The sequence below is a fragment of the Vipera ursinii genome (genome assembly GCF_947247035.1).
Source record: "Vipera ursinii genome assembly, chromosome: Z".
NCBI classification, from domain to species: Eukaryota; Metazoa; Chordata; class Lepidosauria; order Squamata; family Viperidae; genus Vipera; species Vipera ursinii.
This window is the reverse complement of record NC_139517.1, coordinates 35,429,531-35,573,709: the sequence shown is the minus strand read 5'-3', so window position 1 is coordinate 35,573,709 and position 144,179 is coordinate 35,429,531. Positions and strand designations below refer to the sequence as shown.

The window sequence follows — 144,179 nt, the reverse complement described above, 5'->3', positions numbered from 1 at the left end:
CACTGAAAGCCCCCCCCCCCAGAAGGAGAGATGATTGGGAAAATATTGGAATGTGTGGAAATGAATAGATTAACAATGATAATTAAACATAGAACAGAGTATTATGAAATCTGGGGAAAAATTTATGATTGGGTGAAAAAGAGAATATGCCTAAAAGTTAGCTAACACTAATTAAATGGAAGAAAAAGGAGGAGATAAGGAGGGAGACCCAGGCGACACAGTATTGCATAACTGGAGATAGTATAAATATTTAAAGAAGTATGTACCGAGAAGGTCAGATTTATAGAAGTAGTAATGTAATAGAAAATTAACATTATTATATCTACTATAGATATTGAAAATCTAGGGAGAGGAGTTGCTTGGACATTACCCCTGAATTGTATCTGAAGAGGAATGGGAGGGAAGAAAGGAGAGGAGAGAGGGAAGAGAGTAGAGGAGGGGGGAAGGAAGTAGGAAGGTTGGAAGGAAAGAAGAGGAGAAGTGGGGAGAAACGGGAGGGGAGTGGTGAAGGAAAGAGGAGAGGAGAGGAAGAAGAGGGAAGTAGGAAAGAAAGAGGAGAAAGGGAGAAAGAAGGTAGAGAAGAGGGAAGAGAGAGAAGGAGTGTAGATACAGTGAAAGGGGAAATGGACGAGCACCACCAAAATTTACGTGTATGTATTTATGTATTACAGTATATTTGTTGATATTTCTGGGGGAGAATTGGAAAAAAATAAAAATTAAAAATTAAAAAAATGCTTTGATTTCTTTAATAAATCAGAAGAAAAGGGAACAGGAAAAAATCATTTTAAAAGGGAATTGGAATTGCTGTCTCCACCTCCCTAGCTTTAGATTAAACAGATATTTTTAATAAATGAATTGGGGAAATATTTCTTGAAATGAGCTCTTTTATTATCTGAATGGGACAAGTAAATAATCAGTACTGTTCACTACTCACACTTATCAACAAAGTACAAGATTCTTTAAGATGTCACAAAATAACTCGATTTTGTCTCTTGAACTAGATTCTCATAGCAATTTTCATTTTGTTATTTCAAACATATGCCACAAATATATTCCTTGAATTTTCCTTGAACCCTCCAATTTGAAGGGCATCAGCAATGTAACCCACTCTTTTTCTGGGAAATGTCAAGTGACAACAATTTTCCTTTGAGTGATCTACAAATTATCTTTAATCAACTTTTTTTCAGGTGAAATCCATCAGTTGCTGGTGGACAGGCAAGATGCTGACTGACAAGTAACAGAAAGCAAACATTGGGCTATCCAAAGGCAAAGATAAAATTTCCCAAAATAATAAATAAAAAAAGAATTTTTCCATCACAAGTTAAAAAAAATAAGTAAATGGTAAGAAAACAAAGAAAAAAGTTATAATAAATCCAGCAAGAGGTTATAAAATACATCCTCATTCAACCAGTTGATTAAACTGTAAATAAAAAAAATAAGGAAAGCTTTTAAAAGTGCAATTAAAACCCAGGAATGCTTAAACAGATAGCTGAATTGAAAAATTGATAAAAGACCTGACCCTTTGATTGCTCCTACCAAGAATTGCGGTAATCATCATCCCTCTTGTCCCGCAATACATCTGAGGGTTGTCCTGGGTCATTCCCAATACTTCCATTCAAATCTAGAGAGCAGTTATTTGACAGTTAACCAGTTCTGGCAGCAAATCAGCTGTTTGTCAGCGGGAGAAAAGAGACTGCCTGCAGTTCAGCATGCATCTAAGGGAAATCTTGCTGTTTCACAGTTTTGATAAGCCTTAGCGGTGAGAAGTGAGCAGCTCCTTACTTGTATAATCTCCTGCTCCCTTTCTTCTTTCTTAAGAAAGAGTTATCAGCTTGAGAAACAGGTTGCCTTCTCTGCCAAGATAGCTAGTTATGTCAAGCCCAGGCAGCATAGAAGGATAAGGGAGTTTGTTTGTACCAGCCTGGTAAAGGTAAAGGTTCCCCCGCACATGCGTGCTAGTCGTTTCCAACTCTAGGGGCTGGTGATCATCTCCGTTTCAAAGCTGAATAGCCAGAGCTTGTCCAAGGACGTCTCCGTGGTCATGTGGCTGGCATGACTAGATGCCAAAAGCGCATGGAACGCTCTTACCTTCCCACCGTAGTGGTCCCTATTTTTCTACTTGCATTACATGCTTTCGAACTGCTAGGTTGGCAGAAGCTGGGACGAGTAACATGTGCTCCCTCTGTTACGTGGCACTTGGGATTCAACCTGCCAAACTGCCGACCTTCTGATCAACAAGCTCAGCGTCCTAACCCACTGAGCCACCGCGTCCCTTACACCAGCCTGGTAAGAATATCTAAAAAGTACCTTGGATATTGTTGACCTTTGGCACATGCCATCTCCTCTACCTTCTCCATTCCTTCTCTTTCATCAGCATAGACTTTATCCTCAACAAGCACTGGTTCTACAAACAGACATTCCACACTAATGTGGCTTACTTAAAAGGAAGGTAGGGTTTTCCCTTCACCATATACATCTTTACATTTTTTGGCCTCGCATCACACAGTACACATGTCAATGCAGTCATAATCCTAAAGAATCTGCATTTGTGATGAATTTCAATTGAGAGACTCCTTTTGCAATGAAAAATTCAATCATAGTGCATTGCTTAAAATGCACTGACATGTATTGAATACAGGCTTATATTTCATGAAAATGGTAACAACCTTTTCTTACAGCAATTTCCCACCAAGTAAAGGGAGAGAGCAGATCCTAAAAATATATGTAGTATCAGAACTCCTAACATATTTTGGTGGTTTACTGTATTAGAGAGTGTAATATATATATATTTGTGTGTAATATATATATAGCATTTCATATACATATTGCATGTGTGTATACATAAAATATGTATTTTACAGAACTATTTCTATTTATGCTTCACTCCCATAAACTTCCAGCCTTCCTTTTTCTCTTTTTTTCATAGCCTCACAGACTTAAAAAAGAAAAAAGAAAAAAAAGTTTAAAAAGAAACAAAAATAATTGAAGATATTACTTCAAGTTTATTGAAGAGAACCTATTTGGGCAACCATATAAATGAGAATCAATAAGAGAACAGCTTTTTAATGGCATTTAAAAGACCCAGAAAAATTATGCAACTGACTTTAAAGTAATAAATAATGCTGAAACATAATAAAAAAATCAATTCCCAAATCTTTTGATTAATGATTACATTCAACAACTTGATAACATATTATTGAAATTATTACAGAGCAGCTTCCTTAGAAACTTGTTCATTCATACAATCATTAGTATACTAGATACAGCCAAGTAGATGAAACAAAACAAAAATTTTGCCAAAAACCTGTATACAAGGCAAAGATCTGAAACACAATGCCAAATCACATATTCATGCTTACAAATCACTGTCTATATGATCAAATGGATGATGCTCAAAGTGGAAAATGCAAATCTGTTTATTTAAAAAAATCATAATGACATACAAGTACACAGTACAACTAAAAAAATCTTTTTCCCTTACAATATTCTCCAGTCACTCCCATTTGGCAAAAACCCAAATAAAATATTTATACCACACATATGCACACGCACGCACACATATATAACTACATGGCACAAGCCAATTTTACTATTGGCAAACTTGGTTGTGCACATCTAATTATTCCTGAGTTATGTAACTAATTGTTTAGGGCTTATAATACTGATCAAACACAATGTCCTAAAAACTTTTTTTTCTCCAAAAGTTTTTCTGCCTAAACAAATTTAGGAAATTATGCAGATCCTTTCAGATGTTAACCTTGCTGGATCTCCTTGATACACATACATACATGATTGTTGCCAAGTAACAGGATTTCAGGAAATATTGGGTTATGATAATGTTTATTAATAATAAATATATCTGATTTTGCTTTTATACAGACACTTTTTAAAAACAAAAAAGCAAGAAAAATGTTTATACAAAGCATAGGTAAAATATATCCTCATCTACCTTCTCTGTCACCCTTTTCTTTTTTTTCTTTTTTTTAAATTTTTATTAAATTTATTATTTAAAAACATTGGACACAGTACCAGCGAGCTGACAAACCTTTTTGTCTACAATGTTTAAATATATATATATACATGTATATATGTACATCAAAAATACACTTAAATACACTTAGATTACAAATCGGTGAAATACCACAATATTTAAAACAGTGAGCTAGTCTGTAAAACCTAATAGAGACCTTTCTTTTTATCCATCCAAAAATACAATTTGTTCCAAATTCTATAATAGTCTGATTGATCTTTATTCTTAAATTCCAAAGTTAATTTGTCCATTTCAGCGCAATCCCAAATTTTCCTAATAACCTCTTTTTGTCCTGGGATCTCATTCTTTTTCCATTTTTGCGCAAATGATATTCTAGCTGCTGTGATAATATGGATCGTTAAGTATAGCACATCTTTAGGATATTTCTCTTTCGTGATTCCCAACAAGAAAAGTTCTGGACTAAACTCCAGATCTTGTTTCAATATTTCTTTCAGCCAAATCCAAATCATTCTCCAAAATTTTTGTGTTTTACTGCAAGACCACCACGTGTGGAAGTATGTGCCTATCTCTTCAGAACACTTCCAACATTTGGGAGATGCTGTTGTGTACATTTTTGCTAAGCGGGCTGGGGGAAGATGCCATCGGTAAAACATTTTAAATAAATTTTCTTTATACGATGAGGCCAGTGTTATCCTTTTATTCCTATCCCAAATTGTTTGCCAAGTATCTAGGTCGATGTTATGTCCTAAATTGTTAGCCCAGGTCAACATGGGGTCTTTCACTTGCTCTTCAAACAGCTTATATCCCAAAAGTAATTTATAAAAATTCCTTATTTGTTTAGAGTCCGGTCCCAATAATATTTTGTCCAATGCTGTTTCAGAGGTATATATCCCCCATTCATTTTTATCCTTCCTAAATCTCGATTGGATTTGTAAATAGGCCCACCAATCGAGTTTTATACCTTGTAATTCTAGTTCATTCCTAAGTTTCAATTCCCCCTCCTCATTCAGAATATCCTTGTATGAGTTTATGTTACCCAAATCAAACAGATTTGGGTAAACTATTGCTTCAAGGGTGGATAGCCAGACCGGTATTTTGGTGTAATTGTGAGATCTAATTTTTTTCCAAGTATTAAGTAACGCTTGCCTGATCCGGTGTCTTTGAAAATGCGAGAAAAGACCTTGTTTCTCCGTCCATAGGAAAGCATGCCAGCCATATTGCAAATCGTGACCCTCTAAAGTTAATAGTCTTCTATTTCTCAAGATTACCCATTCTCTAATCCAGCTCAGGGCCGCGGCGTGGTAATATAATTCCCAGTCTGGCAATCCAAAACCCCCATTTTCCTTCGTGTCTTGTAAATATTTCAATTTAATTCTTGGTTTTTTCCCCTGCCAAATAAAATTTAGTGATAATTTATCCAAATTTCGAAAAAATTTAGAGTCGAGTTGAATTGGGATATTCTGAAACAGAAACAGGATTTTAGGCAGAATATTCATCTTAATGACAGCGATTCTTCCCAATAATGAGAGTTTTAGGTTTCCCCATCTTTCCAGATCACCTTTTATTTGGTTCACTACATTATCATAATTATCCTTTTTGAGTGAAGTGCATCTAGCCGTAATGTTAATCCCTAGATATTTTATTTTCTTGACTATTTCTATATCCGTGATTTCAGCCAGATTACCTTTTTGTTTATTGGTCATATTTTTAACAATCATCTTGGTCTTATTTCTATTTATTCGCAGTCCGGCAACCTCACCATATTTAGATAATTCTTCCAATAGCTTTGGTCCCGTCTGACATGGATCCTCCATAATAAAAACCAGATCGTCCGCGAAAGCTTGCAATTTAAAGGTTTCCTTTTTAATGGTTAATCCTTTTATCTTTGGGTCGTTTCTTATAGTTCTCGTTAATACTTCAAGAGTCAATATAAACAGCAACAGTGATAAGGGGCAGCCTTGCCGTGTTCCCTTTTGAATTTGAAACTTGCTAGATGCTTCCCCATTAATAATTATTTTTGCTTCCTGATTGTCATAAATTGCCCTAATTATATTTATAAATTTTTCTCCCATATTCATAAAGCTAAGCTGTTGGCACAAAAAAGACCATTTAACATTGTCAAATGCCTTTTGGGCGTCTAAGAAAAGTAATGCCATCTGTTGTTCGCTATGTAATTCATAGTACTCCAATGTATCTAATATTATTCTAATGTTGTGCTTAGTGTGTCTCTTAGCGAGAAAACCATTTTGATCTGCATGTATGAAATCATTCAGAAATCGTTTCAATCGTTCCGCTATAATTGATGTAAATATCTTGTAGTCCGAGTTAAGAAGTGATATGGGTCTGTAATTTTGGATTAATGTATGGTCTGTGTTATCTTTCGGAATAAGGGTTATGTTTGCCTCTAGCCAAGATTTAGGCGTCCTTGCGCCTTCTAATACTGCGTTAAATACCTCCACTAGGGGTTGAGCTAGGATATTTTGTAATTCTTTATAAATTTCTGATGGAAGACCGTCGGGTCCCGATGCTTTATTATTCTTTTGTGCATTAATAGCTTTTATCACCTCAGATAGTCGAATTTCCTCGTTTAACATATTTCTGGTATCTTCTGTCTGTCACCCTTTTCTAATTTCCCCAGATACTCCATAAAAATATCCAGCATATATCTCATTCTTAATGGAAACTGAACATTTTTCAAAATGTAGCACTGGGCAATCTTCCACCATTTTTATTTTCTCAGAATGCCAATTGGGCCCAAGGGTATCCTTAAAAGTAATGGTTGCTTAAGGCTAACAGTTTGCAGTATACCACTTCTCATTTAGTTTTAAAATTAAAATAATCTATATAAAAGAATATCAAGTGAAATAGGAACCTTGTTAATGATTTTAGATATAATAATGCAAACAGGTATCATGTAAGTAAATCCAAGACCCATAACTCCAGGAACTCTGGTACTAAAAAGTTATTTCCAATCTCTAGCAATTCCTGTTATCAGCAATAATTCTATAACACAGACAATTATGTTGCATACACCTGCAGCTCTTTAGTGGAAGGAACGAACTCTCTTCAAGCCTGCTACCTGAGTTGAATTCTTTATGAACCCTAATCATAAAGCACATATATAAAGATTGGTTAAGTATCTATTTAGTACTTGCAATTTATTTCCTGTTGGTCTAGGTAAATTTTGTTGCAAAATAAAACATTCTACATGTTTAAACATCATTGTATTCTTCCAGCAATCCCATCCCCAACACTAAAAGCAGGCTTCAGTCTCACAAATTTGGATCCAATAGCTTGTATCCAGTTTTGCAAACTACCAGGTCAAGATTTAAAGTCAGGCTTTCTGGTTCAACCAATGTAAAGCCTATTTTGTTAGATAATGAATACTGGGCTCTCAAAAGCCCATTGTGATAGATCCTGCTAGAGTCTCCTTCCATCCTAAGCTCTCCCATTTTTAGCTGTTTTGATCTCACCCCATCCTGACATCTGAATTCTGAATGGACAGAATCTGTATTTCAAGCATCAGTTTAGGACACTAAATAATAGTTACAAATGTGACTTCAGAAATAGAATGAAGCAGAAACCAACATCACAGCAAATATTTGTTAACTTAATCCATTAGGAAAGTTATTGTGGTAGAAACAGTAATAAGTACAGCTATGTCTCCATTATAATATCCAGATTCTCTGTGTTAGAAAATGATTCTGTTTGTTGATTTAATACATCACCATTCTAATGTGTAAGCTTCCATCTGTAAGCTTCCAGCCTCCAAGCCCATAAGGCACACTGAGATATAGTGCTTGGGAGTCTGTACAATACTAGAGATACGGTAGAATTGTAGCTCAAGTTGCACTAGAGGCACAAAAATAACTGTGTATTGCTCTTAGATAGCTTATCATCTTCATTTCCATTTGTCATCCTCAGTACAATCAGAAACATAAATTTCAGTGGCATTTTCACTGACTTGCTGAGGTTAGGCATAGGAATTGTGCACAACAGCACTTCTAACCAAGTTTGTGAAGTGGTTGTGTTGCTTCCCCAATGTACAGATTTGGTCTCAAAAAAGACCCAGAAAACAATAAATGAAGCAATATAGTCATTCCATACATTGCAGGAATATCGGAAAAGTTCAGGAAGACATATGTGCACACTTCAAACCCAAGAATATACTAAGACAGACGCTTGTCCACCCCAAGGATAAAACACCCAGATACGAACTGAGCAATGTGGTATATGCAGTACAATGCCATGAGAAATGTGCAGATCTGTACATTGGGGAAACAAAACAACCACTTCATAAATCTATGGCACAACATAGGAGAACAAACCTATCAGGATAAGATTCAGCAGTCCATCTGAGAGTTGATGACATTGGTAGAAACAGCTCTCCAAAAAGATTACCTATCGATCTTAAAGACAATGTTCTGGTTTAGATTTTCTTGCTGAAGTCCTGATAGAGCTGACAGAACAATGAAATATTTTCTACTCAAATTATCAAGGCAAATGTTGTCTGAAAAGGAATTATGTTAAACAGAGCTTTACAGAGACTTTAGAGAGACACTAGTGACTTGTCTTCCAAGGAACCAATCCTAAGTAGCAGCAGGCATCTGTCTGGTAACAAGTTCCAAGTGACACAAATCTATCTGGAGAATTCAAACCACTGCTGAGATGTCAGACATAATCTGAACCAGCCAGCTGTCATTTAATTCTGGTTCATGGTCTACACACCCAATGGAACAAAAATGGAAAGAAATGCTATGTTTAAGCAATAGGTAGATGAATAGATGACGCGGTGGCTCAGTGGGTTAGGACGCTGAGCTTGTCGATCAGAAGGTCGGCAGTTTGGCGGGTTGAATCCCGAGTGCTGCATAACAGAGTGAGCGCCTGTTACTCGTCCCAGCTTCTGCCCACCTAGCAGTTCGAAAGCACGTAAAAATGCAAGTAGAAAAATAGGGACCACTATGGTGGGAAGGTAACAGCGTTCCGTGCGCCTTTGGCGTCTAGTCATGCCAGCCACATGACCACGGAGACGTCCTCGGACAAACACTGGCTCTTTGGCTATGAAACGGAGATGAGCACCGGCCCCTAGAGTCGGAAACGACTAGCACACATGTGCAGGGGAACCTTTACCTTTACCTTTAGATGAATAAAATATTCAATATTGAGCTTTTGAAATTTTGAACATTTTCAGATTCAGCTTTTGAAACATAGAGAGCTCTGACAAAATTACTATTCAATAGATCTGTATTCCATAAGTGCTAACGTATATTAAGCGATATATTTTTTGAAATTCAATAATTTTATATCTTGTCAGTTTTAAATTTAATTAAAATAATTTCAAAAGTAATATATCGCAATATATATTAGTACAGTACAAAACAAGTACAAAACAAGTCTTTTTTTAAAAAAAAGTCACTATTAGTTTTGCCATGTTGTTTAACTTGCTTAAGACAGTTGGAAGATAAATTATAAACCTCAATATCCTTCCTCATAAAGTATGAAATGATTTATTTTGCCAAATAATCACTCTCTCTGCTGTAATAGCTAATGTATAATAGTAGCAAATGTATAATACGCTCTTATTAATCTGTCCCAAAGATGCTTTTTCACGAGGCAACTGGACTTTCTTGTTTTTCTTTGAAGACATTTTGCTTCTCATCCAAGAAGCTTCTTCAGCTCTGACTGGATGCAGACAGCTGGTCATTTGCATTCTTTTAGCCAGTCATTAGTGCTACCTGGAGGCTTATCTGTGTCTTCAGGGTCACCTGAGTAGTGCAAATGTGTGTTTTGCACATTTTGGACAGAGAGAACCGCTGGTTTGAAAGAGGGGTCAGAGAGGCCATCTATGTCAAAATTGAACAGCCCTCTTTCAACAGAGGAAGAGGGATACGAATCATCTATTTCCAGTCTACAACACAGTCCTTTCAACACTTCCAGGAAGGCTGCACACACATTTGCCCTGCTCAGGTGACCCTGAAGACACAAATAAACCTCCAGGTAGCACTAACAACTCCCTAAAAGAATGCAAATGACCAGCTGTCTGCAAGGAATCTTTCCATTCCCCACCATCCAGTCAGAGCTGAAGAAGCTTCTTGGATGAGAAGCAAAAAGTTTTCAAAGATAAACAGGAAAGTCTAATTGCCTCGTGAAAAAGCATCTTTGGGATAACCATGACCTGGATGACTGAGAACCTCCATAGACACTCTTATTAGTCTGTGTTCAATAATTTACTCTCTCTGGCTGTGCTCTTTATACTGATGGTTTTAGCACTACTCAAACAAGAAACAAATCCTAGCTCATGTAAGCAATAATCAATGATTTGCAACATCATCTGCTCTGCCATTCCATTGTTTCTAAATTTTGAATAGACATATATTACTCCATTTGGCAACCTCCAATTAGAAAAGTTATACAAATTCTAAAATTTCCATCCATAGAAAATTTTATTTAACCTAAATGTAGATTTATATACGAAAGATATACTGTATATGTAGCTTTACTTCAAATAATGTTCAGTATGAATACCATAATTACATGCATCAGAAACTCAGCTGATTGAAAAAAAGTTTTAATTATAATGCATATTTCATTCAATAAAAATTAAGTGTTGCTGTAATAGACACACACCACAATATATGAATCAGAAATGTGTGTTTCCAAAGCAAAATTGTCGTACAATCAACTTGCATCAGGAAGACTTGTCGGTAGTTCTCATACTGCATACAGCTTCTCAGTACTTCTTTATGCTTTATATGTATGCATCAACACTTTTTATGTCTCACATTTCACAGAAAGCTTGGTATAGAAGATATCAGTGCGAGTAATGAAAGTCCCTATATAACATGTCATTTGGCCCCAAGTGCTATAAATTGTTATGGACTGTAATGATATAAATCCACCCCCAAATGCTGAAAGAAATGAAGCCAGAATAATTTGGAGCAATTCTACTAGATAGACTGCTGCAATGGCTCATAAGGTAAGGGAAAGATACCTTGGAACTTGCCAGAAGGTATTTCTTGAAAAGGTCTCCTGCCACCTGGCAGGTTACTGGCATTATCTGCAGCCCACTTTAAGTATACTGCAGCAGATCTGCAGTCCTGCAATCTATTAAACCAAAAAAAGGAAATCCCAGGATGTCTTTCTAAAAATCCAGCAGTGGAGATCATTTTCAAAACTGGATCTGCTAATTACCACTGCTAAATTTGATGTCACGTGGAAGAGCAAATAAAAGATGCAAATAACATATCAACTGTGTTAATACATATGATCATCTACAATAGGTAGCAATGCCATGCTTACATTGCATCTTGTAGATTGGCTTTTTTACTTATGCCATCTTGTATGCTGTGTATAGTATAGACAATGTATTCTTCTTGTATGCTCTGTATAGCATAGACAATGTATTCTTTGCATGAATATAGTTGGCTAGAATAACATTGCCCCTCTTATACTGCAGTAAGAATAGACAATAATAACTCACAAGTTAATTTCAATCTAATTTATAAAATCCCTTTGCATTAGGTAAGTTCAGACCTCCGAGAAGAATAATATGTTCCTCCCCAAGCTTGCTATTTTGTAGAGAGGAAGATGGAATGTTAGGGTGGAAGAGATATAAGAGTGAGAGTGAGTGCAGAGTGAGCACCCAGACTGGAATCCCACATCTAATATAACCCAGAAAATAATAGTTGCTAGCTCAAATGTATATCTTCTCAAATGCACTGATATTCAGTCTTATAACATCACTACACTAACTAGGTCTATCTATAATTGTTCTCATTTTCCCTTCCCTATGTATTTATTTAATAAAAAATACTGATAACTCAGACTACTTGATGATAATAGTTTAACTGACACTGTTATATCTAGTTGATATACATAACAAAAATTTAGATCTCTGAAAACAAGGGATCTATATCTTTGCTAGGTACAAAACAAGTAGGAAATGAAAACTGTTTAAACATTTTAAATTTTAAGTTAGTATATGAGCTAAAATTTACTCAGTAGGTACTCATTAATATCAAGATGCTGTTAAGTACAACACTCTGCGGACATGCTAATAATTACTTAATTAGTTCTTGGCTATAAGTTTCCAATTCTAAAATATACAAAGTAAAATCTAAACTTAGGTTTTCCTCAAAGATTCTGTTTAGATATTTTGCTATACCTATAATTGAATCACTATTTGTGTTTAGCGCTATATGAAATCAAGACAGAGCTATGGACAATATTTGTTTTTACTTGATAGATTGTGACTCCCAGAGGGTCACATTGTAATATCTCTATTCTTTAAAAACAGCAAGCTGAAAAAAGAAACATGGAATGGAACTATGAGGAAAATGGGGGGAAAAAGAACAAGAATTCTTACACATGCAAATTCTAATGTAGTAAACAATGAGGACTTCCGGTTCCTTTTAAGCAGCGAAGCAGTTGAGGGATTCAGAATGCCGAACCCTTCAGCTGAATTTCTTTCTGTTTGGGGACCCTAAATGGGCCAGGAGCTGCCCCGGAGAGGTGGCAATGAAGGAAGGAAGTCCCAGGGACCTAGGAGAAATGGCGGTCTCCCCAAACAGTCCAGAAGAAGCCCTCCAAAAACCAACAGAAGAAAGGCTAGCCTAACTTCAGAGTCTAGCCCAAGCTGCAAACAATGGAAGTCAAAAGCTCTACTTTAAACTGATTGTAAACAGCGTGTTTGAATCTGGGTAAGAATATTTATTTTCTCTATCCTACCTACTTTCCTGAACAAGAGAATTTCCAAAAATAAAAGACCTCCAAGAGATGAAGGAGGGGTTTTTTTCCCCACCTTTTGACTATTGGAAGCAGCAAATTTTACCCTTTAGGGAGGGAAAAGACTAGAAAGATCTGAAAAATGAACCAATGCTGACATCTACTGGTGGACGAGGATTATTTGGGGATAAATTTCTGTCTCTGACCTTCTCAATAAACTCAATAAACACAGCTGTATAGATAAAGTGAGACTAACAAATCTGAGGCAATGAATACTTCACAAGAGGAAATATATGATAAGTGGCAACCATTTCAAAGGACAATGATTTTAAACTTCAAAGAAATACAGAACAACTTTGAAAGTATGAATCAACTTATTTCCAATTTAATTTGACTGCAAGAAAATTCTCAGGAAAATATAGCAGAGATGACTGAACATAATTCTGAGGATAGAAACTTAAAGATGGAACCTTATAAAACAAAAGAATATGATTCAATTCAAGTGGAAGAAAAGATAACTTACATCTCAACACTTCGAAGCAACTTTGAGGATATGAAAAAGTACTGGAAAAAATATTCTACAGAGATACGAGGAAAAACACCAGAATTGGAGAGACAAAAGATAACAAGAAAAGTGAAGAGAAAATGAAGGAAAAAGATTCCTAATAAAAAGGAGTGGGCAAATGCTGATTTATCTTCTTCATCTACACCTATGATTAAACAGAAAAATCCTTTGATTCAGCAAAATACATTGATTAAGAAAGACACTGGGCAGAGAAAAAAGATTAAAATGGAAACTAAGAAAATAGATGATGGGACCTATCAGAGAGAATACTTAAAAAAGAAGCATTTGTTTGAATACAGTTAAAGAAATAGAAAAACTTTGGAATATACCACTTTTAGAGGGATGAACTTTCCAACTAATATAGTATGCTTCTTTTCTTTCTGTAAAGGAAAAAAAAGCTGAAATGACTTAAATAAAACAAATAGGTACTTAAATGTGACTGAATTTAAGAAAAGTATAAAAAAATGTTTATAATTAGAGTTAAGGGATTAGATGACTAGATCTATTGAATGGAATGCTTAAAGATTAAACAGATTAAATATATTCTTAGCTATGATTAAAAAAGAATAAGAAATTGAGGAAATAAATATATTTATTTTTTATTTATTTTAGTTACATTTATATACCGCCCTATTCCCTGAGGACTCAGGGCGGTTTACAGGGAATTAAAAAATCCACCATACAAAAGTTAAAAAACCAAATTAAAAAATATTAAATTGACCCTGTATACTTAAAACCCCAATTAAAAAATTTCTCCTCAGCCTGGGCCTGAGAGCTCAAAGAGCCAGGTCTTCAGGCCCCGGCGGAATGATCGGAGGTCGGGGGCAGTCCTCAGCTCCACCGGCAGCTGGTTCCAGAGGGCAGGCGCTCCCACTGAGAAGGCCCTATCCCTGGGTGTCACCCGCCGGCAATCTCTCACCGGCGGCACCCTGAGCAGACCCTGGAGGGATATATATTTTAAGTAGTATTTCTTATGTCTCATTGCTTTTGCTTTTTTTTCCTTCTCTATTTCGTTTCTCTTTTTTTCTCTTTTTTTTCTTTTATCTATTTCTTAAGAAATATAAACGTGTGAGAGGGCTTATAGGGAAAAATAGAATTAAATCTGCCAATGTAAATATAATTAATTGTTGAGAAAGTTGTCACTAGTAAGAATATTTAGAATTTGCTGGGAGAAATAACCTGAAATAAGTATTATAATAGGATTTATGATAAGGCAACCAAAATGACTAATAAGAAAAGAAATATATTAATATGATTATTATTCTTTAGGAATATTGTAAAAACTATATACTCAACTGTTATTTATCAAAATAATAAGAATTACATTAACCTAATGTTTGGAAACAAGGATACTTTGGGGAAAGAGGAAATCAACTAAAATTAACATATGGAATATAGATTATAGAAATTAATTGTTAAAGATTGTTCTACAAATGTAACTCAGACAACACACTGTTTACCAATTATTGAGTAATTTATGTTTTGTTAAAAAAATCAATAAAATATATATACAAAAAAAAAGGAAGGAAGGAAGGATGGAAGGAAGGAATTCCATGAGGAAACTACAAACATCATCCACTGAAATCCAGATATTCAGCTTCATTGTTTGCAAACACAATTGGGACTTTAGGGCTGGAAAGGTTTAGAAAAATGAGGGCAATAAAATTTTGTGTGTTTTATGAATTCATACAGACAGCTATTCAGAATAGAACACAATAAATATTACTGTTACAAAAAAGAAAAAAACATCTGAAGAAAATAAAATATTGTTATTAACAAAAAACAGCATATGCATGTATGCACATTTTTCTTATTGCTTGATATTACTTGTTGTACTTTATAACTGACATTTTCAAATGTATTTTATACTTACTGCTATTTTATATCTATGAACTGCCTAAAGTCTGTGAATTACTGAGGCAGCAAATAAACCACATAATTAACAATGACAACAATAACAACATAGGATTAACATAGTCTTTTTGTTATGTTCCCTTCAAAGGAACTCATGGACTTATTCATGTACATTCCTTGGCAAAATACAAAAGTGATTAACCATTCTTTTCTTTCAATATGTTCTTTTAACCGCAGTCTAGCTATATATCCTGGTAATCCTGGTGGTCTTCCATCCAAATATAATCAGGTCTGTTCATATTTAACTTTTTGAGAACAGACGAGGCCACCTATGTGCTTAAGCAAGGCTGAAAGCTAATGCTTAAATAAACTCTCTTTATACTGCAGCCAAATTTATATGTGTAATACTGTCACTGAAATTTTACATGTTGAAGAGGTTCATATGCATAATATGCTCTGAGTATCCCTGAAGGATAAGTGACTGCCATTATCTTTATTTTGCAGACAGAGAGGTAGTTGAGGGTGAGAGAATAAGAGCTTTTTTTTTAGTCATCTAGTTGCAGATATCTGAACTGGACCCCCACTATTTTATGACCCAATTTTTTAGACACTATACTATGCTATCTCTAAGTTGTTTTATGATACATGCATTATTATTTACACTGGATGTGATCTTTAAGCATCAGTAATAGGATGATTATGCCTCTTTCCCACAACACACTTTTCAGGAAACCACTAATCCAGTCATTTTTCTTACTGGTGGTTCTGGCAGCACAAAGTCCTTTCCCTCATTGGCTAAATAGGTAATAATACCAGCAATAATAGGTACAATTTACCCATTCCAGCCAAGTGCTGCCAGGCCTTGATAGTGAGTACATTCAGGGCTTTTTTTCTCATAGAACGCTCAGAACGGAGTTCTGGCACCTTTTTTGGATGGAACCTTGTAGGGTAGGCAAGGTGGGTTGTATGACATGTGTGAGTTCCAGCACCTTTTTCTTTTACAAAAAAAGCACTGAGTACATTAATAGAGACGCTTACTTTATCAGCTACCTTTTTCTCCAATTCTTTTTGCTTAGAAGATTAGAAGTGCAAAAAGGGTCAATGAAATGAGTTCAGCTATTCCCATGAGACAACAGACTATGTGGAGTTAGTAAATCCTGAGCATGACTGGGTTTGCTATGGATTGATTTCAGTTCCCTCATCAAGCCAGTTAGGCATTTTGTGGAGACAAGGCTGTTCCTATTTTATAGAATATGGTCGTTTATTGAAAAGTGTCTTTTACATAAAGGGAAAAGTAGGGCCAATCTGTTATAAAGGCAAAAAAACCACCATCAAAAAGCAAGGAAAATTTGGATCTTGAATTGCCCATCATAATGAGTATCTCTATAAAACTGAACAATCATAGGTATCCCTCATGCTGCTTTTCCCATTATGGTTAAATAACCTTATATATTTATATTTATATTTATTAAATTTTTATACCGCCCTTCTCCCGAAGGACTCAGGGCGGTGTACAGGGCAATAAATATTAAAAAACAAAGTACAAAAGTTAAAAAACAATTAAATAATTATGCCCGATATATACAATAATTAAAACCATGTTAGAAACCCAACCCCAAACCCATCAAACCAGGTCAGATTGCTCAAATAAGTAAGTTTTTAGATCCCGCCGGAAGGAGCGAAGGTCGGGGGCCATTCGGAGCTCAACCAGCAAGCGGTTCCACAGATCTGGCGCGCCCACAGAGAAGGCCCTCCCCCTGGGGGCCACCAGTCAACATTCTCTGATCGGAGGCACCCTGAGGAGGCCCTCTCTGTGGGAGCGCACTGGACGGAGGGAAGTTGATGCCGGCCGCAGGTGCTGCCGTAGGTAATACGGCAGCAAGCCCAACTGAGCTCTAGGGCCACATCTCAGGAGGAGGGACTCACACCTGACTATCTGGACCATGGTGGCCTCCTGCGGACTTAGGGGAGCATAGGCTTTCATTTTGATAATATATAAATGATAAATTATATTATACCAAACCAATCACTAAGTTCATGCTTATTTCATTGCTGATTTAACCTGTTTTCTATTTTTTGCATAACCTAACCTATTGTATTGTCAGCCCGACATAACTGCCAAAATTAAGGATATAAGAACAAGACATATTTAATACTAACTTGGGGTAAAAATAAACAGTTGAAAAATGTAAAAGGAGTTTCCCAACTTCAATAATAATGATTTCTTAAGGTAGAATATCTTTGAAAGGCTTTTTCCCAAACCTCTCAGCAGATGGACTGACCTGCCTATTCTTAGATATCTTTCATTTGGCTCTTCCTCAACTCTCATTGCATCCAAACGGGCTGGATTCACACAATACAAACATTCATAATGAAATGGATTAACTTAGTTCTTCAAATGACTCGTTAAAAAGGTTGTGTAAAACTAGCCTACAAATCATAACTATATTTTCTCCTTATATTCCATTAAGAGATGGCAGTCCACACCTTACGACTCACGTGCAAATAGCACCTGTCCTTCAGATTGACACCTTCAAGGACAAGCTACATTTGTTGCTACTGCTGCCAGGAATAGTGACTATAAAATATTCATAAGAACCAGCTCTACTCCTCAGTCAATTCTGCAGGCAGGATTGACCCAGAAAACAGACAATAATTTCATCCTTATCTCAGCCTATTAACAACATATACTTCCTTTTCCAGTACAATACCAAGATTTCATCTCCAGGAGATCTTTACAAAAACCACCACAACCATTTCTTGCATCTACAACATCATTATTTTGGCATATAGCACCATAAGGAAAGTTTAGAATGAACCATGTCAACCTCTTAATAAATTCAGGTTCTGCTGGCAGATTGTTAATTTCATATTACCATAAACTGAATCCAATTTGTATTCATCAGGTTTGTACTCTGCCTTTCTTCCAAGAAACTTGGGACTGACCCATTCTTACCCTCAAAGCAATCATACAAGGTAAATTAGGCTTGATAGGATATGGTTATTGCTCCAAATGCCTCTAATAAGTCACTGTACAGTTAAACATTCTCTTGAGAAACCTATATGTGGGCCAAGAAGCAACAGTGAGAACTGGACACGGAACCACTCATTGGTTCAAAATTGGGAAAGGAGTCTGGCAAGGCTGTATACTGTTGCCCTGCCTATTTAACTTATATGCAGAGCACATCATGAGAAAGGCAGGGCTAGATGAATCAAAAGTTGGAATTAAGATTGCCGAAAGAAATATCAACAACCTAAGATATGCAGATGATACCACTCTAATGGCAGAAGGTTAAGAAGAACTAAAGAGCCTTTTGTTGCGGTGTTGTTTCTTTTCACCACAGAAAAGAAAGAAAGTATTTTTTTATCTGAAACAACATAAAATGACATTGTTTGTTTACAAGAGACACATATTGCATTAAAAGACCAAAAGTATCTGATTAATTCCCGATTGGGAACACATTTTGCATCCTTTGCTCCTGACAAGAAGGCTGGAGTGGTTATTTATTTAAGAAAAGAATTTTCGGCAAGATTGATTGAATTGGATAAACAAGGGAGATATGTTAGTATTGAATTAATACTACAAGGAAAGAAAGTTCTACTTATCGGATTATATGCTCCAAATCCACAACAGCAAAAATTCTTTAAATTTTTACATCAGAGACTAATCGAACTGGATTATAAATCTGTTATTATGATGGGGGACTGGAATGGAGTTTTGGTGCCATCTGAAGACAAGAAGGGATCCTCTAAAAACTTTTTAAATTCAAAATTGCCTAAAGCTTTTTTTGATTTGAAGGAAGATTTGGAATTAAGAGATGTATGGCGGGAAAGGAATATGAGAGACAGAGATTTTACTTTTTTTCGGATAGACATAAATCTTTCTCCAGGATTGACTTTATTTTGATTACTACTGATCTTTTTTCTTCGGTTTTTTCTTCCTAGGACAATGTCTGACCATAGTCCTGTTTGGTTGGAGTTTTTTTACTGAAGATGCTAGTAGAAGATCCTGGAGGTTGAATGAGAACTTATTTACAAATGACTTGTTCTTGCAGAAATGTAGAGAACATATGAAAGAATTTTTGTTACAAATATGCATAAAGGTACCTCGATGGAAATGGTTTGGGATGCTAGTAAAGCTTATATGAGAGGGGTTTTGATTTATATGAATAATGCTTACAGACGTAAGCAAATGCAAAAACGTTTAGATATCGAGGAAGAGATTAAAGCTAAGGAGAAAAAGCTTATTTTGAATCCATTGGATAATAATTTAAGGATCTCAATACATTTATTGAAAGAACAATTTAATATGCTACTGGCTGATCAAATAGCAATTAATTTGCGCTATGCTAAACACAATACTTTTTGCAACGCTAATAAGCCTGGTAGATGGTTGGCTTATCAATTAAGGAAGAAACAGAAATCACGTACTATAGATAAAATAGAATGAATATAAAGGGAAAGAAGTCTACCAACAAAATTTGATTAAGAGGAGTTTTTTAGATTTTTACTCGAAATTATATTCTAAAGCTTTAGATATAGACAAGTATTTACAGGGAGCTCATTTTCCGAGACTCTCAAAAGAACAACAACTTGAGATGAATTGCCCAATTACATCAGAAGAAATTTCTTTAGCTATTAAACAGTTGAAATTGGGCAAGGCTCCGGGAACAGATGGATTAACAGCAATTTACTATAAAAAGTTGTTGCCTGAAATGATTGAACCCTTAAAGATTTTGTTTAATGAAATTCAGACTGGAGCTGTCATGGAGGACAGCTTTTGTATCATTGATTCCAAAGGAGGATCAAGACCTTACTCAACCTAAAAATTATAGACCTATATCGCTTTTAAATACAGATTATAAGATTTTTGCTAAAGTATTGGCTAATAGATTAATGCAAGTTTTGAAACAAATGATTCATAGTGATCAATCGGGATTTATATCTGGAAGGTATATGAAATATAACGTAAGACAAATTGTAAACTTGCTTGAATACTTGGATAAGAACAACCAAGTCTCCGCAGCATTGATATTTTTGGATGCAGAGAAAGCCTTTGACCAATTGAATTGGCAATTTTTATTGAAAGTTGTTGAGGAGATGAATTTTGGAGAAGGTTTTTTACATGCTATTAAAGTTATATATCAACAACAAACTGCACAAATTATAGTTAATGGGGGACTAAATTAGAGATTTAAATTGTGCACATATAAAGAGGATATATAATGCTTTAATTGAATTGGATTTGGAAACAGAATTGGTAAAAGACTGTATGATAAAGTGGGCACAAAATATTCAGGAACCAATTTCGTTGGACACTTGGAAGATAATTTGGGTCAGAAATGTTAAATTTACTCAGGCCCAAAACTTAAGAGAAAATTTTTATAAAATGTTTTATAGATGGCATCTGGATCCCAAGAAGTTGTCTAATATGTATCCTAATTTACAGTCTAAATGTTGGAGATGTGGTAGTTTAGAAGCCACCTATTTTCATATGTGGTGGACTTGTAGAAATATAAAAGCTTTTTGGATCAAAATTTGGTGGAACATTCAAAAGATTTTTAAGAGAAAGATAAAGTTTTCTCCACAATTGTTTTTATTGGGTATTGTTGTAGATTGTGATGTTAAAGAAACTAATTTGATGTTGAATTTGATAACAGCAGCACGGTTACTGGTGGGACAATATTGGAAGAAGGATAGTTTGCCTACTATAGAAGAATGGGTGTTTAAAGTTTCGAATCTTGCAGAAATGTCTAAGATTTCTGCTTATTTGAAAGATCATTCACAGGAAAGATATATTTCAGTTTGGAGGAGATGGATAGATTATATTCAGAACAAATATGGGACTAAAAAGTTCCATTTAGCTTATGAGTAGATTTTAGTGGGATATTGTTATTGGTACTTTGTTTTAGTTATGTTAAAGGGGAGTTAAAGCACATTATGAATTTGGTTTATTGTATATTTGCATAATTTTTATTTAGAATATGATTATTATAACTATAATCCTGTATTTAGCTCTGGGAAGTGGGGGGGGAGTTGGCGGGTTTGGGGTGGGGGGGATTTGGGGATATATTGTAAAACTTTGTTTTTGTAAAACTTTTTAATAAAAAAAAGAAGGAGAGTGCAAAACTTGGGTTGAAACTTAACATTAAGAAAACCAAGATCATGGCATCCGGCCCTCTCAATTCCTGGCAAATATTGCTAAGCACATTGGTTTGTGCTTAAATTGTAAGCCGCCCTGAGTCTTCGGAGAAGGGCGGGATATAAATGGGATTAAAATAAATAAAATAAATAAAAATAGATGGGGAAGAAATGGAGGTAGTGACAGATTTTATTTTCCTGGGCTCTAAGATCACTGCAGATGGGGACTGTAGCCAAGAAATTAAAAGACACTTGCTCCTCGGGAGGAAAGCAATGGCAAATCTAGACAGCACACTAAAAAGCAGAGACATCACCCTGCCAACAAAAGTGTGTATAGTCAAGGCTATGGTCTTCCCAGTTGCAATGTATGGCAGTGAAAGCTGGACCATAAAAAAGGCTGAGCGACAAAGAATTGAGGCCTTTGAACTGTGGTGCTGGAGAAGACTCTGCAAGTCCCTTGGACTGCAAGGCAATCAAACCGATCAGTCCTAGAGGAGATCAACCCTGACTGCTCTTTAGAAGGCCAGATCGTGAAGCTAAAACTCAAATCCTTTGGCCACCTAATGAGAAGAAAGGACTCACTGGAGAAGAGCCTAATGCTGGGAAAGATTGAGGGCAATAGAAGAAGGGGATGACAGAGAATGAGGTGGCTGGATGGAGTCACTGAAGCAGTAGGCGTGAGCTTAAATGGACTCCAGAAGATGGTAGAGGACAGAAAGGCCTGAAGGAACGTTGTCCATAGGGTCGTGATGGGTTGGACACGACTTTGCAGCTAACAACAACAACAACAGTTAAACATAACATCAGAGTCTAAAATCTGCCTTAAAACTTGAGCTGTAACGTCAACCACTATTTGAATATGTTACTAATTGATAGGTACAAGTCTGACTGAAGTTTTTTAACTAATGAACATAAAATTTTAAATGCATTCTTCTTATATACAAATTATAATAGTAGAAAAAAAATTAAAAGAGGTATTCCCATTTTCGTGACTCTTGTAGATCTGTTCAAAACACATATGACTTTCAAAAGTAGTCAGCAAGAAAATAGTAAACATTTATTGTGTGGTTTGTCCTAGCCAAGCAGAGAGAAAGAGGGGAAAAAGGGAAGATGTAACAAAAATAGTAGCTTGCCACTCTGGGCCCTGGCACTACCTTGAAGGTTCCAGTAAAATCAACCACCAATGTATTTCTCCCAAAGATTAATTCCAAGGGAACACCAATTTCCATAGGTTCTTGCAGCCTAAAAATTACCCTTTTGCTTCTGAACTATTTTTTTTCCTTTTGTGAACATTGAAATAGATATATTAATCAATGGAGAAAAGTTACAAATAATCTGATCCAAAATCCATATTAAGGCTTAAAGGAAATAATGGCTAAAACCTGGCAAGACTGAATGGCTTTGGGTACATGGAACTTCCAGATCTGGATCACAGCACAATTTCTGTTTGTACACCAGCTGTGGCCTTCCCTGGATCAGGAGTCCCTACATACAGACACTCAAGCCCTAGTCATCTCTTGTCTGGATTATTGCAACGTGGTTTACATAGGGCTACGCTTGAAGTGTGTTCAGAAGCTTCAAATGGTACAAAGTGCACAAGCATGAGCAGTCTTTGGGGCCCATAGAATGACCCATGTTACACCACTGCTTCACAAACTGGCTGCCAGATTGCTGTTGTGTACAATTCAAGGTGTTGGTTATGACTTTTAAAGCCTACTGTGGCATAGATGCTTACTTGAGGAACCATCTCATCCCATTAAGACAAGTTCATAGTACTTGTGCTGGCAGAGGCCTGCTGAGGGTGTATTTATGTTCATCAGGATGCAGGTAAAGCCTTACAAATGCAATAAAGTAAGATTTCTGATAATGTAATATGTGAATAAGCATCCCATTCAGAAGATTCTTCAATAAGAAGGCAAGGAAATTTATTTATTTATTTATTTTATTTAGTTACATTTATATACCGCCCTTTCCCTGAGGACTCAGGGCGGTTTACAGGGAATTTAAAAAAAAATCCACCATACAAAAGTTAAAAAACCAAATTAAAAAATATTAAATTGACCCTGTACACTTAAAACCCCAATTAAAAATTTCTCCTCAGCCTGGGCCCGAGAGCTCAAAGAGCTCAATTGAGGCATAGCCCCTCAGAGTCATTGTTTGAGATAAGCATCTATATCAATTAATTAATTAAATGGCAGAATGAATGGTAAACCAAGCCATCACACACACACTGTCACTTGCTTGACTTCAGTCATCTTTCTAGCTGGCACACTAGGTGATCCCCTTCACTACTGAAATTTGCCGACTGAGCCATTTCCCTTGAACCCAAGCTGTAGGCAAACATATCAATGGGCATATAACTTGTCTTGTTCCTCATAAGAAAAAAGTCCTTCTGACACCCATTGCTAGTTGGGATCTTTGTCTCTTCTATTCTTCTGTCTTCTTAAACTCTCTGACTCACAAGTAATCTTTTAACTTTCAAATTTTGCTTCCTTTCTCAATACTCCTGAGTAATTTATCTTGCTTTTCATTTTTATATCTTTTTTATCTCTTCAGGTTGCTTTACTAAATCATACTAAGCACTTTTCTTTTCACTAGTCTTTATCTCTTTGGGTCAAGTCTGTTTGCATCAAGCAGAGTCCCTAGGGTCTGCATAGTTTTACACCCACATTTCCAAAATTTTATATATATTTTTTTCAAACATTTATTTCTTTTTCCTTAGAATGACCTCCTCCCTAACTTCAGAAAGTCCCAAATCCTATTTCTTTGCACATTCTTTACACACACCACTTTCTCTGGACAGAATCTCTTTTATTTCATCCTGTTATCTTCTCCTGTATTTCCATTACATCTAAAGCCTATTTCCTATATCCCAGTTGCAAACTTTGGACACCTCATTTTTTTAACAGCCAACTTATTTCTTTGCTTCCCAAAGGAATGCCCTATCAATTTTCACCACTTCACACTATTACTGTCCCTTGGTTATGGAAGCATTTTATGATGCTGATTGCAATACAAAGCCTAATCATAAGGTCTGCAGTTTAGAGGGCAGTTTTGAGATGGGAATTATATGGTAAATGTATTAATTTCTGAGAGAGATTGCAGATCTCATATTAAACAAGATTTTTGGAACATGAATACAAAGATGGCTTGGTCTCTTATTTCTGAAAATACAGCTATTGGCTGACTTCTACAAACAAGATACTTTTTGCCATGTGATTGGTTCATGTTAGTTGCCACCAAGCTATTCAGGGACATGTCATTAATCACAAGTTTAGTGCCTGAGAATTTGCTATGGGAAACCCATTCTAAATCAGATCTAAGACATGGAAATCTCATTCTTGCTACACCCTCCAGCTATTGTTTCCAGCTAGAGGAATGTTTCCAAGTAGAAGGGATATAAACTAGGCTAGGTGACTCCAAGATTGCTATTTAGTGAAAAAAAGTATGCATAATCAAATCACATTATTAACTTCACACCTGCTTCGACTCTTAATTCTATGTTTGAGTAAACTGGAACATCCAACTTGATGTATTCAATCTTTGCTGCTCTAACTATAAAACACACTTAAAATACAGACATGTATAAAACTCAATTTGCAGATTTGTTAAGTAGAAAGTTTTTATAAGCACAGGAGAGTTTTTCAAAATATATTTCAGCTCCATTGCATACTTAGGAGAGAAGGCAGTAAAAAGTTGTACAATGCAAGCCCTACTTCACGAATCTGGTTCTGAATATTGTTAATGCAATTGCACTTTTGATTTGTGCAGAATTTCCTGGAGATGGTGCTTTTACTCCTTGGTACTGCTGTGTGCAAAGCTGCAAGAAAACAGTATGTAATATGCTCAGGAGAATGGCAACTTCTAACCACACTCATGTTTATTCATGTGCAATTCATCTTTGTTATTTTATGGGCACAGATTCATTTGTTATTCACGGAAACTGCATGAGCACTCTATCAGCATTCACTGATAGTTAATAGCCACTTAAGCTATGTCTGCTTCAGCCAGTCTTCATTTGAACTCTCCTAGCAGACACCACAAATGGCTTCATTTATTGATCATATGACTTCTTGGCAAAATGAAGCTATAGTATCTCAATCCTTTACATTAAATAAATAACTTATAACCTTGCCCTGAATCTGAAATTTGGATTGACAATGTTTTTTTTAATTAACTACTAGTTCTGTGTCTTTTAAGGAAACATACTGTATTAGGAAAAAGAATCTAATTCTGTAAACTTGCTACTACATTTCTTTGTTTTATATTCAATATTCTTTTTGTTTTGTAATTAACATTATTCAAAGATCTGAGCTTTTTAGTAATATATAAGAAGTAGATAACTAAAATGATTTTCCCCATTCAGAGGTAGTATATCATCCATTATTAGATTTCACAGTCTTACACAGTGGCTAAAACTATTCAGATCTGGCTATTATAAAAAAATGGAATGTTAGAATCAGTGGAAGGTTGGCATTGAAATTGAAAAATTGAGTTTATTGACATAACTTATCAAAGTGGCTTTCCGTTTTTTGCTTTTATAGCACATTAATGTTAATTTGCATACAAAGCTACAGAGATGGAGTATTCATACAGATGATCAAAGTGGTAAAACTCATAAACATTTATTTTAAATGAATTGTGCTTTTGTTCCTAGTAAAACATCTTCAGTTGAATCTTTATTGAAAAGAAATAAAAGGTTATGGGAGAAAACTTTTCAGAATCTATAACTGAGTTGAGTGCAGAGCACATTCATTCAACAAGACAAAGATTAAATAAGTTTTAATTGTTTATGTTCATAGTAATTTAATTCTTCATTAGGGTCACTGACTAATGTGCCAGATAAAATATAGTACATTTTCAAGTAAGTGACAAAAATGTGCACATTGGAAAGAAAGAAAACAAAATGAGAGGGGAACCATAAAAATACTACCTTCACAATAAAAATCCAAGAAGCTTTCCAATAAATTAAATATATTCACAACACTGAAAAGCAGGCCACCCACTATATCTGTCTCATCAGTTTCCTACTCCTACTCCTTGATACAATTGCTCAGGGCTTATCTAGCCTGTCACTTCAAGCAATATTTCAGCACATAAATAGAGAGATATACATAAACAGGGCATGTCAGCTCTTGTGGAATAGTCTTACAAGTGTTGATTCCAACACAATAGCGCTTTATCTTATATGTTAAAGCAGCCAATTTGCATGTGTTGGAAACCTGGAGACCTGGTGTAAATTAAACTGCCTTTTATTTTTGGTAATTTAAATACTATAATAATTTCAAATAGCTTTGCATAAATAAATCAAATTTGGCCTGCTGCACTGATTCGGAAGAATCAAGGTTATATTTTTAAAAGAAAGGGTTGATAATTGCATTAATTATAGCGATTAAAATAATTTTGTATACCACTGTATTTGAGGTTGAACAAAATTAGATTTTTGAGAGCTCTTCATACGCGTATCTCAAGAAAGTTATTTTTTACTTAAGGTTCTTCAACTGAAGTATATTTTATATTCTAGCATTTATAATGGCATATCTGAAATTGTTCTTGGCTTTTTGGATACATAATAATGGAGATTCAAGCCTGAAATAATGTTCATAAATAAACAGTGTAAATATAATTCAAAATGGCTAATATTTTTTTGCCATTTGTGTCCCCATCAACAACTCTTTCAAGAAATTAATTACAGCATCCTTGTTAGCTTTTCTTCTACCAATAATCATCACCAAGACTCAGAAGAGTAGATATGCTGTTCCCTATTAGGGCTAAATCAGATATGGTTAATATGTTTGGATTAAGAGCAGAACTGGGATCAAATAATCAACAAACGAACTAAAAATCAATGTAATGTTTGAGAGCAGATACAGTTTGAAAAAATATTCTGACTCAAGATCAGAAAATAAAGGTTTGGCTAAATACCTCTAAGTAAAGGTTTTGAATTTTTTTTTAATTTTATTTCTGCTTTCTTTTATAGGCACTGGCTAGGAAACTAATGCCAAAGTTCCTCTGAAATATCCTGTCTTATTCATATATAACTGAAATGAAGCCTCAAATTAAGCATGTTTTTAAAAAAGACAAATGTATATTTATCCTCTATCATTTTGCCTCTTTTAATATCAACAATATCTAAAATTATTCAAAAGCCTTTGGAGGCAGGACTATCCTTTTCTCTTATTCAGTTATCATCATCGTAGCCCAATAGAGTAAGAACGAACTTGCTCCTTCTCCAAAACATATATCACATGGCTTTACAAATATCAGGAACAAAAAGCTTTCAAATGTTTTAGTAATCATTAAAGCTGTGCAAACTTCAAAAGAGTACTTCAACCCAATCAAAGTTTCAATTAAAGCATATCTCCAAAGCAGAGCATCAAACTGAAGTGGCTTTCCCCTTTGAAGCATCTGATTGGAGCTATTGCTCTGCTTCAGTCCAGATGCTAAAGTGAGATTCTGAAACCTACAGTAGTAATTCCTTTCCACTGGACTGAAAAAAAAAAACCTGGTAAAATCAGACTGGTTCACTTTAACATTTCAGTTCAAAGCAAAGTGATTCTATCTTCCACATAGAAATCAAATTTTATTTGTTTGTTTGCTGCCTGTCTCACCATACATGAGTTTAGACAATTTACAATATTATAAGCAATAAAAGCCTGGAAAATATATATTTCTAATAACAATAAAAATACAAAACATAATTAACAATGGAGAAGCAGGGAGCAAGATGCACAGGAGAGGGAGGTGGCATTTTCTATTAGCTTATCAACCGCCTCTAGTGTGATAATCCCCTGTTGGGGCCACAAGTCAATTGGCAGAGCCAGGTCTTCAGGCTCTTGCGGAAGGCCAGGGGTGGGGGTGGGGGCAGGAGCAGATCTCATCTCGGGACAGGGGCAAGATATTCCAAGAACAGGAGTCACAGCAGAGAACCTGGACCCTCCCAGCCTTGACTGACAGGATCCACAGCATGCCTCCTCTGCCTGCCTAGGTGGAACATGCCAGTCCCACCATGGTGAGATTGTTATGATGGTCAGGATTCAGGAGATGCCTTGAAGTAGAACAAAATTATCTGGTACAACCCTATAAATAAACATCTTATCCAAATAAATGGCAAATTGTAGGAAAGAAGAAATATTGATAAAGCTAACTCATGTTGCGTTACCATTTTATCTAACCAACTTGGTAATGTCCGTTATTTTATCCGATATTTGTTATTTAAAATCTTACATTCAATCCTCTTATGTGAGGATGTATTTGATGACACCTGGAAATGAACTACTGAACAACAGATCTTTCCCTAAAGTTTCCTTTCCTGGTGGCAACTTTTATTCACTGAAAGCAACCCAAAATGTTTTATCCAGCTAGGCCCTATATATTTGCTATCATGTTTTTGTGGGAAAACATCAAAACATGTATTTCTCCCCAACTTTTTCTCACTCTGCAGTTTTCAAGAAAATGCACCCAATTCCTCCACATTATTTTTGTTTTGTATGTTTTTAAGGTAGACATGGTTAAGAATATTGAAAATTTCACTTCTGATAATATATACATATGACAATAAACTTTCCATTTCTAGATCACAATATAGAATTTATTATTTTATATAAATTTGGAATATTATTCTTCAGTAAGGGTCCCTTAAATATTGTCTTGTCAATTAATATGACAGTAACCCAAAGTTTTCATCCTGATAGCTTGCTCTTAACATATAGCTACAATCCTGTCTAGATCATAACAGTGAATTTCCAAATATCAGAAAAATATAATATCCTCTTTCCATAACAAAACATCCATTGTCATCAATGCCTATGTTTATTTTTAAAAAATCACATAATTGATTCCAAAGCCAGGTACTATGGTGGAAAGTCTAAATTACATCAAAAAGTCTAAATCTGAATCTAGCTGAACTATGCAACTTAGTTGGGTTGCTTCGCAGCAGACAGAGGCAATGTGCTTCATATACTGTACCAAGAAGAGCAAGAGTGGATGAATAGAGGAAGTCTATATGAGAGAATAAAGCTTTTTAAAGTGTTGGTCCTACTAGCTTTATCAAAGCAAACTGTTTTCTGTCTCAACCTTCTAATAATGGACTCCTGTTTTGCATGTTATAACAAGTTGATACATATGAAATACCTTTACTGTATATATATTCTAAATTCTGTACTGTTATTAATTAAGGCTCAAACCGTTAACATTCCCTTAATGTATGATGTAATTAAGACAAAGCTTTCTCTGGGAAAAACCACTTTCTTTCTGTCCAATGTCTTAATCTGACCCCTGCCATGAAAACAACCGATTGGTAAATAAAGAAATTTACTACATTTTTTTCAACTCTTGGTGACTTTTATGAGTCTGAGCAAAAAAAGAAATTAAAGTTTATTCCAACATTCACTGCCCGTCACCTTCACTTATTTAACTTCTCCAAGAAAGCCAGTGGACAAAATAATTAGTATAGAAAACATTTCTCTAATCTATTGTCCTTTTGTATGTGTTGGGATCAGTTTGGAAATTTGGATGACATAAATTGGGTAAAGAGTACCTTTCTTCTTTTTTCTTTTCTCTTTTTTGTCGCCTAAAAATAGTCATCTTGTTTTTCTGATCCTGATCCTGGCAACTAGCCATAGCTATGAAACAAGTCACTTCCTTTTTTAGTTCCAGGCCTAGATCTACTTAATTTCTACGTTTATGCATTATTTAGTTCCACCATTACTTCGAGGTTTGCTGGGGATGATGTATGAAGCAAGTCAACTGAAAAATATTGTATTTACTATGTTGTAGTAATCAAGATATTAAAATTTTATATTTATTCTCATACTTCATTCACATATTTGAAAGTCAACAATTGATGCTGCAATTATGAAATGATGAATACATATGGCCAATGAGAACTTAAACAATACAAATCCTACCATCTACATCTTCATCTTGTTGCCCACTACTCAACATTTAGAAGAAATGAAATAGAACAGGTGAGTATATTTAGCATGGAACAGGCTCCATATTTCACTCCCTAATGCTCATAAAACTACACTTCTTCTAAACCACAAATCAGAGGTAGGTCACCAACACTAAATTACTACCAAGAAACATTGTCCCCAAACTATCCATTTACAGAATCTTGTGTAGAGATCTGGAAAAAACTTCATATGAAATGGGAAATAATTGTTACCAAGGGAGAAAGGAATACAAGGATCTAGGTTGTAAGTCATTGTCAACCAGTGGGGTATATATTAACCATATCAACCAGAATTTCCTGTATTATTTGAATACTGCTTTGCTGCCAATCATCATTCAACAGCAAAATAAGCTAATTTCCTTGAGGAAATCAAAGTGTAATTGAATATTGTCATTCCTTTCATCTAGGGTCTGAACAGGCCAATAACTAGAGCTAGTTAAAATCTCTCAAGATACAGTCCTTAATTCCTTAATTTGAGTCGACTTCCCATTTTAAATCTCCCAAATTTGCCACAATGATAGCAAGCATATTTCAGTTCAAAACTGCTATCTCACCAAGAGAAGCCAGGATAAAAATAATTACCAGTTCTAGGTACATCCCATTGTAACTAACCATTATTAAGGTAATAAGAGGATAAATCTGTTCCTTGTACTCACAGTTGTAAAATTCTTGTGGCTGCACTCCTGCCCCCGGAACTTGCAGTACAACAGCATCTCCTTCATGTCATGGCCCACACGCCCTAGGAACTCACTCATGCTGAAGACCTTGGCTCGATGGTGCTGGAAGTTGGTTTTCTCTTGCAATATGGCTAGGACTGTTGGGTCAGCAAGATGGGGATGAAGGATTTGTAAATTCACATCCAGCAAAGCTAGAAGGTCACCAGCATGGTACAGATCATTGGTGGTGAGACGGGAGAAGCGGAACCCATTAAAGTTGCAGATGGTGACAGCTGGAAAGACCAAGCTGTTAGCAACCAGCCCATCCACCTTGGTAATATGCTGATAAGAAAAGTAGTAAATCACTCGCTCAGAGCTCTCTACCAAGAGGAGGCCCAGGGAAGCTACAAACACTAGAGCCCATAGAGCCCGCCGCACAGTCATAGGTCCATAAACAAAGATATGGCGGATTCCATGTAGGGTTGAGGTGTTAGCAAAAATCTGGAGGCTGGAAGGCTGAAGGCTCCCTAGACTTCCCTCACTGGTGCTGTCCTTCAAATCCATGGAGAAAGAATTGGTCATAAAGATACCAATTCTATCCTCTGACTGCAGCCAGCTTCTTGTGTACTCCAGCCCTCACTCATGGGATGAAAGAAGCAGTAGAGTCAGAAAGCAGGCAAGATAGCTATGTGTGTGCGTTTCAGTAGCAGTTTCAGTAGCCTCCTGCGTGCTTCTCAGCAGCCTGGCAATGACAGGGGGAGGAGGGAAGTGTTTATTTAAAATCCATTGCAACTCTATTGCTTGATTTCCTTGCTGCGATAAGGAGGGCTGGTTTTATTTAGGGAGACACCAAGGTGATGTGGAATAGATGTGGGTGGGAAGGCAAGAATCAGCCAATAGAAACAAAGCCCTTCCTCCCTCTCTCTCTCTCTCACACACACACACACACATACACACACACAGACACACACTGAGAGAGAGAGAGAGAGAGAATGAGAGAATCTAGTGATGAAAGATGTGTATGTGTTTGTATAAAGATGGGGTGGAATCTATGCAGCACGCAGTCCATCAGTTAACCAAATCGGAGCTTGCAATCCATCAGTTAATGTTTTATATTTAAAGAGCCTGCTGCATTTAACACAGCAACATACTGCAGAACAGAGCCGAGGCTCTTAAAGGATCAACGTACCCCCATCCCCCCTGATTTTCCAGGCTGTTGGATTCCAGCATCTTTTCCTGCTTTCTCATATCAGCCTGCATTCCCTTAACAGAAACCAGCTGTTAAATCTTAATCTGAGAATTCCGTACAATTGAAGCCAAGTGAAAGCAAAAGAACAAAACTCACAGGACAAAAGAGTTGAACATGACCAGGCTTAATACCACTGCAAAGCATCTGGGAAAGATTTGACATTTTCACCCTGAGCAGTTGTTGAATTCAAGAAGAGAGAGCAGCCAGGATTCAGTGCCAAGTATATTTGGCAGGAAAGATTTGCCAGAAAAGGCATTGCACTTCTCAGCAGCAAATAAGTTTCCTTTTTCTGCCCTTTAATGGTTGCCATCAGTCTTGACAGAGTCAGATTTTTTTCCCACATGAACATGCATGCTTTTTTTGCTTTCTCTCCATCTAACATCCAGGACTGGTATCTGAGAAACAGCAGAAGAGAAAAGTTAAAAACATCAAGGTATGTTATGACTGCAGGCTATTCCAGTTTCTTCTAATAGTTATATATTGTAGAGAAATAGATGTTTTGAATTTGGTGAATATATAGAGACTCTCTCTCTCTCTCTCTCTCTCTCTCTCTCTCTCTCTCTCTCTCTCTCTCTCTCTCTCTCTCTCTCTCTCTCTCTCTGTGTGTGTGTGTGTGTGTGCATATACACAAATAGAAAAAAAATGGTTGTATTGATTCACTAAATTCTCGTATGTTCATATGTGAGTGCATACCATCCCAGCTATTAACACTCATAGCAAGATAGATATGGATATGTGTATGTACATATTTACACAAGCAACAATCTATCAAAATTTAAGCAGTTTAAGACTATAATTCTATATACATTTATCTGGGACTTTTCTAGCTACATGTATGTTTTAATGTTTGTCTTCTTGTATTTTTATATGTTTGCCCTGTTCACCGCCCTGAGTCCTTCGGGAGAAGGGCGGTATACAAATAAAATTATTATTATTATTATTATTATTATTATTATTATTATTATTATTATTATTATTATATCATGTTGCTAAGGTGTAAGTTCTATTGAACATGCAGAGATTTTTTTTCTCAGAAAATATAGATGTATATGGAGATATTTATTTTAATGAAGGCCTAGATATTCATTTACATCTTACTTACTGAATTAAGTAGAAAATCATGATACTTCAGCTGAATCATGTTTATATTGCTAAGATGAAGCATCCATGCAGCAAAGTTCATAATGGTAAATTCTTCTGTTTGTCACTGATTATGCTATTTTTTGCTATCTTTCAATATTTATTACCAAATTTGTCCCAAACTTTTATTTAAGTAATACTCATAGATTTATCCTTCTAAATAATCCTATGAAGTAGAATCCACATGGATACAGTTGTCACTGCACAGATTTCACGTGGCTTTGTACATACTGTATTTAAAAGGTTGTCTCTTTAAGCTCACTTCCGAAGGCTACTCAGATTGGGCTATATATTGTAGTTGAATTTAAGAACAATTTGAAAGTGGATTTGTCCTTGCTTTCTTCTAGTGTGCCTATTCATCTGAAAATAAATTATAGTTTCATAAAATAAATAATTTTAAACAAAACTCTAATGCGGTACCTTAAAATCTGTTTGGGACTTCAAGTTTTTCATCGGTGTGGCCTTTATCCATGCCACCTGACAGTTCTGCAGGGAATTCTGATAGCTGGAGTCTGAAACATCTGGAAGATCCCATGTTGGAAAAGTTCGAATTAATCCATAATAAAATTGGCTTGTTTATGGCAGCCATTATAGATTATGAGTAATAGTTAATGGCTTAGTGCACTCAAAAATCTCAGACAACCATGATTTATTTATTGAATTATAATTAATGATGCAAAGTTACTTTCAGTTGTGTGGGTTTTTTAAAAAAATCTAATCTGGTTATTTCAGGAGGAAGTAGCTTTAAATGCAGTTAAGTTCCACCAAGTATGCCATTCAAGTTCAAGGAGGCATCTATTTTGATATAGCTTTTTTTAAAGTGTATTTTATCTAAGTCATTAAATGAGTACTGCACTTAAAAGGCACATTTAAACCGAAACAGTGACAGGTTATACATTATTCCTGTTATAAAGAATAAATTTGGTCTCTGATCATTCAAATAATGTTCCTTTTATTTCTCCTTATCCATTTCTTTGCTTATCCAAGATTTCTGCAAGCAAGATTAGAGACATAGTAATGTAAAATGTACATGGGCAGAATATGGAATTGCATGTCAGTATTTGCATTTCAAGTTGCAAGCTCAGTATTGGGTTATGTTTGAAGAACTGTCAATTTAGAATAGATAATAAAATATAACAGTACTTGGATAAGAAAAATGCCAAATTAACTCCAACAGAAATTATTATGTTAATTCATTTAAACTATTTTTGAGAATCCATTCATTATCAACAAATAGTGATGCTGTCAGTCCAGTTCAGAAAACATGGGTTTTCTTAATGACAGTATGGAAGTGGATTATCACTGCCTTCTTTCAGTAAGTTTTTTTCTCTACATAGCAGATTTATATTCCTATTATTTCTATATTGTTATATCCTGACCTAAGCCAATGTTGCATGAGATTCAGACTGGAGAGGCCTATATCCAAATGGCTATGACTTTTACTGTGTGATTTTTGGCCAATCACCTTCTCTTCCAGTCCAAAGTTGTGGGGATTCTCACATGTTATTTATTTAGTTATTAAGCTTTTATGCCACCTATCTTATCTTGAGGTGATTCTAGGCAGTTTTCAATCAATAAAACATCCATATAAAACATTAAAACAATGAATAATAACATTGAATTTGATTTAAAAATTGCCACAGATGGGAAGGAAGGGAGCAAAATACACACTGGGTGGGTTCTCATCTTAGTCCATTAACCACTTCCAGAATAACATGCAGTCATTGGGGGCCCCAGGCCTCTTGGCAGAGTCTTCCATTTCAGGCCCTTTTAGAAGGCTTAAAAAGGTGGGTGCATATCTCATTTCTAGCGGGGGCAGGGGGAGGACATGATGTTCCAGAGGGCAGGAGCAATGACAGAAAAGGCTCTTCTCCTGAACCCCACATGAACATTCAAAGGAAAAAAGCAATATAAATTTTAAAAACACTAAAGCAAATTAAGAGACTAAAGCCTTTTACGGTATGATTATCACTACTGTAATTTCTTACAGAAGGGGAGTTCTGTTTTTAACATAGTTTCTGCTTCTTGTACTTAACAATTTTCTTTTCCAAACATTTTAAAACAACTTTGGTAAATCAGTTCTGTTTTTAATGTAGTTTCTGCTTATTGTACACAACAATAATCTTGTTTACTCTTTCCCAGGGCTTCCTGAGGCCAATCACCAGAGAGCAAACAAGATGGTGAGCAAGGGTAATTCAGAAAGTCCCACCATTTCTCTTTCATTGATCAATTCAAGGAGGGGAATTGACCCTTTTTACATCTGTCTGTCACACTATACTTTTTGCTCTAATTGGCCAAAGATGTTGAGAAGAACACTTCAAATGCAGAGACAGAGGAAACTTTTACTGCAACTTAAATTTCTCCCGTATTAAAGCAGTTCTTATAACCTTTCAAAAGCTGTAGGGGATGGATATTCAGGCTGGAATTCTTCTGTCATTTCCCCTCCATTTTAGAATTTGTTAAGAACAGGAGATGGCAGTGTTTACTTTTTTAATTGCTAAGAAGGACAAGTCATGATCATTTTAAACTCTCAGAACTCAGGCCCTATTCAAAATGGAAAAGCCTAACTTTCCTTCTGCATCTAACTTCCTAATACAGAGAAAAACAATACTTTAGGCCCAGCCCAAAGCCAGGCAAAGGAGCAGCTGATTCATAGCTCACACCTCACGCTGTCTCAGACAGTATATGATAGCACTTATACATATTTTATGAAAGATAACATACTCTATCAACATGCAATAAAACAAAATGTATGTAACTATATTCAATGACTAGCCATAGATCATATACTCTAAAAATGTTAAATGCAAAAAGAAACATTTTGGATATGTCTTTTAGGGCAATCCAGAACTTCCTCAGCTAACAGGCAAAAAGAAGCAAGCACCAAAGACAAGGAATAAGGAAAAAAATGATGGTGCAGCTAAAGAATTTTAAATTCTGGACTGAAGAGTCTCATTTGTTAGTCACTCATATACACCAGTGTTTCTCAATTTTGGCAACTGGAAGATGTGTGAACTTCAACTCCCAGAATTCCCCTGCAAGCATGCTGGATAGTGAATTCAAGGACTTGAAGTCCACACACTTTCAGGAAGGTTAAGAAACCCTGATGTAGACTATTCCTTTCAAGATGAAGAATACAATTGGCAGTGTCCACATCATGTCCCATCCACCCACCACAAGTAGTTCTGTGCTTTATTATTGTTATACTCTAGTTGCCAGTTCCTGTTTGAAATTTATTTAAAATATGTACCATCACACTGACAGGAATAAAACAGAGTTTACTTTTGCTTTCAAATATTTTTCCTCAGAAATAAATAATTTTGTTGAAGAGAAATTACAGCTTTAAAGGACATTATTAAACTTAGCAGCTGTAGAATAGGTCCTTGGACACAATGATGTAACAGCCTTGCAGCCCGTGCCAGTTTGGAGTTGGTTCAGGTGCAAAAGCTGGAGACTTGTTTCCTTTGGGACCCAAATCTGTTATTCTGGAGAAGGTTGAGGGACTTTACTGGACTTTGTTATAGCCATGCCACTGGGCAATCATGCCCCACTGTCAACATTCCAGCCTCAGAATTCTTACATCTGTGCAAATAAAATACAACCTTCCATTCCATCCTCATTCCAGCATTTCAATATCATTGGAAGACACTATTGCTTTAAGAACAATACCACTCTGATCAGCATTTCTATATAGATGGGGTGAGACGATCAATTTCATTTCCAACAACAAAGGATCTTGGATCACTCTGATAACCCCAGGCCCCAGGGCTTTTTTCCACACATATGTGCTACAGAACTCTAGGTATAGAAGAGGGAAAATAAATATAGCAACAGAAAAAGCAGTGCCCTAAAGAATTTACCTTTAGGAGATGAGCAAAATAATACACAAGTTCCTAAAGGTATCTTTGCTGGCAAGCATTGCAGGAACAGGTAAACATAATGCAAGAGACATACCCAGCATTAGAGATTTATATTTTGAATCCATGTTCCAGATCCCTATCTACCTATTTCTGAAAGCAGAACGTGTGGACACAAAGAGCAGAATGTTTTTTTTTTCTTTTTGCAGCACCAAGACTGCTTTATGGAATAGAACTGCTATTTAACATGGAATTTGCTGCAGCAGTTGCTCCAGTTTGAAAGGTTTATGTTATTTAAGGCTCATTTATTTTAGATGAAAGTTTTCTGTAATACCATATTTATTATTGCCTGCTGTATTTTTTTAGAAAACCTGGAAAACCTATTCTAATTTGTAGTGATAATAATAGAATTCTGAGCCAGGATGAGGAAGCATAGTATGCTTGTTGAGTGCTTTGGGTGGGGGTACTGTACAGGCAGTGAATGGCCTACAGGTTTAGTTAACTAACATACCTCAAAAATTGTGCTTGGTGCAGTACAATAAAAGAATCTGCAGAGAAAAAGTGCAGTTGCAATACATGAGCAACAGATGGCAGCAAAATCAGAGAAGAATCAAGGCAGTGAAACTGCAGAGCAGGAATTCTGAATTCCTTCCAACCGTTTTACCAGCAGAGGCCAGAGAAGGCATCTGTATTTCCTTTTGGGAGATATTGGGTTGTGTACATTTTGTCCTCATGAAACAACCAGGGTGTGTCGTACAGCCTGTCGCTGTGTATACCATGGTATACACACACCATTAAAGTGTGTACCATGGGGTTGCTTCCAAGTGTATGAATGAGAAGGAGTATAATCAGGGTAAATATGGGGTTTTGTCTGTGTTCTTCTGTTTTCACTGGTGCTATGTCTGTGCACAAGTACGTGTGAAGGACAAGCTGCATTTGCTGTACTGTGGGTAGGTAGAAAAAAAACAAGCTGTTCTCCAATTGCTTTTTCCATAAAGAAGCATTGAAATTTTTTCCCCAGTTTTGCTTTCTCTGTAGTCTCTAGTCAGATCTGCTCTGTCTTTGATCTTGATTGCCCTTTTACCAACCTTTTCCAAATTTGGTGCTGTTCAAATTTCACAATTATTACTGGGTTGAAGAGAACCTAAATTCCTCCAACATCATTTCTTTCCAACTTCCCACTGGACAGGAAATAATTTTAAAAGGACAAAGGAAATAAAAATGACACTCTTAATTCAGGCTCAACATCTATTGATTATATACATGCATCCTGCTGGGCACTGTGCTTTGGAGTCCCGATGTAATCTAGTTTCCAGCCCTGGAATTCCCAGATAACCAGTGGGGGGATTCAGCTGGTTTGCACAACCGGTAGCTAATTTTTTGTTGCCCATGCCCAGAATGGACTTCCGGAAGCAGCATCCACACAGAGAACCAGTTGTTCACATATTTGAATCCCACCACTGCAGATAACCCCCACTTCATCCCAATGCTAAGATAGTCCCTGCATACTTTCTTACTTGCCAGCCAAGGTCAGTTAAGTACAATCAAGCTGAGGCTGAACAAATTAGGCCTGTAATTAATAGCTTGATCATATACCATGATTGGTTGATGAGTGGCACAACTGTCTAAAATAGATGATGACATTTGCTCTGAAAGTATTCAGTTGTTGTTTTTTTATTATTATTTATTTTTCTCAAGGCTTTTTTCTGGAGAGATTTCACTGATTAAATCTGTTAGAATTCTGTTGAAAGCTTCTCTCCTAGCAAGGAACACAGCCCTTTTATTGAATGTATAAAGGTGAAATTAAAGAAGCACAAAAAATTGACCATGGAAAGATTGCATTGGCTTTCCCATTGTGGATGTTGGTGAAATGCACAATAACACGCTGAGTAACATACCCAAACCTGGTTGAGTTGTGGGCAAGCAGGAATTTTAACAAAGAAGGCAGACAACAATGTAAGTATGAGGAATCCAAACCTGTGGTAGTCTGGAGATGAACAGAGTTGCCTAAAGCCTTCTTATCTGCTCAGGGCACTCCCCATTTATGGGGCCCAATACATCTGCATCTGCTACAACCCCCTTCAAATGGCCCTGGCAAAGGCCCTCTTAAGATCCTTTTATCAAGATTTTTAATCTTTCATTCTCTACGGATAATAAAAATAATGCTGCCACAACAGAGGGATTCATAGTGTCAAATAATATATTAAATGTCAAGTTGCACTTTATTAATAGTAAGAGTACTTTATAAACAAACTATTTATAAAATAAAATACGGTACAAAACAAAATTTTAAAATCACACAATGAATAGTAAAATAGAGCAAGGATAAATACAGTTATGAATGTTACAAATGTTTTAGTAACAATACTGAAAAATGAACATAGATTTTTCCAAATAAAAATTTAACAGAGGCATCAGAGGTGAAAGAAATTATATATAATTTTTATGCATGACTAATATAAAATAAGTAGCAGTGGTAAATGAAAATTCTATGAATGATCAGGATATAAATGAATGGAAAGAAATATTTTTAAGGATTAGAAGGTTAAAATAGGAATTGGTTGAAAGAATGGAAACTATTGAGGAAAAGGATAGACACTGGGAAAATACGAAATTCACAAGCATTTTGCTGTTACCACCTTAACCAAAGTTCTTCAAACATTTCTGTTCAGTTGAGACTGAAGTAGCCAAACCACAGACAGCTGAATAAACCATTGTGTAAGATTCAGCCTGCTTTCCCCAAGCACTGTCATCAGTGCCCCTAATAAAGTATGATTACATAAAGATCTCACAGTTATTCCAGTTTTCCTTCCCACCAACCATGAATGGATTCCATGTATGGGGGAAAACTAGGTGGAAAAAGCTTAAATGAGTGCCATAAAGCTTCAGGGAACCCAGATTCAATTGCAATTGTTTCAGGAAGAATTCATTTTATAAATGAAAGGTATTTATTTTATTTATTTTATTTTATTAGATTTATATACCGCCCTTTCCCGGAGGACTCAGGGCGGTTTACAGGGCATTTTAAAATCATACCAATACAAAATACAAGTTAAAAGACAAATAAAAGATTAAATTATCCCTGAAAATAAAACCCCAGTTAAAATTCTCAGCCTGGGTCAGAGAGCTCAAAGAGCCAAGTCTTCAGGTCTCGGGAGAATGAACGAAGGTCAGGGGCAGTTCTGAGCTCCACGGGCAGCTGGTTCCAGAGGGCAGGCGCACCCACAGAAAAGGCTCTCCCCCTGGGTGTTATCCGCCAGCAATCTTTTATCGGCGGGACCCTGAGAAGACCCTCCCTCTGCGAGCGCAATGGAAGAAGGGAACTTGATGCTGGCAGCAGGTGTTCCCTTAAATATCCCGGACCCAAGCCATTTAGGGCTTTATAGGTCATCACCAGCACCTTGAATCTCACCCGGAGGGCAACCGGAAGCCAGTGCAGCTCACGGAGTAGAGGTGTTACATGGGAGTATCGGGAAATCCCCATCACAACTCACGCGGCCGCATTCTGCACCAGTTGAAGCCTCCGAGTGGTCCTCCAGGGCAGCCCCATGTAGAGAGCGTTGCAGTAGTCTAAACGGGAGGTCACAAGTGCATGAGTGACTGTGCGTAGGGCATCTCGGTCCAGGTAGGGTTGCAACTGGTGTACCAGGCGAACCTGGGCAAAAGCTCCCCTGGTCACGGCTCCTATATGATCTTCAAAATTGAGCTGTGAGTCCAGGAGGACGCCCAAGTTGCAAGCCCTATCAGCGGGGGGTAACACCTCACCCCCCATCATTAAAGGTGGAATAGTTTGGTTAGCCCGAGATGCTGATACGCAAAGCCACTCAGTCTTGGCAGGATTGAGACGAAGCCTGTTTCTCCCCATCCAGACCTGGACCGCCTCCAGGCAATGGGACATCACAGCGAGGGCATCGCTGGGTTGGTTCGGGGTGGAGAGAAAAAGTTGGGTATCATCAGTGTACTGATGATACCCCACCCCGAAACCACGAATGACCTCGCCCAGTGGCTTCATATAGATGTTGAACAGGAGAGGCGAGAGAACCGACCCCTGAGGGACTCCACAAGTGAGAGGCTTCGGGGTGGATCTCTGCCCTCCAGTCAACACCGATTGCGAGCGGCCCAGGAGGTAGGAGGAGAACCACCGTAAAACGGTGCCTCCTACTCCCCGCCCCCTCAGACGTCGCAGTAGGATACCATGGTCGATGGTATCGAAAGCTGCTGAGAGATCTAATAGGACTAGGACAGAGGAGCAAGCCCTGTCCCGAGCCCGCCAGAGATCATTCACCAGCGTGACCAGTGCCATCTCCGTGCTGTGACCGGGCCTGAAACCTGATTGGTACGGGTCCAGATAATCAGTTTCCTCCAGGAACAGAGGAAGCTGATGCGCCACCACGCTCTCAACAACCTTCAACAGAAAGCGAAGGTTGGAGACTGGACGATAGTTATTTAAAACAGCTGGGTCCAGGGCAGGCTTTTTGAGGAGGGGTCTCACCACCGCCTCCTTCAAGGCGGCGGGGAAGATGCCTTCCTTCAAAGAAGCAGTTATTACTGCCTGGAACCAGCCTCGTGTCCCTTCCCGAGCCGCATAAACCAGCCAGGAGGGGCACAGATCCAACAAACAAGTGGTGGAGCTCAGCCTCCCCATGATCCTGTCCACATCATCAGGGGAAACAGGATCCTGTCCACATCATCAGGGGAAACAGTCCAGATAGCATGCTCAGGACTGTCCATTTCCTCCACGTCAGACTCCACCCAGTCAGAGTCCAAACTGGCCCAGATCTGAGCAATTTGTCCGTCAGATGATGACTAAACTCCTCGGCCCATCCTTGCAAGGGAACCTCCCTCACCTCCTGGTTAAGAAGGGAGCGAGTCACCCTAAACAAGGCGGCCAGGCGATTATCTGCGGACGCGATGAGGGTGGCGAAGTAGTTAGCCCTCGCCGTCCTCATCGCAGCAAGATAAGACCTTATAAAGGTTCTTAACTGCAGTCGGTCAGATTTGGAATGGCTGGACCTCCAACTGCTCTCTAGACCCCGTCTCCGACGTTTCATCTCTCGGAGCTCCACAGAAAACCATGGAGCCCAACGGGATCTGCGACGGGTCAGAGGTCGTAAGGGTACAACACAGTTGAGTGCCTCAGTGGCCGCCCTTTCCCAGGCATCCACCAAGACATCAGCTGGGCTGTGAGTGAGGGCGGTAGGTATAGACCCAAGCACCATCTGGAACCGTTCAGGGTCCATTAGGCGCCTGGGGCGGAACCATCTAGTTGGTTCCGCTGCCCAGCAGCGGGGGGTGGCATAACGGAAGACCAGCCACAGGAGATGATGGTCAGACCATGACAGGGGAGTAACGACCGGTAAACACCCTCCCAAATCATCCAACCACTGTCCAGACAGGAACACCAGGTCAAGAGTGTGACCCCCCACATGAGTCGGGCCTTGAATTACTTGATTCAGGTCCATGGCCGTCATGGAGGTCATGAACTCCCAGTCTAGCTCCGATGACCCTCCCAGGGAAGGCAGGTTGAAGTCACCCAGCACTGGGGAACTCCACCGCCAACCCTGAGAGGGTGTCGAGCAGCTCGGGCAGAGCTGTTGCCACACAGCTGGGTGCCAGGTATGTAGGCAACAAGCCCATCTGAACCTGAGAACCACATCTCAGTAGGAGGGACTCACTCCCAGCAATCTGGACAATGGTGGTCTCCTGCGGACATAAAGTCTCCCTGATAACCACCGCCACCCCACCACCCCTGCCCTGAGCTCGTGGCTGGTGTAGCACACAGAAACCTGGGGGGCATAACTCAATCAGAGGGACTCCTCCCTCTGAGCCCAACCAGGTTTCCGTAATGCATGCCAGATCCGCGCGTTCCTCCTCGATCAAGTCTCGAACGAGGGGAGCCTTATTAACAACGGACCAGGCCTTAAGGTAAACCAGTCTGAGCTCAGCTCAGTCTGATCACCCTCACCCCTGGGCAAAAGGGTGCTAATCGGAGGGTCGGAGCGTGTCACCGCTCGCAAGCAGCGGGGGCGCGATCCCGGATGTCAATACAGCCCTCCGTGCACACATCTGCTGCTGTTCCCTATCGTCGTGGGGATTTGAAGCCCTACCCCAGTACACACAGAACCAGCAGCCTCTCCCCTTAACCCTATCCCGCCGGGACCCTTCTCAGGCCCAGATTGAGTACTAATTAAAAAATCCCTCCCCGTCCTACTATCCCTCCCCTTCCCTAACCCTTTAAAATACCTTTAAAATTGGGACAATGGGCATATTTGGAATTTCAAACAATAGAGTAGAGCAGAATATTCTTTATTGGCCAATTGTGATTGGACACACAAGAAATTTGTCTACAGTGCATAAACTCTCAGTGTATATACGAACAGCAAAGTAATATAATCATAAAATAGCAGTAGAAGAAGATAATAGGAAAGACGAGTCGGATAATAGTAATACAGCCCTAGTACATGGGTAAATATTTTTAGATATAAGACAATGCTAAGGGAATTAGATGTTCAGCAGAGTGATGGCACGGGTGGGGGGGGAGTTATCTCTATGTCTAGTTGTTTTGGCATGCAATGCCCTATAGCGGCATCCAGAGGAGAAGAGTTGAAACAGTTTATGTACAGGATGTGAAGGGTCTGTAGACATTTCCTCAGCCCTCTTTCTGGCTTCTGCAAATATGCCAGTCCTCAGAAGGCAGGCTGGTTGCAATTGTTTTTTTTCTGCAGTCCTTACTTTCTTTTGAAATCTGAACCTGTCCTGTTTGGTTGCTGTACCAAACCAGACAGATATCAATAATTCCTCCGTAGAACTGTATCAGCAGATCCTGGAGCAGTCTGAGGTTTCTGAATTGGCGCAGAAAGAACATTCTTTGCTGTGCCTTTTTAATGATGGGTCTAATGTTAGGTACCCATTTCAAGACCTGGGAGATTATAGAACCCAGAAATGTGAAGCTCTGTACTGTTGATACTGTGTTGCCTAATATTGTAAGAGGTGGTAGGAGACCTCCTTGACAAGGATGTGCAGGATACCTCTTGAGCTAACAAGAGCTTGCACAGAAAAAGAGGATACTGAGAGTAGGCAAGTTTACGCAGCAACCACACAGATACACTGAGGTGTGTAAAACGGTTTACTGGTGGAATAATACAATAGCACAATCCAAGAAAAAAAATCAGTCCAGGTCATACATGAGTAAAGAGATGATAGCAAATAACAATAGTCCAAGGATTATCCAGTACAGAGTCTTCTTACCAGTCCGTAAGTCAAAACACAGTTCTTCAGGTTTAGCACACAGTAGCAAACCCACAAACCACAATAATCAGCAAGTAACAGCAAACGTAACAGAGAGAATAACAGACAGAAAGAAGCTATGTCTCTAGCTTCCTCTTATGGCCGTTGGAGAAACAGCGTTGGCCAATCATCACACATTTAAAGTGATACAATACAGTTTATATTACAACAATACAATCATAGTTTATATATATTGCCAACCCAACCAGTTAGGCCATAGTCATCTACCTAACACTCCTTCTATAATTTACTATCATCTCTACAGTTTAAGTATGTTCAGTTCTAAATTGTTCCAGTTGCACCACAGGGCCAGTGGTTCAAGCTCCCATCTGTATATTATTACTATACTAAATTACAGTATATTATTACATTGTATATTACTTATTAAAATTACATCTTATAAGTTATGAATTGTTGGCTCAAACTTAGCCTGTGAACTCCATGATGTATATTCACAAAATAACTGCTACTATCAGCAAAAACCAATCACATTATCTGGACCCGTACCAATCGGGTTTCAGGCCCGGGTACAGCACGGAGACGGCATTGGTCGCTCTGGTGAATGATCTCTGGTGGGCTCGGGACAGAGGATATTCCTCTGTCCTTGTCCTATTAGACCTCTCGGCGGCTTTTGATACCATCGACCATGGTATCCTGCTGCGGCGTCTCAGGGGATTGGGAGTGGGAGGCACAGTTCTTCAGTGGTTCTCCTCCTATCTCCTGGGACGCTCGCAGTCGGTGTTGGCAGGAGGGCAGAGGTCGACCCCTAGGACTCTCGCTTGTGGAGTTCCTCAGGGGTTGGTCCTCTCGCCTCTCCCGTTCAACATCTACATGAAACCGCTGGGTGAGATCATTCGTGGTTTTGGAGTTGGGTATCATCAATATGCTGATGATACCCAACTTTTTATTTCGACCCCAAACCACCCCAGTGATGCCCTCGATGTGATGTCCTGTTGCCTGGATGCGGTGCGGGCCTGGATGGGGAGGAACAGACTTCAACTCAACCCCGACAAGACTGAGTGGCTGTGCATTCCGGCATCCCGGGACATTCAAAATATTCCATCTCTTCTTATGGGGGGTGAGTCTTTACCCCCCGTGGATAGGGCTCGCAACTTGGGAGTCCTCCAAGATTCACGACTCACTCTGGAAGATTATATAGTGGCCGTGACTAGGGGGGCTTTTGCCCAGGTTCGCCTGGTGCGCCAGTTGCGGCCCTATCTGGACCGGGATGCCCTGTGTACGGTCACTCATGCGCTCGTGACCTCTCGCCTGGACTACTGCAATGCTCTCTACATGGGGCTTCCCTTGAAGACCACTCGGAGGCTCCAACTGGTACAGAATGCAGCTGCGAGAGTTGTCTTGGGAGTTTCCCGGTACTCCCATGTTACACCTTTGCTCCGCGAGCTGCATTGGTTACCAGTTGTCTTCTGGGTGAGGTTCAAGGTTTTGGTTATGATCTTCAAGTCCTTACATGGCATGGGTCCAGGATACCTCGAGGACCACCTGCTGCCGGCGTCAACTCCCCTCCGCCCTGTGCGTGCGCACAGAGAGGGTCTCCTCAGGGTGCCTCCGGTCAGGGAATGTCGGCTGGCAGCCCCCAGGGGGAGGGCCTTCTCTGTGGGTGCTCCGGCACTATGGAACCAACTGCCGGTTGAGCTCCGGATGGCACCGGACCTCCGCTTCTTCCGCCGCGGGCTGAAGACCCACTTCTTTGAACTAGCTGGTCTGGCCTGATGGGGAGGGTCTTTTTAACGGGTTTTTTATTATTTTATTGTTATTGTATTTTAATTGGGCATTGGTTTAATCTCTTTTTAATTTTTGTACTGTTATTTATTTATATATGCCCTGTTAACCGCCCTGAGTCCCTCGGGAGAAGGGCGGTATAGAAATCGAATAAACCTAACCTAAACCTAACCTAACATCTTTTTATTTTGCAATAGTTATGGGTCTTATATTGGGTCCAGAAACATTCTTAGAAGATGCCCAATATTCTGCTTTGCTTTTCATTAATTTTTACTTAAAACAATATTTTGGTGGCATGCAGCCTGTAAATTGCAAAGAAATCTCGGAGCAGTGCTGTTCCCCATGTTACCTACCTTAGCTTAGAAGAAATACCAAGTCTCACCACAGAACCACAGTTTGACTTGGGATCCAGCCAAATAAAATATACACCCTTCCTAGAGGCGATAATGCAATATTTAATCTTGTTCCCCCACAGGGCTCAAATTTTAAGCAACGAGCTACTTTCCTTTGCATCATGTTGCTCTTTTCTTCCCCACATTTCCAAGACCTGTTTGAGAATGTTCTTTTTAAATGTGGGGTGGGAGCAGGGGGAGGAACTAATTATCATTTGGACTTGCCAGAATAGGATGGTGAACTAAGTTAAAGTGATGGGGTCAGAGGGTGAGAGAAACACACAAAATATAGAGATAAATAGATAACAAATAGCTGACGATAGATAGATAGATAGATAGATAGATAGATAGATAGATAGATAGATAGATAGATAGATAGATAGATGATAGATAGATAGATAGATAGATAGATAGATAGATAGATAGATAGATAGATAGTCACTTTAATATTACTTTTATTTTTATAAAAGACACTTGTCCTTCAGGGGTTTGACTGGTGCTTTTCTGCCAGTCTGGGCATCAGAGATGGAAGTGAATAGCAACTGTGAAATCCTTCACTGAAATCAGCAGAAACAAGCAGGTAATAGTAGCCCATTCAGCTTCCCAATAATTTCAGTACCCTGTTAATTGTCACTGCCCTCTAACTTCTCTCAGAATGTGCCAACAATTACCCACAGGTTTACACCCCCTAATCACAGTGGCAAATTGCTTTTTTCTAAAGGTATTGGAAGTCTAACCTTTCTGAAAGCTGTTGTTTCTGCTTCTCTTTATAAATGATAATGACTCATTTCAGAGGTGTTCTTGATTTATGTTGTAACATGCATTAACTGCAAACTTGTCTTATAATTACCAAATTGTTTCTTTTGTTAGAAGGGCCTTGCAATATGTACATGTGTGTGTGTGTGTGTGTGTGTGTATGTGTATATATGTATATATGTGTGTGTGTGTGTGTACTGAAATCTTTTATATAAATACACAATTCTAGCCATTTATTTATATAAATCCATCAACATACATGGCACAGTGCAAGCACATTAATCACTGTCCCAAGTGTTTGCAATATAAGATTGGCAACAATAGTATAAAAATAGAGAAACATTTGTTCCAGAGAAGTGAACATTTATATGAGACAGACTCCAAGTAAAATTAATCATATGATCTCAACAGTCTTGTAAAGGGAGAAACATGAAAAATGAGAGAAGGTAATTAAAAATAAAGCCCAAGGCTCAACAGAAAGCAACAGGACAGACAATAAATAGTATTGGCCATGTTGTTGTTAGCTGCGAAGTCGTGTCCGACCCATCGCGACCCTATGGACAACATTCCTCCAGGCCTTCCTGTCCTCTACCATCTTCTGGAGTCCATTTAAGCTCACGCCTACTGCTTCAGTGACTCCATCCAGCCACCTCATTCTCTGTCGTCCCCTTCTTCTATTGCCCTCGATCTTCCCCAGCTCTTCTCCAGGGAGTCCTTCCTTCTCATTAGGTGGCCAAAGTACTTGAGTTTTAGCTTCAGGATCTGGCCTTCTAAAGAGCAGTCAGGATTGAGCTCCTCTAGGACTGACCGGTTTGATCGCCTTGCAGTCCAAGGGACTCGCAGGAGTCTTCTCCAGCACCACAGTTCAAAGGCCTCAATTCTTTGGCGCTCAGCCTTTCTTATGGTCCAACTTTCACTACCATACATTGCAACTGGGAAGACCATAGCCTTGACTATACGCACTTTTGTTGACAGGGTGATGTCTCTGCTTTTTAGTGTGCTGTCTCTAGTATTGGCCTAGAGTCTGCTATAAAGCCTTCAGTGAAATCAAAGGGAGTTGAGTTTATTGTACACAGCCCATTGGTTGGGTTCACTCAACATAGTTAAATCAGGTTATATTTATATAGATATTACAGCCAAATATTTCATATTATGGCTTAATCTAGAAGCCTGTTGCAAAGCCAGGATTTGTTGCAATTCATTTTTGGTTATTACAAATAAATGAATCAGTGTACCAACTATATTAAAGGTAAAAACAAGTGTATTTATTTATCTTTGAAGTCTGGGACAAGGTTATTTTAAATTTCTGATTTCAATGTATGTTTGCATAGACTAATATTCCATTACAAGTAGTGAGACATTTGTTAAGTGAGTTTTGCCCCATTTGACTAAGTTGTTGTTGTTAAGTGAATCGCTGCAGGTCTTAAGTTAGCAACACAGTTGTTAAGTGAATCTGGCTTCCCCATTGACTTTGTCAGAAAATCACAAAAGGTGATCACATAACTCCAGGACACTGCAACTGTCATATATGAGTCAGCATATTTGCTAAGCAACAGAATTTTGATCACGTGACTATGGGGGTGTTGTAATGGTCCTAAGTGTGAAAAATAGTCATAAATCTTTTTTTTTTCAGTGCCAATGAAACTTTGAACAATCGTTAAATAACTGTTGTAAGACAAGGACTATCTGTATATACTTCTGAAGCTAAACACGACCCAGCCAATTTACCACATGACCTATCTTTCCTAAGAACAAGCTTATGGCCTACAAACTCTGTTCCACAAACCATATGATCCTTCTTCCTGCAGCCTAGGTAACGGTAATGAGTAACAGATTCAGAGAGCATCTGGTAACAAGTCCTAGACTGAGATTGTCTTTTTCCACAGGAACAGAATGAAGCACAAGAGGGTCCATCCAAATCATAGCCTACCAACAAATTCATCCAGAAGCTGGAATTTATCTATTAATAACAAGAGTTATTTTTTTTATCTTTTTTATTGAAATATCCTTGAGGTGGACAATTATGAACTAAGAATGAAGCAATTTGTGTTATGGCAGAGAAAAAAAGGTCTAAAGTTCATGTGATTTCAAGAACCAATTCCTGGCACTTTCTATTGCAACAGAATGTGTTGCAGCAGAGCAAGCACACATATTGAAATGTTTGCTGTCTCACAATTTTTTTTAACATGGGTCTCTGGCTGGTTGCAAAGTTCAATCTAGAGTAGACCACTTACAAGGAAATATCTTGCTAACCATTTTGCAGCACCAGAATAGAAATATTCAAATTATGCTGGACATATCTGATCGATGGGAGATTTTTTTTTTAAAGCATGCACTCAGAGCAGCCAAGCGCTGAAAAGGGAGAAGGGCCCTGCCTGGTTTACAGCTTTGTCCTTCTCGATTGATCTACTGGTCCCCATGGAGACTGCCCTAGTTTGAGAATAACTGGCTTTGTATGTTATTAACATAGAACATTTCAATTCTGTCTGCTAATTGGGGAATTCTGGGAGTTGAAGACAGCACGTCTTACAAGTTCCCAAATTTGAAAAATGCTGTTACAAATAGCCTTATATCATTTTATGAAATGAACACTTTCCTGCTATTGACACTTCATAAGATACTTGTACTCGTCCACAGCCTTCCGTAACCCTACCATTTCTGTATGATGTTCAGTTTGGATTAGCTGGTTTTTTGCCTCCATTTTATTCTCCAAAAGCAACATTTGATGTTAGTTCCATTGTCAACGCTGCTAACATCGAATGTTATCGCTTGACATGAGATGAAGGCATAGCTATTTCATATGTTAAACCTGTGTATTGCTTTAAGACTCATGTATTAGTTTAGTTTAAAAAGGTGGGAGGGAAAAGTAGGAATGCACTTTCAAGGCCACTTGTTTTTCTAACGAAGATATGATTTGGCGGGTTCTTCTAACAGAAGGGAAACTGATACTTTAAATTAATTGGAGAATATGATTAATGACAAAATTAGAAAGGTGGGGAATTGTATCTTAATATATTGTGCAAGGGGCGGAGATGTCAGATTCCAGCTTCCTTCAAGCAAGCATTTGCTGGTGTATTAGGCTAATAAAGGACTTTTAAGGTAAACAATGCCTCAGAGTCACTTGAAAAGCCCATACATCGGAAACTTGACATCCATTTTTGATTTAAGATATTAAAGAACAGTTACTTTTTGGACATTGTGCACATACCTTTGAGTTGAGAATGGTCAGGCTGATCCTCCTACAGTTAAGTAAAAGTAGAAGCGAATATTTTATTAAGGACCTGAAGTAAAGTTGCAGACACTGCTATTATACAAGGCTTTCCCAAATCTCCAATGTATCGTACTCTCCAAGATGTGGATATAAACTAGAATTCCCTAGTCAGTGTGACCATTGCTGAGAATCTGAGAATTAAGATCTATAAATCTGTTTAGGGAATATTGTCATTTATTTTTGGTGGATATGAAAGGCATATTTTTAGGTCAGTCCAAGCAAAAATTTTGTAATGTTGGAATTTATCCTGGAAGATTAAAGAGGCAGAGCCCATAGGCTACCATAGGCCCCAAAAGGCAGCAGATGTGTGGATCTAATAATTCCATGAAAATGAAGAACCTGGTATTGATCAAAGAGATGGGAACACCAAGCAGCTTCAAACTGAGGGAGCACCTGCTGCCGGCATCAAGCTCCCTTCGTCCAGTGCGCTCCCACAGGGAGGGTCTTTCAAGGGTGCCACTGGTAAGAGATTGCCGGCGGGTAACACCCAGGGATAGGGCCTTCTCAGTGGGGGTGCCTGCCCTTTGGAACCAGCTGACAGTGGAGCTGAGGACTGCCCCCGACCTCCGTTCATTCTGCCGGGGCCTGAAGACCTGGCTCTTCGAGCTCTCTGGCCCAGGCTGAGGATTAATCTTATTTTAACTGGGGTTTTATTTAGACAGGGACACATATAATTTCTTTTAAAATTTGTTTTTAACTTTTGTATTTTGGTTTTTTAATCACCCTGTAAACCGCCCTGAGTCCTTCGGGAAAGGGCGGTATATAAATGTAATAAAATAAAATAAATAAATAAATAACTTGAGAATTTCAGAATTCTAAAATAGAACTTGGTTTGGTGCTGAAATGGCACTGAGGAGGCTTAGGTTTAAACTCCATCCTCAGCAATGGGAGCTCATTGGATGACTATTAATTCTTTTAGCCCGCCCTACTGCACGTTTTGTGGGGGGAAATGGAAGGTTGAAGTGCTTTTTGTGCCCCCTGAGCTCCTGAAAAGAAAGACAAACTATACACTAAACAAACAAACAAACTCAAGAGTCAGTTTGTTTACAGAAAACTTTTCCACTTTTGTGGGTGGAAAGCCACTGAAGTTTTATAAGCCAACGGAATAGCAGAATAAAACTACTACTCTGATTTTAGTGGATGGGATTGGACTTCACCATAATTGAAAGGGATTCATTATAATGAAACAAAAAATATACCAAACAGCAAAATTGTATAATAAATACCAAAGATTACAAAAAAATACCCCAAGAACTTTGCTGAGTAACTGATCAGAATTTGGTTTTGTAATGACCTGTATGGTATTAGTTTTTCTGTGTTCCTACATCCATATTCACCCATTTCACTTTTAATCTCCCTCGTCCATCCCATTCCCCAGATACATTAAAAACACACAAGTCATTACAGCTGACTTCAACTGCTTTAATAGATACAGCAATTAGCTGATGAGGAAAATAGGGAAACACTTTACTGCATATTATAGTTGTCAAAACAGGATTTTTGCATTTTACACAACAGCAACAGCTAGAATTTCAGAGTTTCTAATAAAAAGTGTTGGTTTTGCACCCTCTTGTAAGGTTATCACATCAAATCAAGGCTCATTCTTTAAGTGCCAATGAAGTGCCCTGAGATTTTCATGTGAAACACTTTCTGAAAAATGCACATTTATCTAACACAACACAACACGACATTCATAGAATAAATTTACATCTTACAGAGGCATACAATACTAGATTCATTCCTGCATCAAAACACACACAAAGAAAGGCAGGTGTTACCCTCAAGCTATTCCTATTTTCAAGGAGAATCTGTCCTAAGAAGATATATACTGCTGCTGCTGCTACTGCTGCTGTCAAGCTACCACACTCTCTTGAACTGTTCAGCTCTGGACATGTCAATAGTAACCAAGTTTTTCTCTACAGCAGTAATAGGTGTCAAGGTCATGTGAGAACTGAGGTGAAAGATTCTGACTTTTCTTTGAACAAAACAAGCAATTCAGAGTTTTAAGCAGTGTTATTAAATGTTTCCTTATTAATTAATCATGTGGAGCCAGAGGCCAGCTATAACAGGGTAAGCAAGTAAGCTGCTTTTCCACCTGCTCTTTTCATCTAGGAAAGGAGATTTCTGACAATGCCAAGATGCAATGATTTTTCGGGGGTCACTTTTCCAGAAAGCGATTGGTTTTCCATCTACATTTCCTAGTTTACACTTCAAATGTTACAGAAAAGAGGTTTCCGGGGATTAAAATTACATTTAAAATATGGAAAAAGTCCTGTGCAGGGGCAAATGCTTAAAATGTCTGTCAAATGATGGTGAAGGGTCTTTCTGGTGCATTGTCTCCCCTGTGGATGTGATTTAACTGAGAAAAAAGCAGAGAGTACTAGCATCTAAGCAGGCTATTGCAAACAGGACTGCTTTTTGGATTGCAAGTTTTGTACTTAGCAAATCTAATCTGTAGGAACTATAAATATCCTTTTGAAAGTGTGAAAGGAAAGCGTACGTGTTGGATGGATGAATAATAGAGCCCCTTTTAATCATCAAGCTGTCAGAACACATGTATGCATTATAAGTGTTTCCCCAAATCTAAAGCAGTTCATAGGATTAGAAACTTGGATTTTTCTCTTTTAGCTACCATGGTTTTGGGGAACAAGACAGCTGCAGACCACCAGGTCATCCTCCTTTATGATCACAAACATTCCTCTCTCAGCACTTGTGGTATAAAACCAAAGGCTCATCGAAGACTTGAAAAAAGTACAGTTTAATTTTGGTAGCAATCCCCCCACCCCTGAAATTATCTGAGTATCCTCTTAGGATTTTCTTCCTTCAATAAAAACTTTAAATGAAATATCACATTATTATCACTACAATATTGTGGACATAACAGGAAAACAACACATCAGATTCAGGGAGACATATAAATATATATGCACGTATGCAGGTAAACGTCTGGATTTAGTGGCACACTTCCAAGCATTATGTCTCCTACATGATTATTCATCAAATTTTCCATCACGGATGCTGTCAAATGAGAAAGGGAGAAACTTGAACCCAGTACCCATGTAGAATTTATTCTGGAATTCCACCCTGGTAAGAAAAAGACAGATGAAAAGCAGTCATAAGTAGCACTCTATCATAAATTTTAGAAATTATTCTAAGAATCCAAAGTAGTACTGACATTTTATTTCCTAAACAGATAGTCATCATGTAGCAACTGCCTTAGATAGCAACCATTCAAAATATGATAGTAACAAATGGTAGTAAAAAAATTATATTACAAGCAATGTGCATACTTACACCTTGCACCTTACAACAACGATTCTTCTTATGATTCTTACATTTTGTTGCATTACATACTGTTCCAAATATTCTATGATCTGCTTGAGTTACCATCAGTACATTTGCTAAAGATTAAAGTTGCATGAAATGCCAGTAGATATGTAATGGCACTGAGGACAGTGACAATTTATATATACTGCTCAAAAAAATAAAGGGAACACTTAAACAACACAATGTACTGTTTTTAATAGTAGGATGTCTTATTTTCTGTTCCCTTTATTTTTTGAGCAGTATACTAATGCAGTTTTCCCCAATGTGACACCCACCAAATATGTTGATACTGCAATTTCCAGAATACCTAGTAGCATGGTCTTGCAGGCTAGGAATTCAGGAAGTTGCAATACCAATATGTCTGGATGTTATCAGGTTGAGAAAGACTGCTCTAATATGTTAACATTCCTAAAAGATCCCTGCAAGAATGTCAAACGCTGACACGGTCTAATGTTTTTCCCCAATAAGAACAAGTAAAAAGACTTTATTTTATAGTGGAGGGTAATAATAATAATAATAATAATAATAATAATAATAATAATAATTATTATTATTATTATTATTATTATTATTATTATTATTATTATTATTATTATTATTATTATTATTATTATTATTATTTTATTTATATACCGCCCTTCTCCCGAAGGACTCAGGGCGGTGAACAGGGCAAGAATAAAAAAATACAAAGTTACAAAAGTTAAAAAAGAATTAAATATATGCCCACTAAAAACAGTAAATACGAATATTAAAATAACAATAAAAAACCCCACCAATCCCCCATCAGGCCAGGCCAGCTTGTTCAAATAAGAATGTCTTTCGATCGCGGCGGAAGGAGAAAAGATCGGGCGCCATCCGGAGCTCAACCGGTAACTGATTCCATAGCTCCGGGGCGCCCACAGAGAAGGATCTCCCCCTGGGGGCCACCAATCGACATTCTCTGATCGGTGGCACCCTGAGGAGGCCCTCTCTGTGGGAACGCACAGGGCGAAGGGAAGTTGATGCCGGCAGCAGGTGTTCCCTGCTAACCATGTTATTCCACCTCTAATGATGGGGGGTGAGGTGTTACCCCCCGTTGATAGGGCTCGCAACTTGGGCGTCCTCCTGGATTCACGGCTCAATTTTGAAGATCACATAGGAGCCGTGACCAGGGGGGCTTTTGCACAGGTTCGCCTGGTGCGCCAGTTGCGTCCCTATCTGGACCGAGACGCCCTACGCACAGTCACTCATGTGCTTGTGACCTCCCGTTTGGACTACTGTAACGCTCTCTACATGGGGCTGCCCTTGAAGACCACTCGGAGGCTTCAACTGGTGCAGAATGCGGCCGCGCGAGTTGTAATGGGGGTTTCCCGATACTCCCATGTAACACCTCTACTCCGCGAGCTGCATTGGCTTCCGGTTGCCCTCCGGGTGAAATTCAAGGTGCTGGTTATCACCTATAAAGCCCTACATGGCCTGGGTCCGGGATATTTGAGGGAACACCTGCTGCCGGCATCAAACGCCCTTCGCCCAGTGCGCTCCCACAGGGAGGGTCTGCTCAGGGTTCCGCCGGTGAGAGATTGCCGGCGGGTGACACCCAGGGATAGGGCCTTCTCAGTGGGAGCGCCTGCCCTCTGGAACCAGCTGCCGGTGGAGCTGAGGACTGCCCCCGACCTCCGATCATTCCGCCGGGGCCTGAAGACCTGGCTTTTTCAGCTCTCGGGCCCAGACTGAGGAAGAATTTTTAATTTGGGGTTCTTTTTAACTGACTACAGGGTTAATTTAATACTTTTTAATTTGTTCTTAATTTTTGTATTTTGGATTTTTAATTCCCTGTAAACCGCCCTGAGTCCTCAGGGAATAGGGCGGTATATAAATATAACTAAATAAATAAATAAAATAAATACTCCGGACCCCTGCCATGTAGGGCCTTAAACACCATTACTAGTACCTTGAATCCCTTCTTAAAAGATTAAATCAATGGTGGGATTCAGCTGGTTCGCACCTGTTCGGCAGAACTGATACCTAATTTTTTGTTGAGTACAGCAAACCGATTATGATAAATCTGTGTTTTCTAGAACATGTCTGGTTTTCGTTCAACTTCCTTCCAGGCGGGAAAAATACCCCCCCCAAAAGTCCAAGATGGGGGTGGGAGTGACGGCGAAAGATTCACTATGCAATAACCTGGTCTGCCTTTGGAGAGGCTTTCTTCAGTCCCCACCATCCCCTTCTCCTCCACCAACTCTCCCATGGCTTGCACCATGACCGGGGAAAGGGGGGAAGCTTCCCATGCCACCTCCCTCTGCCAACCCTGGTATCCCTCTGCGAGACCTCAGTCACCGCCACTGCACTTTCTTGCCACCCTTGCATTAGCCTGTGTCTCCCTTTTGGAAATGGCAGCCCTGTTTTCTGCCACTTTCCTCCTGGCAGAAGGCAGGAAAGGAAGGACGCTTCATATGGAAGGATGCTACGGTAAGCTCCAGGAAAACTATGCCAGCTGGGCGAGGTAGGCCAGGCTCCCCTTTCTCAATGGTTGTGCAAAGCCCTTAAGAAGTAGATCAGCTTCCCACAGGGCTGGCCCGATCTGCCCCTCAAGGGCTTTGCCAAGTGTCTGAATTTTGATCATGTGACCATAAAAGGTAAAGGTAAAGGTTCCCCCGCACATGCGTGCTAGTCGTTTCCGACTCTAGGGGCCAGTGCTCATCTCCGTTTCAAAACCAAAGAGCCAGCGCTTGTCCGAGGACGTCTCCGTAGTCATGTGGCCGGCATGACTAGACGCCAAAGGCGCATGGAACGCTGTTACCTTCCCACCGTAGTGGTCCCTATTTTTCTACTTGCATTTTTACGTGCTTTCAAACTGCTAGGTTGGCAGAAGCTGGGACGAGTAAGAGGCGCTCACTCTGCTACGCGGCACTCGGGATTCGACCCTCCAAACTGCCGACCTGATCAACAAGCTCAGCGTCCTAACCCACTGAGCCACCGCGTCCCTTCCATGTGACCATAGGGATACTGAAATTGTCATAAGTGTGAAAAAAGTCATGTCACTTTTTTCAGTGCCATTGTAACTTTGAATTAAATTGTTATATTGAATTGTTATAAGTCAAGGACTACCAGTAGGATCACAACTTGTTTTAAGACCTGCTGTGTACATCTCAATTCCACAGAGAATTGCTATACCCATCTAAAATTCTGGGAAAGAAGAATCTTAAAATCTCTTCCCAACTTTTCCTTTTCTGTGCTATTCTACACTTTCCACTAATTTTAATTCCACTCAGAATATAAAGAGAAGTGTACTGAAAGGCTGCCCAATCATAAACAGGCATCAAACATGGAAAGAAAAACTCCATGATTCATTAAAAAAACAGGTCTGGTGATCTTCTTTTGGCCTCATGGTAGGAAACATTTTCCACCCTTTTTGCCTGCCAGAAAATTCAAAATATTATTTACTGCTTTTCCACCTTAATGGAAAATTTTAAATACTGGCCTCTTTTTAGAAACAACATCCATCTCACTGCTTGTACTAAAATACACACACTTCATCAAGGACAGAATGTAATGAGGCTCTAAGGAACAAACAAAATTATCAGTTAGTTTGTAGGTAAATGTGAAACCACGGAAAAGAAAGTAAATGGGAAAGAGTTTATTCATTATCTATCAGTTTCAATTACTGCTTTTTTTTTCAAACTCTACATTTGGTATAATTCAAGGTTTGGAAGTGTCACTTAACTCTGTTCACTAGAAGCATATTGAAGTTAGGCTAACATGGCCGAATATTTGATTTAAAATCTGACAAAAAACAAAAAACCATCACTTAAAGTTCCTATACTTAGCAAAACAGCTTATCAGAGGAACGATGGTCAACCAAACTTTTCTTCCTATATGTTATTTTCATTGTACATGTTTTTTGTTTATTAAGAATCATTCAGTTTTATAAGCCCCCACCTGTAATCTAAAATGATACGTTCCAGGGACATATTTTCCACCACAGCCTATATTCAATTATATCCTAAATCAGGAACCGGATCTAACATCCTACCTGGAGGCCAAGAATGAAAGTGTCAATAAACTGTACAGGTAGCCCTTGACTTACAACCATTTGTTTAGTTAAAACAATACTGAAAAAAGTGACTTATGACCAGTCCTTCCACTTATAACCATCACAGCATCTCCACACACACATGATCAAAATTCCCAAGATCATGCGATCACCCTTTGCAATCTTTCTAGTCAGCTTCCAACAAGCAAAGCCAATGGCAGAAATTAGATTCACTTAACCATCATATGTTTCACTTAACAACTGCTGCGATTCATTTAACAACTGTGGCAAAAAAGGTTGTAAAATTGGGTACAACTCACTTAATTAATACCTTGCTTAGCAACAGAAATTCTGATCCCAATTGGTGGTTGTAAGTTAAGGATTACCTGTACAGCATTTCTTATTTTTTGCAGCCAAAATTCAGTAGCATAATTACTAAGGATTATGAAAACAAAGAGTGCGAATGAGAAGCACATCTGACTCATTGTCTACCCAACCCCGCTACAAAAACAGCAAGCAGGACAGATATTCATTGCTTAAGGCAGCAATCAACAATGGCAAACAATGAAGAGTGGGCAGCCTACTAGTAAGTGGAGGATGTAGAGTGCAAAGAATGGGATGGAAGGTTCTAAAATTTATCTAACTGGATAAAGTATTTTGCATGCAACCTCTCATGAACTGGAGAAAAAAAATTTGCAGAGCAAAGAGAGGCTCCCTAATGTATGTAGCCTGTAATCACCTTTGCTTCGCCATCAACAACCCCAGCACTCTGACTTCTCCTTTGCCATTCCCACCTTCTGTTCAGCCCATTAAGGCAGAGGTCCCCAATCTTTTGGGCACCAGGGACCGGTTCCATGGAGAGAGGTTTTTCCATGGAACGGAGGGTGCGTGGTTTTGTGTGCTGCCTGTATCCCATGGGTGGGGCTTTGCTTATTTGTGCGGACCGATTGCTGGCAATGCCGTGGCCCGGTACTTGTCCACGGACTGCGGGTTGGGGACCCCTGTATTAAGGTTATCAATTTCACCAACAGAAGAACAGCTTAGAAAAAACTCATACTTTACTTCTCTTCACTTATATTGAAGCTGTTGATTCGCAGAGTTGGGGGGGCAAGAGAAACAGCCCCATTTGTCAACATTAAAAACTGCTGCCACAAAACTAAGAGTCACTGAACTTTTAACAGCAAACATCTGTGGCAACTAGCATTTGTGATTCAACACCAGACAAAAATGGTATGAAATACAACCAAATGGAAAGAAAGGGGTGTTCATCTATCTCACATTTACTACCAAAAGGGAAGCAGCAACCCAGCTCAGAAATATTTATGAATTGCTGCAATTCTGCTAAGAGCAAAGGAGAACAGTTAGTTCTTGACTTACAACCAACTGAGCCCATAATTTCTGTTGCTAAGCAAGAGATTGTTAAATGAATTTTGCCCTATTTTACAACTTTCCTTGCCACAGTTGTTAAGTGAATCATTGACTTGTTAAGTTAGTAGCAAAGTTGTTAAGTGAATGTGGCTTCCCCACTGACTTTGTGAGAAAGTTGTGAAAGGTCATGACTCCAGGACACTGCAACTGTCATAAATATGTATCAGTTACCAAGCATCTGAATTTTGACCCTCTGACCATGTGGATCCTGCAATAGTCATAAGTGTGAAAAATGATCATAAGACACTTTTTTAATGCCATTGTAATGTCAAACTGTCACAAAACTAATTGTTAAAAGTCGAGGACTACCTGTATCGAGAAAGAATGACACTGACTGTTGCAGACTTAGTTTAGAGATTTTTTTTTATTATTTATTCAAAGAGACAGAGCATGGGGCAAGCTCCACAATCTTATTATTGGAAGAAGAACACTCTTTAAAAATAATAAAAGCAGGGAAACACAAATTCTCCTCTTCTAAATCATATTAAATTCTAGGATACTCCAAAGTCCATAACTGAGAATAGTGACTCCAAAAACTTACTCTCCCCACCCCTTCTACCTATACACAACTCTCAGTGGAATGTTCAGCTCATTTGTGGCATGATATGTATCATATTCTATTGGTACCAAGTTACCTGCTGTTGCTGTTGCTCACACTCCCTTGGCCTAGCTATCTGGAATAGTAGCCATTCCTTATATTTAGCCTGTAAATTCTACAGATCTTGTCATTCAGATCTGGAACAATTTCATTCCAATGTATTATGTAAGTTTGGTGAACCAGGTGAACCTTATTTCTGTTCCTGGTCATAATTATCTTTTGGATTTTCACTCTTAATTTGAAGGGGATATATAATTTGGTCATTCAAATGCATGTCATGAGAGGGAACTCATTTCTAAACATTCCTTTTTTCAATAGCACAATTATGATTGTCTTTGGATGAGCCACTTTCAAGCTGGCTAGGCTCTCATGGGTACAACTCCACCCCTACTTGCCTTCTCCTCCAAGTCTCCAATAATCTAAACTAATAAAATGAGTCTTACCAGCCTTTCTTAGCTGTCAACAAACTGGCCAAACGATTTTTTGTGTGGTACAAGAAGTAGAATCTAATCTACCAGCACTATATAACTGTAAAATATCCACTGTCTTTTCATTCAGCCATAGAAATAAGAAAATCCAGGATTTATTTGAAAAGTTGTTTGTGCCTCAGCCAGGGCAATCATCTCCTTGGAATGTACAACTGCCTAAAAATTATAAGATAAACCCATCCCAGCCAGGAATGGCAAAACAGGGAGAAGTGGAAAGTATTTTTCCAGTGGTTTAAAGAATTCATTCCATTCTCCCTTGCAGCAAACACATTCACAGCTTATGAATACTAAGGGAAAATGAGGTGACTCATTTCATAAACTAGTCCTTCACAGGCAGAAGGCTGCCAAGTACAAACTTTGGCACTTCTAGATAAAAGGATCTCAGAAACCAGGATGGATCAATGCTCTGACTCAACAGGAAGGTTTTCATATATATGGTAAGACACAATCCAAGCTTAATAAACCATACTGAAAAAGACCCAACAGCCTATGATTACTTTATACATTCAAAGGAAGCTAAAAACAAAATGGAACCAACAGCGTAAGTTCTAATAGAGTATATTCATTCTATGGTATATTAAGCCAGAATTCCTAGGTTATTACTGTGTGCCAATTTAATGCATAAAGTGAACGCTCATTAAATCAATAGGATGTCTTTTTCCAGTTTCTTCATCTGTCACCATCCTGCAAATTTTATTGGAGAAAAGATCTACTGAACATGCAAGTCCCACAGCTGAACATTACATACATTCAATCTAGAGATAAATCTAGAGTTCCAAATTCTTTATCTTCTTCATTATGCCTACCACCATATGCCTACTCTTTAAGGAGCCTTGGTGGAGCAGTGGGCTAATGCCTCCTTAAGTAACACCAGCTGCCTGCAATTAGTGCAGGTTCGCATCCCACCAGGCTCAAGGTTGACTCAGCCTTCCATCCTTCCAAGGTAGGTAAAATGAGGACCCAGATTGTTGGGGGCAAGAAACTGACTTTGTAATAATGCCGCTGGGGGGGGGGCGAAAGCCCTAATAAGCAGGCATATACATAGAATGAAGTATTATTACATAAGTATTGTTTTAAATTTTAAATTTGGGCATTATTATTATTATTATTATTATTATTATTATTATTATTATTATTATTATTATTATTATTATTATTATTATTATTATTATTATTATTATTGGATTTCTATACCGCCCTTCTCCCTAGGGACTCAGGGCGGTTCACAGGGCATATATAAATAGGTATTATATTTAATTTAATTTAATTATATTTAATTATATTTAATTGTTTTTTAACTTTTGTATTCTGTTTTTATATTTATTGCCCTGTACACCGCCCTGAGTCCTTCGGGAGAAGGGCGGTATAAAAATATAATAAATAAATAAATAAAATATTGCTAAGCACATTGGTTTGTGCTTAAATTGTAAGCCGCCCTGAGTCTTCGGAGAAGGGCGGGATATAAATGGGATTAAAATAAAAATTTTTTTAAAAAGTTTAATACTGTTTTAAAACTTCCCTACAAGAAGCAAAAAAATATATATATGGAGGTTTGGGGCTACCAGATTGGGTTTCATACTATCAAGCAGCTGCACTAACATGGTTAAAAGAATGGATAACCCTTAAAACAAAAGATAATTATGCCTAGAGGGGCGTGACCTACAACTTGGATGGCATGCCATTCTATGATATGGGAAGAACAAAATTCATAAATATTTTCAAAACCACTATGTAAGAAATGCATTGCGACATGGGAAAAGATAAAATCGAGAATTTACATGAAAATACCAGGATGGATTTTGACAATGGAGGCATTTGTACACCCAAATTTAATTAATTATGAGAAACTTGTGACTTATAAAGATATTTTGAATACTGATGGGAAGCTACAAACTAAACAAGAATTGGAAGAACAGGGCATAGAGCTATCATGGTGGCCACATTTGCAAATGCAAATGAGATACAAAAAAGTTGCAAAAACATATGTTTTTTTTACAAAGATCAGACAGCGTTTCACCAGATACTATCGTCATCAGATGACAAATTGGTTAAGAAATTGGACAGCTTTTGGGTTAAATTTAAAGATGGAAGATGAACAAGTTAAAGAAAAAATGATAACTTGAGCAAAAATTTTGGGCACAATGTAGAGTTAAAAAAATGGCAAAACCTACGGGAAAGAAACTATAAAATAACAAGGGCAGCTACTTATAAAGAAAATTTATATAAAATGTTCTATAGATGGCAACCACCTGCAAGACTAGCAAAAATGTTTAAAAATATGTCTAGCAATTGTTGGAAATGTAGACAAAACCCAACCCATCTTTGGTGGACATGCCTTAAAGCAAAAAAAAAAAAAATGGTCAAAAATACATAGGTAGCAAGAGAAGATGACAGGAACACATGTAGACTATAAACCGGAACTATCTCTTTTGGGTATAATTTCAGAAAACTATGATAAAGTATCTGTATACCTAATATTACATGTATTACCAGCAGCGAGAATTACATTTGCTCAATATTGGAAAAATGAAGAAATACCATCTGAAGAAGATATAATTAAGAAAATCATGGACTGTGCAGAAATGGATAAGCTTACATTGAAAATGAAAAAGAAACAAGATTCAGAATACTTCCAAACATGGGAAACATTTTATAAATGTTATAAATGCCGCTGGGGGGGCGGGGCGAAAGCCCTAATAAGCAGGCATATACATAGAATGAAGGCTATTGCTAAGCACGTTGATTTGTGCTTCTTAGATTGTAAGCCGCCCTGAGTCTTCGGAGAAGGGCGGGATATAAATGGGATTAAAATAAAAATAAATAAATAAATAATGTTTAGAAAAATGGAATAAGGGTAGGAATGGAAACTGTATTACTATTGTTAAATATGTAAACCTAGACAATGCATCGTTTACTAAATACTAAAGATTGTTAGTGAGTGTGTGTGTGTGTGTGTGTGTGTGTGTGTGTTCGTGTGTCCACCATTTATTCTGTTTTTATTGACAGAAGCATCTTTTGAAAAACATCTAGTTTTTTTCTCTCAAGCAAAATTTTTACTTTAAGATCTCATATAACCAGCAGAGACTTCTGCAAGCCTGGGTATTGAGGGTGAACTTTGCTCTAACCAAAAATGATTCAACACCTCCTATCTTCAAATATGTGGGAAGCTTTTGTGTTTGGAACTTGGCACAAAGAAAAAAAGGCAGGGCAAGGAAAGTGATCTTTAGGCCCTCCTGCAAGATTGAGATAGTGGTTGATGTCATGATTGCAAATAGTGTGGCTTCTATTGTTCTGGAAAGCTGGACTTCCCTGACAAGAAAAGAAACCCCAGCCAACAAATAAGCAACTTAATATCAAATGGCAAGGGGGGGGGAGTGCTACAAGCTATGACTCATCATAGCACAGCAAAAGTAGCACTAACAAGTCCAAGACAGGCTAGAGCAGGGGTCGGCAACCTCGGCTCTTTTATGACTCGTGGACTTCAACTCCCAGAATTCCTGAGCCAGCATAGCTGGCTCAGGAATTCTGGGAGTTGAAGTCCGCGAGTCATAAAAGAGCCGAGGTTGCCGACCCCTGGGCTAGAGCAAAGATAGATTCTGGAGAATCTTTGCCTGCTAGACTTCGAAGAAATAGTCTTAGCACACAAAAATAATAGCACGCAAACTTATAATCCACTTGATTAATCACATACTCAAAGATCACAATCATTGTCACACTTATTCCATAAATGTTGGTAAAACAGTCTGGCAAATACCATTTCAGAATCAAGAATACCCCTTTAAAACTGAGAGAAGTTTTATCTAATAAATCAGTGAGAGGGTGGAATTATGTCTCATGCATTAGCATTATGGGCCCGTCAAAAAGAATGCAAGGTTTTACATACTTCTACATAATAAACACATCTTTCTTTGCCCACTTTTGAGAAAGACTCCACTGTGATACAATGCAGACAAGAGGAGAGGAGGAATCATAATGTAGCTTCCTTCCCATTTTATTCTCAATAGTAAAAGATAAGGCTCCTGTGCACTAGGGGAAGCTGTTTTCTCTTCAAGTTGAACACTAAGGAAGCATAGAAGCCAAGGCAGAGAAGGGAGAAAGGCAAATCAATTTGGCAGTTCCCCTATCAGAATAGCTAGCATCCTGCAATTGGGTCATTGCTAAAAATAAGACTGACAAGATATTTCTTCAGATTCTGACCTTGAGATAATTACTGAGTTACCACTCTACATCAAGCAATAAGTTGTGTATTATTCTTAGTAGAACCATGGGTTACTAATCATTTTAGCTGTATTCCCAATTTGCCAAAATCAGCATAATATGTGAATTCAACCAACTGAATTGCAGGAAGAAAGGAGAAACTTCATGATCTGAATTGGCCAGTCTGAAATATGTGATCTGCAATACTGCCGAAGACAGCCTCAGTTCACTGGAAATGGACTGAACACTATCATGCTATTTGGAAATTTTGTACAACCTTTGAACCCAATGCATAGAGTCACCAAACATGAACTAAAGACTAGCTGAGGAAACGAGGAAAACACTCTTTACTTACAGTAGTGAGTGAGATAATCAAGACACAGAGACATTATGTTAGGTATTAACACAAAAACAATCTTGGCTCTACCCTGAATTGAAACCTTCTAAACCTAGTCAAACTATTATTTCCTCTGCTTGACTGCAATACTACAAAATACTACAAAATTTTACACAGGTTCCTTCTTATCTTGTTACCTATATTTCATAAGGAATTGGCAGGGTTCAAAACTGGGTCTTTATAGATCTAACATTCAAATACTATTACCAAGTTATGACTTTGGCTTGTGTGTAACAGAAAATCAACTACTTGACACTCACCAGTGTAAACGGAGGGCATGCAGAAAAGCTGAAAGACCTTCCATGACCAATAAGATGGCCACTGTTAGAGTAGCAAAGACAGCAAATAAAAAGAACAAGGCCAAACTACCAGCCAGATTATTGATACTGAGACCCAAGTGAATCACCATGGTCCAGAGGACTTCAGAAAGCTCTGTGAAGACAAAAAAAAACTGTAAATCAATGAAAACTAGCCTTGGAGACCAGCAGGCCCTAACCTCATTCCGGCTGCCTTTTTTAAGGTATCTAAGGACCATGCCTAGAAAGTGTGGAGATGCTAGCTCTTCAAATTAGTCATACATCTGAAACACACCCCAGGAACAATTTCCTCTAAAGGACTCCCCACCCATTCCACAGTGGAAAGTACAAATCCTGATTCAAGAAACATTTTATACTTACTGTAATAAATAGTACTTTAAACGATTTTGATAAGGAACCAAGAAATAGTGGGTGTACATGATATTTTCCAGCATTCTAACTTTAGGTGCAGCATAATAAAGGAAATGAATAGTGCAAGCCATAATCCCCAAGTTGTTTTAGATTCCAACTTCCACTTTAGTCAACATGGTCAAAAGCAAAGGATTATAGGAGCCATAATAAAAAATTATGAATTATGATTCATACAGAGTACTAGATTGCCTTCCCCTCATTTACACTAATAACAAAAAGGAAAAACCGATCTTTTAATTCATGGCTGGAATTTGCCTTTCCTGTTCACTATGTTCAAATAAGTCATGGAGAAATTACTCACGTGCATGAGCCAGACTGAGTGCCCAGAGACGCAGGTAGGAGGCTGTGTTGGAGACGCATCCTAAGCAATATTCAATGGTATGGATAGCCTGATTGACAACAGTATCTCCAAAATTAAACTGCAGAAGAAAATGAAGTTAGTTCAAAGTGAGAAACAAAGCATGAAGCACTTAATAGAGAATTTTTGCAAAGTTAGGCAAAAAAAGTAACAGCAGTTAACTAATATTATTGCAAGGATAGTCAAAATTCCCAGGTAGTACTTAGGCCCTCATAAGTCTATGACAGCTAAAGCTTAGGATTATTTACTTAATGTGGGCTTTGGGGGGAAAAATAGCAAAATGAAGATTATTCCCCCAGACTATTTACCTGAGGACTAAACAAGGCTTAGGGATTTGTTTACAGATAAGAGATAGGATATGGGAAGAAGGGATCATTTGCTGTACTTTAAGAGAAGATGATAAGTTACTAAAGTGTTTATACTTGCTTTGATGTAAGGAAAAGTAGTTTATTTATTTCTTTTTCTTTACTACATTATTTTTCTTTTCTTTTTTCTATTTTTTCTTTTCAAATCTTTTAATTTTTTAAATTTGTATAGATTTTATATTTTTAAATGTAGCTTCTAATAAAATTACTATAAAATGATTGTTTATGCAAAGTAACACTGAACTGCAAAACACAGCTGCTTCTCCAAAGAAAGATGCAATATAGGTTCAAGCAAACCAGCTAAAAACTATGAATTGGGAGTAAAGAGCACAGCATTAAATTTTGAAATAATTCTTATTTCTATATATCTATGGCCTATATTACCATGCCTCCTCAAAGCCCCTGTGGTACTAGGAGACAAAAATTGTCAAAGAGCATAGGACTGCCACGACTTAGTGAGACTTGAGCATTAACAAGCATTATTCATACTTTCAATAATAAAGTAGGTGCTGTGGATAGGAACTCATCTATTTCTTCATTATATTTGCTAATTTTCCACTTTCTTACCATTTGCCCTTTAGAAAAAGAGCCACTCATAATTCTGGCTGTTTAGCAATCACGATGAATAAGATTTAAAAAGCAGTAACAAAAGGATGAATAGTCACCAGAGAGATTAAACATTAAACAAGCAATAATACTAAGCCATTCCATCTATTTTGGCTGATTTATTTTAGAATTTCTGGAGCCTTTTCAAAACTGAGGATGCTCAGCTAAAAGTACCAGATATGAACTGCAGTTTCACTATTTGAAAATATGTCTAAGTTACATGAAAACATATTTCAAACTACAAAGATCAAATGAATCCAGGACTCCTATTGGCAACTATGGAAGATTTTAATAGTCTTAGCCAAAGCTAACCTCATGAATATGCTAAGTAAACACTGAAATTACTGGTACCCAGGGATTTCCGTATTTTGTATTTAGAAGTTTTAGATACTTTATCAAACTTGTTTTTGCATAATGCTATCCACATTTGTCTTATAATAAGCACCATACAGGTTTAGAATAAAATGTTAGGGTTAGGGTTAGCTAACTATACACTAAATTGATGCCTTGTTGACTAAGTTTATCTGGCCAGCTCTCTATAGACTTCAATTTCAGCAGACATTTGACCATGCTCTTTCCACATACTACTTACAGCAAGAACGTTTAAAAATGTGCTTCATCTGCCAAGTGACCATAAAAATCTGAGGAAGCTGAATTCTGTGCACAAAGTCACATTCCATACCCCTACAGAACACATTTACACAATATACTGGAGATGCATGAAAAATACTGAAAGGAAAAGAGCACAACAGACATGCTGACTGGTCTATTTGATTTGCTGCTATAGCTACAACATATTCTATTTAGATCCTGAGAGGTTTTGCATTATATTTTTTATATATTCACATCCTGGCACAAACCCTGCAGACTTATAAAAACTATGTATGGTTACAGGTAGTCCTCACTTACCAATAATAATTGGGACCAAGAAATCTACTGAAAAGCAATATGACTGCAAGTTATGACAGCAGTTCTGGTTGTCCCAGTTGCCATCATTAAGCAAATCCTGCGAAGTTGCAGCTTCCATGATTATATGATCACCATTTGCAGCCTCCTGCTAGCTTCCTATTGACTTCGCTTATTGGAAACTGAGAATGAAGTTTCCAAATGAAGATCATGTGACAGTGGGGTGCTGCCACATTGTGATTGTGACTGGTTGCCAAGAACCCGAATTGTGATTACGTGACTGTGGGAAGTCTGTGATGGCTGAAGCCAAAGACCTATGACAAGTCCCCCTTGTTCAGTGTTATTTTTCAAATGGTCACTGAACGAGCAGACATTAAAGGAGGACCACAGGTAGCCCTCAACACATCGTTGGTTGTTTAATGATTATTAAATTACAACAGCTCAGAAATGAAGCTTTACAATCCATAAAGCACTTCCAACCATCATGTCCTCACACATACGTGCACACACTGGCGAGGTAATCATGACCTGAATACTTGGCAATTTGTTTGCATTTACAAATGGTTACCAAGAACTCAATCTTCCGGCTTTCCCAAAAATGTGATGGGGAGACCATCCAGGAGGGTGGTAAAGTGCTGGGAGGGGGACCTTGTGCTGGGCTGCAAAAATGAAGCTCAGATCTTTGAGACCCAAGTTCCCTTCCATGAATGGAGTGGTGAGAAGCTCTTGCACTATGCTGTAGAAATGAAGTGGAGATTACAATGCTTCATTTATCCAGTTCAGTGCAGACATTCATTCCAAGCAGGAGGGGAGCTGCCTGCCCTCCTATGGCAGACAAGTGTTTTGCTCTGCCCACTTAACAACCACAAGTCAGAACTGCAGTCACTGAGTGAATCAGTCACGTGGACATCTCACTCAATGATTGCTTACTTGGTGACTGAGATTCAGGTCCCAACTGTGGTCATAAGTTGAGGACAACCAGAAATTCTAAATCCATTTAGCATCACAGCTCGGGGGGGGGGGGCAAACACGAGTAGGTCTGGAGAAAAGATACAACAGAAGAACTGGATTTTTTTTCATTGCCGGGGAAACTGCTTGATGTTAGAACTGTGTTTCTCAACCTGTTTCTCCTTTTGCATTAAGCAACTGCTTAAGAGACCAGACCAGGTACTGGATTAATACAAAAACTCTGAACCTAATAATTAAAACTGTGTTTGGCTACAATTCTTAATAGATGCAGGATGGCAACCCACCATTTTGTCATGATTTTTTGTGCCTAAATTATAATATACATTCTGCTGCAAAAAAAAAAAAACAAAATGGAAAAAAATCCATTTTATGCTACAAGTGTAACAAATCCTTTGTGATACAGCAGTCCAAAGGTTAATGAGTGTGCTTACTTTGTCCCTTTGTGAAGGGTCTGCCCCAGTCAGCACATCACAGATAAACTGAGAGCTATATTTGGAAAATCTGTGCTGCATGTGCTCTGTCTACATTTCCATCAATGCATTTGGATTCATTATCAGACCCTGTTATCAAATGGCTGCTGCAGAAAGTTCCTGCTCTTCTCTTGGCAGAGACAAAATAAAATGGTCTATTTTTAACTACTGCAATCATGTGCTGCCAAGATCTAGCTCCTCAAAAAAACCAAAAAGGTCATTCAGCAAGTGGGCAAAGTAGAGGCTGATACACTAGGGACAGAATCTACTAGGAACCTCCTTGAATACACATTTTCAAAAAAAGTTCCAGTTGATTTGTCCAACACTGTCTATCTTGAATTGATAGTAAAGCAAATATTAACACACTGAGACATTCATTCTCCTTACTTCAAATTCTCCCCTAGTGACTGATGTTTGGTCAATTTAAAATTTAAAAGGTTATTAATAATGAACAAGCAATTTTCTTTAATATCACTCACTCCTGTATTCTAAAATGCAGTTTGAAGAACTTAGTTTGCTTTGACTCTTGAAACTGAATGAGGACTAGGCAACTTGAACACTTAATCTATGTAATGCATTACAGCTACCAGGTATCCTAGAATAAATCTCTGAAGAATTAAATATAGCTTGAATGGAAATATTTTTGGGGAAAGGTTAGAATGATAATTGCTCAACAGATAATTACTCAATAGAGAGCAGGAAGACATATTTGAACTTTTTCTATTTTTTCACTAGTTTGTTCAATCTTTCCTAATTTTTCCTAAATTAATTGTAATACCTTGTTTATTTTTACTGTACTGAAAAACTCTCTCCCTCTTTATACACACAAAAACACACACATACGATCTACATATGTTTTGTTAGAACGGTCAAGCTCAATTTCTAAGCAGGGTAAAGGACAATAAAAGGATTTTTTTTTGTGTATATTCCCAGAAAGCCAATAAAACTAAGGTATTTTCTGCATCTGCCGGGTGGAAGAGACCATTTCACTGGAAGACAAATCCAAATTACAAAACGAAACAACAAATTCTTGTTCTACAGATGTTTCTATTGAGATAGCTGAGAGAGAGGAAGAGAGGGTGATTAGCTTAGTGTGCAGATAATCTCTTGCTCTTACTCATTTGCCTGCTCTTTTTAACCATGAAAGTTTCCGTAGGAGTCCCATTATTGGGAACACAAATAATGATAATTACATACCCCACTGCCTTTCCAACTTATTATGTAGCTGGATAAAATGTAGCTTGTTAAACAGAGATTTAAAAAAAAAACAGATTGCTGCAAACAATTCTGGCAATTGCTGCAGAACTTTGATGTGTGACTACACATGTGACAACATGCAACAGAAACTGATTAGCTACAATGTAAGTGTAGGCCTGTTAACTGAAGACTTCTAAGTGAATGATCTTGTCACATTTTATTACCTTTATGCAACACATAAAGCAGAAGATTTGAAAAGCGCAAGGTCTGAGACAGACAAATGAAAAGCAAGTCCCTATAATTAGTAATCTGTGCAATTCAAAACAGCAATTTATAAACTAAATTTCAGCAAAAAAAATCTTTCAGGCAAAGATTTCATGCACATATTTGTTTTTAGGTAGAAGATATGAAAATGGTTGATAATGATCTACAATTATAAATATTTTTGCATATGATTAAAAATATCTGCTGAGTCACTAACTCCATTTAATTCTATAAAATAGTTTAAATTCATGGAATATTTAATCTGGATAAATAGAGGAACAGAAATTGGCTACAGGCTTACCACTTCCTCCACGGCAGGCTTGAAAACACAAAGGAACACAGAGCTTGTCATGTATAATTAGAGATCACAAAAGCATCTCTTCATTTGAACAACCCAGCACTAATGTTCCATTGTCCAAGAATGATAAGACTATATCCCCTATCCCACAGAGTATAAGAAGTCAGGCTATAAACAATGAGGTTATCCAGCTCATAGCCATGACATTGTTATATGTCCTGTTCAAAACATTAGGTTTTTATCCAAAACCCCAATATATACTGTATAAGGATAACACAAGTTTAATACATAGCTAGCCAGACATGTAGTATTTTAGCATTCCTCTTTGAAAAAGAGTAAGTTTGCCAGCCAAAGCATATGGTTAATTTAATCAATATTTAAAAGATCAACTTTTCAAGGTGCAAAAACACATTCAAATAATGGAATACATTTTTAAAAAGGAATAATGTAAAAAAATATAACAAAGTAACCCATGTACTGTATGTTCCTGTTCAACATCTACATGAAACCGCTGGGTGAGATCATTCGTGGTTTTGGAGTTGGGTATCATCAGTATTTCATTTCGACCCCAAACCACCCCAGTGATGCCCTCGACGTGATGTCCCGTTGCCTGGAGGCGGTTCGGGTCTGGATGGGGAGGAACAGACTTCAGCTCAACCCTGACAAGACTGAGTGGCTGTGCATTCCGGCATCCCGGGATATTCAGAATATTCCACCTCTTTCCATGTGGGGTGAGCTTTTACCCTCCCGTAGATAGGGCTCGCAACTTGGGAGTCCTCCTAGATTCGCGGCTTACTCTGGAAGCTGTGACTAGGGGGGCTTTCGCCCAGGTTCGCCTGGTGCGCCAGTTGCGGCCCTATCTGGACCGGGATGCCCTGTGTATGGTCACTCATGCGCTTGTGACCTCTCGTCTGGACTACTGCAATGCTCTCTACATGGGGCTTCCCTTGAAGACCACTCGGAGGCTCCAGCTGGTACAGAATGCAGCCGCGAGAGTTGTCCTGGCAGTCTCCCGGTACTCCCATGTTACACCTTTGCTCCGCGAGCTGCATTGGTTACCAGTTGTCTTCCGGGTGAGATTCAAGGTTCTGGTAATGGTCTTTAAGGCCCTACATGGCATGGGTCCGGAGTACCTCGGGGATCACCTGCTGCCGGCGTCAACTTCCTTCCGCCCTGTGCGTTCCCACAGAGAGGGCCTCCTCAGGGTGCCTCCGGTCAGAGAATGTCGGCTGGCAGCCCCCAGGGGGAGGGCCTTCTCTGTGGGCGCTCCGGCTTTATGGAATCAGTTGCTGGTCGAGCTCCGGATGGCACCTGACCTTCGCTCCTTCCGACGCGGTCTGAAGACCCATCTATTTGAACAAGCCGGCCTGGCCTGATGGGGGATGTGTTGGGGTTTTAATGGGGATTTTTATATTATTATTGATTGTTTTAGCTGGGCTACTATTTAATTCTTTTTAATTTTTGTATTCTGTATTTTTATATATGCCCTTTTCACCGCCCTGAGTCCTTCGGGAGAAGGGCGGTATACAAATATAATAAAATGATAAAATGATAAATGTACAAAACCCACTTTAGCTAGTTGTTACTGGAACTTATCTAAAGCAGAATTTATTAGTGTCTGAACAAAGCCAAAAGAGGCAGCAAATCCCAGACAAATCTTTCCACATAAAATTTTACAGTACTAAAGGGCAGACATACCTCTTCACCATCCTCGGAATGAGTGGAGAGTTGATCATGCTGGATTATCTCGGCATCTTCCTCAGTTGGCCCATTGCCTACACGAATCCCACCAAAATTGAGTGTTCCCTAAAGCATCCAACACAGGAGAAAAGATACACACAGACAGATATATGTATATTCCAGAAAAAGTTCTCATGTACATTGGAACAAGATTTGTGGAACAATTTGTTGGGTGATAGATAGTCCTTGATTTACAGCAACAGTTGAGACCAGAATTTCCATCGCCAAGCAATGTGGTCATAAAGTGCATATCCCTGGAGTTCCAGTTGCTACTGTTAACTGAATACCATGGTTGTTAGGCCTTTTCTTGCCAGCTTCCCACAACCAAAGTCAAAGAAGTTGTCTCAGGTCTGCAGGCAAGAAAGTAGCTGGGAAATGGAGTGAGGGCGTGGGCAGGGATTCAGGGGAAGATCTGAATGTGGCAAGGGACTGCACAAAAGGTGAGTGTTAGGAAGAATTGGGGAAGGTCAGAGAGAATGCAGGAAAGCACAGCATGACTCAAGTGCACAAGAGCGTCATGAGGGTGTGCAAGAGGCACCGTGTGGGTCAGAGTGGGTCGGGAAGGATGTGCAAGAAGCATGACATGGGTGGGGTATGCAAGAAGCATGGCAGAAAGATTGCGCAGGATTGTGTGGATGGCTGTTGCACCACAAGGCCAGAGGGGACAGAGGAGAGTGCCCAGGTGGAGGAAACCTACCCCAATGATTTGCAACCCTCCCTGTTGGCTTCCCTGTCAACTTCTGGGGAAACTATTGCTAAGCACATTGATTTGTGCTTTAGATTGTAAGCCGCCCTGAGTCTTCGGAGAAGGGCGGGATATAAATGGGATTTAAAAAAAAAACTGGCAAGGAAGGTTGCAAAAGGAAATCAAGTGACTGTGGGACCTTTGGCAACTGATCTTAAGTATGAACTGGTTCCCAAGCAGCCAGACTGCAATCATGTGACCACAGGGATGCTGGAACAGCCGGAATTCCAAGGACTTGTCATAACCACCATTTGTTCAGTGCTGTTGTAATTGGAATGGTATTGACCAAATGTTATAGATCAAGGACTGCCTATATTTTATATTTTCCAATTCACAGACTTATAGATTTGGATCCATTAAGACTCAGACCCAGCCTTGGTCAAGACAAAAATCCAAACTACATATGACTGTTTGTCCCTTTCATGAAAATGTTCAGTGAAGAAAAAAACCATCTCCTCTCTGGATAGCATATTCCACTGCCAAATTGCTTTTATTATTAAGAATGGGTTTTTTATTTTTCCTTACATTAAGATTGTCATTTTGTGACTTGTTTCTTGTATTATGAACTTAGTCATTGGCTTTCCTTAGTAAATAAAAAAAATCATTTCTTAGGAGCCCACTTTTCTGTTTTAAAATTATTTAAATTTGTGTCAGTCTTTTATCTATTCCACCAAGTTTTGCTTTATCTATAATTCTGTCCACCTTTTCATCTGTAATTAATGAAACACTGAATAGTGCATAACCTAATATTAAATCTTGTGACATCTCACTGATATCTTAGGCAGCATGATAAAGAAGTATTGATAAGTGTTGACAAGTAGTTTTCAGAATAGTTATGGAGTCACATAGACACATTATGTAGCTTGTACTTAACTAATCTGGAAACCAGAATGTCATCAAATATTTTATCATATCTTTACTTAAGGTGCATTATGTCTACAATATTCCCACAATCTATTACTTGACCAAAACTAATATAAAATTAGCCTGAAAAGACATTAATGATAAACAATAGTTTTTATTAATTTCACTTCATTTTATCCAAAGTACTTTCAGGCTCATTTATTATCTGCTTTAGAATATTCTGAGGTATCAGCATCAATCTATTGTTTCTTGGATCCTCCTTTTTTCTCTTATTTTGAACAAAGGAATATTTTTCATCTTTCAGTGATCTGGTACTATCCCTATTCTCCAGCATTTCTCAGATCAAAAAAGTTAAGCCAATCTATCAGCAAATTCTTTTAATATCCTAGAATCTGTGTATTAGGCTCAGACAATCCTAATTCATTCAGTTTCAATATACATTCACTGGCAATATTTCTATCAAACTGAACTATCCTCTATCAATGGCTAATGGAAACCATATTCTTCTCTCAGAAAAGACTGAGCTAAAGTAAAAATTGAACAGTTGAATCTCCTCTTTGTTAGCTCTTAGCCTTCTACCGTCTTCATTAAGCTTTTTACTTGCCATCTTTTATTCTAAAAATACCAAAAATGCTTTTTAGCATCCTTTACTAACTTCAACCATCTAATTTTAGCTTTCATGTTCAGATATCACATTTTTACACCTAAAGTAGATAATTGCACATATCTCGTTTGATATAATGTTCATTAGAAATAAACCTGAGGAACAAGAAGTGCCACAACCAAGACACCATTCAGATAAAAGAAATTTGAGTCCAAGGCAGAAATGTAATTTGAGTAAGCATCTCAGACTTGACCTTCCTTACTTCTCAAGAGACAAAGTGGGATTGGGAAGTCCATTCAGAATTGTAAGATTTAGTTACTGTAACTTATAATAAAAGTAGTATTCATAAATTTGGATTTCTAGTTTGGTCTATCCCAAAGGGCTGGCATTTGCCTTTCTAACTTATAAAAAAGGTGAAAAACTAAGATGGCTTATGGCATAGCTTCTTTTAAAAAAATCTATACATCTCCCACTAAGTTTGTAACATTCAGAAGAAAGAGGAAAAGACAAAATTATTAGCTAAAATAATTGTTTGCTAGCAAATAGAAGAATGATAGCAAGACAAACCAGCCTCTATATGAAACATGGTTGTCACTAACAGCTTGCCTGAAGACAAAAGCTGGGAAATTCACATTGTAAGAATATGTTTAGACATTTTTTTGTAATATATTTTATTGATTTTTTAAAAACATAAATCACTTAATAATTGGTGAACAGTGTGTCATCTGGGTTACATTGTAAAACAATAATTAAAAATTGATTTCTATAATCCATAATATACATAATGGTTTTAGTTGAGTTCCTCTTTTCCCAAAATATCCTCTTTTGCAAACATTGAGTTAATACAATTATTATTGTTTTGACAGATAACAGTTAAATATATAATTTTTCCCAATATTCCTAAAAATAATAATCACATCAATATAATATTTCTTTTCTACCCAATCATTCTGGTTGCCTTATCATAGATCCTGTTACACTCCTTATTTTAATTTGTTTCTCCCATCAAATTCTAAGTATTCTTACTGGTTAAGATTTTCTCAAAAATTAATTACATTTAAAAATTTAACTCTATTTTTCCATATGAACCATATCACACTTTTACATTTCTTAAGGAATAGATAAAACAATGAAAAAAGGAGAGCAAGAATAAACATAAAAAATAACATACTACTTAAAATATATATCCCTCCTAAGCTAATATATATTTCCTACATTTCTTATTATTTCTAACCATAATAAAAATATGTTTAATCTTTAAAAATTCCATTTAATACATGTAGTCATCTGGTCCTGTAACTCTTATTCAAAACATTTTTTATCCATTATAATTTTCTTAAATTTCCTTTATGTCAGGGCTTTTCAACCAGTGGTACGGGTATCACCTGTGGTACATTGGCACCTGGCAGGTGGTATGCGACCATCCTAGAAAAGTGGTAGCGGGGGAGGGGAATGAGCTGAATCGGTGGCAGCACTGCACAAGCCTGAGAGACAACTGAAGCTGCAGAGCTGTCAGGACTCAGCGGAAGCGCCAGGATCAGCGCTTCTTCAGGGCTGTCAGGACTCACTGGGAGCTCCAGGATCAGCACCAGTCTCCAGCTGGAACTCGGCGCTGATCCCAGTGCTTCTGCTGAGCCCAGAAGAAGCACCGATCAGCTGGAATGTTGCAGCATCTCCAGGGTCTTGAGATTTACATTTAGATGCTTGGCAACTGATTCATATTTATGATGGTCACAGTGTCCCAGGGTCATGTGAACTGACCAAAACTCGCTGCAACAACCCAGCAGAGGGAGGGGGGAATAAAAACCAACCACCCCACCCCTGCTGCCAATCCTCAAAAGAAATGCTCACAACAATGAAAACCTCGGACAGAAGGAAGAGTGCCACCAGGCGGGCAGGCAGGTGTCTTGCTCGGCTGTGGCTTGGGGGGCACTTTTTTCAATGCCATTGTAACTTCGAACAGTCACTAAGCGAACTGTTATAAGTTGAGGACTACCTGTATTTCATCACTTTTTTCCTTTTTTTTTTTGGTCATCAAGTTTTTGACACCTTGCTAGGCGACTGGTGGTACTCGGATGTTGCCATATCCTAAAAGTGGTACAATGGGTGAAAAGGTTGAAAAGCCCTGATCTAAGTCATTTCAACTTTTTTATATTATTCAGATCAAGAAAGAGAACAAAAAAGGGGAAAAAGTATACTATGTTATTTAGGGAATTCATCCCTCTTAGAATGACATATATATTCCAAAACCTTTCTATTTCTTTAACCATATTCAAACAAGTCCCATCATCTATTTTCTTGGTTTCCACTTTAGTCTTTTTCCTTTGGCCAGTATCTTTCTTAATCAATGTATTTTGCTGAATCAAAAAGTTTTTCCGTATGTTTGTATATGTTGCTGTAGATATAAAAAGTAAATCAGGTGGAGTGTCTTTGTATGGGGCTTCTGCCTTTCCACATTTGTTGAAAATCTTTTTCTTTTTCTTTCTCTCTGCTTCTCTTATCATTTCCTTTCTCTCCAATGTTCCTGACATCTCTACAGTCCATTTTATCCAATCTGTTTTCTTGTCCTCAGATTTATTTTGTAGTCTTAAGGGATAAGTTGTTTTTTCCAATTCTTGTCAATTTTTTTCCACTAGGATTAAAACATGTTTCCCTGTTTTGTTAAGTTCCATCTTTAAGTCTCTATTCTCAATTCTATATCCATTTATGTGATGACCCAGGGCACAGCACAGAGGCAAAACAGTCAACTGAGAGTTCAAACCGCCCTTTATTTGCTCCAATTTTCCCCAAATGCTCCCACGTTTCTGGCAAGCCCCAGAACAAAGTAAGACACACACACCTTCAGCAGTCTCTGGCTGCAAATAGTTTTCACATACAGTTAGATTAGAAGAGTAATTTACTCAAGGCCACGTACATAACAAGGAATGAAACATACCGTATTTTCCGGCGTATAAGACAACTGGGCGTATAAGACGACCCCCTACATTTCCTGTTAAATTATAGGGTTTGGGCTATACTCACCGTATAAGACTACCCCTCTTCCAACGCACACCAAATAAAAATTTAAAAACATCAGATTTGATTTTAATATGGTAATTTTAATTCAAATGTTTATGACATGCAGCAACCTTTCCCTATTTTCCTAATTCACTTTTTCACTTTTCCTAATTCACTCTAAAGCTTTCCCTGCGCAGAGCCTTAAATAACACCAGCTGCCTGCAATTAGTGCAGGTTCGCATCCCACCAGGCTCAAGGTTGACTCAGCTTTCCATCCTTCCAAGGTAGGTAAAATGAGGACCCAGATTGTTGGGGGCAATAAGCTGACTTTGTAATAATGCTGCTTGGGGGGGGGGGGGATGAAAGCCCTAATAAACAGGCATATACACAGAATGAAGGCTATTGCTAAGCACATTGATTTGTGCTTTAAATTGTAAGCCACCCTGAGTCTTCGGAGAAGGGCAGGATATAAATGGGATTTTTTTAAAAAAAAGACCAAATGGGAGATCCGCTCCAGGTTTTCTAGCCAGCCCGCCCAGTTCCTGAGTCAAATGTGTCCTTAGAGCTAAGCCGCTGCTCTGGCTGCTGCCTTCCCCACCTGCCTTTCAAGTTGGGATATACTACAGCTACTCTTCAACTTTAGAAGGAAAGACGCCCAGACCCCAGCCTGTAAAAAATCACAGACTGCAGCTTCTTCTCCAATTGGTCCCGCTTTCCCTGCGCAGACTAAATGGGAGATCCGCTCCAGGTTTTCCAGCCAGCCCTGTCCTTAAATTTTTAGCACCCGGCGTATAAGACGACCCCTGACTTTTGAGAAGATTTTCATGGGTTAAAAAGTAGCCTTATACGCCAGAAACTACGGTACATCCAAAATCTAACACAGCTTGCCTGAGCAGTTTCAGAAGAGAAGCCAAAATACAATCCGAGGTCTTTAAACATAAATCAAGTTTGTCAGCCAATCCAATGGTCAAAGTTTCAGGGTTTCCAAGCAGAAAATCACAAGAAGAAGAGATCAGAGAATTGTTTCCAAGATCAGCAACAGCACACAAAACTCCAAGAAATCAGCGTTTGTTCCTGACAAATGCTCCTCCCCACAGCGTCTCCTTAAGTCTTAGTCTCCAGGTGTGCCTTGTGGAGTGGGGCAAGGCGCTCTCCTCCCAAGTAATTGAGCCTACCTGCATTGTTACCTCCTTCTCTCCACTCTCCATGCTCTAGGATCAGGAGGGGGTGGCCCTTGCTCATGGCTTGAGCTCTGTTTCTCATGGTCATCTTGTCCCAATCCTGAAAGGCCCTGGCCTGCTCTTCCCCACATTCCTCTGAAGCCACAGAGACCTCTCCCTCAACCTCCATAGGGTCCAGTTCCAGCTCATTTTCCTCAGCAGATTCAGACTCCTACGGAGGCATGACAGGTAATCTGTTTTATCTGCTCCTTCTCTGTTATTGTTTTCTGGGAATTTTTTTGTTGTAGAGTTAACTTAGAAATAGATAGATTTATATTTTCAAAGTTATTTTAGATTTCTTTGTGGTTTAAAGCCATTGTGTTTGAATTAGTTGCAGTATACTATATATCTCCTCCTGTGAAGTATTTATGTTTTCTTGATGTGTTCTTTCTACATATCTCTGATCCATGATGGCCAAGAAATTGAGTTTTTCTCTTCCTTTCTTTTCTCTGCAAATAGCTTTAGAGTCCCAATTAAATAGATATTTGTAATCCAAATCACTGGAGAAGAGCCTAATGCTGGGAAAGATTGAGGGCAATAGAAGAAGGGGACGACAGAGAATGAGGTGGCTGGATGGAGTCACTGAAGCAGTAGGCGTGAGCTTAAATGGACTCCAGAAGATGGTAGAGGACAGGAAGGCCTGGAGGAACGTTGTCCATATGGTCGCAATGGGTCGGACATGACTTTGCAGCTAACAACAACAATCCAAATAGTTCAAAAAAGATTTTTTTCTAAAATGTATAATTCTCTCTTTGTCTACAGCCCAGATTACTGTCTTTTTTTGTCACAGCTGTTCTTTGTTGTTAAAAGTTCGAAGGTCACAAACACAGATTAGCTTTTCCCAGGTTTTGCCAAGTCTTATATTAAAGTCATACCTGTCATAGTCTTCATCTACCACTAGGTGTCAGCAACTATTTGTTTTTCAATTTCCAAAATAAACAATTATCTTTGAAATGAGTCTTAACCATTCAAACAATTTTAGATTTATCCAGATTTAAGTTTTAAATTTCAGGTTTTATACTTATTTCACTTCCATATATTTTGATCCTCCCTAAAGAGATTAATTCGCCGCTTCTGTTAGTATAAGGGTGGGGCAGAAATCCCCCTCCTTCCCTTTCAAAGGTATTTGGCTTCTTGGGGATCTTTTCCAGGAAATTAAATGTAGAATAGAAAAGAGAAGATCAAATTTCTCACCCAGTTTCAAGCACACTGTTCACAGTTGTGCTGCTTAGTGCTTTTGGATTTCGGTTGCTAGTAGCTTGGGCTGGTCAATGCAATACGGCCAGCCTTTCTCCTGTCAAGTTAGAAGGCTTTCCCCAAGTTGTACGGAATGGCCGCTGCTGTTCCAGAATCGCTAGAGCACCCTTCTTTCTTTGTTGCCTCTCCAGGGCAACGTAGACCCATTTAGGGTCCCCAGTTAGGGTAAAATTAGCCGCGGGGGTGCATAGAATCCACAAGCCCGCGACCGGTTGCTACAGTGCAAAACCAGAAGTCCTCTGAATATGTTTAGACATTTGACACTCTCAACTTTAGCAAATGCAGCTCTACCCAAATTACAAGCATTGGTTTCTCCATTAGATCATTACAAAAGCAATAACATGAAAAATCATTTACATGTTTTATGTTCCTCTTAATCTTAAAAATATACTTTTCATAGACTTACTCTAGCTGATTGCCACGCAAATTCAAATTATTTACTGAGAAAAATGAGGAAGCTCACATTTACTTAGGAAAGTGAAACATCATATAATATCCTCATTAGCTGATCACCAAACATCCTATCTACTGTACAGTTAATTCCGTCCTATTCCAGATTATTCTGATTAAAATACTGCACAACTACTGATGCAACTATTGTCTGCAAATCTTCACACTGCAGAAACCCTTTGTATAAGCCTCTTGAAAATCAAATATTGAAAAAGCCTCCACCTTCATGTCATTCCCATAGGCTCTCATGAGTTTCTGATTGGTTAGCAAGCAGGGTACTACAACTTGATTTGACTCAACAAAATAATTCTTATGTACTTAAGCTTGACTTTGTACACTTGAGATTGGAAATAATCCTTGTTCCCAGGTAAAATTAGAAGTTTCTTAAGATTTAATGTGTTATTTTGTAAATTTCCATAGGAATATTACTGGTTAGCAAATAGTACTGACCTTTGACTCAATAAAGCAGCTGCAATGTTTTTAACTTTGGCTCTGTAACCTGAGCCTGAGAAATCAGCCTTGATCTCAGATAAAATGAGGTAATACTTAAGATTCTGGGCTTTATATATAGTTTATAATTCCAGTTTACAAAGCAAGACTGCAAATATGTTGTATTGTTAAATAACATCCCTGATTTTTAAAGAAGTAATCATATGATTTATCCCAAGAACAAAATACTTCAACAAGAAGTCATGATATTCACATGATTTTACGACAGCCAGGAGTTTAAAACAGAAGAAACTGCTTAACAGTTAAGAAGCTATCAAATTATATACGATTCTATCCACTTCAGTGAATGACAGTCTACAGTATAGTTCAATGCACTATCACAGGGATTCCTGAAGTATACATAGAAATAGAGATGACTGCCAAGGCAAAATTAGAATAGATGGTACTACTGCAAAAACATTACCATATAATTGTAATTTTTTAAAAATAGTATGAAAAATTTAAAATATGTTGGAAAGAGGAATGCTGGGTTGGATTGTAATAGAAGGAGGAAAAAGCTGTCAACTATGGAAAAACCAACAGCAAATACAAAACAGGGGGTATTCTTTTCAGATTGTGATGACTTTTAATGAAGTACTATAATGTGTTTTTCAAATTATTTTCCCAGAAACTCTGAAGTTCTTCAGAACATTATCAGGGATCCCACAATAAGAAGTGTATCAGTGGGCAAGCTTCCTTTAAATTGCACTTTTTCATTGTTGCCCTTTTCCTTTACAATCTGCATTCAGAGAGGATGTATGCAACTAGGGATAAGGGTACAAAGGAATAATTAATTCCAAAAAAACCCTGGCTGGCACTCTAAAATAGTGAGCACATGCTTTAAAACATGCCAAAACCTTCTGCAATATAACTGCAGGGCCCTCTGGATATAAACTTAGATTGTATCATTTTCTATATTTGTGCATGTAGAATTTGAAATGAATGAGATGATTGGACTGTATCTTTCTGAGGAAAAGGCAACTGTGCTATTTCTCTTCCTCAGGGTAGATACTTTCCAAAGCTCCTGACACCTTCTGTTTTCGTCATGTGTATAGGTGGCATCTTTTAATCCACTCACTGTTGCAGCCGCTGCTGCCTCTATTGCCTGCGGACTCTGGCCTGGGCTGACATGGGGTTCCTCAGGCTGCCCTTCCTGATAGTGAATGGAAGAAAAGAAAGCAGGAAAGGAGAAGAAAAACAAGAGAAAAAAAGGGAGACAAATGGAGGGGTCATGGGAAAATGAGAGGGTCAGAAAAGGAAGAGGGATTGTCTTTAACTGAGCTGCACTTTGAAGGGCAGTTGCATCTTAACAATGTACTTGCCACAAGAACAACAGATCTGGAAGCCAGAGTCAGATCTTTGGAGAATCATGGGGGCAGTCTGTCTTTTAGGCTGCCTGGCCCATTATTGCAGTAACATGCCAGTAAGACAAATTTCCTTTTACGGTTCTAGATTTAAAAAGAAAACAAACTCAAAACATATCCAAAGGTTTGTGAGGGCTATGTTTCCTTAAAAAGCAGCATCCTTCTCTATACAGCTAACATCTTCTAAACCAAAAGTAGAGTGAAAAAATATTTGTGACAGAAGTGTCTACCATTTAAAAGGAAACATCAAGCATCCCTCAGGGCTGGGAATATCTAAGTCGCTCTTTGGATTCCTATGTGGCAAATACATGCATACGGATCAAGATTTCAGGAGACAGATTCAGACAATAATAGGCAGTTATGGGTGTACCTGTTCCTTAGCATAGACCAGAAAATAACCAAGGATAAGACTCATCTGCATGCAGTTCTCCATTGTAGAAAATTGAATCAAACCTCCATACTTGAATGAATAAAAAGATTCTTAGGAAAAAATTCTTATAGTCACTCACCAAATGCTTTCTTTGCAAATACTGTTTGCGAAGAATCAAGGGTTTAGCAACCAGCATCCATGGGATACACAGAAATGCAACTACCACCAGGAAACACTGAAGACCTTTCTGTAAGAAAAATAGGACAATCTATGACATCTCCACTAAAAGTAAATAAGATTTTAATGACAGTAGCTGCATTGCACATTTAGGAGCAAAATGACAATTGTGGGATATAAGGCCCCTCACTTGAACTTGGTAACAAAGCCTAACCAAGCCATCCATGGGAGACACTGAACCATTGCTAAAATGTCTGTGAACCTGCTGTTAATCAGAATTTAAATTCTAGCTTATTGAAAAGGAACTACAAAGTTTTATCACTAAAAACTTCTCTCTGTCAAATGTCCTGATACAATTTGCATTGAAACAACTGGGAGTTGTTTTAGTATATCTTGCCCAATATTTTCCAAATATTGTTTTCTTCCTATCTAAAGTTTTTCCTCCAAGTGCAGGGTCACTTTTCAAATGAATCAAATACTATTAGTTGTTACAGGAATTGACCAACCAGCTTGCTGCCCATACCTAACACTGTGGATTGGGAGAGAGCTGGCTTTTATAAGTAAACAAGGCCTAGAACTCATACTTTTCCAGCCTGGAGTCTTAACCACTAGAACAAACTGGGTCTTTTTTCCCCAAAGACTGTACTAACTGGTAATGTGACATCAAATAAGGTTTGGCATTTTTCCTCTCTCCCCAAGGATAGCTCATTTAAACCCCAAAATGAATAAAAAGTGCCCTATAGCAGAGGTCCCCAAACTTTCTTGGTTGGTGACCTGAAACGAAAGGGAGGGGCAGGCATCTGTACGTGCACATACACACATGAAAACTGGGACATGCATACACACTGCAAACGGGGCGACGAGCATGCATGGGATGCAAACAGGGTTGCAAGAGCATGCACAATGCTCACGGTGACGCTAGCACCCGTGACCCTTGTGGCAATGCTAGCACCTGACCCTTGCGGCCACACGAGCACCTGCACAACCCTCACAGGGACCCTCACGGTGATGCTAGTTCCCGTGCTCCTGTGCTAGTGTATGCACAACCCTCATGACAACCCTTATGGCGATGCTAGCACAAGTGGGGAGGGGTGTGAATGTACGCACACATGCGCACTCACTGGCCAGCCACTCATGTGGCCTAGTGGCCATAGACCGATAGTGGGCCGCAGCCTACAGGTTGGGGACTTCTGCCCTACAAAGACTAGACTACCTACCTGCCCACTATAAAGCATTTTGGCATCTTTGTCATAGGAGAAGAGGAACATGTTGATGAGGTGAATAAGAAGACTTGGTGCATACATGGAGTTCTTAGCATTGTATGCTGCCCACTTATAGAAGATAAGGATGATCAAATATCCAAACAATGAAGACATGAAGATAATTTCAGGGATAAAGCCAAGGAAGATATTCAGAGGTTTCTTAAAATAACTATAGAGGTATGAAAAAAATATTTTAGGAAAAATATTAGGAAATACTTAGGAAAAAATTATGAAAAATTAGACAGTTCTTTCAGCCAACAGATTGTGAAATTAATAATTTAGTTAATATGCATACTGTGCTAAATGTAAACAATTTGATTCAAGCAAGATTAAATAAATTTACTTATTGAATGATAAATTCCAAGACCTCTTCGATATTTAACTTCCAGCAATTTTATGAACATGTTGATTTAGCTATCTTGGTAACAATATGTTATAAGAACAATTCTTTGTTTTTTAAAAAATTCAATTGCATGACTTCTGGCTGTTCATAAAAATTATTTGGAGCAGAGTAAAAATAACGTATAATGAATATTCTGTCATTATTTCCATATCCTCTAGTTTTTTTTATAATTTAATTAAATGGAACACACTCACATATGGTTTAGCAGACTAAGTGTGATACCAAACATCATGTGGATGATGCCCAGAATTACTGACATCTTCATTTTGAAGGAGTTAAGGAACACCAGCTTGTTGGTAGCAATATTCCAGATCTAGACAAAATAGATTAAACAAAACAGGGCAAAAGGTAAACCATGGCATCTGGAATTCTTTCCAACCTCTTTCCAGCAATGACATATAAGTTCTATTCATATAAGCACTGGGAAGCACTCATTCCACTCTGGTTCATGTGACTTGAGTAAAGGGCTTAGAATGGAACCGTCGCAACATGTTGAATCACTGCCCAAGTGCCTCTCCCACAAAGATACACTGGGTGAATTTTTAGGATTTTTTTCTTCTGCAATCCCCCAGCTTAATTTTTAAACACGATCTTTCATTTGTTGGTTTTTCCTCTGAGCTAAACCTGGCCCTGTTCTACTTAGTTATCAGAGAATTATTGTGCTGATGGACAGATGAACAGTATTCGTTTCATACTTTCTTTCAAAATGTTATTTACTCAAAAGAGTAAAGTTTAATGGTTAGACCAAAGTAAAGGAACAGAAAACCAATTCTCACTTTGCATAACCAATTCAACAGCACCAGTTTAAGGACCTCATGACTAGAGAAAGAATCTGAGACATTTCTATAAAAGGATTTGAATGTGAAGGGAATTCTGGTAGTCCAGATGAGTGCCCCATCCATTTTAGACATAGCTAGGATTGCCTGTATTTTTGGATGATTCAGCATTTCAGGAGAGCATAATACAAGTTGTATACTACTGATGTATGTGGAAAACATTTTAGAAAATGTAATTTTTAAAGACCAGGATGAAATCTAAAATTCTATCATCTCCTTCTGTATAATGTAATGATAATCTCTTAACATTCAGTAAACAAAACTAATTATCTTTTTATCCAGTGAATCAGACATGTTTGATACTTTGATATCTCTTAATTAATAAAGGGTAAAATGGGAATGTGGGGAAGGGGAAACAATGTGAAGTAAAAGGGAAGGGGAAGGGAAAATAGAAAATGGTGGTTCATACTGGATCAATGCCAAAGGGATATGCTCCACCAAAGACACCCTCAATGGCAGGATTAAGTTGAAGCATAGAATATTCCTGGAGAAGGTCTTCTCTGTAGAGAAAGGGGAAAAAAGTCAGCGCACGAATATCTGAGCAGAATAGACATTGCAAAATCAATGTACCTGACACAGTTATAAAAGAGAAACCATTAAATGATGTTATGCTATCGTTTCCATGTCCTTTATCAACTAATCATTTACCAAACCTCTTCAAGCTGTTTCCCAAATATTTTGCTATCCCTTGCCTTTGCAGGTGTCTCATCACTTACGTCCAGTTGGATTTCTGAAACATTGGTCGGACACTCCAAGATGAGCCAAACATATTGAGTGACTTTGAGAAACAGTCATTATAGATCAGGCCAGTATAAATGGAGAAAGCACCCATCAGCAGTATAATGTAGCGGCCACTGAAAATAATGTTGAATATCTGTCCAAGTTAGGAAAGAAGATTAGGGGAAGGGAAAGAGAAGAGAAATTTAAAAAATGAACTGAAAATATGTGACAATGATACTGTTACACTAATAATACAAAAGTATGCTGCCAAGCATCTTCCTTTGACTCCCAAATAGACAGTGTTTTTCAGCTTTAGACCATTATTATAACCTCTTGATTTCTTTAAGGGATGGGACTTTTTTGCATTTTTCTAGGAAGACGTAGGTTTCAAAGAATGAAAATGATTCCTCTGGCCTTGCAGATAGTTAAGACATATGTTTTGCCCCTTAAATCTTCACCCCAAATTGGAAAGTTTGGCTTGATGTTTAGAAGGAGATTTTATGGAGTACATTTTGCTCCTTAACTGTCCCCTCTCTCACCTAAACATTTAGTGCCATAAGTTCCATCGAGTTTTGATGCTCCATATGGCTTCTAACTTAAGGCTACTTAACTTTGCTCTATCCCTTCAAAGGCTTGAATGGTCTCAGTTCTGATTCAGAAGAACAAAATGCATACTGAAATATCTATCGTTTTACATAAAGACACATAGCAGAAACATCTTCCACACACGAGTTCCAAAGAGGACAAAGCATTTTTCTCCAACTGAATATAAAATAAAAGGCTGAGAAATAAAAGCTGCTCAAATTGCAAACTACTAAAAAAGTTCCGTGAGAGACTGCCTTCAAATTTACATCTTAACTTCTGAAGTCAGTAGTCAAATTACCTCATTATCACTCTTTTGTGACAGAATGCGGCTCTCTCTCATCACCATCCAGACAGCAAAAAGTGTCATAAGAATGCCGTGGCCAAAATCTCCAAACATCACAGCAAATAAGAATGGGAAGGTTATGATTGTGTATGGAGCTGAAAGAATGGGACATTAAAAACTATTTAACAGAATGAAACAGTTTTGAAACAATGCTCTAGAGCAGGGGTGTCAAACTGCCACTGTGTGGGCCAGTTGCATCATGCGGAGGCCGCATCCACCCTAGCTCCGGCAAGGTAAAAAGTTGCATACAAATTGCATACAAGCCAGTTTAGTCTATCTATTGTTAAGATAGACTTCATAATTTTGGAACTGAATCTCTTGCATAAATAAGTATAACTATCTTTTTCACATCAGCATTCTGGGATAAGTGAGGTATAAAATATTATGGATAAATATTGTCTGGGATGGGTAAAAAATACAACTCAATGGATATAAAGTACTAGAAGTGATAAAAAACATAAAAGTGAAAAAAATGAAATAGGTGGGATATAGAACATCAGTAATGCAACTTTTTTCCTCTCTAAACCATTACATACTGCTATGGTTTCTAGAAGCATGATGATAATTCCTTAGTGGTTGTAGTTAACATTATTTCTGAGTTCTGCAATTATGATTGAGGAAAAGTTTATTTTCTCCATACATTTTTCTCTTGTCCCTTTGTATATAACAGTTTTCTAAGTAAACAGTCCCAAATGTTGTAATCCTTTCTCAGAAGATTGCTGCTCGTTTTATTATTTTGATTGCACTTTCCAACTTTATAGTACTTTTAATATCACTAGAACTGTAGAGCGAAGTTTTATAAACGGTCATACCATGGATCAGAATAAAAAATTTAAATAGCGTATAAGAGGACATCTCTTATCTTATGACAAATTTGTTTAAGAACTCTGTTGACAGATTTCACTTGATACATTTTGAAAATAGAGTAAATGTTGCTTACCAGACCATTCTATACGTGTATTTACTGGGATTCAAAATGGTCTCTCGAGGAGGAGCTGGCAGACCAATTAATTTAATGCCCTCTTTAATATCAATTTTCCCTAGCTGCACTTCAACTCCATCATCTAATTAGATGCTTTTATATACTTATCTACTTTTGGCGTAGTTCGCCACTTATAAAAAGCTCTAAAATGGGCTTACAGAGAAAAAAGTATTATACTAGGGAAAAATACAGAATTATTAAAAGGCATGTACAAGAAAACGGATTCGATTTTAAAAATAAATTTGCCAACTTAACATGAAAACAAAATGTCAACTTCCTCTTTTAAATAGGCTTCTTCTCTGGAACTCAAAACTTATTATGTTAAACTTCCTTTGCAATTTTCCAGTAATATAAAATAAAGCTGAGTCTGTTTTAAATCATAGAATTGATACATAGAATTGACAGAATTGACAGAAATATTGATTTTTTATTTGCTTCAGATTCTTTCTGTAAATTAAATTGATGCAAGAGAATAAGTCAGAAAAGAGACAAATCAAAACAAATGATCAGAAGCTAGACAGTTTCATAGGATGCATGCAAGTACCTGGATTAATCTCACGATAGGTTCCAATGCCGTAAGCATCCACAATGTTTTGAAACCCATCAGTGAATTTATTGGTCTTATTGTATGTAGGTGGAGTCTGGTTGGTCTGCATCCTATTCAAGATAGAGGGGACAGTGGATCCACTGTGCTCCTGTTATACACAAACAAATCGTAGATTAGAAAAGCTACTTTTTCAATTGAGTAGAAACCCTGACAGCTTTTACAATCTTTTACTCTTGCACATGCAGTGGGACAAAAAAGTATTTAGTCAGCCACCAATTGTGCAAGTTCTCCCACTTAAAAAGATGAGAGAGGCCTGTAATTTTCATCACAGGTATACCTCAACTATGAGAGACAAAATGGGGGGAAAGAATCCAGGAAATCACATTGTAGGATTTCTAACAAATTTATTTGCAAATTATGGTGAAAAATAAATATTTGGTCAATAACAAAAGTGCATCTCAATACTTTGTTATATACCCTTTGTTGACAATGACAGAGGTCAAACATTTTCTTGACAATGACAGAGGTCAAACATTTTCTGTAAGTCTTCACAAGGTTTGCACACACTGCTGCTGGTATTTTGGCCCATTCCTCCATGCAGATCTCCTCTAGAGCAGTGATGTTTTGGGGCTGTCGCTGGTCAACACGGACTTTCAACTCCCTCCAAAGGTTTTCTATGGGGTTGAGATCTGGAGACTGGCTAGGCCACTCCAGGACCTTGAAATGCTTCTTACGAAGCCACTCCTTCATTGCCCAGGCAGTGTGTTTGGGATCATTGTCATGCTGAAAGACCCAGCCACTTTTCATCTTCAATGCCTTTGCTGATGGAAGGAGGTTTTCACTCAAAATCTCACAATACATGGCCCCATTCATTCTTTCCTTTACACGGATCAGTCATCCTGGTCCCTTTGCAGAAAAATAGCACCAAAGCATGATGTTTCCACCCCCATGCTTCACAGTAGGTATGGTGTTCTTTGGATGCAACTCAGCATTCTTTCTCCTCCAAACCCAACGAGTTGAGTTTTTACCAAAAAGTTCTACTTTGGTTTCATCTGACCATATGACATTCTCCCAATCGTGTTCTGGATCATCCAAATGCTCTCTAGCAAACTTCAGACGGGCCCGGACATGTACTGGCTTAAGCAGGGGGACACGTCTGGCACTGCAGGATTTGAGTCCCTGGCGGCGTAGTGTGTTACTGATGGTAGCCTTTGTTACTTTGGTCCCAGCTCTCTGCAGGTCATTCACTAGGTCCCCCTGTGTGGTTCTGGGATTTTTGCTCACCGTTCTTGTGATCATTTTGACCCCACGGGGTGAGATCTTGTGTGGAGCTCCAGAACGAGGGAGATTATCAGTGGTCTTGTATGTCTTCCATTTTCTAATAATTGCTCCCACAGTTGATTTCTTCACACCAAGCTGCTTGCCTATTGCAAATTCAGTCTTCCCAGCATGGTGCAGGTCTACAATTTTGTTTCTGGTGTCCTTCGACAGCTCTTTGGTCTTGGCCATAGTGGAGTTTGGAGTGTGACTGTTTGAGGTTGTGGACTGGTGTCTTTTATATTGATAACAAGTTCAACCAGGTGCCATTCATACAGGTAACGAGTGGAAGAAGAAGTTACAGGTCTGTGAGAGCCAGAAATCTTGCTTGTTTGTAGGTGACCAAATACTTATTTTACCGAGGAATGTACGAATTAATTCATTAGAAATCCTACAATGTGATTTCCTGGATTCTTTCCCCCCATTTTGTCTCTCATAGTTGAGGTATACCTATGATGAAAATTACAGGCCTCTCTCATCTTTTTAAGTGGGAGAACTTGCACAATTGGTGGCTGACTAAATACTTTTTTGTCCCACTGTATTCAAGCATACTTTTTATTTAGCTATTTTAGAAAGTGCTTTTTAATTTTGGTGAATACCAGTTACACAAGACCATCTTCAAAAAAATAAAAGCAAAACAGATGTTTGGATTTCCTCCTGTATACAACCAGAAAAATACTGGATTCTATCATTCTTTCAGCCAAATATATAAATTATGTATGAAGAAGTTCCTATAAATAAAGTCAGAACTGTTGCAAAAGTTTTGCTTTTAAAAACACCAAAGGTTTTCAAAAGAAGTGGGCTATCACTTATCTGAATTCAAGACTATCTTTATTTCTGAGAGAACAAAAATCAAGGCAAGCCTTCTCTTGAGAAATAGCTAAGAAATGTGAATTAAAAGTCATATGCTTTCAAAGTTGAGACACATTTCAAGTAAAAGTTGAAGTTATTGCTATTGGTTTGTGCTTAAATTGTAAGCCGCCCTGAGTCTTCGGAGAAGGGCGGCATATAAATGGGATCAAAATAAATAAAAATAAAATAAAATAAATAAATAAAAGTACCGTGCTTCCTCTAATCCAGATGGAAAAGGAATTAAAGAAGTAAAGAATTCTATTGCGGTCCGTTTGCACAGATTTTGCTTGCAAGACTCAGAAAAATCTGTGTTTTCCTGAAAGTCAGGGCAAGCAATAACATGGAATATCCTAGAAGAGGCCAGAGGTATGGCTTGTACTCACCGTACCACGCCTGAGAGCAAACTGAATGGAATCCAGGTCAGCAACAGGACACCAGACTTCAGCGATGAGACATTTCTGGGTCACATCAATATTGCAGAGGTTCAGAGTATGATAAATGGCTTTCATCTTGCGCACCTTTATGAACCAAACACGGACGTTCTTTGCAGCAGCCTGAAGAACCCTTTGACGATGATCTTCAGTTTGGTTCAGTACCTGCCATGGGAGGAAGAGTTATAAAAAGGGAAATGGAGTCTATATGTATACATCACCTATGAGCAATGGAAAATCATATACAGTCATGGCCAAAATTGTTGGCACCCCAGAAATTTTTCCAGAAAATCAAGTATTTCTCACAGAAAAGTATTGCAGGAACACATGTTTTGCTATACACAGGTTTATTCCCTTTGTGTGTATTGGAACACAACAAAAAAGGGAGGAAAAAAAGCAAATTGGACATAATGTCAAACAAAACTCCAAAAATGGGCTGGACAAAATTATTGGCATCCTTAACTTAATATTTGGTTGCACACCCTTTGGAAAAAATAACTGAAATCAGTCACTTCCTATAACCATCAATAAGCTTCTTACACCTCTCACCCGGAATTTTGGACCACTCTTCCTTTGCAAACTGCTCCAGGTCTCTCTTATTGGAAGGGCGCCTTTTCCCAACAGTATTTTTAAGATCTTTCCACAGGTGTTCAATGGGATTCAGATCTGGACTCATTGCTGGCCACTTCAGAACTCTCCAGCGCTTTCTTGCCATCCATTTCTGGGTGCTTTTTAACATATGTTTGGGGTCATTGTCCTGCTGGAAGACCCAAGATCTCAGACACAAACCCAGCTTTCTGACACTGGGCTCTACAGTGCGACCCAAAATCCTTTGGTAATCCTCAGATTTCATGATGCCTTGCACACATTCAAGGCACCCAGTGCCAGAGGCAGCAAAACAACCCCAAAACATCATTGAACCTCCACCATGTTTCACTGTAGGTACTGTGTTCTTTTCTTTGTAGGCCTCATTTCGTTTTCGGTAAACAGTAGAATGATGTGCTTTACCAAAAAGCTCTATCTTGGTCTCATCTGTCCACAAGACGTTTTCCCAGAAGGATTTTGGCTTTGTTGTTGTTGTTAGTTGTGAAGTCGTGTCCGACCCATCGCGACCCTATGGATAATGTTCCTCCAGGCCTTCCTGTCCTCTACCATCTTCTGGAGTCCATCTAGGCTCACGCCTACTGCTTCAGTGACTCCATCCAGCCACCTCATTCTCTGTCATCCCTTTCTTCTATTGCCCTCAATCTTTCCCAGCATTATGCTCTTCTCCAGTGAGTCCTTCCTTCTCATTAGGTGCCCAAAGTATTTGAGTTTCAACTTCAGTATCTGGCCTTCTAAAGAGCAGCCAGGGTTGATCTCCTCTAGGACTGACCGGTTTGATCGCCTTGCAGTCCAAGGGACTCGCAGGAGTCTTCTCCAGCACCACAGTTCAAAGGCCTCAATTCTTTGGCGCTCAGCCTTTCTTACGGTCCACCTTTCACAGCCATACATTGCAACTGGGAAGACCATAGCCTTGACTAAATGCACTTTTGTTGGCAGGGTGATGTTTCTGCTTTTTAGTATGCTGTCTAGATTTGCCATGGCTTTCCTCCCCAGGAGCAAGGGTCTTTTAATTTATGGCTGCAGTCCCCATCTGTGGTGATCTTGGAGCCAGGAAAATAAAATCTGTCTCTACCTCCATTTCTTCCCCATCTATTTGCCAGGAATTGAGAGGGCCGGACGCCATGATCTTGGTTTTCTTAATGTTAAGTTACTCTATTTACAACATCATCATTATCATTATTGATCATCGCACAGTCAGCCAGATGTTCAGACTGGATTTGGCATTTTTGTCTACCTATCGAGTCCTTACCAAGGACCTGGGATAGGCAGATGTGGATGTTTGATGGTATTACAGATATCGTAGCAGGATGGAAGCAGTTCCTAGTAAGGCCGCCTTTTGCAATTGACTAAAGGTGATTGATGATGATGATGATGATGATGATGATGATGATTAATTTGCAACTCGAATTGCAAATTATAGGCAGAACCTCCAATTTCAATCTAATCAGAAACATTTCTACCAATCCATCAATGGAGAAACCGCAATCAATCAGTCAGTACCTGACAAGGAAGAAACAGTGCAGTTCTGGAAGCAGATATGGGATAACCCAAGTTTCTCCTTAGTTCTAGGGTGCTTCTCTCCTTGATTAGTTTCCATCCGTTGCTTTTTGTCTTGCCTTCAGGTGCTTTGGAGAATAGCTTGACTCCGTCTTCTTTGTGGCAGCCCTTGAGATATTGGAACACTGCTATCATGTCCCCCCTTGTCCTTCTCTTCATTAAACTGGACATACCCAATTCCAGCAACCATTCCTTATATGTTTTAGCCTCCACACCCGTAATCATCTTTGTTGCTCTTCTCTGTACTCTTTCTAGAGTCTCAACATCTTTTTTACATCATGGGGACCAAAACTGGATGCAGTATTCCAAGTGTGGCCTTACCAAGACATTGTAAAGCGGTATTAATACTTCACGTGATCTTGATTCTATCCCTCTGTTAATGCAGCCTAACACTTTCTTGGCTTCTTTGGCAGCTGCAGCACACGGCTGGCTCATATCTAAGTGATTGTCCACTAGGACTCCGAGATCCCTCTCACAGTTGCTACTATTGAGCAAGGTACCACCTATACTATACCTGTACATTTGATTTTTCCTGCCTAAATGTAGAACCTTACTTTTTTCACAATTGAATTTCATTAGATAGCGCCCAGTGTTCGAGTCTGTCCAGATCCTCCTGTATTTTAAGCCTATCTTCTGGAGTATTGGCTATTCCTGCCAGCTTGGTGTCGTCTGCAAAGTTGATGAGTTCCCCATTTATCCCTTCATCCAAATTGATGATGAAGATGTTGAAGAGCACTGGGCTCAGAACAGAGCCCTGGGGCATCCCACTACATACTTCCCTCCATGTAGATGCGGTTCCATTGAGGACCACACACAGAGTACAGCCAGTCAGCCAGCTATGAATCCATCTGGTGGTGATGCTGTCTAACCTACATTTTTCTACCTTATCAAGTAGTAGGTTGTGATCTACTTTATCAAATGCCTTACTGAACTCCAAGTAAATTATATCCACAGTATTCCTCTGGCCCACTAATTTTGTCACTTGGTCAAAGAATGCAATTAGATTTGTCTGGCATGTTGGCTTTTAGTAATGACTTTGTTTGCCTCTAGGTCACAGGTCTGCAACCCGCGGCTCCGGAGCCGCATGCGGCTCTTTCAGCCGTCTCCTGCGGCTCCCGGTCCTCTGCCATGTGCAGTCCAAAAAAAAAAGTGGGACTAAAAAAGTTCAACCAATCAATTCAAATATGCAGGGTAGGTGCATATCTCGCCTTGGCTCCACTCTTCAGTCAAACCCTGTTCTGCGCATGTGCGCATGTACGTGCATGCGCACATATTTTTTGCGGCTCCCAGGTTTTCCTTTTGTGAAGGAACCGGTTCCGAGTGGCTCTTTCACTGTTTCAGGTTGCTGACCCCTGCTCTAGGTGTTCGCTGATTTGTTGTTTGATTATCTTTTCCAGAATCTTCCCAGGTATTGAGGTCAGGCTGATAGGTCTGTAGTTTCCTGTAGTTTTGACGATGGGAACTATATCAGCTCTTTTCCAGTCCTCTGGTAGTTCCCCAGTGCTCCAGGATCTTTGAAAAATACAGTTCAATGGTTCTGAGATCACATGTGCCAGTTCCTTGAGAACCTTGGGGTGTAATCCATCTGGTCCTGGTGATTTGAACTTGTGTAGGCTAGACAGGTGCCTCACTTACCATTTTCTTCCTATCTTAACTTGTGTTTCTATTCTTTTTATGGCACTGTTTTTGATAGGTTGGACTTCTATGCAAAGTCTAGTAAAAGCCTATAGCAATATAGTAACTTTAAAAATTACACTAAGCATCTATTTTTACAGATGGTCAATGGTTAATTTATAACAATAATACTCCTTTGCCAAAAACTAACATCCTGGACACAAGACACATTGCTCCACAATTTCTAATTCTTGAAATTTTAATATAGTATCAGAATCTTGAAATATACCTAGAAGTTCAAGAACTAAGCAATAAAATTAAAGCAGGAATAGCTAATATTCTGAATTACTAGAGCTTTCAAACATCCCTCAGAAATCAGCTATTGACAAAGCAATTTTAAAACTTTTATCCTTGAGTATGGAAAGTATGTAAGAAAGTTCATAATGGCCTATCTAGTGGTTAAGGCACCAGGCTAGAAAACAGGAGATTGTGAGTTCTAGTACCATCTTAGCTATGAAACAAAGCTGGGTGATCTTGGCCCAGTCACTCTCATCCCAACCCACCTCACTGGGTTGTTATTGTGGGGAAAATAGGAAGATGAGGAAGTATTAGGTATATTTGCTGACTTATTTGTAAAAATCATAAAGGCGGGATATAAATAAACAAACGTATTTGTCAATTGTACTCTTATTCCACACCGTCACCTCTGAATTAAACTTCAATCTACTGTCTTCATCTATTTGGGCACCATCTTTTAGTGCTGGTTCAGAGTGTTCTAAGATGTCAAGTTAATTAAAATGCTGGGCATGAAAGTTATTGTTTATGAGTTGACATAGAACATCAGGTGTGGCCCTTAATATAAACCATGTGACAGGTACTGGTAATAGGTTTATTACTTAATCCCCCCAAAATGCTTTAAAAGTTCATCCAAAAGAATATAACCAGGGTAGAGCCAGCACCAAATCAAATAACAAGACCAACGGCTAGAGTACGGGTAGTCAATTTGTGACTTTTCAAATGTAATTGGTTTCCATTCAGTATTAGTCAATAGATATAGGCTACCTGGCATCAAATTCATCTAATTAATATGATCTCTGCAATACAAATTACAGTATATATACACGTAAATTTACTAAAAAGACCAATTCAGAAATAAAAACAGTATAAAAACATTAAGAACTGTCTCTTTCTGCTTTATCCTATCAGTATTATTATACCATAAGAAGATCATCAATCCTTGTGTTTACTCCAGCAGCCATTTCCTTCCTTTCCTGCGGAGTTTCTGGACAGGGGTACAAAGAAGCCCGGAATCTGAAAGGCACACAGAGATGATTCAATATAAATAATAGTAATAATAACCTGATCATGAGAATAATATGCTGGCCTCCCTCAAACCAGCAATATGTTATACTTTAAGTGGATGGGAAGGTTAGAAAATAATGTAAAACGAATCACAAGATCTTTAAATTAAAAGCAATAGTCTTCTTATTCCAGTTTGCTTACCCTTCACAGATCTTCTTGACTCTGTTTTTCAGCTGGTCACCTTGGAAAAAAATAATGAACACAGACTTGTGCACATAGTCACCCTAGGAAAAAAGACAGAGAAGGTCCATTTGGAATTAAAGCTATTGAGCTGACAGTAGCAAATGTACTAGCTTTGGATCATGAAAATCCTGGTTCAAAGGTTAGACCACTTAGTCTATTACCCGTGTATTATTCTCATGATAATATTTACTGGGGACTTCTCAATCCAATCTCTCCTATTATTATATCCCTGCTAAGTAGAACCATATATATTTTCTAAAGTAGGGTCCCCAACCCCCAGGCCATGGACCAGTACCGGGCTGCGGTACGCCAGCAACCGGTCTGCATAAACAAGCAGAGCCCCAACTGTGTGATCAGGGCAGCACACAAAACCATGCACTCTCCAGTCCATGGAAAAACCTTTCTCCACAGAACCAGTCCTTGCTGCCCAAAAGCTTGAGGACCTCTGTTCTAAAGTTCCTGAAATCTTTGTCAAGATTTGAAACCACTTCAGGGTTGGTGAGGAGGAAGGGTGAATAAAAGAAAGGCTTTCAGTTTTCCTTAACTACTTCATTATGTCTTTAAAAATGGCAAGAGAGATAGGTCATACTGTACAAAAAAAGAATACAGCACAGAACTGCAAAACATACTTATGCAGCAATAGTTCCAGAACTAAGCAAGCTCATCTAAGTAAGAAAAGAGAGAAAAAAGAACTACTAATAATCAATTAGGTTTAATAATAGATGAATATTATGGATTAGTAAACAAAGACATGTAGTTCAATGTCAGTGTCCTATCTAGACAAAAAAAATCCAATTAATCATTTTTAAAAAACCTTTTGAACTTGAAATTATTCTTTTAGGCTCAAAATATAATGAATTAGGTTTTTACTGAATGTAAAACCTTTCAATATAATTGTCCTGAATAGCATTTTATGGATACATCTCTAGCACTAAATTTATGAGGTTCTATGCCTTCAAGAATCCAAATTTAAATGAGTAAGTTTTCAAATATTAAACTTTCCTTCAAATCATTCTCATTTCCCTTATAAATCTTCAATCAAGATCACCAAGTAGCCATAGGATAATGGAAGAGGGGGAGGGAGCATAAGAAATCCATCCCTTTTATATTCTGAATAATGTATTACTATGAGAAACTGTAACATAAGGAAAGAAGCCACAAAGATAAGCCAACGCTGCTGATTAAGGAGATGATCTGAAGTAAGCAAGCAGAAGAAAAGAAATGAATGGCAAGGAACTGATATCAGTGGTATACTTCTGAATCCAAATCCTTGAACTTTCCCAAAAGGCCAGCAGCAATTTTTCAGACAGATGGCTAGATTTGGACAGCAACTAGCCCTTCCTGCATTTGTTCAAATGAAAACATTTTTCATCAGTAATTTTTTGCACAAACTTAATAAGAAAAGTAGCACTTGTTATGACCAGGGTTTTGTTTTTCTTTGTAAGCAGAAATATAAAAAGATAAAAAACTGACAGTAGAAAAAAAACACCTAGTGGTCCATCAAGTTTGCCCTCTGAGGATTTTTTCTTAATTTATATATTTATTATTTTTAATTATTATTTTTATTTATTTCAATTTTTGTCACACATTTATCACAAGCATAAATTCAGTTTAAATTCATTTAAATTCAGTTACTGATAACCGACTCACTACTTCCAGTGAAAATGGATTCCAAGCTTCCACTACTCTTTCTGTGAAGTAATACTTTCTAACATTATTTTTGAACTTCCCTCCTGTTATGCCATGTTTTTGATATTTGCTTAATATTGAAAATACTGCTTTCTAGAACCTTATTCACATCATTAATATATTTAAAGGTTTAATCATGTCACCCCTTTTCCCTTCTGTCCTCCAGGCTGTACATATTCAATTCCTCCAATCTGTCCTCATATGTTTTGTCCCTCAGACCTTGCATCATATTTGTGGGCCATCTTGATTGACACTTAATAACTGGAAAAGGGGACTGTGCCTCCTGAATCTGCTGGATTTCTCTGTGGCTTTTAAAAATGTCAGACAGATGGCTCAACAATACTGTTTTATCATGATTCCCATCCTCCTTAAGAATGTGATTCCAGACAGGCCAGCAAGGTTGCTACTTCTCGTGAGATTTCGATAACCTAACCCTAAGATTTCATAAGATTTTCCATAAGAGTATTGAACTTTGATTTAAATTCACACATATAATAAACACATATAATAACTTTTTTAAAAAAATTGGCGTCTGCAGCAGACCTATGCATTTTACAGACCACAGGCCACATCTGGTTGTTCCTTGGCTGTACACATGAGATCAACTGGAAATTAGAAATCAAATGTAAGTAAGGACACCCAAGAGGGAGAAGAAAAAACCCGAATCAGGTCCAGTTCTGCATAATTGCTGTCCGCTCCTTCAGTGACTCAAGTTGCATTCACCCACCTCCTCAAGCTGCTTCAAGTGAGTATATGCTGTGCAGGCACAGAAAAGGCCACCAGTAGGGTGGCGGCCTTTTCTGCTCCTGTGCAGCATTCACCCCTCACTTGAAGCAGCCTGAGGAAGTGTCAAATTAATTGCCCTCCCCAGTCTACAGCTTGCTGCTTTAGAAATGGCCACTTATACCGTTACTGGGTCCTCTAGAGGATTTTCAATTTCAGCTTGTCGTAAGAAAACATTTCCACGACACACCCTCCATAGCATTCGCTCAAAGGTCGGGATTCGCTCACGGTTGATCACTCCAGCCACAAATCTAAATACAAGAGAAACCAAACAAAAAGAAGAATATGCAAATAACTATCAATCCAGAAAAAAATGGATGCTGCAAACAGCTGCCATTGCAAAACAAGTAGAATATAAGGGACGGCCCTAATATTTTTAACTGAACCCAGAAAGTAGTATAGACACTATGCAATTTAATAGAAAAATAAAACAAAAGTATTAACTGTATAACTGAATTATGAAATGAATAATTGGGATACTCAATTCTAGAGACTAAATGGATCAAAGTATAAAATGTGCTTGTGATTTAAAAATGAAATTAAATCATTTTCTGTTAATTTATGTTAATTTATACTTCTTAAACATGGAACTTTTCATTTCAAAAACATCATGGCAAAAAGAATAATATTATATAAACAGAAATAAACTATCCTGATTTTAAGGACTGGTTCTGGGATATATGTTTGCAATCTAATTTTGAAAAGCCTCTAAGTTCCAAAATATTGGCTAGTTTCTGAGTGAAATGAAACTGATACTGTGTGTATATCTTAATAATAAAAGCAAACCAATAACCTGAAATGTAGGGAATTGTAATTTAGAGTTTAGGGTACCCTTTCCCAACCAGATTATTCTTTAAATGTATGAATTTCAATTTTCAGAATTCTTACCAATGCTACGCTGGCTGAGAATTCTAAGATCAGGTAAGAAATGGTTAATGTTGATCTTTCTCAATTAAAATCTGTATCTGTGAACTTCAATCTATCTCAGAAATTTATGAATAGAGAAAATTTATGAAGTTGCAATCTATGATTAAAAAAATAGGACAGAAACAACTTGTAATTTTTGTATAATGCATACCTACCATATTTCAATTTGGATTCTTAATAGTCAGCATAAACTAAGGTTTTGTTTGGAGCAATATCAAGGAATGAATGCTACTGTATAATAAGATCAACACTTAGGTACATGCATTCTTAAATTTTTGAAGTTCACCAAGAATACCTGTTATCAAAAAGTACTTGTAAATTCACTGACAATACCAGTTATCAAAAAGTCTTGATATCCATATAAGGAAATACTTTGAGATAGATTTCTGAAAGGAGTACAATCAGAACATAAAATTTAAGGATGATTTAGATCTTGGAAAAACATGATAAATTGCAAATGTTACACATCAGCATTTGAAATTAATACTGATGTTTTTCTGTGTAACTGGGCATTCTTCAATGCTTAATAGCATATTAATAGCATATTAAAAATTAAGATATGCTAAAAAATATCAAGACAGTTATACAATAAAATTACCCCTTATTGACTTTTTGCTGAATAAAAAATACTGGTGATTTATGGGTTTGATGATTTGGAAAGACAGATTATGGAAAGAATAACATTATGATATAGGGCAGGGCTTTTCAAGCTTTTCACCCATTTTTCCACTTTTAGGATATGGCAATATCCGAGTACCACCAGTCACTTAGCAAGGTGTCAAAAACTTGATGACCAAAAAAAAGTGATGAAAAAAGTGATGTAGTACAGGTAGTCCTCGACTTACAACAGTTCACTTAGTGACTGTTCAAAGTTACAATGGCACTGAAAAAAGTGCCCCCCAAGCCACAGTTGAGCAAGACACCTGCCTGCCCACCCGGCAGCGCTCTTCCTCTTGTCTGAGGTTTTCATTGTTGTGAGCATTTCTGTTGGATTGGCAGTGGGGGTGGGGTGGGGGGGTGTTTGGTTTTTATTTCCCCTCCCTCTGCTGGGTGGTTTTGGTCACTTCACTTGACCCTGGGATACTGTGGCCGTCATAAATATGAATCAGTTGCCAAGCATCTGAATGTAAATCACAAGACCATGGAGATGCTGCAACATTCCAGCTGACAGGCGCTTCTTCTGGAGTCAGCAGAAGCACCGGGATCAGTGCCGAGCTCCAGCTGGAGCCTGGCACTGATCCTGGCGCTTCCGCTGAGCCCTGACAGCCCTGCAGCTCCAGCCATCTCTTGCTCAGGCTTCTGCGATGCTACCACCAGTTCAGCTCATTCCCCTCCCCCGCTACTTTTCTAGGATGGTCGCGTACCAACTTCCAGGTGCCAATGTACCACAGGTGGTACCCGTACCACTGGTTGAAAAGCCCTGATATAGGGGTAAAATATTAAATGCATTTATAACTGCTGTTAAAATCATAAACCACTTTTTAACCTTTTTCCTTCTTTTTGCCCTGCTTTGTTTCTTTTCCTTATGTTGTCTCTCATTTATTCATTATTTTTCTTTTCTAAAATCTAGTTTTTATCATTAAAAATAATAAAATTTATTATAAAAATATTTTTTTAAAAAACCATTATTAATAGAAGTAAGAGTTTATCAAAATTAATGGCAACAGCTGTGGAAAAATATGTCTCTACGTCAAACAATGCAATATATTGCTTTAAAAGGGATTAAGGAATGCAGGTTGAAGCCCATGTTTGGGCATGGAACTCAATAAAGAATTTGAGCTAGTTGCACTTTCCCAAGTCAGCCCATTTCTGAGGATGGTTATGGGAATAAAATGAGAGAGAAGAACAGTATATGCAATATATATTCCTTGGATTCTGAGAAAAGGGTGGGATATAAATCAACAAAGATTAATGAAGTAAAACAAGCATACTGCTGTTCTCCCCAAAATAAATTAAAACTATTTATTTTCTTGGCAACCTTCCTGTGCCCCAATAAGATTTCTAATTTCCTAAATTTAGAATCAAATGAATCAGTTACAATTAACATAAAATTATTTATTATGGCCGTTAGTGAGCCATATCTTATCATCTTCTCCAGATACTTTAAGCAACACCTTAAATAATGAAGTACAATCATTGCTATTCTAGAAATATTGTTGATTATCTGTTAAATTATAATGAAAATGTTTTCAATTTATTACATTCTAATAGCAATAAATACAGAAATCAAAGCCTCACTATTTTAGATTAATAAATACTTATTACCCAGTAACTGCTAAGCTTGTAAGCCGCCCTGAGTCTTCGGAGAAGGGCGGGATATAAATGGAATTAAAATTAAAATTAAATTAAATTAAAACTACATTCACGGACTTCCGGTGGCTGCGCGGCGCCGGAGACAGCCTTCCCGGGCAGCCCGCGGCTCAGCTGTGTGTTTTTTCGCCCGAAACAGCGCCGATCAGCTGTTCGGGTGAATTTGAAGCCCCCTCCTCGGGAGAAGAGGAGGGGGTGAGGCCCCAGGTAGGGGTCGAGTTCTCCGGGGCCGCCTGAGCTTGAAGCTTGGGCGGCTGAAGGATTGAACTCCCCCGAAGCCTGGGTTGCTCCCAGCTGGCCAGCGTCTCTGCTCCGGATTTCTTGGAGCAGAGCCAGGCGTCTGCGACCACCCCTGCCTGAAGAAAGGACTATGGATTAAAGGAGCAGGTAGAGCGGTACAAGAGGAAAAGGTGAAGAGGATTATTTTATTATACTCTCGAGCTTGATGGACTTTTTAAACTTTAAGTGAAAGTGCGTCACAATTGAAAAGTAAAAGATGGCGGCTAAACCTCCCCCTAAAACTCTTCGGAGTGGTGGATCTTCTCCGGTGCAACAATCATCATTACAGGCGTTGCACCCTCCTGATGTACTGACACCGAAGGACTTACGAGATGCTCTGGATAAACATGCCCAGGTACTTTTGGAATCAATTAATCAATCAATGGGTGATAAATTTGCACAGATGGAGGAGAAATTGGAGAAACTGGAGGAGAGAATGGAAGAGAGGATGGAACAGAAGTTCAGCGTGATGAAGGTAGACATTTTGTCTTCAGTGCATAAAGTGGCGGAATGTGTGGAAGATTTAGATGAAAAAGTGGATGATTTGACCCAAAAGAATGCAATATTAGAAGTTAAAGTACGGGAGAATGAAAATTTAAGAGACAAAATGGAAAGGGAGTTAAGCCTTGCTCAATATTACCAGATGCAGTTTGCTGTTAGAATCAGAGGTTTAAAAGAGAATATTAAGGAAGATTTAAAGCAGCTGGTTTCTGAGGCTCTCGAAGTGGTATTGAACCAGCCAGCATCTGAAATAAGAGCAGCTATGGATAAAGTGTTCCGTGTGAATTCATGGATTGCCAGACAGAGAAAGTTGCCTAGAGATATGGTGGTTTACTTTGCAAAAAGAGAAATTAGAGATGAAGTTATACAAGCTGCCTATGATGCTAAAGTTGTGATTGCTGATCAAGAAGTCTTGGTTTTAAAAGAAATCCCTCCAAAGATTTTAAGGAGAAGGAAGGACTTTACATTTCTTGTGCAAGAGCTCAAGCAACGAGATATAAGGTTCAGATGGGAGATTCCAGACGGGCTGATGGTGATGTATGAAGGTAAAAGGTATCGGCTGATTACTGTGAAGCAAGCGCGTGATTTCTACAATAATGTTTTAAAAGCAACCCCATTAACACTTCTGGAAGCTGCAAAGGGATCTGGAGAAGGAGAACATCAAGAGGATGAAACAGAGGAAAATGGTGCTGGAGGAGATCAAGCTATAACTTCTTTGGATGATCCTAGAGAGCAAAGGGTAATGCGTGCTGCTTTAAAACGAGCAAAGAAAATAAAAGAACAAGACCAGCAAAAGTCTTCAGAATCTTCACAACGTACTCATAGCCAAGCAGTGGGAGGAGCACGGCCTAAAGAAGATAGTCCTATCAAAGCTGTGCTCCAAGAGCTTTGGGAGGATATGCATGGCAACTAAATTCTTAACTTGGAACGTTAATGGACTAAATTCACCACAGAAGAGGAAGAAAGTTTTTCAATATTTAAAACAATTTAAGATAGATGTTATATGTTTGCAAGAAACGCATATTAGAGTTTTGGATCAAAAGTATTTATCGAATTCGAGGTTGGGTACGCAATTTGTTGCTTCTGCAGAGAACAAGAAAAATGGAGTGGTTGTTTATGTTAAAAGTGCCTTAACAGCAGACTTAATTGAAGCAGATAAGCATGGAAGATATGTTATGATTGAGCTGCTGTTAGAAGGTAAAAAGACGCTTTTAGTTGGATTATATGCACCTAATCAACAACAAGATGACTTTTGTAGTTTACTTCACACAAAGCTTACCCAGTTGGATTATAAATCTTTTATTTTTATGGGGGACTGGAATGGTGTTTTGGATGTACAGTTGGACAAGGCTGGAGTTTTCAAGCGCATTCCAAGTCATGCTAGATTGCCTAAATCTTTTTTTGAAATGAAGGATGACCTGGAATTGCGAGATATTTGGCGTGAGAGACATTTGCAGGAGAAGGATTATACTTTTTATTCTGATAGACATCAATCTTTTTCGAGGATTGATTTTATTTTGCTGACTAATGATTTTTTTTGAGGACTAAAAAGGTGAAGATATGTGCAAGAACTATCTCTGATCACAGTCCAGTTTGGTTAGAGATTGATAAGGAGAAAAGAGACAGGCGCTCGTGGCGCGTAAATGAGAATTTGTTTAGAAATCAGAGAAATGTGGAAGAATGCAAACAGCGGATGAAGGATTTTTTTGAGATTAACATGAATAAGGGTACCTCTATGGATATGGTTTGGGATGCTAGCAAGGCCTATATGAGAGGGGTGTTGATATATATGAATAATAAACATAGACGTGCAGTGGAAACTAGAAGGAAAGAACTGGAGAATGAAATAAAGGAAAAAGAAAAGGCTTTGATCTTGAACTCAGAGGATGTGAAGACCAAGGAGGCTATTAGACTGTTAAGAGGACAATTTGATAAATTAATGGCTGATCAAGTGGCAACCAATCTGCGGTTTGCTAGGCATAATACTTTTTGCAACGCCAATAAACCAGGCAGATGGTTAGCTTATAGATTGAGGAAAAAACAAAGGGCTTCTAATATAGATAAGATTGAGTATAAAGGAAGGGTTGTGTTTCAACAGAACCTTATTAAGGATGCTTTTGTGGATTTCTATTCGAAATTATATGCTAAAGAGGAAATTAATGAAAAAGATATTGATATATATTTGGAGAATGCTAGCATCCCGGTTCTTACGCAAGTACAAAAAGAGGGGATTAATCAACTGATTACAGAAGAAGAAATTTTCACAGCAATTAAGGAATTGAAGGTGGATAAAGCACCAGGTACGGATGGCTTGACTGCGGCCTATTATAAAAATTTACAATTAGAGATGATAAAACCGTTAAAGGAACTGTTCCAGACAATCCAGAGGGGTGGAAAGGTGCCACCGTCTTGGAGAACAGCTTTTATTTCTTTGATTCCGAAGGTGCTACTCAAGTTAAAAATTATAGACCAATATCGCTTTTAAATACAGATTACAAGATATTTGCTAAGGTTTTGGCTAATAGACTGATGAGGGTTCTGCAACAGGTGATTCATGGGGATCAAACGGGGTTTATTAGTGGTAGGCAAATGAAAAATAATGTGAGGCATATAGTTGATATGTTAGAGTTTTTGGAAAGGAACAACCAGATCGCTGCGGTGCTAATTTTTTTAGATGCTGAAAAAGCTTTTGATCAATTGAATTGGAAATTTTTGTTGAAAGTTTTAGATAAAATGGATTTTGGGGAAAAATTTTTACAACCGATTAGGGCATTATATCAAAAACAAACTGCCCGAATTATAGTTAATAATAGCTTGACAGAAGCATGTAATATTGAGAAGGGCACAAGGCAAGGGTGTCCGTTATTGCCCTTGTTATTTGTGTTAACATTAGAGATATTATTGGTTAAAATTCGGAATTAGGAAAAAATTAAGGGGATACAAATTGGAGATCAGGACTACAGATTGAGAGCATTCGCAGACGATCTGGTTGTTACAGTGACCCAGCCAGAGAACTCTGTTGTGGACCTGATGGAGATAATAACACAATATGGGAAGGTTTCTGGATTTAAAGTTAATACACAGAAAACCAAAATTTTGGCCAGAAATATGACAGCTTCGCAAAAGGCTCTCTTAGAAGGATTAACTGGATTTGAGATTGTTAAAAGGGTCAAATATTTGGGGGTGATTTTGTCGCCCTCTAATACAAAGCTATATAAAAATAATTATGAAAAACTATGGGGGAAAATTCAAAAAGAATTGGAGAGTTGGGAAAAATTGCAATTGTCTTTGTGGGGACGGATTGCAGCAGTAAAAATGAACGTCCTGCCTAAATTTTTATTTTTATTTCAAATGATACCGATTCTTAAGAAAGATTCTAATTTGGAGGAATGGCAGCGAGGTATCAATAAATTTGTCTGGGCAGGGAAAAAGCCACGAGTTAAACTTAAGATTATGCAGGATACTCTTGAGAGAGGTGGCCTTAAATTGTCTAATTTTAAATTATATTATGAAGCTGCTGCATTAGTAGGAATAAGTGATTGGATTAATTTGACGCAAGGGAGGTTATTAAATCTTGAGGGCCATGATTTGTTGTTTGGCTGGCATGCATATTTGTTGTATGATAAATATACATGCTGGCTTCAAACATGATGTGACTACGTACAAGGAGATCCTCAGTTTGGAAAGAAATGTTTGGTGTTTGAAATCATATAGCCTCTTGCGAGAAGAGAAGGTTGTTCAAAATTGGTTTCAATATACTCAGTTACGGGCCAGGTGGAAAGAAGACCAGAAAAATGGATTTACAATGACTGATGAAAATTTGATAAAGCAAATTAGAAATCAGGGACCAGCACATATCAAACGGATATATCTTGCATTGATAGAGATTGACTCAGAAACAGAGCTTGTTAAGGATTGTATGATAAAATGGGCCCAAAATATCCAGGAAGTTATCACAATGGACACGTGGGAAAAGATTTGGGTGAGGAACGTAAAATTTACTCAAGCTCAAAATCTAAGAGAGAACTTTTACAAAATGTTTTATAGATGGCATTTAGATCCTAAAAAGCTTGCAAGTATGTATCCGAATTATCAGCCTAAATGTTGGAGGTGCGGTGATGAAGATGCAACATATTTTCACATATGGTGGACATGTAAGAAGGTTAAGGCTTTTTGGATAAAAGTCTGGTGGAATATGCAGAAGATTTTTAAACAGAGGATAAAGTTTTGTCCGCAACTTTTTTTGTTGGGAATAATTTCAGACGCTACAGTTGTGTACACCAAGTTGATGTTGAACTTAATTACGGCAGCAAGACTTTTGATAGGCCAATATTGGAAGAAAGAGGAACTGCCGACCATAGAAGAGTGGACTTTAAAGGTTTCCGACCTGGCAGAGATGGCGAAGATTTCGGCCTATTTGAAAGATCATTCGCAAGAACGCTATATTATGGAATGGAGAAAATGGATTGAGTTTATCCAGAACAAGTATAGGGTTAAGAAGTTTTATGTAGCATTTGAATAAGTCTTCTTTCGTTTTTTTTTCTTTTCTTATTTTAGTTTCTTTTTATACATATTCAATATTACTAAGGCTTGTTTTATCCTATATAAGCTAGAGAGTGATGGATTTTAGAGTTTATAGTTAGTATATGATTGTTTATGATTGCTTTATATATATATACCTTGTATTTAGCTCTGGGAAGTCGGGGGGGGGGAGGGGGGGAGGGGGGGAGGTAGGGGGGGAGGAGGGAGGGGGAAGGGGGGATTTTTTAAAGGAAAATTGTATCTTAAAACTTTTCAATAAAAAAAACTACATTCACAAATTCAGCTGATAGAGAAAAGGTTAATTGCGTAGGACAAGACTGTCAACTTGTACTTTCCTATGCAAGAATAATATTACAAGGTACTGGGGCAATTCTGTTCCTTAACATCAGTACTATAATTTTTATAAAGCACCATTAATTCTGAAAAACATACCCCAATCGCAGTGGGGCCCCTCTTCCTATTTCACTTGGTTCCAACAGCGATGAAGACTCTTCCAACAATTCAGGATCCGCCATCTGCTGATGATGCAATTCAGCCTGAATTCACAAATCAATTAATATCTAATGAAACTAGTTAGTGGCATGCAGGGGATGAGGAACCAGGAGATGGATGAGAAAAAGAAAAGAAGAGAAGAAGAAACAGTGCAAAAGAGGAGAAAGCTTAAAGAAAATATGAGTAAGAGACAAAGCACCTTTATATTGCCGGTGGGGAGGGGAACAAAACAGTCGTGATCACAGATATTTCAAGCTGAACACCAATAAGCCTAGATTGCAAGTTAAGCTCCAAAGGAATATGGTAGAAAATAAGCAATTTCCTATTTCTGTTGATCTGGAAAAGGGGATCTTTTTTTAAAATGACAACTTACAACTTAATCATGAGCACCTACTCTGTACTATGGAAAACTACAGGAGTGGTTACAACAAAGAATTCTATGGGTAATCTAGAATCTGAAAATGACACAAAAGGAATCACAGTAATTGCTAAAATAATGAGAAGTTGCCTGGTCAAAGATATTAAACAACATATACAAGGCAGTGTATATTCCATTTTTTAAAAGTGAATTCTGCCTAAATTACAATTAATCTATCTATGCTTGTTCATTTTACATAAATAATTCTGTTTGTGTTAATCCCTGGAATACTAAATAATGGGCACTAAAGCACAACTGCTGAGAGTTGTTTTCCCCCCCATAATTTCAGCAGCTATTTCCCCATATATCTTTCTTATTCAAGGGATTAACAACTAAAAACATGTATATAAGGAATGTCACATTTTTAATGACTCCTTATATGACAAGCATCCAAACACATCCAAACAAAAATCTGCAGCTCGAACCACACACTGCGTAATATACTGACCCTCTCTTTGAGATTTCAGTACAGTTAAGCTCACTTTTTTCCAAACATATATCATATTCATCCGAAGGATAGGCAGAAAAAAATGTTTAGTGGTGTGTGTGTGTGTGTGTGTGTGTGTGTGTGTGTGTGTGTGTGTGTGTAAATATCCAGTCTCTCCCCCCTCCCCTTTTCAATTTAGGGCTGATAACTCCATTGAAATCAATTCTGGAGATTTCCCCACTGATTCCATAAATGTGTGCACATGATACACTTGTATATCTGTGGAAATATTCACAAGAGTTGAGCAGTTCATGTGGCTATGCAACTAACACCTATTACATCAAACAAATCTTTTCTTAGGCTCATGAGCCCAACTCTTTTGTTTCCAAAAGGTGCTAATATGTATGTTTGTTATGCTATCCACATAACTTCTGCTTTGAAACTGAAATGCAGGGTCAAGACATAAGCGGCTTATATTAATAAAAGGTAAAGGTAAAGTTTCCCCCGCACATGCGTGCTAGTCGTTTCCGACTCTAGGGGCCGGTGCTCATCTCCGTTTCAAAGCCGAAGAGCCAGCGCTTGTCCGAGGACATCTCTGTGGTCATGTGGCCGGCATGACTAGACGCCAAAGGCGCACGGAACGCTGTTACCTTCCCACCGTAGTGGTCCCTATTTTTCTACTTGCATTTTTACGTGCTTTCGAACTGCTAGGTTGGCAGAAGCTGGGACGAGTAACAGGAGCTCACTCTGTTACGCGGCACTCGGGATTCGACCCGCCAAACTGCCGACCTTCTGATCGACAAGCTCAGTGTCCTAACCCACTGAGCCACCACGTCCCTTTCCTTATATTAATAGACTATATAATTAATGAAACTTAAATGCCTGTAAAATAAAATAATCTATTTACAAGATTAACTATTGCTCCAAAAAAAAATTTGCTCTCATGAGAAAAAATGTAACAGAATTGATGTACCCACACATGCTTTTTCCTTCCACCATATGGAATTGAAGGAGTCAGCAAAAAGGTGAGCAAGGCAGGAACCAGCAGTTTCCCCTCTAGCAAGATCTGTTAGAACACAAATCAGAAGCCTTTCCAAGGCTATCAAAACAACCCTAGAGTACATGCCTATAGAATGACTGATTTCTGCTAAGTGCAATGGACACATTTTCATGGTGTATATGGTTTCATTCTTAGCTGCAATAAAAGTCTTGCCCACATGCACAGTAAACCAATTCCTGAATAGGGGATTAAAGTGCCTAGAGAGCCAAGATTTATAGCCATGCCAATGTGAGACCTGATAGCAAGAAGTAAAAAAGAGAGAAAAAAAACACGATGGTGATGAGAGTAAGGGGAAGATATAACTGGACAAGGCAGGAAAGAAAAAAACTCCTACTCAGACATAGCAAAATGGTTAAATTCATCAAGCAAACAGTCTCTCCCAAGCAGTAGCTAATCCTCAAAATTCTTTCTCATCAATTCACATGTTTAAAAAAAAATTACTTTTGAAAATAGAATTCTAAATTGTCATGGAACAAAATCCTTTAAATGCTACTATACAACAACAGCTACTAGACAGCTACTGTAATTCTGTCCAATACTACTGACTGTGCGATTATATGTAATATACACAGCCCTCATTAAATAACCAGGTTATTTTTGCAAAAATAATGCATGTATACAGCGCATTTGTAAAGAACAATTTGCTTTTTTCTGGAATTCAAATAGTAAGTATATAAAAAGATTTTTAGCTCATCATTCACAGCATTCCTTGCTTAGTGTGACTTCCATTTTCTTATATAGTGTATTCCATCTCTCTGCAAATAGGATAGAATTCCCAGATAATCTTTATTTCTGTAACTTGTTAGTTGGGAGTCCTGGGAACTTAACTTGCTGAAGCATTAGTGATATAGCTCTGGAAGAATGACAAGGCCACACCTCCAGGGACAACATTACAAGGGATAACCAAAACATTTTTTTCACAAACCACACAGTTAAAAACAATAAAGAAAAGCAAAAGCAGATGAAGCTTTGGAAGGAAAGGTTCTGACCTTCCAATGCATGCAAGGCATTCCTGTAAAATAGATGGCTTTTCATACTTATTTGAAGTTGAAGACACGTATACATCAGAACAAGCAGCAGGCCATAAAAAAGAGCATGGATTTACCAACCTCAACACAAAAGAATCTACTAAAGAAAATCTCTCACTGAAAAATCTTTAGAGTTTTAACATAATTGGGGAATACAATATATGTTGATTCCCAGGCCAAATACATTCTTTTTGCTTTCTAATTCTTTTTTCTACAGTTATATTTTTTGAAATATTAAGATTCTTTAAACAAGAAGCTCTTTACTGCAATGAATCTTCATTAGTTTCAAGCACTAAAGGATAGTCACTTCTCAAAAAATGTCTTTTTTACATTCCATGGGGCAAAGCATTTTAAAACTCCTGTACAAATGTACACAAAGATATCTACAAAATAATAATGCATCATGTGAATAAGTGTTAATCTTTGTGCTAATATTTGTAATAATAATATCATTTCTGTCATTCCACACAAATATGTTTTCTGTTAAGCTCCAATTTTCCTCCTAACATTCCAATATCTGTATCCATTATCATGCTGAATTTCAGCTGTGGACCCACCAAGAAATACAATCAAATGAAAAGGCCAGCCTTCTTTCCTGCAAAACACCTACTCCAGCACACATACAAAGAGCATAAACATACTCAAATGAAGAATCTTGAATTTGCAAATAAAAATTATGATTATTATTGCATTTCAGGAAGTCTTTCCAAAGAAAAGTTAAGAAATAGCAGGGAGGTTCAGGTCCAATTCTGACATTTTAAAATCAAATCTGAGATGCTACCTACCATTAATGGAATAGTTTATTTTTAAAGGCAGGGAAGGTATCTTTCACAAATATTCTTCTGTAAGAATTATGTCAGTATCTCCTCTGCCAAAGCAAGAAACATATGTTCAAAACAGTGGAAAGTAAACCCAATTTATGATCATTATTCATAAGCAACTATATAGGAGAAGCAAGTCAAGATCCTTCCGGCATAAACACATAAAACAGGAAGCATATTTTCAGATTTCCAGCACCTGCAGCAAGGATCACCAAGAGAAGGAAGAAATGACAGATGCAAATGAGAACTAAAGATGTGACATGATGAAAAAAAGAAAGAAATCAGAGGAAAGAAATGGGAACTGCATGCCATTAACCATTACTTTTCCAGTCTTGTTTCAGTCTATTCTGAACACTTATGGTTTATACATTCCGAGATATTATTCCAGTTCTCACTGTACTCTTCACAAGATAAAGATATGAAGAATGAGAAAATGACTAGCAGTTAATAGATTCAAAATCACTGTGTTCTTTTTGATATGCAATGAATGGCTACACTGGCAAAGCAAACATTTTCATTCAGTGAGGCCCAAATTCTATATCTCTACCGCAACTAAATGAAAGTCTGCAAGCCTTGCGAGCCATTTCTTGCCATTAAACCACAATATTTTTTAAAAAAACTCTCCCAAACAATTTATAAAATCTTCAAAATGTTGAATTCAGCAATCAGTGTGGTTTAAAAAGGAAGATGGAGCAACTAGATCATGCCACCTTAAAAATTACACCCTAAATTTTGAGTGGTTATGTAAAGCTTTTCAAAGAATGAACATGAAAGAACGCATAACTATAAAGTCTACATTTCAGTGTAAAGTTATAGTTTATAGCACAGTATATAGAATCCACAGTGATCAGTCTGTTTAAGATCGTTTCAGACATAGGCATTTTTCCCGTTAGTGATACTATTGTCCACCACATGCTATTTAGAGTATGAAGCTGAAAAGCTCAATTCTCACAATAGCAGGAAAAATACATCAATGTGTTAGGACTGAACCACTTCAAAGTGTATTGGGGTTTAAGTTAAGATAGTTCTTGCATAAAATATCACATATGTAAAAAAATTGGTCATGTGGTTTAGAAGAAATTGTCTTAGTGTAAGAATGTCCAGCATAGGTTGTTCCACATCGATAGTTGGTAAAATTCAAGCCAGTATCCTCAACAAACTGCAAGGATCTAAATAACGTAGTTAATTTTCAACTGCCCTTTGGGGGGAAAAAGCATTTTTCCAGTCATGTCCAAGAGAAAACAACTCAGGAAATATTCAACATGTTACTGGACAATCTACTGAAAAGGAAATAATTAATTATATGCAAGACTAATATAAAAAGAATCACATGACTTCAAATATTTGCAGGTGATGTTGTCCAATATAATCTGGACCCAAATGTCATTTAAATGAACTCTTAAGCAACTCACAAGGATCAAATACATGCATCTTGACAAGACAAAGAAAAGTTGGTCAACAATATGTAGCATCAAGGTTGCATGCTTTTCAAAGCACCACCTTTTCAAGACTGGTTCCATAACTGTTATAACTAAACTTTAAAAAAAAAACAGTAGTTGAGCTTTCTTGTCATGGTGGCAGTCATAAAAATGAAATATTTACTGGCATGTGTATACAGAAGCCAATAACTCCAAAACCACAACCTGCAAGCTGATATTCAACATCTGAAGGCACCCAGAACCATTATTGTATAGATTCACAACATGATTATTCATAAGCAAGTGAAAGCAGACATAGCTGCAGACTTTTTAAAAGATAATATAAATCATTCTGTTTACACAACAAATTTCTTCTTGTAGCACTGCATTAGATTTCATATCTTTAGCATATTCAAGCAATTACCGAAAATGCACACAAAAACAGTTTTTACATAATGTTTGTAAACTGAAACATTAAAACTGAGCATCCTAAATCTGAATGTATACCTGACCATCAGGTATAGCCCAGTAAGAGGATTTCTGAAAAGGAAAGTTTTGACTTACATTACTTTTTGCAATGAAAATATTTGTAGATACAGATTTCTCAGATTCCTCCCTTTTCTTTTTTCCTGAAGCCAAACAAGACTACAAAAATTTTAATCAATTCTTAATCTACAGATTTGGAAGAAAAATGTTTCAGATAAGTGAGTTTAGGACCTCAGGCCACTAAAATTATGGCTTACAGCAATGATAGAGTAGGTAATGTGTTGTTCTTCACAATTTTTGGACTACTATTTTTAGATGCTTGGGACAGTTAAGTCAATAGTCAAGGAGAATAAGGAATGTAGGATAAAAATGTAGAAGGCAATTGTCTTTCCCTGGTTTAAACATATAAGGATATTCAATCACTTCTGCTTTAACATTGTGCTCTAAAAATATAGCATTTTATGTCTTTGTACCTCTCTAAGCTCTCTTTCCTACCTAACTGTAAAACATGCTTGGAGATATTCCAAATCCTTGTGTGCCTGCAAAATGTCCTAAAAACTAGGAGTACAAATAGATTTTTCTATGACCAATTCCCAAACTTTCATGAATGATGAAAAACAATTTACAAGAACTCCTCAGAAGCAAATAGAGCTGCTGACCCAAACTGCAACTTAAGTAGGCATTTGTAAGAAGGAAAACGGTGGGTTATGATGGGCTGGCCCAGATGATAAGAATTGAAAACATTCCGATATTCTGACCTCATCAAAAAACTGTTGAGTTTTTCGCAGTATGAATTTCAACTCTGTTAGCTCTAGGAAATTCCTTTTCAGGGCTTCCTGATTGGTGTTGATCTCCTTGAGCTCATTCTCTATTTTCTCAAAGTTTGCCTAGAAAGCGGTAGGGAAGGAAACAAGAAAAAGTAAAGCAATATACTTTAGACATGTTTATTTTTTTATTGTGCATATTAATGTACATTTTAATGAGGAGTCATGGAATTTAAATTGCTTCTGCTTCATCACCTCACATCCATCTCTTCACCTATCTCCACCCTTTTGTCCATCCTACACGTTGCTAGCTACCCTACCTAATGATCTCACCTAGCGACCATATAGTCCTTGTGTAACAACCAAACCAGGACTACAGAAACTACCATAGCGAATCAGCGACATATTACAGGATGATGTGCTTAATTACCACTTTGCTCAGCAATGGAAATTCTGATCCCAATTAGGGTTGTAATCCAAAGATCTGTATTATCCGAACTGTATCTTTCTTCCAGTATTTTTCCTAATCAACACAGAATTTTAAATACCGTATTTTTCGGACCATAAGACGCACTTTTTTCCCCAAAAGTGGAGGGGAAAACGAGGGTGCATCTTATGGTCCGAAGGTGATCCGTATAGCCAGCCCCAACCTCCGCAAGCGGAAAGCAAGGGAGATTGCCAGGAGCACGAATCGGCACATGCTGAGAAACACCGATCTCGCGCTGCTGCAATCTCCCTCGCTCAATTTCAGCTTTCCTTGCTACAAGAGAAAGCAGGCTGAAATGGAGCGAGGGAGATTGCCAGGAACGCAAATCGGCCGATCTCGCTCGTGCTGCTGCAATCTCCCTCGCTTCGTTTCAACCTGCTTTCTCTTATAGCAAGGGAAGCTGAAACCGAGAGAGGGAGATTGCAGCAGCGCGAGATCAGCCGATTCGCGTTCCTGGCAATCTCCCTCGCTCCGTTTCAGCTTGCTTTCTGCAAGAGAAAGCCGGGCCGCAGGGCCGCCTCCCTGGGTACTGCTCTAACTTAGAAAGGGAAGGACAAAGAGGGAGGGAAGGAAGGAAGGAAAGAAGGAAGGGACAATGGGAGAGGGAAGGAGAGAAAATAGAGAAAGAGAGAGGGAGAGAGAGAAGGAGAAAGAAAGGGAGAGAAAGAGGGAGAGAGAGGAGAAAGAAAGGGAGAGAAATAGAGGGAGAGAGAGAAAGAGGGAGAGGGAAAGAGGGAGAGAAAGAAAGAAAGGGAGAGAGACAAGGAGAAAGAAAGAGGGAGGGAAATGGAGAGAGAGAAAGGGAGAAATAGAGGGAAAGAAAAATAGGGAGAAAGGGAGAGAGAGAGAAGGAGAAAGAAAGGGAGGGAAATAGAGGGAAAGAGAGAAATAGAGGGAAAGAGAAAAATAGGGAGAGAGAGAGAAAGATGGAGAGAGAGGAGAGAGGGAGAGGGGGAGGGGGAGAGAGGGAGAGAAAGAGAAGGAGAGAGAGAAATTAAATTAGTGACATGATTGTTAAGTGAATCTGGTTTCCCCATTAACTTTGCTTGTCAGAAGGTTGCAAAAGGCAATCACATGACCCTGAAACAATGTGACCATCATAAATATCAATCGATTGCCAAGCATCCGAATGTAAATCACATGACCCTGGGGATGCTGCAATGGTCATAAGTGTGAAAAATGGTCATAAGTCACTTTTTTCAGTGCCATTGTAACTGAACAGTCACTGGGCGACTGGTGGTACTCAGACATTGCCTTGTCCTAAAAGTGGTGCAATGGATGAAAAGGTTGAAAAGCCCTGTTTTAGTATACCGGTACTATTTGGTTCAGAATATTTTTGTTTCTTGTTTTCCTGCTCTAAAAACTGGGTGAATCTTATGGTCAGGTGTGTCTTATGGTCCGAAAAATACGGTATGTGAAATACTTCTCCCTGCCTAATATCGACAATAATGCTAATATCAATACAACCACATAATTCAATATCGAAGCAGCAGTATTTCAAAAGAAGCTCAATGACACCTGTTTAACTATCTTTTCTCCGCAAAAAAAACCTGCACCCACAAAATTGAACTAGAAAGATCTCTCAGTTCTAAGCTGCTCCTTGGCTTATTTGCTTCTTCTATTTCCCTCTGCTGAACACTCACTCACATTTTGATAGCAAGCAGTAGCAGGAATGTGAAATGGTGTCAGGGAAGGAAAAAAGAGGTTTGATGGTTTATGAGCATCAGTGCTGAATCACTATACTGTGACAAAAAATTGAAGGAGGTAACAAGGCAGAAAATAAGAAACAGGGAATGGAAAAAGATACGGCTATGTCACAAAAAGTAGGAAACAAGGGAGATTTGGGTCCTAGAATTAATCTATGTCAATATGCCTATTTCCCTATGATGTGATATACACTGTTATATCCGGGTGCTGATTTTCACTGGAATGTACGAAATCTGTTTATTTTCTCATTTCTCTTACTAGCATAGTACTACTTCTTGTAAAAAGTTTCTGATACTACAGCAATCTATCTAGTTTTATTATCAAAGTCTTGCTACTGATGATATTGTAGCCTTTATTTAACATATTTCTATGGCTTTATATATTTTATAATGAAAAGTAGAACATTTATAGCTAAATATAAAGTATCCTAATTTACTATAGCTATTCACTAAAAAACAATACTCAAGAGATTTGCTAAGGAAAAATAATGTATTTTGCACTTTTTTCTAAGCTATTCACTTAGCTTATATTAATACCATGAGGAGGCATATTAATAATAATGCATTTGTATAGCCCTCCCTGCAGAAAAAATAGTTTTGCATTGTCAACATGCAACACTTTATATGACGCATTTACCTCCAAGTCAATCATGTCTCGAGGAAATGGCACTTCTGGATTCTCTCCGGTGTCTGTGATGGGGATATTGGCCTTCTTAATTTCTTTTTCCACAAATCCTGAAAAAGAATCACAGTCATAATGGCATAATGGATTAAAGATATGCGGTATTATATAAAACAAATCAATGACTCCCAAATCCATAAATTCAATTTATTCCTCCATTCCCCAAACATCTCATTCCGTTAAAAAACAAAAGATACATAAAGGGGTAAATATTAAAACTTTAAATTGTATACTCTTTAATTGTATTTCTACAATGTCACCTTGAGCTCCTGAACAAAAGTCAGGAAATAAATAAATAAATTCACTATTCTAACTAGCATGTTATCATAATACAGGATGCACTTCTTTTCCAGGCAAGGACCATATTCATACTTTGAAAGTACGTAGAGATCACAATCCAAAAAACTGGGAGACTAAATAAGAGCCTACCATATCTTTATTTAAACTGAATTATTATTAAATATAGCTACTGAACACTTTCCACTCCTATACTTACTGAAAATTCTTGTCACATTAAAAATATAATTTAATAAGAATTTCCAATAGCCTTTGGTAGCTGCACACCAGAGCTTCAAGGTATTCACTCAGTTCTGTGCTATTCAAATCTGAATTATGGAAAAATTGTGTTTTAATATCTATTTGTAATCAAATTTGGTAAAAAGGTTGTCTATAGTTGCAAGAAAAAGCATGTGAACCCTTTGGAATTACATGGAGTTTTGCATGAATTGGCCATAAAATGCGCTCTAAACGTCATATAAGTCACAACAATAGAAAAACACAGTCTGCTTAAAATAATACTACACAAACATTAGCTGTTGTCATGTTTTAACTGAACATAAGATGGAAACATTCACAGTGCAGGGTGGAAAAAGTATGTGAACCCCTAGCCTAATGACTTCTCCAAGAGCTAATTGGAGCCAGGAGTGAGCCAACCTTGACTCCAATCAGTGTGATGATATTGGATGTGTTGCTGACAGCCGTCCTGCCCTTTAAAAACACACACCTGTTTTGGGTTTACTGGTCTCAAGAAGCACTGTCTGATGTGAACCATGCCTCGCAGAAAAGAGCTCTCAGAAGACCTACGATCAAGAATTGTTGACTTGCATGAAGCTGGAAAGGGTTACAAAAGTATCTCCAAAAGCCTTGACGTTCATGTGTCCACGGTAAGACAGACTGTCTACAAATGGAGAAAGTTTAGCACTGTTGCTAATCTCCCTAGGCGTGGTCGTCCTGTAAAAATGACTGCAAGAGCACAGTGCATAATGCTTAATGAGGTAAAGAAGAATCCTAGAATGTCAGCTAAAAACCTACAGAAATCTCTGGCACATGCTAACATTTTTGTTGACACATCTACAATAAGGAAAACATTAAACAAGAATGGAGTACATGGGAGGACACCACGGAGGAAGCCATTGCTGTCCAAAAAAAATATTGCAACACGTTTGAAGTTTGCAAAAGAGCACCTGGATGTTCCACAGCACTACTGGCAAAATATACTGTGGACAGATGAAACCAAAATTGAGTTGTTTGGGAAAAACACACAACACTATGTGTGGAGAAAAAAGGCACAGCACACCAAATTCAAAACCTCATCCCCACTGTAAAACATGGCGGAGGGAGCATCATGGTTTGGGGCTGCTTTGCTGCCTCAGGGCCTGGACGGATTGTTGTCATTGATGGGAAAATGAATTCCAGAGTTTATTTTTTTTATTTATTTATTTATCAGGACATTTTGCAGGAAAACGTACGACCATCTGTCCACAGCGGATGGGTGATGCAACAGGACAATGACCCAAAGCATACAAGTAATTCAACAAAACAATGGCTTCAACAGAACAGAATACGCCTTCTGGAGTGGCCCAGTCAGAGTCCTAACCTCAACCTGATTGAAATGCTGTGGCATGACCTTAAGAGAGCGATTCACACCAGACATCCCAAGAATATTGCTACACTGAAACAGTTTTGTGAAGAGGAGTGGTCCAAAATTACTCCAGATCGTTGTGCAGGTCTGATCTGCAACTACAGGAAACGTTTGGTTGAGATTATTGCTGCCAAAGGAGGGTCAACTAGTTATTAAGTCCAAAGGTTCACATACTTTTTCCACCCTGCACTGTGAATGTTTCCATCTTATGTTCAATTCAAACATGACAACAGCTAATGTTTGTGTAGTATTATTTTAAGCAGACTGTGTTTTTCTATTGTTGTGACTTACATGACGTTTAGAGCGCATTTTATGGCCAATTCATGCAAAACTCCACATAATCCCAAAGGGTTCACATACTTTTTCTTGCAACTGTATCTTTTCTTTTGGTCCTCATCTTATTAGCTCTAAATCTAAGTTTAAGGTTAATTCTGCCAACATATATGTATGGAATGCTAGAGCAAGCACAAAGAGACTCCTATGCTCCTAGGCTTTTTTCCCAGCATCTACAGGATGTATCACAGAGATATAAAAATATAAAGCAGGGAGAGGGACATCCACAATTTCTTCATTCTAGTTGGGTTTTAAAAAAAATTAAAAGCAGTAAAACAGGAAGCAGCTGGCAATATTTATAAAGATGTTTGAGATATCAGACAAAATGGTTACTAATCAACATTACAGAGCTGGCTTCAATATGTTACATCAACTTGCATCCAAAAATTGAATAAGCAATTTATACACAAAGAATAGTTTATTGTGATAAAGGTATTTTATTTAAGATACACAACAAACTAAAATACAATAAGGTTTGTCTATTTTTGGCTTAGCTTATTAATAAAAAATAGGTTAGCATTATCTATGAACCCAGTCAATTTTGATTCACAGGTAATCCTCATTTAATGTCAGTAATTGGAATCAGAATTTCCATCACTAATGTGATCATGAAATACAAAATCATATAATTTCACTGCTTAGCAATATAAATTCTGGCACTTCTGGTTGCCATAGTTAAGTAAATCACAAGTGAGGATGTCACATGGTTGCCATTTGTGATCTCCTGTCATATTGCCTATTGACTTTGCTTATAAGAAGCCAGAAAATAAGGTCACAAATGGCCATCACATGACCTAAGGATACTGTGATGACACAATTGCATGGCCATGAGGATGCTATGCCAATTTAAATATGAGTTAAGTATGAGTTAATAAGTTAACTTCAAATATTGTTAAGTGCCATTAATTCAGTACCACTGTAAGTTTGAATGGCTGCTGAATGAGTAGTTGTTAAGTGAGAACCACCTGTATTCATATCAGAACTGACACTAAGTGTGAATCTAGAGTATATACAAATATATACACAACCTAATTCCGTCCTATAAATCTATACAAAGAGTACAAATAAAAGAATGACGTACTGAGCTTCCTGTCCATCTCTTCACATCTTCTGACTTCGTTAACAAATTTACGTTGGAACACATTCACATCAGGGTTTAGCTGTCAATAAATGCATGTAATTATAATGACATATACTAGTATATATAAAACCCTGAATAGACTGTAACTCTCTGCCCACAACTTCACATCTACCAATAGCTAATCTTTTTGGAAGTGAAATTTCAGAAACTAGTTCAACAATCTGAGCCCTGGATTTTCAGAGGACAAAATGGCAGACTGAAGATAGCTCCACAAAACGCAGAACCAATGACTGCAGCGAAGAAGCTTTCACTTGGGGGAGTAGAGTGGCTCTTCAAATCTCTTTGGACAAAGAGAGACAGCAGATGGCCTACAAATGCTCATTTGGTTGCACCTCAGGAGGATACAAAAGAGTGGACTCTGGAAGATTTTGAGCACTGAGAGACAAGAAAATAGTCATCTTGCTCAGTTTGACTTATAAAAGCAGCTGGCGCTTTTAAAAGAACATTGGGAAATTGTTTACTTTTCCACTACTAGAAATTTCTGTGACAACAAAGCTGAAAATACTTGATGAGTCTTCCTTCAATCCTTAATGAATTTTTTTTAATTATGAGCATAAGAACTTTTTAAAAAATTGAGATAAACACCAAAAAGTTAATAAAGACTTTGATTTTAAAAGTTGTAAATGGATTTATTTATGTAAAATATTTATACAGTCGCTCATCTTATATTGAATTCTGGGCAACTCTCAATTAACAATTAAAACAATCTCTCTCTCTCTCTCTCTCTCTCTCTCTCTCTCTCTGTGTGTGTGTGTGTGTGTGTGTGTGTGTATGAAGCCATAAACATTAAAAACCTGGCACCAAAATTGTGCATCCACATGCACTACTTCATTAAATCCTCTCATCCACCTCACCTTATCCCAGCACTTGAAGGAAAAGCCAAATCTAAAATACTTTTCAGAAGGCTAGGAGGATGGAAGACTGCCAAACTTCAAGTTTAGTTTAGTTTTAGTTTAGTTTTATTGGATTTTTATACCGCCCTTCTCCCGAAGGACTCAGGGCGGTGAACAGGGCATATAATAAAAATACAAAAGTACAAAAGTTAAAAAAGAATTAAATTAATGCCCAAAATAAAACAATAGGAATATACAAATAATTAAAACCCTAAATTGACTCCCTATCAGGCCAGGCCAGCTTGTTCGAATAAGTGGGTCTTTAACCCGCGCCGGAAGGAGCGGAGATCCGGTGCCATCAAGGAGAAAGGTGTTCCACAGAGCAGAGGCTCCTATAGAAAAGACATGCTACCTAGATCCCATAATATAGCAACACTCAAAGGAAGGGACTAGGAGCATGCCTACCATGGCTGAGCCATTCCTTCTTGAAATAAGGTTTTGGAACTAATTACAAAGAATCCTTCTTATGGGAAAATGCTTTCCTTTGAATTATTTTTTTAAAAATAAGACTTTAAAAATTGGACACTAGACAAAACAAAAAGAAACTAAAGAATTGGGTATGTCTAGTTTAATGAAAAGAAGGACGAGGGGTGACATGATAGCAGTGTTCCAATATCTCAGGGGCTGCCACAAAGAAGAGGGAGTCAAGCTATTCTCCAAAGCGCCTGAAAGCAGGACAAGAAGCAACGGATGGAAACTAGTCAAGGAGAGAAGCAACCTAGAACTAAGGAGAAACTTCCTGACAGTTAGAACAACTAACCGGTGGAACAACCTGCCTCCAGAAGTGGTGAATGCTCCAACACTGGAAGTTTTTAAGAAGAGGCTGGACAGCCATTTGCCTGAAATGGTATAGGGTTTCTGCCTGAGCAGGGGGCTGGACTAAATGACCTCCAAGGTCCCTTCCACTTTATTATTATTATTATTACTACAATAAAAGGAAAACAAACTCAACTAAGCAGAATGAAGTAAAATATTTTAACACTGAACACATTAACGGATATTTTTGAACAATGGACTCAGAACTCAATTTTAAGAGTGTCTGCCTCTATAGACTGTGTTTAAAAGATGCTGGAAAATGAGTATTACCTGATATTGAGCCTGATTTGAAAATTTGTTTAAAATGACAGGTTACAAAAATGACATAGAAAAAGACATTTACACTGAAATATTGCACAAAAGAAATTGGTGTCTCGATAAATAAAAGAAATAGACAAAACAATGACCTGGATATGTTTGTTGTTTTGGATTTACTTTACAGAGGCTTGTTAAAACTTTGAAGAACTATATGAGATGGGACAAAAAAAATAAAAAAATAAGTTCTAGGAGTTAATTTGAAGGAATAAAAGATCAAGATTGTTAAAAGTAAAAGGAATATAAATTTGATATATTTGATCAAAGTTAAAACAGATATGTTGTTACCTCTGGTAACCTTTAATGGACTTTTGCTAACATCAAGACTGAAACGACAGTTTTATGAATTTGTGTGGATGGGATATAGAAAGATCATTTGTTGTATTTTAAGAGAGGGTGACAAATTATTAAAATTGTTCATACATATGGTAATGAAGAATGGAGTCACTTCTTTATAGATCTTTACTATATTTTTATTTTTTTCTTTATTTTCTATTATTTCTATTCTTTGTCTTTTTCCTTTTCTTCAGCTTTTACTCTATTTTTCTTTTTGTTTGTAATAGTTTTTGCTACTGTAATTGTAATTTTAATAAGATTACTTAAAAATGTATAGCAGTTACTAATCACAGGGCTGAATTATCACATACTTAATTGAAAGATCTCTCATTAATGCTCTTGAAAGAAAAATTCTGAGCATAAAATCATTTGAAACATAATAACTATATTAAAGAATCAAAGCAAACACGTACATCTCGAAACTGGACCTTCCCAAGTTCTCCCAATTCACTGACACAGCAGTATGCTGCTTCAGACTGAAGGAAAAGTTGTGCAAGGGTCATTTCCTCACTTCGGAAGAGCTCACCCATGGTGAAAAAAAGAAGCCAGTCAAATTAGGATCAGAATCTTCATATACCTTAAGAAGAAGAAAAAAGCCATTAAGATAAGTTTGCATAAATCTTCATGGGGTCTATACATCTGAATTAATTTCAGATCTGAAATTTTACAAACTACTCTTGAAGCAGGAGTAAAAATGTTTAACTTCTGATATGACTTTAATAGTAACAAATTATCACTGTGTTCTTAGGAAATAAAAATAATCAGTAGGCTTTATATGAATTAGGAAAACAGAAAATTGGAAGGCCAGAGGGATAGCAGTGAACAACTTCTGTATCACTAGTTTACTATCTATTAAATCAGGGGGCCCCAACCTATGCATCGCGGCCCATCCTGTTGGCTGGGAATAGATGGCGAGCCCCTCCCCGTTCCCAGTAGCACTGCCACGTGGGCACTAGTGACCCCATTTGTGCATGTGTAGGGATGCTAGCCCCATTGCCAGCATCACATGGGGGCTGATGGCCTGTATGCACATGTGCATGCTAGCGTGCGTGCCATGGGCACGCATGTGCCATTTGCACATATGTGCATCAGCAGAGGATATGGGTGTGCGCGGCCCACTTGCTCATGCATGCACACGGTAGCGCCACTGTTGTACACATGCCCATTTGCCCATGCACACATGGGGCCATGTGTGCACACGTTTCCCTGCTGCTCTCTTTCCTTCCAGGCTGCGAAGCCGGAAAGGTTGGGAAACTCTGTATTAAAAGACTGTTTTGTATGTGGCCATGTGCATTATGAGAGTCATTTTCTGGCATGCTCAGTTTACCCTCAATATCAAGTCTGACCAATAACTTCCAAAAGACTACCATATCTGATCTTTTGAATGTGTAAGACATCCATATATCTGTAATTATTTAGAGCCGTGGTGGTGCAGTGGTTAGAATGTAGTACTGCAGGCTAACTCACTGCTCACTCCAGGTGTTCAATTCTGACCAGCTCAAGGCTGACTGAGTCTTCCATCCTTGCAAGATTGGTAAAATGAGGACCCAGATTGTTGGGGGCCAATATGCTGACTCTGTAAACCACTGTGTAGAGGTATATTAGTCTAAGTGCCATTTGCTATTTCAATCCTTAGAAGCTGCAGTATAACGTTACCAGTAGGTTCCAGTGACTTCTATGTACCATTAATGCCTCTTATGTGCCATTCAAATAATCCCAATTTAGGCAGCTCATTTGCAGATAATTCAGCCTTGAACCTAAAGCTTCAAACATCAGCTCATCTCATAACATCAAACAGTATCTTCTATTTTAGAAATACTAATGGTACTTTATAGTTGACAGCTATTTCAGTTAAGGAGCTTTTTTTTTTGCCCCTATCATGCTGCGGCAAATTCACCTGTAGCCCAAAGATTCAAATTTCAATTTTCGGAACACACCCTTATCCAGAGATCATAGACTGGGGATCCATGGAAGCAAAGAATACTTGGTACTGTGGCATCTCCAATAAAGGTCATAAAATGCAAAGGCGCTAATTCTATGCTTATAGACATGAAATTGCTAAGCAAACAGATACGTCTAAGCAAATCCATGAAATATTTGCATTCTCATCAACCAAAATGCATTGTTCTCTATCTAGAAAGCATCACTTATTAATTGCTAACGCAAACACTTTAAAGAATGCCTTATTATGCTTCCTATTAGTGAATTAAGCATGCCAATAAACAGAATTATATTATCCACTTGAGAACGTGGAGAACCTGAACAGCTTTCAAAAGATTTGTATTTCCTCTTTTTAAACAATAGGATACACAATAAGTTTTAATTTATGTATATTATAGTTTGCATTAAAAATGATACAGGCAAGCTACCAATCAAAGTTAACTGGAAACCACAAGGTACACTATATTCCCAGCCTCCATGATTGAAAAATGTCTAGTGACTATATCCTACTAACAAAACCAGAAAGATCTAGCAATTAGAATAAAAATCAGGATAATAAATAGCCAAAGATCCTAGAGCTAGAGATTCCAGATTTAGGTTACAAAATTCCAAATTATCACTAGATGGCAGAAAAAGAAACAGATTCTTTGCTGCTGCCTAATGGCCATCCAGATTTGTGCAGCTGATAACATGTCGACAATGAATCAATGATTTTTTTATTTATATATTATTCTCTGCTGTATAACCAAAGCCTTTTCCAAATTCCACAGATAATTAATATTTCTGTTTTCAGTAATCATGGGGGGGGGAGAGTGACACAATAATTTTTGAGAAAGTCATTCCTTCTATCAAATTAGTATTGCTTTTCAATTTATTTGCATTTCAGATCCTGCCCCATCAGTTCACCAAATGAACGTCAGAAAGCTGCTAGTACCTCGCACATCACTGGATCTACTGTCCACCCACTCGTGGAATAAATTCTTCACAATTATGGCAAAGAAGTGGAAGGAAAAGCTATCAAATATTTCTCCTTCACCAACCGTCTTCCATGATCATCCAATTCCAATCCCCAATATCCTTTGATCATAAAAAATAAAGCCCCATATGCAAGATTAAAGCAATATAAAACATTATTTCCCTCAAAATGCCTGCCCTCTCAAAAATGCTGACGAAGCGTCCCCTCCTTTCAATGACGACCCAGGTATGATCGCAAGGGAAAACTTGCTCCCCCCAGAGATGACCCCAATGTCCATCTTTCCAACCTCACACCGGTAAAATCTCTTTTTTTCCTCTCCTTTTTAATGAAACAACACGGATTAAGAGGGCAAGAGTCCTAAGCATTAAGCTGGAAGAACGCCAGCATCAAAAACCCCTTCACACAACCATTCCATCACCCGACTGCTCCCCCATAACAAAGAGCATCCCGCTTAGACCCCCCCCCCCCAGAAAGAAAACCTCCTCCCAAAGGACTCCCACCAACCTACCTTCCCAAGGGCGACCCACAACCTCAGTCCACAGCTGCCGCCTGAGCTTCCGTCAATGACGTCACTACGTAAAGACGTAACTCCCTCCTACCAGACGGCTGGAAATCGGGCATGGTCCGGCCTTCTGCTCTCGGATCCGTTCTCCCGCTGGTGGGCGGGGCGTCCATTTTGTTGCTTGGGTGGGAAGATAGCGACGGCCTAGTTCTTCAGTGGCCCGTCAGCACGGAGAGTTATCTTATTCGTTGGGAGTTACGTTGTTATTTTTCTTTCGATGAACAGAGGATTTAATCCGAAAAACGGGGTTCATCCCCACATTCGCCCTTTTTCGGAGACACCAGGATCTGGGGCAACGAAGGGGACAACTCTGATCGGGCTTTTTCAATGTAACGCCCAGGAGATCTCTAAGGCTCCAACTCTCGCAATTCTAGTTCAAAGTATCTACAGAGCAGCAGTTGAAGAAGATTGATTGATTTATTTCTGTGTAATATTTTTGGATATTGCTTTACGTACAAAAATATTTGAGAGCCATTTAGAAAATAGGATACGCAAGAGCAATAGAATACTGTTACCCAATATTTAGTATTCACATTTATATATGAATACAATTTCTTTGGAAATGATGCAACACGTTGTGGGTTTTTTTGGTGGGGTTTTATGATTAGCAAAGCTCTCTAGTTTTCTTTTGAATTTTGTTTTAATAATTTTGTATGCCACCCAAAGTCATGGTGTCTGTATTGGACAGCCATATAAATATTTTAGATAAATAATTTGTCTTCACGAAATGATGCATAAATTTACCTAGCCATTGAGGGGTTGAAGTTATTAATTCATTAATAACTAATTTACAAAATGTTGCAATGATACTTTTACAACCCTTGTAAGTCTTGATTCCTTAAATTCAGAAATGCATTTTACTATGTCTTATAACTGCATCCCTTAATAAGAGTAATTGTTGGAATTGAAATATTGGAATATTCTTTATTGACCAGGTGTGATTGGATACACAAGGAGTTTGTCTCCTGTGCATAAACTTTCAGTATACATACAAACAAAGTGATATTATAGATTATAAATCATAAGATACAATCATAAATCATAATATATCAATAGGAAAAGGTAGGGAAGATGACATGGATAATAGCAATACAGTCGTACTACATGGATAGATATTCTTCATGCATAAGACAGTACTATGGAAGTTAGATGTTTAGCAGAGTGATGGCATGGGGGAAAAAACTCTTTGTGTCTAGTTTTGTCATGCAGTGCCCTATAGCACTGTCCTGAGAGAAGTTAAAACAGTTTATGTCCAGGATATGAGGGATGTGTAGATATTTTCTCAGCCCTCTTTGACTTGCGCAGTATACTGGTCCTCAATGGAAGGCAGTCTAGTTGCAATTGTTTTTTCTGCAGTCTTAACTATCCATTGAAGTCTGTACCTGTTTTATTTGGTTGCTGGGTCAAACCAGTTAGAGAAGTACAAATGACAGACTCAATAATTCTTCTGTAGAACTTTATCAGCAGATCCTTGGGGAATCTGAGCTTTCTCAGTTGATTCAGGAAGATCATTCCTTGTGCCTTTTTAATGATAGTTCTAATGTTAGGTGTCGATTTCAAGTCCTGGCAGATTATAGAACCCAGAAACCTGAAGGTCTCTATTGTTTTTACTGTATTGTCTAATATTGTAAAAGGTGGTGGAATAGGAGAGCTTCTCCTAAAATCTACTGTCTGTATAGTTTCAAGTGTGTTCAGCTTCAGATTGTTTCGGCTATACCACTGGGCCAGTCGTTTAACCTCCCCCTCTATGATTGTCATCTCGAATGAGACCAATGACTGTTATATTATCTGCAAACTTTAGTACTTTAACAGAGGGATCCTTGGAGATGCAGTCATTGATATATAGAGAAAAGAGTAATGGAGAGAATGCATAGCCTTGGGGGGCTCCTGTAGTAATTGAATGTGTATTCAATTTGATTTTACCTAGCTTCACCTGTTGCTTCCTATCTATTAGACAGTTTATAATCTACAAGTGTAGTCAGGCACAGCTAGTTAAGTCAGTTTACAGAGAAGGATTTATGGAATGATGTTATTGAATGCCGAGCTGAGTAGAGAATGACATGGATTGTATTATTCATTATTTTAGACAGAATGTATGATAATGTGAATGCTTGTTCTGTATGAATGTAGCTTGGTTACTCGCTGAATACAACTATAAGAGTATAAGAGTATATGATGAGGAAAATGTGGTAATTAAATGCTTAGGAGTGGTGCTGAAAATAAGATAGGATGGGCTATATTACCTTGGTTGTTTATTGTACTTATGAATCAATGTATAAAAAATGCTTCCAGTGATTTGAGAGGTGTGTCAGTTGGGGATATAAATGTATATGTTCTTCTGTATGTTGATTAATATATACATTCAGTTTATTGATCACGTGACCATGGGGATGCTGCAACAGTCATAAATGTGAAAAATAGTCATGTCACTTTTTTCAGTGCTGTTGTAACTTCATCTGTCAAAGATTACCTGTGCTTTCAAGTCAGTTTTGACTCTTGACGAGTGCCTTTGCAGATTTTTGGGGGCAGCATTTTTAAAGTGGTTTGCCAGTTCTTTCCTAAGGTTGAGAGAGAAAGTGATTGGCCCTATGTTACCAGTACTAGAATTCAGAGTTACCTAGTTTCTAGTCTATGCCTTAACCACACATCATAAATAAATTGAATGCTATGCAAATTAGGTATTTAAGAGGGTATTTCAGTATTTTAGCAGAGGGATCCTTTGTAATGCAATCATTGGTCTCCATAGAGAGAGAAGAGAAGTGGAGAGAGCACACAGCCCTGGGGAGGGGGCTATGTTAATTGTACAGATATGTGATATGATTTTGCCTAGTTTCACTTGCTGTTTCCTGCTTTTAGAAAGTTTATGATCCATTTACAAGTGTGGTCAGGCATGGCTAGCTAAATCAGTTTAGTTAGAAGAATATCTGGAATGAGGGCACTGACTGCCAAGCTGAAGTCTACAAAAAGGACCCTTGGATAGGTCCTTGGAGATTCAAGAAGTTATAGGATTTAGTGCAGAGCCATATTAACAGCATCATCTGCCAATCTGTTTGCTCAATAGGCAAGTTGCAAGTTGGATCTGTGATGGTTTTCTGGTGGGCTAGCACTAGCCTTTGAAAAGTTTTCATAACTATTGATGTCAGAGCAACCAGTCTGTAGTCGTTCAGCTTCTTCAGCACTGGGATGATAGTAGAGTATTTGAAGCAAGAAGGAACATATCACATCTGATTTATTAAAGATGTGGGTGAAGATGGGGGCCAGTTGTTCAGCACAAGCTTTCAAGCAAGAAGGAGTTACCTTGTCTGGGCCTTGGTAGGGTAGGGTAGGGTTAGAGTATACTTAAGTATCTTAAGTTTCTTAAGATAGTTTGGTGATATAAAATAAAGAGCAAACAAGCCAGGAGGAAGGGAAAAAGCAAGAAAACATTGGTTGGATAAACTTGATGAAATTCTGAAAAAGATAAAAGTACAGTAGTTAAAAAACCAGAAGGATGTCTACAGTATGAAGCAAGGATGGATTGCAAAGATAGAAAGACAAGAAAGAACTATAGTGTTGGTATGAGCTAGTTTTAGATATGTTTCCTTTCTCTTAGGATATTAATTTCTTTAAAATATTATTTCTTATATCTTTTTATTTGTTCTGCATGATGTCACTTATCTTGCAATTTCTTGATGTGTATATATGTAGTATTTTTTTCTTCCTTGTATTCTCCCCCAAGTGCAAGAAGTATCTTTTTTTCCAGATCAACAAAGTGTTGATCCATTGATTGCAACAGTAAATTGATTAACTGGCTTGTCACCTGAGCCTGACACAGGATCTGTATGAATAAATAATGATGTCTGATGTAGTTTTGGCAATTGAATTGTGTTTTTTATGCAGTTATGTATATATATTTATCTGCCAAATGTCAGGCTAGTAAACCAGACTTTATTTTTACAAACCAAAGCAAATAAAAATAACTTCCACATCCTGCCTGGGATTTATAGAAATTGAAGGATTAAACATCTGCAAGACATTGGATGTGGAAGTCTGATTTGAGCAATAAAAATGATGTGTTGTACATCAATACCTCGGTCAGATACCTATTCTTTCATATGTGATAAAAAATGTACCAGAATTAGTTAATATTGTCAAATGGACCACTCATTTGATTCACTCACTATTAGGCCATTTACATTGTTCATAAGGAATGTCATTAAGAATTCCTTGAATGCATTCAGACTAGGTACATTATTTGTACTCCAGGTTAAATGTCTGTGGAGATTCTCAATCATCTGGGTCATAGTTGTCCCAAAGGTACTTTTCTAAAAGGCAACTGTATTTCCTTGATTTTTTTCCTTGATAAGTGAAATGTTTTCAAGGAAAAAACCCAAGAGTTGCCTTTTGGAAAAGCACCTTTGGGTCTACTTCAGGCTGCTTTTTCCTGATGTGCTGAAGCCATCTTTAATTAATCAATTATTTTTTACACTGCCCAGCTCCTCTACAAGGTTGGCTATATAGAGTCCATCAATGTCGGTTGCACTGTTAAAGCCACAGAATTTTCTCATCGATACAATATTGCCTATGCTGGTAGGAGTAAGAAACAACCAATTCTAGCTACCGGTAGAAGATTTTGTTTTGGAAAGCCACTGACTTATAGCTGCTTTACAGTAGTTAGGGGGATGATTAGCTCTTTTTTTAAGGGCTACTTTTGAACCATGAATTCCAACCAAACGTTTGCTGTTTTATTTTTCCTATCAACTTTTCCTTTTTTTTTCTTGGGTTCTTTTAGACAAATGCTGAGATCAGTGTCTGTCATTTCCAAACTCAAACTGGAAGGATTTATTGTGGATTTTTTTTCAAGAGTACAGAAGCTGTAAAATTCATGGAAGAATGCTTCCTAAAATCTTTTGGAGTACATTTTTGCTCTCAATAATCTAAATCAGGGGTGGGGAACAATAGTCCTTTTATGACTTGTGGACTTCAACTCCCAGAACTGGCTCAGGAATTTTGAGAGTTGAAGTCCACAAGTCATAAAGAGATCATCTTCCCCACCTCTGGTCTAAATAATGAAAATAGCCCACCTAAATCAAGAACTTTTCTTTGTATTCTGAGATATTCATACATTCATGATCATTATGGAATTCATTCCCACTCATACAGCTTTCATTTAAATTAAGGAGAAGTTTCTCGTTGAGACCCATAACATTTGATCACATTGGAAAGCATGCACAATAATCCTCAGTTATGTTTATGGCAAGTTACTAGTCCAGAATTGCTTCAATATCCATAAAATGGCAACTGCTGTTGCAGGCAACATTTAATAAGTACTGTACAGCAAACAAGCCTATGCCATACAACTAGCAAGTTTTTTTGGACCAAAAAGCTCCATTTTTAATCCAGATAGACTTTTCTGAAGTACATTGGAACTGTACGTGCATGTTGTTTTGACCACATATCTTTAGCACTGCTGAATTCAGTTGTATTACCAGTTGTGTATGCTGAGTGATCCAAGCTGTGTGTGTGTCCTAAACTGTCACTGAATGCCTTTAAAAGGAAATATGAAACTTTAAGCTGGCCTGGCTCAACACAGAAATTTCTGGGTTATCCCAGCTGTACTCTTCCGTGCAGCTGTTTCCCATCGAGCCACTGTTACATATTCACTGATATTCACAGAGTAGGTGGTTTTTCCATTATCAGTTTTGTACAGAATATTTGTTCCTCTCCTCCCTCTAGATTCCTGAGAAATTTTGCTAAGAAATCATTGCCCTCCCACCACCTATTAAGCAGCAGAGGCTGTTGGAGTTTAGATTTTTGCATTCCTCTGTGAGGGAGTGAGCAAACGCACAAACATTGCCTGTGCTCACATGCTAAAGCTGTTGCCTTCTCTCCAACTATTTTAATCATTGTAGAAAAAAAGGGGTGGGTCGACAAGGCATTTGGCAACAGCGTCCTTTCCTTCAGTTGAGGTGGAGTCAACCAATGGCCTCAGAGCCTGGAAAACTTTGCAGGACAGTTTTCCTGACAGCTTTGCAAGGATTGTACCATTTCAATTGAAGCATAAATCCACACGCTCAGCTCTTGGCTTCTGGCTGGTCTCCCAGAACTGAGAGATCTCTGTTTCAGCCTTCACTCCTCTGTCTTGTCACTACAGTGTCAAGCTTCTCCAGATTTTCCTAGTCAGAACTTTTAAGTGACCATGGCAGACACCACCCTCCATATCATCGAGCAGCCAACTGTATCTGAGGCTTCGGAGGAGCCAGCTGCTGAGGAACCCATTAAATCTGACCAGATCAATGGTGTTATGGTGCTTACCCTTTTGGACAAGATTATTGGGGCTGTGGATCAGATTCAGCTGACCCAGACTCAATTGGAAGAGAGACAGCAAGAAATGGATGGTGTAGTTGCCAGCATCCAGGGAGAACTGGCTAAGCTCACCAAAGCCCACACCACCACCAGCAATACAGTCAATAAGATGTTGGAGAAAGTCCGTAAAGTCAGTGTTAATGTGAAAACTGTCCGACAAAATCTGGAAAAACAAGCTGGACAAATCAAGAAGTTAGAATCCAATGAGACGGAATTGCTGAAGCGTAGGAATTTTAAAGTCATGATCTACCAGGTAAGGTGCCATTTAATCTCATCTATTTACTTTTTTATAGTTGGCCTTTATCGGTGCCAAAACAGATTATTGCCTCTTCTGTATAGGGCTTTCCAAAGCTTCTTTATTACTAAACACCATATATTGCATCTTCAAAAGTTATCCCATTTCTGAAATCTTGGAGAGAAAAAGGACTGAATGCTATACATATTTCATTGCCCAAGATTTTGCTAAGATTCCAAAATTGGCCTGCATGCCCATTTAAACCATGGAGGAATTTGATCAAAATCAGAGAGAGAAATTTAGTTGTTTTATAACATAGAAGGGAACCAACCTTTCTCATTAATAGTTACAGAATTGGAAATCTTTTTTTAAGTTTCTCAAATATTCATATTAACTTCGTTTAGGAAAGAAATCTCTATGCCTTATTGCCACTTTTCAGAGAAGTTGTGTTGCAGAGAATAACGTATAAATTGTACTTTTTGAAGATGGTAACAAGCATAAAGTTATGATTCCTGATGTAATATTATTTTGTCCTTGTCTTTATGTCCTAGAATTCTTTGCCACTTGGTGAAAAGCAGCTTTGTTCTGCATTGTAGTCTTCCCTCTACACACACACACACACACACACACACACACACACACACACACACAATTCTGTCTCATATTTCCTGGCCCGCTTTAAATTTGTTAATATCAAACAAACAAAAACATGTAATTTCAAGCCAGTCTTCCTTTCCTCTGATGGTCAAACTTTTATAGTCTGTATAAAAAAAAAGGGCATCATAAATTAAATTAAATTAAATTAATTAATTAATCATAGATTAAGTCATACTATTGAGACAACATTTTTTAAAAATTTAGCTGAGCTTCTTTTCTACCTGAGGGTGAAATATGCAAAATATAGTTGTATTTTTACTACCACAACATGCAAGGAGATTGGGTTATATCCGTTTGAGGACTCCAGCAAATGCCTGACTGATATAACCCACTGATTCATGTCTTGAACATTCTCAAGTATATCATGCCTCAAAGGCAGGAATACTCCATATTATCTATATGAACTCAATTCAACACAGTTAAAAATTATTCTTAATTGGAAATCACTGAAATAGAGTTTCAGGGCTCATCAGATAAAAAATAGAGAAAATAAAAGGAAGGAATAAAAACATTTTAAAATCTTATATAATTACAAGTATTAAAGTTTGCCTCCCCTAAAGTTATGACAAAAGTATCTTGGATTGCTATAGAACAGCCTAGTTTTGAAAAAAAGTCATACTGTGGAACATAACTTTCCAGATTTTATAGAATAGATTTGTTTGTTTGCTTGGCATATTGAATTTTGAAATAGGCATAACATACTCATTATGTTAATGAATCTGATAGTGGCTGTGCTATAACTTAGACTGCAAGTTCTTAAATCACACTGAAGTACTCCCGATGGCATTAAAGCAAATAATGTTCAGCGTTACATCTGAAATATGAGACTAATAGAAATGATAACCTGCAATATGGAAACATTCTTAGGTGGATTATTTTAAAAAATCTCTATATAAAATGCATATAAAGTGTAATTTAATATCTAAGCAAGAATTAGGAGTGTAGATTTTTTGTACTTATTTGTGCATAGACTCAATTTGAAAGTGGGACACCATGAGTTGAAGTCCTGGCTTAACCATGAAAGGCAGATGGGTGAATTTGGGCCAATCATACTCAGCCCAGCCCACCTCACAAGGTTGTTGTTTTGGAGAAAATAGAAGGTATGTTGGATATGTATGCCACCTTGAGGAATTTGTAAAAATAATAAATACAGAAAATGACCATTATTTTTGCCAATCCCACTAGCTTTTATTTATTACAATGAAGAAAATAGTGTTGTTATAAGAGTAAACGATAATAGAATGATGGCTTTTGTATGCTACAAAAAACAGTAGAACCAATGATTAAACTGTAATTATTTCAGAGTGAGTAGAGAGCTGGCAGGCTAAAGATAACTGCAGAATTAACTTTGCCACATAGATTCATCATAGCACAAGAATCACAATTGACCATATGGGTGATGGGAAAAGCTGCTGATTGATATTTTCTAGAACTTTGCTTTTTTTGCAACACAACTTTTCTCTTTATACAAAAAAGGATAGATTTCCTTTCAAAGAGGCTTTTTAAAAATATCAACCTCAGTCTTTGCTGTTGCTTTGGATGCTTCTCGCCCTGCCTGACACAGTGTGTTTTGTTTCAGAATAGCTCTGGCAGTGATTACTGTTTGGCCTGGGGATTAAGCCATGCTGCTAACATACTAATGTTCTCTGAATTGTAGATACAGTATAGGGCTTGCACCACTCTGAATATGTTCCCAACCAAAGAAGTTTGTGACCTATAACATCATTTGAACATTTAAGAGGGTGTTAGTAATATGTATATTCATGGGGCAAAGTTGAATTGCTGGCAAACCAGGGTTGATGCCTTGATTTTGGAAGAAATTGTTCTGTACCAGCCTGCTACTGGCCCTGCAGAAAAGGCAGGTACAACCCCTTTACAAACGGCAAGAGGCTGGAATTAAGCCTGCCAAATTTATTAACATAAAACAGAGCAAAACAAGACACCAACCATGAAACAGGAGCTATGAAACAGGAACTAATCAAGCGGTTGCCTTCAGCAAACCAGCCCTCCCACACATTCCCCTTTTATACAGTTCAGGGCGTGGCTTCTCTCTGCCTCCTTCCGAGGTGCCCCATTGCCTTTCTCTGTTTACTCCTGATTGACTGCCTCCTGCGTCGGGCATCCTTGAACAGGGCCAGCTGTGGGTCATCTTCATCCACGCTGTCAGGCTCACACAGCTGGGTCTCCGTCGTGACCAGGTGGGAGGGGCCTGGCTGAGGGCTCTCATCAGCAAGATCTTCAACCCCCTCAGCAAGCTCTTCAACACCCCCCTCCTCCTCTGAGTCGTCCGATCCAACTGCCGAACCCACAGGCTGACCCTGAATCACAACAGAAATATACTGTTGAACACATCAGAGGCAGTGTGTTTTTTTTAAAAAAAAGTTATTAAAACAGTTGTTTCTCTAAGTGTAATCCTGTGAATATCCTAAAGTGCACTTCTGTTATTGCTTAAAGCAAATAACACAGGAGCTCAAGTGGCTTAAGTGGTACCTGGTATTTTCAAAATAGAAGACAACTTCTATTTTACCTCCACTGAGGATTGAAATGTAGGAAAGTTAGGATTATGTATTTATTTATTTATTCTCTTCTCTTGACATAATAAGATTGCAGTCATATGTAGTTTATTTGTTTAGGGCAAAACCCATCCAAACTTGCCTATACAGGTAATCTTAGTTAATCAACTCAGTCATGAAATGAAGTGGTTGCTAAGTAAAACTGTGACTGTGCTTACAATCTTACTTCAGTTTTCCTTTTCCTCCCTGCAAAGATCATAAATGTGGGCATTGGTTGCAAAGTTACTTTTGCATCATTGTCATAATAGCGAAGGATCACTGTACAAGACAGGCACTAAATGAGGACAATCTGTGCAACATTATCTGAAGTCAGTCATAAAATGGAGCTGGACATCTATTAAACAATATTTAAGAAGGATGGCTTGATACAAAAGTACACATTTAATAGGTGTGCAGAAGAAGAAATTTAAGTCATTATATTTTTCATATAATTTTAATTTCCCCTCTCCTGTTCTTTATTCTTTTCACATTTATATAATAATCAACTAGTGTTTGCCACTCAGTAATGTTTTGAAAGAAACTTTGTTCATTACAGCTCACTGAAGAGCCATGATGAAAGCATTTGCTTTGCTAATAACAATTTGCCTGAGTTTCATAGTCTTTGTTTACAAATGTGCACTGAAATATCTGAGAATGTGTAGAGAATTTAACATTTAATATGTGGATCACTTTGTGAAAAGAGAATAAGGGTGTGGCAGTTTTTCTGGAAATGATTTTTCTAAATTAATCACATTGTGTAATTACATTTTATGAGTACCTCTGTAATTATATCCTAAGAATGATGTTTGCTTTCTTCTTTTGGTGGCCGAGAGCAATTAAGTGATGCTCCAAACTTTCCAAATACTTGTAGCATTTTTCCAGATGAATTAATATTTTTTGTTTGCATAATTCTGCATAGCATTTTTGTTTCTCTTAATTTTTATTCATTTGTAAGAGCAAATCTCTTAGCATTTTTCAAAGCAGTATTGGAACTCATTAATTTTGTTCACCATCGTCTTGCCAAATTTTTGTTTTGCACATGTATTTAAAAATAACTTACTGACACAATTTTGAAAAATAGGCAAAACATTTCTCTAAAATAAAGATGAAATATACATAGTAATGGAAAACAATTTTTCTGCAGGAATTTACAGAGGGGTCCATATCAGAGTTACCATTCAGTTCTAATGCCACTTGTTCAGCTGTGTAAATGTCAGCATCTAGCACACTCTCTTCCAGGAGAACAAAAATGGTTAAATGCAAAAAACACTGGGACTTTCCGTATTCCCTGTTTCATGATGTTCCATAAATCCACATACTGCTGCTATTGTACTATACTTTGAAATCTTTCCTTTATATCTGCCAATATTTTTATCCATCTAATCATATTACAAGAGAAGCCAGCATTAATTTTCTTATAGGTATGAAAAGCAAAATTATAAGAGAATCCATAAGAACCTAGTGCTGTCCTGAATCCAGCAAAATCCAGTGCCCAAAGGAACATCTAGTGCAGAATTATTACCTCCCCATCCCCTCTTGGATTTCCCATGTTCTGGTATTCAAAGCCAGAGTTGTAGACTTAGCCATTTTAAATAAGCCCAAACCACAAGAGGTTGTGTTAGTATGCAAGTGCACAATTATAAAGACTAGCATGAATTTACTGTAGCATAGCAGCCTTTTTATAAGAACAGTTGAATTTCCTTGAATGCTGCAGGCAGATTTTGACAAATAACCCTCTGCCCTTCAGCATAAAAAAAAACCCAGTTAAAATACACAAATCCCTATAAGGCTATGGCTGTATCTTCCCTTGGGGGGCAGCTGTGGGATTGTTCTCTTCTATTTTCAGTATCATTCATGGCCTTGATGTAAAAGTTTCCCAAGAGATGCTTAGAAAATTTAGCTCAGTGCAGCATCTCACAAAAATCATTGGCTTCTTGCAAAATATTTCCAAGGTTAGCTCCTTCCTGTAACTCTTAAAAAATGCATAATGTTGTTTCTTGGTGGTGTCTCATATAGAGTAAATTGTACTGGTGTTTATTAATAAATTGCTGCTTCTATTGCTGTTGTTTTAAAGCATTCCTGGCTGGAAAAATGGCCTTGTTGGAATGTAGTTTGCATTGTTGCAGTAGACGAGTTCCCCAGTGATTAATTAGCTCATAGGATAGAAGATGAACTAAAGCAGGGATGTCAAACTCAATTTCATTGAGGGCCGCATCAGCATTGCGGTTGCCCTCAGGGGGCCAGGTGGGTGTGGCCTGGGTGGGTGTGGCCTACTGGATGGACGTGGCTAGAGTGCGTATGGCCTACTGGGTGGGCGTGGCCAGCTCTACATCGTTCGCATCAAGGGTGCCTATGGGGGCCTGGGCAGGAGTGGGACAGATTTGAGGGTCTCTGGCAGAAGGAGGGTCTCTGGGCCAGGGCCAAAGCAGTGGGGGCCGTTCCCTCACTGTTTCCAGGATGGCTTTGCGGGCCGCATGAAACCACTTTGCGGGCCGGATCCGGCCCCCGGGCCTTGTGTTTGACATGTCTGAACTAAAGGAAGCATCTTTTCCCAATAGTGCTCAGCATAAGATAGTTAGAAGTGGTGGGGGGAACACATACAGCTACTTGTGTTGGACTAAAGGCTCTTTGAAGCAAGCAATCATCTCTTAGTTTATACAATGCCACATATGTCAATTGTGCTGTTTAAATCATAAAAACCCAATAACCAGCCATACTTGCGGATGCCACAAAACTGAATGTTGTGAAGTTGAAGGAAATTGTATTGCACACTATGGTTTGATGTTGGCAGTGAAAATACTTGATACCACAAATCATTAAAATAAACTATGGTGCAATTTACCTTTTATACATTCCCCCAGCACTGTAAATTTAGTTTCATGTAGACAGCTTTTGCTCCTGTTCTTGAAATACAGTGCATTACAGGTCACAGTTACAGTCTATATGATTTTTATGGAATAGACAGAATGAGATCATATTATTTGTCTGCTTTATATGACCATGGATCACAACAGTTCTGGATGGCTTACAAAATTATATTAAATAATGCAAAAATCAATAATATAAAAACAATACACAATCTAAGAAGCATGCATGAAAAGGCTTTTGTTCAAACAACCAAATGTCTTCAGCTGATTTGATACAAGAGTCAAATCTGTATACCGGTATTTTTTTCTGAACAAATATATAGATTTCACAGGTATTGCAGAGACATAGGCAAATAGTGTCTATTCTAAAGCAACAGAAATCTGATATCTCATCCTTCTAAATCTTAAATTGTTTTACACATGCTGCCAGCTAAAATTGATTTTTCATCCTATGTGTTAGGAATTAGGTGTGTCTCAGTGTATTCCAGTAAGTCTTTGAAAAAAGGAATAAAAACAATTACATTGTTTTAACATTAACTTCTGGATTATTCAGAACATTATTTTTCTTTATTGCTATAACACTATAGTGAGATAATGAGAATTTATTACAGTAAGATTATCTCATGGCTATATTTGTATTGCATGTGTGAGATGGAGAAATGAGAAAGCATGAAAGAAAATTGCCAGTCTTAAGAAGAATCATTTGGGAAAGCTTTGAAAATATGTAGAAAAACATGATTCAAAAACTATTACAGATTCTTTGTTACAAAAACAAACAAACTCTACCTACATTCATGTATAGTTTTCTGGAGTTTATTTACAATCTGGCATCTTTCTACAAGACAGAACAAAGTCCAAAGCAACAGACTATTCTTTTGTTGATTTTATTTCATGTTCAGGAAAGAAGAGCATGTTAAACATTTAGAATGAACAGTCTCTAGATATTTAGACTACACTTTAAGACAAGTAGGGTGGATGTTGGTGCATGTTTCCACTCTTCTGCACACAGTTTCTAAGTTAAGGATAACGTCAGGAAGGAAGAAGCTTTGAAATAAGTCAGCTGCCCTGTTTATATTAAAAGTTAAGAGGATTACATTTTGAAAATATTTTTTCACAGAGAAATCTGAGTTATTTTTAAGATATAAGTTTCAAGTATGTCATTAGTAAGCATAACCTTTGGTCTTAATTTATAAGTTAACCTAAGATTAGATTATTGACAAGGGGGGAAATGGCATGGTTTAACACATTGTTCTGAGGCTAGAGTTGTTTGGAGTCTCTTGATACATCCAATCCAGGGATAGACTTTATATTCGTCCCAGCTTCTGCCAACCTAGCAGTTCGAAAGCACGTAAAAATGCAAGTAGAAAAATAGGGACCACTACGGTGGGAAGGTAACAGCGTTCCGTGCACCTTTGGCGTCTAGTCATGCCGGCCTCATGACCACGGAGACGTCCTCGGACAAACGCTGGCTCTTCGGCTTTGAAACGGAAATGAGCACCGGCCCCTAGAGTTGAAAACGACTAGCACGCATGTGCGGGGGAACCTTTACCTTTTTAACCTTCAGTGAACCAGTCCACCATCCTCCAGTTTGTCCATCACAACCATCAATGAGCCCAGGGAGAACCCACAGAGGAGATGGAAAGTTAGTATCCTTTTCTTTAAGAAATTTTACTTTTCATATAGAAATGGATCCTCTTTAGTAATACAGTAATACAGTTTTCTGACACAAAAGCTTCCAATAGGTGACAAACTTTGATGGAACAAATTATTTTGACTGACTTATTCAATAGTATACAGACTTCTTCAGTAGGAAAATAAAATATGATAACATTTTATGTTGCTTTCTTAAATGTGGTGGATACTATCATCCCAACAAGTTCTCTGTACTGTACAGTACATAGGACTATCCAACTCCAGATTAACAATAAAAAAGAGGAAAGAGTAGATCCCTTAAAACTATTCATCAGGAGCTAGCATCTGGATAGCTAATGGAGTTATATTGTAAACCAGTTCTGCAGAACATTTTTGAAAACTCAAATTCATTGCTGCCAAAGATTGCCAGTACTGCTATTACTTTGAAAAACACAATGCTCCATGCTGTTGTCATACTGCTCTACCAAACAACTGATTGGCACATCAACTATTTATTTAATTATGATATTTATAAAGCTGCTGATTACACAAAAGCACAACTTCACAAGAGCATGATGTCACAAGAGTGTGACTGAGTAGCATAAAATAGCAAGTTTTAAAAAATCCATTATGACTCCTTTTCTTCTATGAATTGTGCAAGCCTATTGTAAACTATCAGGAATCTTTGCAAGTCAGTTGGTATGTAACAAGGACTCTGAACCTTTTTTTGCTCATGACCCTCTACTGAGCCTCATTTACCTCTTTGACATCCTGCCCCAGACATGCCTGGAAATATGACTTGGCCTCTTGAGGGGGGATATGGCTCACATTGAGAACCATTGATATATTACATTTAAAAATAAAAATAAAAAATTCAAATGGACTTCTATATATAAATTATAATTGAGGGTGATGCAGTCTTGGATTTGAAATATCTAAAAGTAGAGTGGAATTACCTAAATTCTGACTGTACAAATGATGGGACATGACTTGAACCATCACAATATCTGTGCAGGATTCCTGATCATCTGTGATGAGCAACTGTGCTTTCCAGGGAAAGAGTGGATATAGGCCACAAATACGTAAGATATGTAAAAGTAGGGAAAGACTATCATTTTGGGGAGAATTATTGTCAGATTGCTGTAAGTGCCTTTGCTTGTGCATCATCCTTGCTGCCATTGCACTGACTTGGCCTGTGACTAGTGGCTATGCTTATAGAGAAACCTTTGGCTTCATCAATACTGCCCATTGATACTCATTTTCCTCACTATAGCCCGAGATGATCCATGGTGCGCCCAGTGAAACTCTACCGGAGAGCGTGCCCCTTGACCTTTCAGAAGACAGCGAACCTTATGACCTTTCTGGAGAGATTTTGCCTTCTGGCCCTTTAGCAGAAACAGTGCCTTGGCACCAGCTGGCACAGAATGAAAATGGAGGCAGCAGCTTTGAGTCAGAGAAGGCCAAGCCATCTGCGGATCAAACTGAGCCCTTTCTTCTCGGCCTCTGAAACTTCTGCCCCTACATTTTAGCTGCTGACTGCCTCACTGAAGTCTGTAGCCCTGCCCTTTTGCTTGTAAAGCAGTTTTGGGTCAGTTCAGTGGCTTTAGCTTTTGTTACCCTTGTTGCTGTTTGCTAGTAGCTCCAAAGGAGGGAGGAGAAAAGTATAGCAGTCCACTTTTAAAAACTATGATCTTGTGCTCATTTAGTCACAGTACAATTTTCCCCAATCTTATTTTTTGTGGACATTTTGGATCCAACTAAACAGGGCCAAGATCCCTGGCAATGAATTTAGCATGTCTCAAAAGACCAGCAAATTATTCCTTATTTAATAATTCATTGTGCTTTTACTGCCCCAAAAGGAAAGAAATGTGGATAACGTTTTTCTTCCTTTTATGCCCAACTAACTTGGATGACTCTAAGCATCCTGGCTTGGCTAGTAGAGGACAGTCATGTACTACGTAATATGCCTCAGGCAAGCAGCTTGGGTTGCTTATGTTTTAATACATAGTATAGATAATGCTACACATACTCGTCTTTCACACAAAAAATAATTAAGAAATAAAATCGCTATACTTAGTTCCCCCCTTTGTTCATATTTTATCAGTGTCCTGCTGGACCTACTTATTGTCACAAGCAGCTTAGACTCGACAGATTAACTGCAGCAACTTGTGCCTTTAGCCATCCAGGGACAGTGCCTGAGAATATTTAGCAGCATTGATGCCTCAGTATCTGCCTGGTATTTGTTTCCTAACAAATAGTGGAAAAATGCATGGAGTGAATGCTGCATCACATCAAACCACTAAGACCTGGAATTTTGCTTTGTCTTTTCTTTGCTGTGATGCAGACAATCCTGTCCTGGCATAGGTCACATCTTGGCAATTTTTTTGTTTCAGGAAGAGAGGGGCAAGCATGAAAGCGGTCAGATTATATATATATATATATATATATATATATATATATATATATATATATATATATATATATATATATATATATATATATATACTCACCTTTAATCTCAACTAGGGATAAGCTGACCCTCAGATTTTTAATCAAAACATCATGAAAAATGGATAATTTGTGGATTATCTACAGTTACACTAATTCTGAAAATTAAAACATGGAAATATTTTGAGAGTTGGCTTATTTATTTATTTTATATATCATAATTATTTAGTTGCCCATCTCACAAAAATAAAAATAAAAATAATGTGCAGAGGGCATATTTTTCACAATATATTGGTTAAAAATTTGAGGATCAGCTTAT

The 144,179-nt window shown here is 38.0% G+C and overlaps 3 protein-coding genes across 5 annotated transcripts in view; 1 reads left to right on the top strand and 2 right to left on the bottom strand.

The window, feature by feature from the left end:
- The window catches only part of LOC310648451 (acid-sensing ion channel 2), a gene marked incomplete at both ends in the record, with an annotated part of 625,124 nt that extends 593,655 nt beyond the window's left edge, over positions 1 to 31,469 (bottom strand). Inside the window, one exon of the mRNA XM_083376288.1 lies at positions 30,888 to 31,469. Within this exon, the coding sequence (XP_083232414.1) occupies positions 30,888 to 31,469 (582 nt within the window). The remainder of the gene's footprint in view (positions 1 to 30,887) is intronic.
- A 20,521-nt stretch (positions 31,470 to 51,990) lies between these two features.
- ATP6V0A1 (ATPase H+ transporting V0 subunit a1) lies at positions 51,991 to 127,116 on the bottom strand. 3 transcript variants are annotated; one of them, XM_083378375.1, is made up of 21 exons: positions 127,071 to 127,116; positions 124,059 to 124,222; positions 121,226 to 121,304; positions 117,846 to 117,943; positions 115,010 to 115,138; positions 108,534 to 108,637; positions 99,667 to 99,793; positions 97,029 to 97,111; positions 96,743 to 96,836; positions 91,701 to 91,913; positions 89,146 to 89,296; positions 87,575 to 87,714; positions 86,688 to 86,845; positions 86,381 to 86,471; positions 85,330 to 85,448; positions 84,688 to 84,901; positions 83,433 to 83,540; positions 72,892 to 72,999; positions 66,062 to 66,179; positions 65,293 to 65,464; positions 51,991 to 53,666 (listed from the first exon to the last, which is right to left on the bottom strand). In XM_083378375.1, the coding sequence occupies exons 2-21, from the start codon at positions 124,173 to 124,175 to the stop codon at positions 53,573 to 53,575; spliced, it is 2,517 nt and encodes an 838-aa protein (XP_083234501.1). In that variant the 5' UTR covers positions 124,176 to 124,222; positions 127,071 to 127,116; the 3' UTR covers positions 51,991 to 53,572. The 3 variants fall into 3 exon arrangements, with proteins under 3 accessions (XP_083234501.1, XP_083234502.1, XP_083234503.1); XM_083378376.1 differs by having other exon boundaries at positions 108,534 to 108,619; XM_083378377.1 differs by having other exon boundaries at positions 108,534 to 108,616.
- Positions 127,117 to 133,032: 5,916 nt separating this feature from the next.
- The window catches only part of CAVIN1 (caveolae associated protein 1), a 35,158-nt gene continuing 24,011 nt past the window's right edge, over positions 133,033 to 144,179 (top strand). Inside the window, exon 1 of the mRNA XM_083378378.1 lies at positions 133,033 to 133,722. Coding sequence (XP_083234504.1) covers positions 133,303 to 133,722 — 420 coding nt within the window. The 5' untranslated portion in view covers positions 133,033 to 133,302. The remainder of the gene's footprint in view (positions 133,723 to 144,179) is intronic.

Bases quoted from the DNA above. Each gene is read 5' to 3' on its own strand.
- ATP6V0A1 (XM_083378375.1), bottom strand. From the start codon at position 124,175: ATGGGTGAGCTCTTCCGAAGTGAGGAAATGACCCTTGCACAACTTTTC. The intron at 115,139-117,845 runs GTAAATGCGTCA...ACCGCTTTCTAG, and splicing joins GAGACATGATTGACTTGGAG to GCAAACTTTGAGAAAATAGA. The intron at 65,465-66,061 runs GTGAGTAATTTC...TTGTCTTCACAG, and splicing joins ACTCAGTCTGGCTCATGCAC to AGCTTTCTGAAGTCCTCTGG.